Source organism: Somniosus microcephalus, chromosome 10, assembly GCF_052327205.1.
Source record: "Somniosus microcephalus isolate GS21.2 chromosome 10, FLI_Smic_1.0, whole genome shotgun sequence".
NCBI classification, from domain to species: domain Eukaryota; kingdom Metazoa; phylum Chordata; class Chondrichthyes; order Squaliformes; family Somniosidae; genus Somniosus; species Somniosus microcephalus.
This window is the reverse complement of record NC_140996.1, coordinates 212,801,180-212,944,755: the sequence shown is the minus strand read 5'-3', so window position 1 is coordinate 212,944,755 and position 143,576 is coordinate 212,801,180. Positions and strand designations below refer to the sequence as shown.

General features: G+C 44.4%; 2 protein-coding genes and 1 pseudogene across 2 annotated transcripts; 1 reads left to right on the top strand and 2 right to left on the bottom strand.

Moving 5' to 3' along the window:
• Nucleotides 1–35,853: 35,853 nt before the first annotated feature.
• Nucleotides 35,854–92,924, bottom strand: jade3 (jade family PHD finger 3). The gene is made up of 12 exons (XM_085999580.1): nt 92,679–92,924; nt 65,544–65,621; nt 65,387–65,446; nt 62,146–62,228; nt 60,931–61,088; nt 56,878–57,068; nt 55,434–55,645; nt 51,931–52,098; nt 47,824–47,940; nt 46,137–46,613; nt 45,906–46,023; nt 35,854–39,515 (listed from the first exon to the last, which is right to left on the bottom strand). Exons 3-12 carry the CDS (start codon nt 65,433–65,435, stop codon nt 38,584–38,586), a joined length of 2,505 nt encoding a protein of 834 aa, XP_085855706.1. The 5' UTR covers nt 65,436–65,446; nt 65,544–65,621; nt 92,679–92,924; the 3' UTR covers nt 35,854–38,583.
• Nucleotides 92,925–112,955: 20,031 nt separating this feature from the next.
• On the bottom strand, nt 112,956–135,783 carry LOC147112067 (protein XRP2-like). The gene is made up of 4 exons (XM_085999579.1): nt 134,543–135,783; nt 123,367–123,481; nt 121,829–121,914; nt 112,956–117,691 (listed from the first exon to the last, which is right to left on the bottom strand). Exons 1-4 carry the CDS (start codon nt 135,188–135,190, stop codon nt 117,608–117,610), a joined length of 933 nt encoding a protein of 310 aa, XP_085855705.1. The 5' UTR covers nt 135,191–135,783; the 3' UTR covers nt 112,956–117,607.
• A 2,508-nt stretch (nt 135,784–138,291) lies between these two features.
• The window catches only part of LOC147112066 (protein XRP2-like), a 22,820-nt pseudogene continuing 17,535 nt past the window's right edge, over nt 138,292–143,576 (top strand).

The window sequence follows — 143,576 nt, the reverse complement described above, 5'->3', positions numbered from 1 at the left end:
GGCTGGAAGGAAGGAAGGAAGGAAGGAAGGAAAGGTGGAAGGAAGGGTGGAAGGAAGGAAGGAAGGAAGGGTGGAAGGAAGGAAGGGTGGAAGGAAGGAAGGGTGGAAGGAAGGAAGGGTGGAAGGAAGGAAGGGTGGAAGGAAGGAAGGGTGGAAGGAAGGAAGGAAGGAAGGGTGGAAGGAAGGAAGGAAGGGTGGAAGGAAGGAAGGGTGGAAGGAAGGAAGGGTGGAAGGAAGGAAGGGTGGAAGGAAGGAAGGGTGGAAGGAAGGAAGGGTGGAAGGAAGGAAGGGTGGAAGGAAGGAAGGGTGGAAGGAAGGAAGGGTGGAAGGAAGGAAGGAAGGGTGGAAGGAAGGAAGGAAGGGTGGAAGGAAGGAAGGAAGGGTGGAAGGAAGGAAGGAAGGGTGGAAAGAAGGAAGGAAGGGTGGAAGGGTGGAAGGAAGGAAGGGTGGAAGGAAGGAAGGCTGGAAGGAAGGAAGGGTGGAAGGAAGGAAGGAAGGCTGGAAGGAAGGAAGGAAGGAAGGAAAGGTGGAAGGAAGGGTGGAAGGAAGGAAGGGTGGAAGGAAGGAAGGGTGGAAGGAAGGAAGGAAGGGTGGAAGGAAGGAAGGAAGGGTGGAAGGAAGGAAGGAAGGGTGGAAGGAAGGAAGGAAGGAAGGAAGGAAGGAAGGGTGGCAGGAAGGAAGGGTGGAAGGAAGGAAGGAAGGGTGGCAGGAAGGAAGGAAGGGTGGAAGGAAGGAAGGAAGGGTGGAAGGAAGGGTGGAAGGAAGGAAGGGTGGAAGGAAGGAAGGAAGGGTGGAAGGAAGGAAGGAAGGGTGGAAGGAAGGAAGGAAGGGTGGAAGGAAGGAAGGAAGGGTGGAAGGAAGGAAGGAAGGGTGGAAGGAAGGAAGGAAGGGTGGAAGGAAGGAAGGAAGGGTGGAAGGAAGGGTGGAAGGAAGGAAGGAAGGGTGGAAGGAAGGAAGGAAGGGTGGAAGGAAGGAAGGGTGGAAGGAAGGAAGGAAGGGTGGAAGGAAGGAAGGAAGGGTGGAAGGAAGGAAGGAAGGGTGGAAGGAAGGAAGGGTGGAAGGAAGGAAGGAAGGGTGGAAGGAAGGAAGGAAGGGTGGAAGGAAGGAAGGAAGGGTGGAAGGAAGGAAGGAAGGGTGGAAAGAAGGAAGGAAGGGTGGAAGGGTGGAAGGAAGGAAGGGTGGAAGGAAGGAAGGAAGGCTGGAAGGAAGGAAGGAAGGAAGGAAGGAAGGGTGGAAGGAAGGAAGGAAGGAAGGAAGGAAAGGTGGAAGGAAGGTTGGAAGGAAGGAAGGTTGGAAGGAAGGGTGGAAGGAAGGAAGGGTGGAAGGAAGGAAGGGTGGAAGGAAGGAAGGGTGGAAGGAAGGAAGGAAGGGTGGAAGGAAGGAAGGAAGGGTGGAAGGAAGGAAGGAAGGGTGGCAGGAAGGAAGGAAGGGTGGAAGGAAGGAAGGAAGGGTGGAAGGAAGGAAGGAAGGGTGGAAGGAAGGGTGGAAGGAAGGAAGGGTGGAAGGAAGGGTGGAAGGAAGGTTGGAAGGAAGGAAGGTTGGAAGGAAGGGTGGAAGGAAGGAAGGGTGGAAGGAAGGAAGGGTGGAAGGAAGGAAGGGTGGAGGTGGAAGGAAGGAAGGAGGTGGAAGGAAGGAAGGAAGGGTGGAAGGAAGGAAGGAAGGGTGGCAGGAAGGAAGGAAGGGTGGAAGGAAGGAAGGAAGGGTGGAAGGAAGGGTGGAAGGAAGGAAGGGTGGAAGGAAGGGTGGAAGGAAGGAAGGGTGGAAGGAAGGAAGGAAGGGTGGAAGGAAGGAAGGAAGGGTGGAAGGAAGGAAGGAAGGGTGGAAGGAAGGAAGGAAGGGTGGAAGGAAGGAAGGAAGGGTGGAAGGAAGGAAGGAAGGGTGGAAGGAAGGAAGGAAGGGTGGAAGGAAGGAAGGAAGGGTGGAAGGAAGGAAGGAAGGGTGGAAGGAAGGAAGGAAGGAAGGGTGGAAGGAAGGAAGGAAGGCTGGAAGGAAGGAAGGAAGGCTGGAAGGAAGGAAGGAAAGGTGGAAGGAAGGGTGGAAGGAAGGAAGGAAGGGTGGAAGGAAGGAAGGAAGGAAGGAAGGAAGGAAGGAAGGAAGGAAAGGTGGAAGGAAGGGTGGAAGGAAGGAAGGAAGGAAGGGTGGAAGGAAGGGAGGGTGGAAGGAAGGAAGGAAGGAAGGGAGGGTGGAAGGAAGGAAGGAAGGAAGGGTGGAAGGAAGGAAGGAAGGGTGGAAGGGTGGAAGGAAGGGTGGAAGGAAGGGAGGGTGGAAGGAAGGGAGGGTGGAAGGAAGGGAGGGTGGAAGGAAGGGAGGGTGGAAGGAAGGAAGGGTGGAAGGAAGGAAGGGTGGAAGGAAGGAAGGGTGGAAGGAAGGAAGGGTGGAAGGAAGGAAGGGTGGAAGGGTGGAAGGGTGGAAGGAAGGAAGGGTGGAAGGGTGGAAGGAAGGAAGGGTGGAAGGAAGGAAGGGTGGAAGGGTGGAAGGAAGGGAGGGTGGAAGGGTGGAAGGAAGGAAGGGTGGAAGGAAGGGTGGAAGGGTGGATGGAAGGGTGGAAGGAAGGAAGGGTGGAAGGAAGGGTGGAAGGAAGGGAGGGTGGAAGGAAGGAAGGGTGGAAGGAAGGAAGGGTGGAAGGAAGGAAGGGTGGAAGGAAGGAAGGGTGGAAGGAAGGAAGGGTGGAAGGAAGGAAGGGTGGAAGGAAGGAAGGAAGGGTGGAAGGAAGGAAGGGTGGAAGGAAGGAAGGGTGGAAGGAAGGAAGGGTGGAAGGAAGGAAGGGTGGAAGGAAGGAAGGGTGGAAGGAAGGAAGGGTGGAAGGAAGGAAGGGTGGAAGGAAGGAAGGGTGGAAGGAAGGAAGGGTGGAAGGAAGGAAGGGTGGAAGGAAGGAAGGGTGGAAGGAAGGAAGGGTGGAAGGGTGGAAGGAAGGAAGGAAGGAAGGAAGGAAGGGAGAAAGGAAGGAAATTTTGTGCTTTTATTTTACATTTCCAGCCTTCATAGTACTTCACTTTTGTAAAAAAAGAATTTATATTTATATAGCGACTTTCATAATCACTAAGTTTTATACAGCCACTGTAATACTTTTGAACAGCAATCACTGTTGTAATTTAGTGAACGCAGCAGCCAATTTGCACACAGCAAGGTCGCACAAACACCAATATGATAATGATCAGATAATCTGTTTTAGTGGTATTGGTTAAGGGATAAATATTGGCCCGGATACCGGGGAGAACTCCCCTGCTCTTCTTCAAAATAGTGCCAAAAGACGGCACCTCCGACAGTGCAGCACTTCCTCCATAATGCGCTGGAGTGTCAGAAGAAACTTGCGCACAGTATTTGCGAGAGGCAGGGCATTGGAGGGGGCATCACTGACATTAAGGAGTTTACCCCTATGAGGAGTAGGCCACAGAACTGATGGGGAGGCACACGCTGCACTTTTTCTGGGAGGTGCCAAGGCCAGGCCAGTGCTGGCACCACTTGTGGAACTTCTTGTGCTGACCTACACAGTCACCCGGGGCACCCCCTGGTAAAGTATCAGGCAGCCACAAGCTTCCTCCACCACTTCTCTGTCTCCTTAATCCCAAGCCAGTAATGCACATCCAGTCTTCGTTTATACACTTCTTTCCTATAGATTCCTACCCACCAACAGGAGGCAGCAATGAGGAAGCACAAGATGGTGAGGCTGCGGATGAAGATAATGATGATGAAGAGGGAGAGGAAGTCAAGGTGAAGCCCACCCAGGAGTTCTGGCACTGATATCCTACCTCATGTTCCTCTGCCATAACCATCTTGATCTCAACCCGAGCCAATTGCTTTTTCATTCCCAAGAACCAGTTTAGATACTTTCATCCGAGGGGAATTAGATGAGTGAGGATGTGACACAGAGCATGAAGGAGCCAGATGAGCGGGTAAGGATGTGTCAACTTCCCAGAAGAGCCCAGAAGAGGCTGAGGAGAAGACTGTCCATGGTTTTGTATTTGTGGAACCCAGAACTCATTGGTACTCACCTGAAAAGAAGGATGTTCGAGGGAACATCACACCTACATAAGAACATAAGAAATAGGAGCAGGAGTCGGCCTTTTGGCCCTTTGAGCCTGCTCTGCCATTCAATAAGATCATGGCTGATCTTCTACCTTGTCTCCACTTTCCTGCACTATCCCCATATCCTTTGATTCCCTTAATATTCAAAAATCTATCGATCTCTGTCTTGAATATCCTCAACAACTGAGCCTCCACAGTCCTCTGGAGTAGAGAATTCCAAAGATTCACCACCCTCCGAGTGAAGAAATTTCTCCTCATCTCAGTCCTAAATGGCCGACCCCTTATTCTGAGACTGTGATCCCCAGTTCTAGACTCCCCAGTCAGGGGAAACATCCTCCCTGCATCCACCCTGTCAAGCCCTGTAAGAATTTTGTACATTTCAATGAGATAATCTCTCATTCTAGTCAAGGGAAGACCTTGTTTGACCAACTTTATTGAATTTTTTGAAGAGGTAACAGAGAGAGTAGAAAATGGTAATGCAGTAGATGTAATTTATCTAGATTTCAAAAGGCCTTCGATAAGGTACCACATAATAGACTGATGAACAAGGTCAGAGAATGCGGAGTCAGGGGACAAGTAGCAGAATGGATTGCTGGCTGGTTTCAGGACAGAAAGCAGAGAGTAGGAGTAAAGGGTAGCTATTCGCAGTGGCAGAAGGTGGGTAGTGGTGTTCCACAAAGATCAGTGCTGGGACCACTGCTGTTCACAATTCACAGTAATGATTTAGACTTTGGAATCAAAAACACAATTTCTAAATTTGTAGATGACACCAAATTGGGGGGTGGGGTAGTCAATACTGAGGAGGACTCCAACAAATTACAGGAGGACATTAATAAACTTGCAGAATGGGCGTATAATTGGCAAATGAAGTTCAACACAGATAAATGTGAGGTATTACATTTTGGTAGGAAGAATGGGGAGGTCACTTATCACTTTGAGGGTGGGGTAGAGGAACAAAGGGATCTCGGAGTACAAATACACAAATCACTAAAAGTTGTGACGCAGGTTAGGAAGGCCATAAAAAAGCAAACCAAGCACTAGGGTTTATTTCTAGAGGGATAGAATTGAAAAGTAGGGAAGTTATGCTAAAACTGTATCGAACTTTGGTTAGACCACACTTAGAGTGCTGCGTACAGTTCTGGTCGCCATATTATAAAAAGGATAGAGAGGCACTGGAGAGGGTGCAGAGAAGATTTACAAGGATGATACCGGAAATGCGAGGGTATACATATCAGGAAAGGATGAACAGGCTGGGCCTCTTTTCTCTTGAAAAAAGGCTGATGGTGACCTAATAGAGGTCTTTAAAATTACGAAAAATTTTGAGAGTGAATGCAGAGAGAATGTTTCCACTTATGGGGAAGAGCATAACTAGAGGCCATCAATATAAGATAGTCACCAAGAAATCCAACAGGTGTAATGATCAATAACATGTCATTCTATAGTGGACACTAGGTGGAGCCGTAGAGCTGTGTAGAGCTGTATATAGCTGTATGTATATATAAGACTACACTTCCCAGCTGTATGTATATTAAGACTACATTACCCATGAGGCACTAGGCTACCCAGAAGGCAGCAGTCAAGATGGATGCCTCTACAGATACTGTACCTAGTCCACATGGGCTCAATAAAGTGTCTAACAAAAGCTAGCTGTGTTCATAATAAGAATGTCTATTTATTAATGAACATAACATGGTACCAGGATGGTGAAGATCTGCTGAAAATTGTGAAAAGCGACATGGAGAATTTGAAGCCACCAGAGCGTTTGAAACTCACAGGAAAAATCGACTACAATTGGCAGACTTTTAAACAACAATTCGAACTCTACATTGCAGCCATCGGATTCGGTACGAAGCCAGACGCAAGGAAGATAGCATTGCTGCTTACGGTTGCAGGCCCACAGGCGATAGAGGTATTTAATACATTTGTATTTAATCCAGAGGAGAACAGAGAAAAATTAGAAGATGTGCTAAAAAAAATTTGATGCACATTGCTCTCCCAAAAAGAATGAGACCTATGAAAGATACATCTTCTGTTCTCGGACACAGCAGCAAAATGAGACTTTTGATAGCTTTATAACTGATCTGAAACTGAAAGCACAGACAAGTAATTTCTCTGAGCTCAAAGCATCCATGATTCGTGACCAGATTGTGTTTGATATTCATGATAAAAAAGTCAGGGAACGTCTGTTGAGAGAAACCGAACTAAATTTGGAAAATGCGGTGAAAATATGCCAAGCCAGCGAGCTAGCTCGAAAGCACGTGAAGACTTTCAGTGAAATCAATAATGATGCGATTGTAATGAGTGATAATGTTGCTGTCGGTGCTGTGTCCTACAAGGGGAAGAAACGTGGGCAGAACAGAAATGAAAAGCAATCGGAGGATGAAATTTTAAATTGTAAATGCTGTGGTTACAAACACCAGTTAAGACAATGCCCAGCGTTTGGAAAAATGTGCACAAAGTGTAATGGAAAGAATCACTTTGCCAAACAATGCTTTTCAAAAGTACAAACTAAGAAAGGGCAACGAGTTAATGTAATTGAGGACACTGATTTAAGTGAGACATTTTTTGTAGGAATGGTGTCATGTGACAATATCAAAAAGGATACAGAAAATGTGCAGCCCTCAGAAATGGACAATGCTGAACATAAAGTTAATGCAGTAAAAGAGGACAAATGGATGATCCCACTGCAGGTAAATGGAGCATTAGTTACCTTGAAACTAGACACTGGGGCAAAAGCAAACTTAATCAGTATGAGTGACATTAACAATATGAAAGAAAAGCCCAAAATACAGAAAAAGTCAGTACTACTGAAGGACTGTAATGGACAGAAAATAGATAGCTTAGGTGTATGCAGACTTAAAGTGACAGTCAAAGACAAAGTGCATCATCTCATGTTTTCTGTTGTGGCTGAAAGACTTGATTCACTATTAGGTGACAAAGCTTGTGAGGACTTAGAACTGGTCAAGAGAGTCTACCGTATAAACTGTGCCATAAGCAGACCAGATGACTCGATGGATTCTGTAGTGAATAATTTCCAGGATGTGTTCAAAGGATTTGGAGTTCTACCATTCACTTACAAGATCCAGCTAAAGGAGGATGCTCAGCCAGTGGTACATGCTCCACGAAGAGTTCCAGCACCCCTGCGTGACCGGCTCAAGAATGAACTGGACAGAATGACCACACTAGGAGTCATCAGGAAAGTCGAAGAGCCAACAGACTGGGTTAACTCCATGGTATGTGTAAAGAAAAAGAACAATGATCTAAGAATATGCATGGATCCAAAGGACTTAAATGCAAACATAAAACGTGAACACTACCAGATTCCCAAGCAAGAAGAAATCACCAGTGAAATGTCAGGTGCCAAATACTTTACAAAGCTCGATGCCTCACAAGGATTTTGGCAACTAAAACTGGATGAAGAGAGCACCAAATACTGTACCTTCAACACACCGTTTGGCAGGTATTGTTTCCTCAGAATGCCTTTCGGGATAATATCTGCATCTGAAATCTTTCATAGAGCGATGGAACACATAATTGAAGGTCTGGAAGGAGTTCGGGTCTATGTTGATGACATCATCATCTGGGGCTCCACACTGAAAGAATACAATGAGAGTCTGACTAAAGTGCTACAGAGCAGAATGGACTGAAGCTCAACAAAGCCAAGTGTCAGTTTGGCGTCCAGGAAGTCACTTTCCTAGGACATAATCTATCTGGTAAAGGAATAGAGCCAGATATGGAAAAAGTAAACGCCATACTCAAAATGCCCCGACCCACTGACAAAAAAGGAGTGCTACGCATCATGGGGATGATAAACTTCATTGGAAAGTTCATTCCTAACTTGTCAGCCAAGACAGCCTGTCTGCGAGACCTGCTACATAAAACAAATGAGTTTGCATGGACAGAAAGACATGAACAAGAGTGGATAAACCTCAAAACATTGCTGACAACCACACCTGTACTCACCTTCTTTGACCCAACAAAAAGAATCAAAGTGTCAACGGATGCATCAAAAGATGGCCTAGGTGCGGTCTTGCTACAAGCAGAGGGTGAAGATTGGAAGCCTGTTGCCCTTGCCTCCAGGTCTATGACTGATACTGAGTGTCAATACGCCCAGATTGAAAAGGAATGTCTAGGCTTGGTAGTTGGACTAGAAAAGTTTCATGGCTACATATATGGACTTCCCACCTTCACAGTTGAGACAGACCACAGCCCACTGGTTGCCATCATAAAAAGGAACCTGAATGAAATGTCTCCAAGGATTCAATGACTCATGATGGAGCTGCAAAGATATGACTTTGAACTGATCTACACACCAGGCAAATACATAGGGCTGGATTTTGCTACGGGGGCGGGTTGGAGGTGGGAAACCCACATTCGGGCTTGTTGTCCCGCCTCCATGGAGATGTGGCCAACCCACTGGATTTTCCTCTGATTGACCTTGTTGAGCCCACCCTGTGGGCTCAGCAGGCCAATTAAGGGCCACCCGGCAACAGGTGACGTCAGAGATTGACATTTCATCTGTCAAAAGCTTTTGGCAGATGAAATATCAGTGTTTAACAGCTGTTTGAAGCTGCCAAGCACTGAAAAACTGCTAATTCAGCCTCAGTCCTTTCTCAGGATAACTTTAAAATCATTTTGATGCAGAAACCAAGAAGCTGATTTTAAAAATCGGAGCTTCTGTGGTTCTTGCAGCCGACTCCCGACACCGGAATGCAGGACTCCTGTAAAGGTAAGTAAAAGTAAGTTAAACTTATTTAAACACTTGCAAAACACTTACCTTTGCACTCCTGCACCCCTCACTCACCTGAACACCAGGCATCTCGACCCCTCCAAGACCTCAGACCCACGTCCCGCCTCGAAAACTTTTCGTGGTTTGGAGCTGTCGGGAAGCCCACAAACCAGCAATAAAAATCGCGAATAGGCAAAAAACTACCTGTTAACTACCTGTTAACAGGCAGTTTAATTGCCTTTAATCCCTTGCCGCCTCTGGGAGTCGGGTTCCAGCACTTGTCGGCAACCCGACTCCTATGAAATTGACATGGAGGCGGGTTGGAGGCGGGATGGGGTCGGGACCCCCGGATCTCCGATTTTTATCGCCCGCACGCCTCCAACCCGACTCCAGGGGCTTAGGAAAATCCAGCCCATAGTGTTAGCAGCTGCACTATCCCGAGCACCCACAATGAGTCATGTGAGCTCTACTGAAGAAGACGTGGATGTTCATGTGAATATGGTCACTGCTGCGCTGCCCGTGTCAGACACAAAATCAAAGCAAATAGCAGAAGAAACAGTAAAAGATACAGTATTACAAACAGTAATAGAGAACATTCATCATGGTTGGCCAAAAGGTTCCTGTCCAAAATATTTTCACATAAGGTCAGAATTGAGTGTCGCAAGTGGACTATTACTAAAACAGAACAGAATAGTCATTCCACAGGCTCTACGTCAAGACATGCTCCAAAGGATTCATGAAAAATGCAAAAGGAGAGCAAGAGACACTGTTTATTGGCCTGGCATAAATAAGGACATTGAGAACATGATAGGCAAATGTGAGACATGTCAGAAACACCAAAACAAACAAACAAAGGAACCAATGATAGTAGCTGACATACCAACAGCACCATGGCAAAAGGTTGGTATGGGCCGTTTTCATTTAAATGGTAAAGACTATCTAATAGTGATTGACTACTATTCTAACTATCCCGAGATGGCGCTGCTCTCAAGCACCACAGCAGGCAGTGTCATAATGTATGTGAAATCCATCTTCGCCAGACATGGAATTCCCAGGATTGCCGTTAGCGACAATGGTCCGTGCTTCAACTGTAAGGAGTGGCAACAGTTTGCAGCACATTATGACTTTCAGCACATCACATCCAGTCCTTTGTATGCTCAGTCAAATGGTAAGGCAGAGAAAGGTGTTCAAGTTCTCAAGCAGCTACTGAAGAAAGCAAGTCTGATCCTTATCTCGACCTGCTGAGCTACCGAGCCTCACCTTTAGACTGTGGTTCTTCACCTGCTGAACTACTAATGGATCGCAAGTTGCGCACCACGCTACCCTGCTGTGCAAAAGAACAGCAAAGTGAGGAACTGAGACAGAGACTTCAACTGTTAAAGCTGAAACAGAAATCATACTATGACAAGTCATCCAAAACTCTAAAACCATTGACAAGGGATGATGTTGTCAGGATTGAGGATCCAGATGCATGGAACAGGAAAGCTACAGTTCTTGAGAAAGTAGGACCAAGGTCATACACTGTTAGAACTGAGGAAGGACAGATTCCCAGGAGGAACCGCCGTTCCCTCCTAAAAACACAAGAGACTATTCAAGAGCAGATTGATGACAATGCCGCAACTGCATCTTGTCATTCACCGCCAGAACAATCTCATGAAGACACATCAGACTTACCCGTGTTGAGAAGATCCACACGTGAAGTAAAAAAGCCTGATAGTCTTAATCTTTGAGTACAATGTAAAGCTTTGAAAATGTGTTGACTGTTTTGAAAATGTTTATGTTTATAGAGCACTAACAAAAGTGTTACTGATATTATCTTTATTGTTTTCTTGAAAGTTGATTGATATTGATTTTGTTAAACCTCAAAGAAAGGGGGATGTAATGATCAATAACATGTCATTCTATAGTGGGCACTAGGTGGAGCCGTAGAGCTGTATGTATATATAAGACTACACTACCCAGCTGTATGTATATTAAGACTACATTACTCATGAGGCACTAGGCTACCCAGAAGGCAGCAGTCAAGATGGATGCCTCTACAGATACTGTACCTAGTCCACATGGGCTCAATAAAGTGTCTAGCAAAAGCTAGCTGTGTTCATAATAAGAATGTCTATTTATTAATGAACATAACAATAGGGAATTCAGAAGAAACGTCTTTACCCAAAGAGTGGTGAGAATGTGGAACTCGCTACCACAGGGAGTGGTTCAAGCAAATGAGGGAGAAGGGAATAGAGGGTTATGCTGATAGATTTAGATGAGGAAAGACGGGAGGAGGCTCAAGTAGAGCATAAACGCTGGCATGGACTGGGTGGGCTGAATGACCTGTTTCTGTGCTGGCTATCCTATGTAATCCTATGACATTTCAGATCATATCCTCTGTCCCCTTTTTTTCAGATGGTTGCTGTTGCTGATGATTCTGTTATTGTCATTTACAGCTCTTCTAGACCGATCTTTTGTTTCTTTACTTGTCCCGTTACCATCTCCTTTCACCTTGGATCATCGTCCCTTGTGTCATTTAATCTCTCCTGCCGCCCACCCTATCACAGACCTTCACTGCTGTTCTTTCCTCCCCTCCCTCTTTCCCTGCCTCTGTACTTGGGTAAAACCTGTTACTTCTCTAACTTTTTCCAGTTCTGACGAAAGGTCATCGACCTGAAACGTTAACTCTGCTTCTGTCTCCACAGATGCTGCCTGACCTGCTGAGTGTTTCCAGCATCTTCTGTTTTTATTTCCAATTTCCAGCATCCGCAGTATTTTGCTTTTGTATTGGTTTGGCTGATTGCTACTCAGATTGGTCGGACATGTTGAGCATCATGTCCAGTAAGACTTCTCCAACCCTTTCAAACTTCATCCATAGCTATTTCAATATCATTCATGGACTATTTCCTGACTTGGAAATATATCGGCCGCTCCTTCGTCGTCGCTGGGTCAAAATCCTGGAACTCCCTCCCTAACGACACTGTGGGAGTACCTTCACCACACGGACTGCAGCGGTTCAAGAAGCTGGCTCTCCACCACCTTCTCAAGGGCAACTAGGGATGGGCAATAAACGCTGGCCTTGCCAGCGATGCCCGCATCCCAGGAAATAATAAAAATATGGATGACCCCCCCCCCCAATTTTCCTTAATTACATCAGCTTGATGTGAATATTTTCTTTGCACCAGATCTTTTCCTTTTCCTGAGAAGTGGCTTGGTCAGATTTAAGCTTGCTTTGGCCGACTTGGATTTGACCTCCTCCAAATTAAGGTAGACATCTAGGATGTCCACATATAAATTTTTAGTTTCCGGGGGCTCGTGTGAAGAGGCACCGATTGAAGGTGGTCAGGTACTTCCTCACCAGCAGGGGTAAACAAAATAACGAAGGAAATATCAGGTGGTCCTAACAGTTTGTTTCAGTAAGGGTTTGGGTATTTTTGCTGTGTTTGCTCTGGGATTTGCTCGTCATAGATTGTTTTGCCTCTGTTATGCCTCTGGGGTTTTCCTTGGCCAGACAGTTTGCTATCTGTTCTGTGGCGTGTGTGTTATGTTGGGAATGTTATCGATGTGCCAATTTATGTTGGGAATGTTACAGCTGCGTCAATACTTGCTAGGGTTAGGCTCGGATTCCTTTTGAATCCAGTCTCAGTGTGTACATAATATTTTTCAGACGAGACTATTTTCCGTAATGATTCAGCCAATGTTGACTCAGTTTGGGGTGGGGTGAACCCGCCTGATGCTAGCTCGATGTGATGCAACATCAGGCTGCAGTTAGGGGAATGTCCGGTTACTCCATTGACACTCAGATGATGGTTTTCACTTTAGGAATGTCCAACCTCGAGCCCACTGCAGCATTTGATCATTTGTTTTTGCAGGGCACAGTAGGACTGGATTATTGCACATGACATGGAATGATGTGGAATCTTACAGCACAGAAACAGGCCATTTGACCCAACTGGTCTGTGCCGGTGTTTATACGTCACACAAACCTCCTCCCACCCTATCAACATAACCCTCTATTCCTTTCTCCCTCATGTACTTATCCAGCTTCCCCTTAAATGCATCGATGCTAGTCACTTCAAACTACTCCCTGTGGCAACGAGTTCCACATTCTCACCACTCTTATTGGACATCGTGAGAGTTAAAAGTTTAACGGTCGAACTTCTTCATACCATGAAGCAATAAACTTGCCAATATAAACAGGATGACTTTGAAGTGTCGTGAAAGGAATGCATTGCTTGTCTTCTGATGTGTAAAGTGCTTGTGTAAGGGAATAAGTGTTAATAATGACGTTATCCATGAGTGGTTAAGTTTAGTTTTAAGGTAATAAAATGTAACTTTTGGGGCTAGGATAATAAAACATTCGTAGAGAATCCATTAGCTGCAGATAACAGTTGGTAAAGCTTTTTCTTCAAAGGGTTTAGGGACCGTTACGTCAGGTAGTATTGTTTAAGGGAAGTAGTTTCAGGCTAAACAACTACAATTGTTTACATGTTTTCAAAGGATTTGGGAATAGTTATGTCATGCAGTCTTATCTATGACATTTTCCTTTGATGTAGTCAAAATATGGGGCCGGATTTTCCAATCAGAGGCTTCCTGCGGACGGATGCCTCAGATTGGAAAAAAATCTACGGACTTACCTGTTGGCTCCGTAGGTCCCGAGGCTTCCAATCCTGGGCTGCTGCTCTACGAAATGCGCAGAGGCCCAGGTATCCCAGGGGCGCAGGCGGTTCGCAAGTGTCCCTGGGATCACGTGGGCCATGGGGAACCAATCAAAGAAGGGAATCCCCCTGCACACTTTTGACAGGTCTCTCCGCACTGATCTGTCAAAAGTATGAATGGGGATTAATTTAAAAAAAGTTAAACATTAAATACATTTTTTTAAATCACGTATTTAAAATTACATTAAATTAAATATTTTAAACAAAAATTTAATTTTTTGAAAAAAGTAATTAAAGTTTTTTACGGGGCTAAAAATAAATTTACCTTTTAAAAAAATATTTTTTTAATTATAAATGAGTGAAAAAGAGTTTCAATTTTTTTTTAAACTCTTATGCTGGTAAAAGCAGGCCTTACGTATGCTTTTACCAGGCGTAAGATTTTTTAAGGGTTTTCAGCGGGCGGAGGTTGTGCAGAAAGCGGAACTCTCCACCCGCGGCGGCCCTTCTCCAGGGCAGGCGGAGGATCCATCAAGAGGATTCCTGACAGATCGGAAGTGCCGGGTTTTAGCGCATGCACTTCGCATGCCTGAAACCGGCACTTGCGAGGCCCCTACGGATGTGTACACAGCTCGTACCCACCCGTGAGGGTCGGAAAATACGGCCCTTGGTGTTTAAAGGAGCATCGTTTTCACCAGTAATTCAGAGGGCTCGAAAGATAGAACTTGTAAATGAAAAGCCACTCTCTGTATACAGATAGGCTTGGAAGAAATAACTTGAGTCAAAAAAGTCTCTTCAGACTGGTGTTAGGATGACTGGATAGATACTCTGGGCTGGATTTTCTCAATGTGGGCGTGTTGGGGGCAGGACTGCAGGTTGTCGGGTTTCAGTCCTGCCCCCGACGACGTCCGGCCAACCCTCGCTATTTTCCCTTGATTGACCTTGTTAAGCCCGGCCTGTAGGAAGAAACAAAGGTAAGGAAACTTTTTCTAACACTTTTCTCTCACCTCTCATACTTATCTGTCCACACTTGCACCCATCACTCACCTCCGCAGCGCACTTTTCGACTCCTCTCACCCCCGCAGACCCACTGCTCGCCTCGCTGACCCTGGCGGGGTTTCCCGACGTCGGGAAGCCCGCGCTTGTATTGGTAAAATGGGGATAAGCCTCTTAACTGCCTGTTAACTACCTGTTAACAGGCAGTTAATTGGCTGTAATCCCCTTCCCGCCTCGAGGACAGAGGTCCCAGCGTGAGTCGGGGACCCGCCTCCTGGGAAGATGGCACAGAGGCGAGTTGGGGGCGGGTTCGGTACCCGCTCCCAGTTTCTGCCATTTTCCCGGCAGTCCTGCCTCCAAACCCGCCTCCCCAGGGCTGGCAAAATCCCCCCCCTGCTTATGTTCTTGGTTCCCTGCGGATGTTATAACACTGTGCACCATGACGATGACCTTGTTTCCAGACTAGCTGTCTACTGTTTGTGTGCTCGAAAGGTTTGTGATGAAATATTTCCATTCATCACTGCCTGTGACTGAGATCGGTTTTAGTGTCATTTCCCTTCCCCCAGACCTCATTGTATTGTGTACTGGAATGTGCTGGAATGTGCTGTGTGTAGGGCTCCGCCCATACCTGGCCCCGTTTGTAAGCTAGCTTCAGTCTAGCCCCAATCTCCAGAAGGACGACATCTCTCTCGCTTACATGTTTCGTTCTAAGTTAATAAAAGCCTTGTTCTGTTCTGCTACCTTCGAGTCTCGGAATTATTGAGGCACATCAATTTTATTAACTTATTTTTTCAACACTATGGATCAACTCCTGAAATCCGAACGTTTGGATTTGGATCAACATGCTCCGGACGCATCAGCACGCTTCGGACACTGGTTTGAGTGTATGGAATTCTTCCTGGACAATTCCGCAGCCGTCAAAGACGCTACGGACGCTGCAAGGATGAGACTCGGAATTCTGCGGAATTGGGTAAGCCACCGGGTTTACCCCCTCATCCAAGACGCCGAGACGTACCTGGCCGCCTGCGACATCTTAAAGGCGCATTACCAGCAGCCTACGAATGAGGTGTATGCTAGGCACCTGCTCGCCACCTGCGCACAGCGACCTGGGGAATCGGTGGAGGAGTTCCTAAGCACCCTGAAAATGCTTGGCAAAGACTGCAAGTGCCGAGATGTAAAAGCCGCGGTGTACACTGACGAGCTTGTTCGCGATGCCTTCATCACAGGCCTCAGCTCCACTTACATCCGGCAAAGACTGCTGGAAAAAACGGGGTTGGACCTGAAACAGGCTGCGGACACCGCGCGATCCCTGGATGTGGCCCAGAGAAACTCGGACGCCTACTCTTCAGCCCGCGCCGTCCACGCCGCCACGTGTGCACCGAGGGCGCTGCCATCTTGGAAGGCATCTTCCCCGCCCGACAGCCCAACACCGGCTGGGCCCCGCTCTCCCCCCAGAAGCCCTACGACAGCCGCGACGCGTCAGGGACCCAACTGCTACTTCTGCGGGCAGCCAAAGCACACCAGAAACCTGTGCCCGGCGAAAGGCACCACCTGCTTTAAGTGCGGTAAGAAGGGGCACTTCGGGAAGGTGTGCAGAGGGAACCCCGCCGGAAAACCCGCAACCGCCGCGTGTGCGCCGTGGGAGCGGCCATCTTGGACGCCATCTTGCCCGACCTCGTGGGGTCCGCCATCTTGTGAGCAGACAGCGTGGACGCCATCTTGTATCAATCAGGGCCCTAAAGTGGCATCGGTCACAGTGGACCAGACCAGGCCGCACCCGCTATCCGGATCAATGGTGGACATCGAGGTAAACGGGTGCCGGGTTAAATGCTTAATTGACAGTGGAAGCACGGAGAGCTTTATCCACCCAGAACTGGCACAACAACTCTCCCTAAAGGTGGTCCCTACTCAGGGTACCATCTCTATGGCTGACAAAACCCAGACATCGACCATTCTGGGTTACTGCACGGTACAATTGTGCGTTAACGGAACTGTATATGATAATTTTAAAGTATTAATCATGAAGAACCTATGTGCGAGCGTGATCTTGGGCCTGGATTTCCAGTGCAACCACCAAAGCATCACGCTCAAGTACGGTGGGTCCCAGCCGCCCCTCACAGTGTGCGGTCTGGCTACCCTGAAGGTAAAGCCGCCTTCGCTATTCGCGAACCTTACCTCTAACTGCCGGCCAATAGCGACCAAAAGCAGGAGGTACAGCTGGGAGGACAGGCGGTTTATCGCGACCGAGGTAGACAGGCTCCTGAAAGAGCGCATTATTGAACGCAGCAACAGCCCGTGGCGCGCCCAAGTGGTAGTGGTAAGGGGTAACGAGAAGAAACGGATGGTGATCGACTATAGTCAAACGATCAACAGGTACACCCTACTAGACGCCTACCCGCTACCCCGCATATCAGAAATGGTGAACCAAATCGCCCAATACCGGGTGTTCTCCACCATCGACCTCAAGTCAGCGTACCACCAGCTCCCTATCAGACCAGAGGACCGCCCGTACACCGCCTTCGAGGCGAACGGACGCCTCTACCAATTCCTCAGAGTCCCCTTTGGGGTGACGAATGGGGTCTCGGTCTTCCAGAGGGAGATGGACCGCATGGTCGATGACCACCACTTGCAGGCAACCTTCCCCTACCTCGACAACATCACCATCTGCGGTCACAACCAGCAGGATCACGACTCGAACCTCGAGAGGTTCCTGAAAACCGCACAAAAACTCAACCTCACCTACAACGAGGACAAGTGCGTTTACAACACCACGTGCCTCTGCATACTAGGCAGCGTGGTGGAGAATGGGGAAATCGGACCAGACCCCGACCGATTGCGCCCCCTACGGGAGCTGCCCCTGCCCAACACTCCCAAAGCCCTGAAAAGATGCCTGGGGTTATTTTCTTATTATTCCCAATGGGTCCCCAACTACTCCGACAAAGCCCGCCCCCTCTTGAAAGCATCCTCTTTCCCGCTCTCTGCTGAGGCCCACGCCGCCTTCAAAAGCATTAAGCAGGATATTGAGCGGGCCACGCTACAGGCAGTGGACGAGAACACTCCATTTCAAGTGGAAAGTGATGCGTCTGACTTCGCCTTGGCGGCCACCCTCAACCAGGCGGGGCGGCCCGTAGCTTTGTTCTCGAGGACCCTCCAAGGGCCCGAGATCAGACACTCCTCCGTGGAAAAGGAGGCCCAAGCCATCGTGGAGGCAGTGCGCCACTGGCGCCACTACCTAGCCGGCAAACGCTTCACCCTACTTACCGACCAGCGGTCGGTAGCGTTTATGTTCAATAATAAATAGAGGGGGAAGATTAAAAATGATAAGATTCTTAGGTGGCGGATCGAGCTCTCCACCTTCGAGTACGACATCATTTACCGGCCAGGGGCCCTTAACGAATCCCCTGACGCCCTCTCACGAGGGATGTGTGCCAGCGCCACCGGGGATCGGCTGCAGACCCTCCACAACGACCTCTGCCACCCAGGGGTCACGCGGCTGTTCCACTTCATAAAGTCCCGTAACTTACCCGACTCGATTGAGGAAGTTCGGTCCCTGACCAGGAACTGCCGCACTTGCGCTGAGTGCAAGCCTCGGTTCTACCGCCCAGATAGAGCCCACTTAATCAAAGCTACACGGCCCTTTGAGCGGCTCAGCTTAGATTTCAAGGGCCCCCTCCCGTCCGTCGACCGCAATGTTTACTTCCTGAACATTGTGGACGAATACTCCCGGTTCCCATTCGCCTTCCCCTGCCCAGGCATGACCAGCGCCACGGTCATTAAATGCCTCAACAGCCTGTTCTGCCTGTTCGGTATGCCGAGCTACATCCATACGGATAGGGGGGCGTCCTTCATGAGTGAAGAGCTACGCCAGTACACGCTGTCCAGGGGGATCGCCACGAGCCGTACCACCAGCTACAACCCCCGGGGTAACGGCCAAGTGGAGCGAGAGAACGGGACAGTATGGAAAGCAGTCACTCTAGCTCTAAGGACCAAGGGCCTCCCTATCTCCCGCTGGCAGGAAGTCCTCTCGGATGTGCTCCATTCGATACGGTCGCTATTGTGTACAGCCACTAATACCACGCCTCATGAACGAATGTTTGTCTTTCCCCGGAAATCCACCTCAGGCATATCCATGCCGTCATGGCTCTCCACCCCAGGTCCGGTACTCGTGCGAAGGCATGTGAGGGGCCACAAGACGGACCCTCTCGTGGAGCCAGTACACCTACTCCACGCCAACCCCCAATACGCATATGTCCGGCACGCCGACGGAAGGGAGGACACCGTGTCCATAAAAGACGTCGCCCCAGCCGGCATCGACAACAACCACGGCAATAGCGGCAACGACGATCACAGCAACTCTTACCCACCCACTACTCTTTCATCACCCCCGGAAGAACACCGACCAACGGCACCCCCACCAACTACCCCTTCAACAACCCTGGCGGCACCCCCGGCAGAGACCCAGGAGGCTACCGGGGACACCCAGCCGACACCCGCGGCACCGCAACAGCCACGTCGGTCGCAGAGAACTATCAAACCCCCGAACAGACTAAATCTATAGAAGGGGTGAATGTGATGAAATATTTCCATTCATCACTGCCTGTGACTGAGATCGGTTTCAGTGTCATTTCCCTTCCCCCAGACCTCATTGTATTGTGTACTGGAATGTGCTGTATTGTATACTGGAATGTGCTGTGTGTAGGGCTCCGCCCATACCTGGCCCCGTTTGTAAGCTAGCTTCAGTCTAGCCCCAATCTCCAGAAGGACGACATCTCTCTCGCTTACGTGTTTCATTCTAGGTTAATAAAAGCCGTGTTCTGTTCTGCTACCTTCGAGTCTCGGAATTATTGAGGCACATCAAGGTTGTTGACGGTATCTTTGATTTGGCCAACCGAGGACCAACGCCTACGTTTCTTCCATTATTGCTAATAATCATATTATAATGCGAAGTTAGGATTTTGACTTTGTTTAACAAAGCTGTTTTAAAATGCGTAAGTTAATTAAGTATAAGGACATAGAATAGAAGATATCTTTGGGAATTTAATGCTTCATTCCATAGTATGATAGTTTGATGAACAGCCTGAACATAAATAACTGATAACAAGCAGCCTCGAACATCTGAAGGCCGAGAATGGCATGTCTGACTCCAAACTTGGGAGGATAAGCACAGGAGAGATAGTAGGAAATCGTTTGAAAGTATAAACAGGAAAGACATGTGAAGGGGAGGGTTTTCATCTGAAAGTTGAGTCAAAGAAGCCTTGCCAGTGATACCCACATCCCATAAACTAATTTTTATTTTTATTTTTTATTTTTTTATATAACGTGTCTGGAGTGAAGCTTGAAGCCACAATCTTTTGACTCAGATGCAAGGCCTGTTGCCTTAAAAGGACAGATTGATCTACATACAGCTCCCCTTTAGCAACAGAATATTACATTGTTCCATTACATGCATAATGCTCTGTCCATTATGTGGAATAATGCTCCAGTCATTATAAAACAGCACATCTCCCAGCTTACGATCAGCAACGCCTCCTGTTGGGGAGGGTTTAAACTAAGTTGGCAGGGGGATGGGCACCAGGATGTAGCATTAGAAAGGAGAAACAAAGGGCACGAAGGATTGGGAGAGACGGATTGCACTAAAGTAAGAAATAGTAAGGTATTAGGTGGGGTCAGACTGAGAGAACACAGGATGGTCTAAGATGGGTTTACAGTGTATGTATGTGAATGCACGAAGCATAGTAAACAAGGTTGGTGAGCTGCAGGTGCAATTAGCCACATGGGAATATGATGTCGTGACAATAACGGAGACCTGGGTCAAAAAAGGGCAGGATTGGATATTAAATATGCCTGGATATAAGATGTTCAGAAAAGATAGGAGGTGGGGTGGCAGTATTGGTTAAGGAGAATGTTACAGTGTTGGAGAGGGAGGATGTCCTAGAGGGGTCAAGGGCAGAATCTATATGGCTAGAGTTAAGAAATAATAGAGGTGCCATTACACTACTGGGTGTATTCTATAGGCCGCCAACTCGTGGAAAATATATGGAGGAGCAAATTTGCAGAGAAATTACAGAGAGATGCAAGAACTATAGAGTAGCAATAATGGGGGACTTCAACTATCCTAATATAGACTGGGATAGTAATAGTGAAAAGGGCAGAGAGGGGGAAGAATTTCTGAAGTGTGTTCAGGAGAACTTGCTTGATCCGTATCTTTCTGGCCCAACAAGGAAGGAGGCATTGCTGGATCTGGTTCTGGGGAATGAGGTGGGTCAAGTGGAGCAAGTATCAGTAGGTGAACATTTAGGGAACAGTGATCACAGTATCATAAGGTTTAGATTAGCTATGGAAAAGGACAGGGAGCAATCTAAAGGCGGCCAATTTCAGTGGGATGAGAACGGATCTGGCCCAGGTAAATTGGAATCAAAGATTGGCATGCAAAACTGTAATGGAACAATGGACTAGGGGGAAAGGTAGGGCATCCAAAGTCAGAGCTCCCTGGATGACGAAAGAGATCGAGAGTAAGATGAAGCAGAAAAAGACGCGTATGACAGATGTCAGGTCGAGAATACATCTGAGAATCAGGCTAAATATAGAAAGTTCAGAGGAGAAGTGAAAAGGAAAATAAGAGGGGCAAAGAGAGGGTATAAGAATAGAATGTCAGCCAACAAAAAAGGTAATCCAAAATCTTCTATAGGCATATAAATAGAAAATGGGCAGTAAAGGAGGGCTGGGGCTGATTAGGGATCAAAAAGGAGACCTATGCATGGAGACAGAGTATGGCTGAGATACTAAATGAGTACTTTGCATCTGTCTTCACCAAGGAAGAAGATGCTGTCATAGACATAGTGAAGGAGGAGGTAGAGGAGATACTGGATGGGATAAAAAATTGATAAAGAGGAGGTACTCGAAAGGCTGGCTGTACTTAAAGTAGATAAGTGACCAGGACCAGATGGGATGCATCCTAGGACGCTGAGGGAAGTGAAGGAAGAAATCGCGGAGGTACTGGTCATAATCTTCCAATCCTCCTTAGAAATGGGGTTAGTGCCAGAGGACTGGAGAATTGCAAATGTTGCACCATTGTTCAAAAAAGGGTGTAAAGATAAACCCAGCAACTACAGGCCAGTCAATTTAACCTCAGTAGTGGGGAAGCTTTGAGAAACAGTAATCAGGGACAAAATTAACAGTCACTTGGACAAGTGTGGATTACTTAAGGAAAGCCAGCATGGATTTGTTAAAGGCAAATTGTGTTTAACCAACTTGATTGAGTTTTTTGATGAGGTAACAGAGGGGGTTGATGAGGGCACTGTGGTTGACGTGGTGTCCATGGATTTCCAAAAGGCGTTAGACAAAGTGCCACATAATAGGCTTGCCAGCAAAGTTGAAGCCCATGGAATAAAAGGGACAGTGACAGCATGGATACGAAATTGACTAAATGACAGGGAACAGAGAGTATTGGTGAACGGTTGTTTTTCGGACTGGAGGAAGGTACACAGTGGTGTTCCCCAGGGGTCGGTTCTAGGACCACTGCTTTTCTTGAGATATATTAATGACTTAGATGTGGGTGTACAGGGCACAATTTCAAAATTTGCAGACACAAATCCTGGAAGTATAGTGAACAGTGAGGAGGATAGTGATAGACTTCAAGAGGACATAGACAGGCTGGTGGAATGGGCGGACACGTGGAAGATGAAATTTAATGCAGAAAAGTGCGAAGTGATAAACTTTGGTAGAAAGAATGAAGAGAGGGAATATAAACTAAATGGTACAATCCTAAAGTGGGTGCATGAACAAGGAGACCTCGGGGTATATGTGCACAAATCGTTGAAAGTGGCAGAGCAGGTTGAGAAAGCAGTTAAAAAAGCTTACGGGATCCTGGCCTTCATGAATAGAAGTATAGAGTACAAAAGCGTGGAAATTATGATGAACCTTTATAAAACACTGGTTCGGCCTCAACTGGAGTATTGTGTCCAATTCTGGGCACCACACTTTAGGAAGGATGTGAAGGCCTTAGAGAGGGTGCAGAAAAGATTTACGAGAATGATTCCACGAATGAGGGACTTCAGTTATGTTGATAGATTGGAGAAGCTGGGGTTGTTCTCCTTGGAGCAGAGAAGGTTGAGGGGAGATTTGATAGAGGTGTTCAAAATCATCAGGGGTCTGGACAGAGTAGATAGAGGGAAACTGTTCCCATTGGCAGAAGGGTCAAGAACCAGAGGACATAGATTTAAGGTGATTGGCAGAAGAACCAAAGGCGACATGAGGAAAAACGTTTTTACTCAGCGAGTGGTTAGGATCTGAAATGCACTGCCTGAAAGCGTGGTGGAGGCAGATTCAATCACGGCTTTCAAAAGGGAGTTGGATAAATAATTGAAGGAAAAAAATTTGCAGGGCTACAGGGAAAGGGCGGGGGAGTGGGGCTAGCTGAAGTGCGCTTGCAGAGAGTCGGCACGGGCTCGACGGGCCGAATGGCCTTCTTCCATGCTGTAACCATTCTATGATTCTATGATAACGCCACAGGAGAACTGCTAGTAACTTATGAAAAAATATACTTGGCTCAGACTAGTCAACCTAGTTTAGTTGGTAATATGTTCGTCTCAGTCAGAAGGCTGTGCGAATCGAGGCTGACACTTCAGTGCAGCACTGAGGAGATGCTACATTGTTGGAGATTCCACCCTTCGGGTGAGATGGCTAACTGTGGCCAAGTCACCCTATTCCAGTCAGGCGGATGTTAAATTCCAATTACGCTGTTCAAAGCAAGGAGTTTTCCCACAACATTGCTTCCTTAATCAATACCACCAAAAACAGCTGGTCATTCACCTCATTCTGGTTCCAGGATATGCTCAAAATGTCTGCATAACATTGCACACGATGTGCTACGAGATATTCTCGAGAGACACGAGGTTGCACTGCATGTCTCTTTACCTCAATATTGTTCACACATTCATGTTCAGTAATTGCATTGACAATTGCTGGCCTGCAGCTATGGATTAAACTCAGCCTTGTCCTCTATAACTTGTGTACTGTTAACTTTCACACTGCAACAGTGAAGTACACACGGTGCTGTGTTAAAGGAACCAATTTCAAAAGCACCATCGTGTTTGGATGGCACTCTGAAAAGGTTTAGTTGTTAATCTCAATAACTAGACAATTAGGATTCAGTCAATCATTTCACTGAGTAATTGGAAAATGACACATTTCACGTGTGTGTCAGCCAGTGGCTCAGTGGGTAGCGCTCTTGCCTCCAAGTCAGAAGGTTGTGGGTTCAAGTCTCCCTCCAGAGACTTGGAGCACAAGAAATCTGAGCTGACACTCCGATGCAGTACTGAAGGCAGTGCTGCACTGCCGGAGGTGCCGTCTTTCAGATGAGATATTAAACTGAGGCTCTGTCTACTCTCTCATTTGGACATAAAAGATCGCATGGCACTATTTTGAAGAGGAGCAGGGGAGTTATCCCTGGTATCTTGGCCAATATTTATCCCTCAATCAACATAACAAAAACAGATTATCTGGTCGTTATCACATTGCTGTTTGTTGGAGCTTGCTGTGCGCAAATTGGCTGCTGCGTTTCCCACATTACAACAGTGACTACACTTCAAAATTTCTTCATTGGCTGTAAAGTGCTTTGGGACGTCCGGTGGCCGTGAAAGGCGCTATATAAATGCAAGACTTTCTTTCTTTAACTCTGCTTAGGCACCCTCTACCAATCTGTCGGAAAGTATCATCGAAGTGCAGTCGTGTTCAAAGCAATTACAATATCTACAAGTACGCTAAAATCAAATACCATGCAGAAATTAAATAACATTCAGAATCTGTAATAACAGTGTTTCCATAGATATTTAAAACGTTTATATTACTATTAAAACTCCAATGTGCATTTTTGTGGGGGAAAAACCCAGCACATTCATATCTCAGTCACAACTTTTCTTTAACAAAAGTAGTTTTCGATTACTCGCTGACATACAGCCATTCTTGCGCATCCCAACCGTATGGTATAAAACTATTAAAATAAAAAACATTTCTAGACAAGGGCTAACCAAATTCATATGTTCCTAACCTATGTCATACTCATAGTTAAAAGATTTAAATGTATTTTTAATTTAGAGCAGAGAAAGTGATTCAGCTGAATGGCAACCACAGAGGATCAGCAGCTACCTGCGTGGGTCATAATAAGAACATAAGAATTAGGAGCAGGAGTCGGCCATACGGCCCCTCGAGCCTGCTCCGCCATTCAATAAGATCATGGCTGATCATCGACCTCAACTCCACTTTCCCGCCCGATCTCCATATCCCTTGATTCTCCCTAGAGTCCAAAAGTCTATCGATCTCAGCCTTGAATATACTCAATGACTCAGCATCCACAGCCCTCTGGGGCAGAGAATTCCAACGATTCACAACCCTCCAAGTGAAGAAATTCCTCATCTCGGTCCTAAATGGCCGACCCCTTATCCTTAGACTATGCCCCCTAGTTCTAGACACTCCAGCCAGGGGTAACAACCTCTCAGCATCTACCCTGTCAATCCCCCTTCAGAATCTTATAGGCTGTGGGTAACAGGAGATAGTATTAGGAATGCTAAATAGCACAAGAGGAAAAAAAGAAAAGTAGGCAATATTAGGAGTTAGAAAACAATTAAAGTCCACATTGATCCTTTGAGGGATTTATCTGGGCAGGTTTGGTATGAGGTTAAAGAGATGGCTGACGAGCTGAATAAATACTCTGCATTACTGTTCTTTCACTTCTAAGGACAATGCTCTGGCTCTGGCAGTACAGGGTCAGCTAATACTGCTTCAGTAGAAATGATCGCACAAATGGTTTTAGGGGTCGATTTTAAACCATGACCTAAGCTGAAGTGGTACCAACTGGGGGGGGATCGGTGGGGGGTGGGGGTGGGGGGAGGGGAAATGGCCATGAATGAGAACAGGATTGAGTTTAGCTGGGAAAGGCCACTGGTCGAATAGCCTGCTGACATTCACCACTTAGTCTCACGTGAAGAATGGTTGCTTGGGTGCAGTATCCGAGCGCTGCTTGGCTCCGATGGAACTGCAGCCCAGCACAAGTCTGCGTTTTTCAGGAGAGAATGGGTTTTCCTGACAACTCCAAGTGAAATAATGGGCCAGAAGTTGCTGCAGCAGGGTATCTGCTGTTAGTTAAACTTGCCCCATCACTCTTCAGCTCGCTAATGGTGGGCTGCAGTTCCATAGGAGCCAACAGAACTTTGATGCTGCACCCAAGCAATCATCCTCCATATGCGAGCCTCTTCTTCTTCCTCCTAGGCAGTCCCTCGGAACCGAGGATGACTTGCTTCCACATTAAAAATGGGTTCTCAGATGACTGATGAGTCCAATGCGGGACCTACAGTCTCTGTCACAGGTGGGGCAGATGGTGGTTGAAGGGACGGGTGGGTGGGGTGCTTGGGTTGACGTGCACTCCTTGCGCTTGGCTTCCACTTGCTCCCGGTGAAGAGACTCGAGGTGCTCGGCCCCCTCCCAGATGCTTCTCCTCCACTTTGTGCGGTCTTGGGCCAGGGATTCCCAGGTGTTGATGGGGATGTTACACTTTTTCAAGGAGGCTTTGAGGGAGTCCTTGAAGCGTTTCCTCTACCCACCTGAGGCTCTCTTGCTGTGCCGGAGCTCCGAGTAGAGCGATTGTTTTGGGAGTCTCGTACCGGGCATGCGGACAATGTGACACGTCCATCGGAGCTGATTGAGCGTGGTCAAAGCTTCGATGCTGGGGACGTTGGTGCGCCTATCCTGCCAATGGATTTGCAGGATCTTGCGGAGGCAGCGTTGGTGGCACCTCTCCAGTGCTTTGAGATGCCTGCTGTACATAGTCCAGGTCTCTGAGGCATACAGCAGGGCGGGTATCACTGCTGCTCTGTAGACCATGAGCTTAGTGCCGGGTTTGAGGTCCTGGTCTTCAAACACCTCTTCCTCAGGTGACCGAAGGCTGCACTGGCATACTGAAGGCGGTGTTGGACTTCGTCATCGACGCCTGCCCTTGTTGACAGTAAGCTCCCGAGGTATTGAAAGTGGTCCACGTTGTCCAAGGCCTTATCGTGGATTTTGATAATCGGAGGGTAGTACTGTGTGGCGGGGGCAGGTTGGTAGAGGACCTTTGTCTTACAGATGTTTAGTGTAAGGCCTATGCTCTCGTACGCTTCAGTGAAGGTGTTGACGATGGTTTGGAGTTTGACCTCCGAGTGAGCGCAGACACAAGCGGGGAATGTCAGCAGGAAAAGAAAAAAAGATAGATTTGCATTTATGTAGTGCCTTTCATGACCTCAGGGCGTCCCAAAGCGTTTCACAACCAATGAAGTACTTTCGAATTGTACACTCTATTGTATTGTAGGAAACGCAGCAACCAATTTGTGCACAGCAAGCTCCCACAAACAGCAATGTGATAACGACCAGATAATCTGTTTTAGTAATGTCGATTGAGAGATAAATATTGGCCAGGACACCAAGGATAACTCCCCTGCTCTTTTTTATTTATTTATGCGTTCACGAGATGTGGGCGTCGCTGACAAGACCGGCATTTATTGCCCATCACTAATTGCCTTTGAGAAGGTGGTGGTGAGCCGCCTTCTTGAACCGCTGCAGTCCTTGTGGTGAAGGTACTTCCACAATGCTGACTTTGTTGGAGCGGTTTGTTACAACTGAGCGGCTTGCTGGGCCATTTCAGAGGGGCAGTTAAGACTCAACGATATTGCTGTGGGTCTGGAGTCACATATAGGCCAGACCGGGTAAGGATGGCAGATTTCCTTCCCTGAAAGACATTAGTGAACCAGTTGGGTTTTTCCAACAATCCGATAGTTTCATGGTCACCATTACTGTTACTGGCTTTTTAATGCCAAATTTATTTAATTAACAATTTAAATTCCACACCTGCTGTGGTGGGATTCGAACTCACGTCTACTGGATTATTAGTCCAGACCACTACCTTCAAAATTGCGCCATGGGATCTTTTACTGGAGATCTCTGGAGTGGGGCTTGAAGCCACAATCTTCTGACTCAGAGGCAAGAGTGCTACCATTGAGCAACAGCACTGACCACTGGGCTTACTCTCCCAACTAAGCTCATTCATCATCCATATACATGCACTCAGTAGCAAGAGACACCTGCATAGCTCAGGAGCAGGAACCATGGCTGGTTTTTCCTCTCTCGTCCGGCGACACTGAGACTAATATTAACACTCCCACCGCTACCCGTGCTGAGATCAGATAACTCGGCACAGAACAGGTTTTAAACCCGTGTAGATCAGTTCCTATCACATGGTACACTTACCCAATGATATACCTATCAATTCATCCAATGAAAAGCGACGAGTTAAGATAGTAACTATAGGTTTTTATTGGCTAAATAACAGAGCCCACCCTCGTGGGTGATCGGGTCCAACAAGGAGGAATACCAGCCAGTCGACCACCTTTATACCTGGGCAAGCAGGCGGAGGCATGGGCGGAGTCAGCTGTGGTCAGCCCAGGTATAACAGCGTGACAAGAGGTGACCTTGTGTAGTGATACAACAGTGTAAACAGTGATAACCATAGTGTAACGATAGTGAACGATAAAAGTGGTTTACCACATTCACCCCTTGTTTAGATTCGAGTCCGGCGGGGTGAAGTGTACTACCAGTTCGGGTATGTCAGTCTGTCCGGAGGCCTTGTAAGTCTCTCTGATTGGCGCAGCAGCGGCGGCGGTGATGCAGTATCCGATGTTAATGCTGGTGTCTGCGTGGTCGGCGAAGGCTCGTGGGGTGCCGGCATGCCGTCTACCTGGTGTGGATTTGGGGGGGGTGGTGGGGGGTAACGGTGGTGTCTCAGGGGTGCCCGAGGGTGCAAGGTCTCGTAAGGAGACTGTGTCCTCCCGCCCGTCTGGGTATGCCACATAGGCGTACTGGGGGTTGGCGTACAGGAGGTCCACCCTCTCGACCAGGGGGTCCGTTTTATGGGCCCTCACGTGCTTTCGCAGCAAGACGGGCCCCGGACAAGTCAGCCATGTTGGTAGCGAGGTTCCCGTAGTCGACTTCCTGGGGAAAACAAACATTCGTTCATGGGGGGTGGCGTTAATGGCCGTGCAAAGCAGTGACCGGATGGAATGCAGCGCTGCCGGGAGGACTTCCTGCCAGCGAGAGGTTGGCAGGCCCTTAGACTTTAAGGCTAAGAGAACGGCCTTCCAGACAGTCGCGTTCTCTCTTTCCACCTAGCCGTTCCCTCGGGGGTTGTAGCTGGTGGTCCTGCTTGCAGCAATGCCTCTCGCTAGTAGGAACTGGCGAAGTTCCTCGCTCATGAAGGATGAGCCCCGGTCGCTATGTATATAGTTCGGGAACCCGAACAAGGCGAAGAGGTCGTTCAGGCATTTGATGACCGTGGTACTGGTCATGTCTGGGCAGGGGAAGGCAAAGGGGAAACGGGAGCCTCAATGATGTTGAGGAAGTACACATTACGGTCAGAGGACGGGAGGGGCCCCTTAAAATCGATGCTCAAGCGCTCGAAGGGGCGGGTGGCCTTGATCAGGCTTGCTCTGTCCGGCCTAAAGAAATGCGGTTTGCATTCGGCGCAGGTTTGGCAGTTCCTGGTCATGGTCCTGACCTCCTCGATGGAGTAGGGCAGGTTGCGGGCCTTAATGAAGTGGTAAAGTCTGGTGACCCCGGGGTGGCAGAGGTCGTTGTGGAGGGTCTGCACTCTATCAATTTGCGCATTGGCGCATGTACTTCGTGATAGAGCATCTGGGGGTTCGTTCAGTTTACCAGGCCGGTACAAGATATCATAATCATAGGTGGAGAGCTCGATTCTCCACCTCAAGATCTTGTCGTTCTTGATTTTGCCCCTCAGCTTGTTATTAAACATAAAAGCGACCGAATGCTGGTCGGTGAGGAGGGTAAATCGTTTGCCAGCCAGGTAATGCCTCCAGCGTCGTACTGCCTCCACGATCGCCTGGGCCTCCTTCTCGACCGAAGCGTGTCGGATCTCAGGGCCCTGGAGGGTCCTTGAGAAGAAGGCCACAGGTCTCCCCGCCTGGTTAAGGGTTGCTGCTAGGGCGAAGTCGGATGCATCGCTCTCCACTTGGAAAGGGATAGACTCATCCACCGCGTGCATCGTGGCCTCAGCAATGTCTCCCTTTATGAGGGAGAAGGCTGCGCACGCTTCTGCCGTCAGGGGGAAGGAGGTGGACTTCATGAGGGGTCTGGCTTTGTCCGCATAATTCGGCACCCATTGGGCATAGTAGGCGAAGAGCCCCAGGGTTCTTTTCAGCGCCTTTGGACAGTGGGGGAGGGGTAGCTCCATGAGGGGGCGCATTCTTTCGGGGTCGGGGCCGATGACCCCGTTCTCTACTACGCAGCCGAGGATGGCGAGACGCGAGGTGTTAAACACACATTTCTCCTTATTGTAAGTGAGGTTCAGTCGTTCGGCCGTACGGAGGAATTTCTCCAGATTAACACCGTGGTCCTGCCGGTCGCGGCCGCAGATGGTGACGTTATCTAGATAAGGGAACGTGGCCTGCAGCCCGTTCTGGTCAACCATCCGGTCCATCTCCCTTTAGAAGACCGAAACCCCGTTGGTGACGCCGAAGGGAACCCTAAGGAAGTGGTAGAGGCGGCCATTCGCCTCGAAGGCGGTATACTGGCGGTCCTCGGGGCGGATAGGGAGTTGGTGATAGGCCGACTTAAGGTCGATGGTGGAGAATGCCCGGTACTGTGCAATCTGATTGACCATATCAGATATGGTCAAAGTGGGTATGCGTCCAGCTGGGTGTACCGGTTTATGGTTTGGCTGTAGTCGATGACCAGGCGGTTTTTATTGCCGGTCTTAACGACTACGACCTGGGCACGCCAGGGGCTGTTGCTCCTCTCGATGATGCCCTCCTTCAGGAGACGCTGCACCTCAGAGCTAATAAAAGCTCTGTCCCCGGCGCTGTACCGCCTGCTCTTGGTGGCGACGGGTTTACAGTCGCGGGTGAGGTTAGCGAACAGGGAGGGGGGCGGGACCTTGAGGGTGGATAGGCCGCAGGTGGTATGCGGTGGGCGGTTTAAAGGCTGCTGGTTGTCCACCGTATGCCAAAGTGACACTTTGAAGGTGGGATTGGAAGTCCAGCCCTAGTAGGACGGCAGCGCAGAGCTGGGGCAGGACGAGGAGTTTAAAATTTTTATACTCCGTGCCCCTAACCGACAGGGTCACAACACAGTAGCCGCTGATGTCTGTAGAATGGGACCTCGACGCCATCGAGATCCGGTTGCGCGTTGCCCGGACAGTGAGGGAGTAGTGGCTCACCGTGTCTGGATGGATGAAACTCTCCGTGCTTCCGCTGTCGAACAGGCAGGTCGTGGCATGGCCGTTTACTTTGATGTCCATCATGGACTTGGACAGGTGATGCGGGCGAGCTTGGTCCAGTGTGACGGAGGCTAGTGTATGGCTGAGCGAGCTGCTGTAGTCTGCGGGTGAGGCGGTGGTCGGGTCTGGAGACAAGGTGGCGGTAGAGTGTGGTGGACAAAATGGCGGCGCCCACGAGGTTGAATAAAATGGCGGAGGAGATGGCCGCCCCCACAACTCACATGAGGCACTGCTGGCGTCGGTGGCCTTGATCAAAGATGGCCGCCCCCACGACTCGCATGAGGCACTGCTGGCGTCTGTGGCTCTCCCCCTGCAGGCCTTAGCGAAGTGGCCTTTCTTGTGGCAATCGGAGCAAGTCGCGTTTCTTGCAGGGCAGCGCGTCCTCGGGTGTTTCGCCTGGCCACAGAAGAAGCAGCCGGCGGCCCGATCGCGGGGCTCCGAAGTTGCAGCCGGTACCGGGGGTGGCGGTCCCGATCGGTTCTGGGACGCCGACGCTGAGGTAGGTCCCAGAGGCGGCGGTGCGAGGGGTATTGCGGCCGGGGTCGGGCCGGAGTCCCAGGGTCGCGCAGCACAGTACCTGGAATACGCCTCGAGGTCCCGATGGGCCACTTCCAGAGAGCGAGCGAGGGCTGCAGTTGTATTCAGGTTGAGGTCCTTTGATTCGAGCAGTCTTTGCCGTGAGTAGTCGGACCGAAGGCCTTTCACGAAGGCATCGCGGATATTCCCTTCAGTATTTTCTGCAGCCGTTACAGCTTTAAAGTCTCAGTCCCTGCCGAGTGTTTGTAGCGCCCATAAAAATTCATCTACAGACTCTCCTGGCTGTTGCGAGCGGGATCTTAGGAGATGTCTGGCATACATAGAGTTTACCGGGCTCCGGTACTGCTCTTTCAGCAGGTTGAGGGCGTCCTCGTATGTAGTAAGGTCCTGGATGAGTGCAAATACTTTAGGGCTCACTTGGGCGGTCAGAACTCTTAGTTTGGATCCCGGAGGCACGCCGGATTCTCCCAGGTAGGATTCGAAACAGCTCAGCCAGTGTTTGAAGTCGAGGGCTGAGTTCGCTGCCTGTGGGTTTAGATCCAGGTACGGCGGTCGGAGGGCTCGCAGCCAGGCCGGCTGATGTGGCTGTTGTAGCTGGCCGTTTGGCTGCTCCGATCCACTCATTTCAAAATTTAGCCAATAAAATTGATATACCTATCAATTCATCCAACGAAAAGCGACGAGTTAAGATAGTAACAAAAGGTTTTTATTGGCTAAATAACAGAGCCCACCCTCGTGGGTGATCGGGTCCAACAAGGAGGAATACCAGCCAGTCGACCACCTTTATACCTGGGCAAGCAGGCGGAGGCATGGGCGGAGTCAGCTGTGGTCAGCCCAGGTATAACAGCGTGACAAGAGGTGACCTTGTGTAGTGATACAACAGTGTAAACAGTGATAACCATAGTGTAACGATAGTGAACGATAAAAGTGGTTTACCACACCCAATACCCCCTTCGAGCTTAGCTTAAAACCCCTATTCATACAGCTGAAAAGAAAAATAACAGAGACCAAAAAGAACGTTTTTCGGGAGTCTCCCATTATGAATGAATGAATGTATTGTGCCCATCGCCATCCAGTTAAAACTGTAGTAACCGAACCAGGCTCCAGATGTCAGCATTGTCACAGTGATGTCACCCCTCAAACCGTTTCAGTCTGTGGTCATGACTTTGTTTATGCGGCATTCTGCACAATGTGCAATGATGGATCTTCAACCAAATGCTTCAGTGAATTCTTGAGCTCGTCAAAATGAGGAATTTTTTAAGGAAAATGCAACATTTTCTTATTTTAGGCACTCTGTCACCATCATGCATTTGCAAGTCACGTATAGCATCACCAAAATGCAGAGAAAAGTCACATATTGAATCATACAATAATTGAAAAAGAATGAAAGTGACAGCTGTGGCATAGTGGGCAGCACTCTCGCCTCCGAGTCAGAGGGCTGTGGATTCAAGTCCCACTCCAGGGACTGGAGCACAATAATTTAGGTTGTCACTTCAGCGCAGTGCTGAGGGAGCACTGCACTGTCGGAGGTGCCGTCTTTCAGATGAGATGATAAACCGAGGCCCCATCTGCTCTCAGGTGGTGCAGAAGATCCCATGACACTATTTCGAAGGAGTAAGGGAGTTATCCCCGGTGTCATAGCCAATATTTATCCCTTAACCAACATCACCAAAACAGATCATCTGGTCATTAACACATTGCTGTTTGTGGGATCTTGCGGTGCGTGAATTGGCTGCCTCATTTCCTACATTACAAGTGACTACACTTCAAAAGTACTTTATTGGCTATAAAGTGCTTTGTGATGTCCCGAGGTTGTGAAAGGCGCTATATAAATGAAAGTCTTTATTTTTAGGCCGTGAGTTGGTAAGCGTTTGAAGTGAGGTTGAAGATAGGGTGGCAGCTGGGCAGTACAGAAGTCAAGGCTAGGGAAGAGGGTGGTAAGTTTTGAAGATAAGGGCACAGTCTTGGAGGAAAGAGAACAATTAATGCCAGCGAGCATCGGCCAAGGACAGTTAGTTGAGTGACAAGGATCTGGATCAGTAATGGGGTCAAGGTAGCAAGTGGTGTGCTTGATGAAGGAGTCTGATTGAGTGCAACAAGAGGTCGAGACAGCTGAGCTGATGGGAGTATATTGGGAAACAAAAGAAACTTATGAGTATTTCACACTTGGCATCAGAGGCAAGGATGGACTTGCAGCCAACCTCCACATCTCTCTCGTGTTCTCCAGTCTGAACTATCAATGAACAATATTTTTTTTAAATTAAGTCTGATGCTTGTTCCAATAATCAGCACTTTCTTCTGACACTGTCTCGGTGTTAACTCATCTGCTCAGTGGAGGGACAACACTCTCTAGAAAATTGGATTTGCATTCTATACGTAGAGGTCTTCAAAAGAGAGCAAATACAAACAGGATCGTTCAATTACAGCTTGTTCTGTACAATCCTCAAACGATTTCCTCTGTCTAATTAGCATTAATGGGATGAACAAGCATTTGCCAACCTGAAAGTATCAGCTGTCAATGTTTCAATCTTGTATTTTATGAACTCTCTAATTTTTCAAGCAGATTCTCTCTCAATCCTCCTAGTCAGGCTTCATGTTTTAAGTATTAGACGATTGGCAGTTCCTGAAGGCATAAGTTGAGGGAGACAAAAACCTCTGCTACCTTAGGAGAGCGAACCCCTCAGTAGCTGGTGTCGAGGTTCACAGCTCAGCCAACCCAAATTAATAAAGTTTTAGAGCAAACTGAAATGAATATTAAAGACTAAGTGGAATGGAGTGCTTTGCACTTCCAAAACACAACACATCTTACCCAGGCATCATTAAGAAAAATGAAAATTGTTTCATTATGGGTGAGTTTCTGGGCTCCTTTTTGAGCCTCCTCCAAATCTTTGGCAAAAACAGGTCCGGATATCCTGATATCTTGTCGAATGGGGTTAATCTAGATGGAAATCTCCCAAAAATTCTATAAAAATCCCCCTCAATGTCTTAATTTCTGTTGTAACCAGTGTCGATACGGCTGATCCAATTAAGCTACTGGCCAGTGACAGCTCCATGAACGCTGATGGTGGGGGAACTCAGCAATGGTGGTGCTACTGAATGTCAATGACAGGTGTTTGGGACTTTTCTTGTTGTAGATGGTCATTGCCTGGCAGTTACGTGGTGAAAATGTTACCTGCCACTTGTCAACCTAAATCAGAATGCTTTCCAAGTCCCATCATGTGCTGCTTATAAAGCTTTCCCCCCCCAGTTAGCTTCACCACTTGTTTACTCCGCCACAGGTCATTACCAGCCCATTAAACTGAATGGGTACAACAGAAGAGAGTTCACAACCGTTATAGCACAAAGAAAATAGTTATTGACTTGATCTCAGTACTGCAGGTAGTACACCAACAAAGGGTGTAGATAAAATATAGGCAAATAAATTCTTCGAAATTAATCAAGAATATCTGTTAAGAAAAATGTTACGCCATTAGAGAGAAGGAACAATGTTTTAGCTGGAAGAAGCCCCTGGGATAAGTTATTAACTGTCCCTACATTACAATGAATGCTGGGCATGTAGAGTTTTTCCACAAAGGGAATGGGACTTTTTTTTTGTAGGATAAAACATGAAATTCAAGGCAGAGGGGAATACAGGTTGTGTTTTTGGGGATCAGAGAATCTATTAACAGATGATGGCTAACTGAATCATCAATCCCCAAGAACCAGAATCTGTACAAATAAATTCCTGTCAAGAAATCCTTTTGCTCAAAATAGGTCGAGAAACTTTTTGTTACCTAGTTAATATGCAATACTAGAGGTACCCAACTCACGTCAATTGGATAAATCAGATCAGTGCCATTACATTGGATGAGTTTAAATTAGGATTGGGAAGAATGGGATGAGCCACTGGGGTAAGAATTGGTTATGGCCCGATTTTGGACGCAGACAGCATGTACCCAGCCGGGAGGCCAGAGGCTCCCCCAAAGTTGGGTCTCAAACCTCATTTCAATAATTTCAGCGAGTTACCTCTGCTCGTTACACATCTAGACACAGCTTGCCCATTGTAAGGATTTCACATTCAGGCCACCAGCTTTGCAGGCAGCGACCCCAAGGGAAGTTCAGGGAAAGGGATGCATGGACAACAGGTAGGGGGCCAGTCACGCCCCTTGGGAGTGGCAATCCAGCTCCGCAGACACATTTAAAACAAAAACCATACATTTTTGGTGGCAGCCGCTGAAAATTCCTGAAAGGCCCCCCCCGGGCATGCTCCGCTCGTCACCAATCAATTTAATGCTGGGTTCATAAAAATAGGTGTTATGTAAATGTGCGGCCTACGCAAGGGGCCCCAACACCCGTTTCACGCAGGCGCCAGAGCAGCCACCTGTACTAGTATGGCGGTGCCATAACGCTGGCGCTGATCAGTCACGGTAAGTTGTTCCCAAAATTGGCCCTCATTGTGCCCATTTTACACCTGTAAAATGGGTGAACCAGGTCCAACTTCAACCGCACTTTCTCCGGAGACTTGATGCAAGTTTTGCTTTAGGACTTGTGTCCAAGGATATAGAAATGCACATTTAGCACGAATGTCTCTAGACTACGCAAAGAAATACTACAGAGCATTTTATGTATTGTTTTGGGTTTTTTTTTAATCAGAAAACTACCTGTAAAAGAGGATGCTCCGGAAAACATGTCAGTGACAAAACTCCAGAATTATCAATATATAAAACAACTGAAGTACATAAACACAAAATTCAGGTAACAAATAAGATTCATACTTTAAAGACAATTATCAGTGAATCTGAACACATGAACTATCATACACGTCTCAAGGATAGCCCGTTTTCTTTCCTTTCTCCCACTACTTAGAATGATTCCGGTTTTAAAACACAGCAGTAACATTTTATGCACTCCCTTCATTGCTAGAGAAGGATGTAAAATTCTCTTCAAAAATAAAGAAAAAAAAAATGCCTCAACTGAAGGCACGAAATAGCACCGAGAGCTTTATGGTGTTAACTTGCAGCAGAATTTATTATGGTAGCACCACAAAACATTTCATGCATATTATTCATCAGAGGCAGAGGGAGCAAAAGTTACACAACTGCTTCTGCTGCACAGAGCACCTAAAACCCGCTATTTATAAAGGGAACTGCTGTTTCTTTTGTCCCGTGAAATGTGCATAATTAAGTACAACTGTAAAATCTTTAATAAAAAAAAACTCATAGAACATTAAACATAGAACAAATAGAATGGCGTACGGAGCAAGAAAAAGGATTAGGGGAGAAGGGGTTGCCAGAAATCACAAGTTTAAGGTGGAGGGAAAAGACACCGGGGGAGGGAGGTTAACAACCCTGCCCCCACCCCCTTGCAATGCTTCATACACCCGTGAAAAGAAAAAGATGGTTGGAAGAGACAAACAGCTATAGGAATGCTTAGCCTTTAAGTACAACAGCATACACGGGATGAAGCTTGTGGCATGAATTTGCTTTCCCAAACTGAAAACATATTCCACTGCACATGGCAATGGGGTGGGGGTGAAAAAGCGGGTACAGGAAACTTTTTTTTTTTTTTTTTTAAATCCGGCACGGACGGGACCGACGTGGTGCCGGTTCATCAAAAATTCCGGATAACCGAACGCTATAGTAAAAGATACGGAGCCGAGAGCTCCGTATAAAGCAACAAACCCTGTTGCTTAGCAACAGCTTCAGAACAATGGCCACAAGTTACAAGCGTCTCTGTAGCTTAGCAACAGCTGCAGCCACACCCTTGCACAGCAACAAATGGAGGAAGGCAAGTAATAAAAGTTACCTGAACCTACTCCTGAATTTTGCCGGTTAACCGAGATTTCCGGTTATTTAGGCGCCGGTAAATCAAAAGTTTCCTGTATATGATTCATCTCTCTAATAGCTTGTGCAAATTCACTGTAGTTTAGTGCTTAACCAGTAGAACTAAATTAGCATTTTCTAGCGTCAGTAATAAGACTATTAAGCAAGTTTACGATCATGCTCTCCCATCATGTACTTTTTTTGGTAAACTTTGAACTTTTGGTTGTACGCGTCCAATACAAATACTGATGGCAGAAGAACTGGGTGATGGCAAATCTCGTTCTCCCTGCTTACCTTGAAAGGAGCAGCTGAGGCTAAATATATTCTTTTGATGCAATATTTTAAAACAAAAACTAGAAACAAAAAGTACACAAACATTACACAAAAAGCTGTGCAAACACTAACAAAACATAAGATTAAAGACTACTAGAGCGGACACTGAATAAGTCAGTGTAGAAAGCTGCAAATTTGAGGTAATATTCCATGTAGTTAACTCAAGAAACGTGGCAACAGGAATTACGTGCTTTGACCATTTGGGTATTGGGTCAGAAGTGGCATTAATGCATTGCCATTATTCTCCCCAACATAAGGACATCCTAAACCTTTTTCTGTGTTTAAAAAAAAATAAAATCTTAAGTGCTTCCTCTCCTCAGCAAAATGAACAAAGCTTTCACTTCCTCCCTCCCACCTGATAATTCCTCTCTTCCCTGGACAAGGCAGCAGTTCACTGCAACTATTTTATTAGTCTGAAGGCCATGAGAACTTAACTTTTTCAGGACAGTTTAACGAGAACATGAGGTGTTGCTTTAACATTATTGTGAAGCTGAAATTTGTAATTAGTTGTAACTCGCAAAGGAAAAGCGGAGGCCACTGCCGGGCTGGCCAAAGCCCCTCGAGGGGAGAGGAAAATCGCAGTGTACCTCATCAACAGAAGAGGCTTAAGATGTAGAATGAGAATGAGAAGTTTGTGACTCAAATCAAGATTCAGATTGGTCTAGAAGGCAGGAAAAATAAAAAGATTTTATACAGCACAATTTTAAAAAAAAGACTGGCTGGCAAGGCAGAACTTTTCAGGACGTACATATACTTTCTACGCGATTTGCAACTGCAAGACACCGAGCCAAGTGCGTTCAGTTTGGGAAAACCTTTACACTTTTTGGAGGCAATTAGTAGCTGAATCGTGTTTTCTTCTTGCAAGATCATCAAAAACTTTTAGTACAGCTGGTTGCGTCTGAAAACATGCTGCAAATAATGAAACAATGCCAGTCACCAGGAAAAAATAATTAAAAGGTTCCTTAATAGTTCAGTTGTTAGAACACCCCAGACCACTATAAGGCATTCAATTTTAAAGTAAAACTTGCATCTTTAAAAACCTTGATAGAAACACACTTGTCATTCATCTCTGTTCAGGGGGCAGGTCGTTCTGGAGTGCAATCTACAGCAAGTTCAAAAATTGCTACCCATACAGAGCTATTAAAAAATGGACTAATATTGGCTCAATTACATATAGCACAATGTCCTCGCTCATTCAAGTATTGATCACCTCTGTACTGAACTGATGTGGCAAAGCATGTTTAACCTAGTTCTGCTGTCCTTGCTGTGTTGCTGTGACCGAGAATCTCTCCCATAGTCTTGGCCAGGGTTTTCTTCATCAGAGTTTCTTTTCCGTAGCCTGTTCCTCTCTTGTCTAATGTCAGTCTCGGTCTCAGAGTCGCTCAATTCAACATCGGGACAGTACCCGTCGTTATCCTGGTACGCTGCCGTCGCTTGGTGCTCAGAAAGCTGCTTGCTCCACAAGCGATCCTTGGCCGATCCCCTTCGTAAAGGCCTTTCACAGTTTCGGAAGTCTTCTGAAGTCCTCACTAAACTGTCCAACCTGTCTTTGCAAGGCTGACCAAATTCTCCCAGTTTTGATTTTCTGAAAGTGCCCTGGTTGGCAAAATGGTTTGAAAGAGTCGTCACTTTGTCATAGGAGGTCTGACTGGAACAGTCTCTCTGAATTACAATGCCTGATCTGCCCATTAGGCCATTTGATTTAAGTAACCCTGGATTATTGTTGTCTCGCGTCTTTCCGTTGGCATTAGCCGATTGTCCACGTAGTGATATATGAAGCGCTGACTGTTTGCTGGATGCCTGTTCCACATGACATTCAGGGGACAGCAGTGAGCTACCTGCCTGAACATCCTGCCTGAGATGGCCACCAGTCAGCAACAGTCCATTGCTTCTTTCCTCGTGTCTGAGCCAGTGATGAGACTGTAACTTCTTTTCACTAGTTCTGGAGCCTTGTGGCGTTGACAGATTGCTCTTGCTGTACAAGCTACCTTCAATGTTGAGGGAAAGTGCACCGTTGGCAGCAGTGGCGGAATTACTGTTGACATTTTGCGAAGGTTTTGTAGTTGTTTTCAGCTTTATTGTGATCCGTGGAGGGTCCTGGAACATCAATCCTTCCCGTGGGAATGACAAAGGCAGCCCTTGAAATAATAAGAAAAAAAAATTGAACCTCAAAGCTAGTTTCGCAAAACCCCCCCACCCCCCAAAAGTAAAAGCAAAATATCTTGGGATAGTAAAAATGTCTGTATTCTAACGATTCATGGCTAGCAGAAATTTGAAACTACTGGAACAGTAACCTGTCTCCAACCATTCCCAGACCAAAAGGCAAGAAACACTATACGCTAAAAAAACACATCAAAGAATGATGTTAAAAGATTACTGTTTAAGTATATGTAAATGGCGAATCCTGGTTTCCAATCTACAGTGGACTGTAGCATTATACCTGCAACCAACGTTGTCCCCAAGCTGCGCAGCTGTCTGCCGGTCCCGTGCAGCCCGGGACCGGCTTTCCAAATGTGAAATATTGCATATGCGCGAAACTTTGAATGGGCTACGCAGCCCATTAAAGGGATCGTGCAGCCCCCCACCACCACACCCCCCCCAAAAAAATAGGGGGGGGGGGGGGAAGAGACATTGCCTGCAACTCCACACTACTTTTGGTCATACTGCTGTGGGAAGTACCAAATGGGGAAATGGGGATGGGGAGGAGATGGGAGTCATACCTGGTCAACTTTTGTTCAACTCCTAGTGGATCAAAGTAACACTGAAGATCTGCGAGAAAGTCATTTGCTTGCTGTGCTACAGATGGTGTGGGAAAGGGGTGGGGGGGGGGGGGGGGAAAGGAAGAGAGAGAAAAAGACTTGCACCCTCAAAAAAATAAAAGGTAGCAACCTTCCCATAGTTCGGGTACACCGTTGTCTAATTTATTTATTAAAATTGATGCTGAAGTTATTCAGTTCTATTTCTATGGGGATCAAGATCCAAGCCATTGGATGAAAGTTGCTTTATTCTCATTTGTCGTAGTATCACTGAAGACAGCAATTCCACCATCACTGGATTCACAATTCTGTTCACTTTTTTTTTTGCTTAGCTAGGTGTCTGACACATGGGAACCCACCACCTTGTTTATGATTTAACAAATGTAACGGAGAAGTCCATATGGGTAGACTTTCCATTAGTCCAATGTTTAGTACACACACCCCACTTACCCAAGTTAAGACAGCTTAGACCACAGGAATTTAACCAGCTAAAACCACACAGCGCCCTAGCATAGAAAGCTGGTAAATTTCCTGTCGTCTACTCAGCTAGGACCACCTATTAGGACATTAGTTTCCAGGGTTATGTGGAGCCAAGTGCGAAGATTCCCAGTCCCCTGCAACAGGTTTACCCCTTGAAGTTCCATTAGTGAGCCAAGCTGGGGTGCTGTGGACTTGCCTGGCTCAGGTATTTCATTGTCAAATCTGCCACGGGGATGGGGGGAAAGAGAGCAGGGGGATGACTGTTCCAAACTTCCATCATCAGGTGCATCATTTGGGTCACCCTTAATCTCCAGACCTTGAAAACCGCTCTCCACCCACTCCCTCTCCCGAGGAAGATAGTTACTGGTTGACCACGAAACAACAGGCTTGAGCCCTCACTAAGTAGGCAGCAGATACTAAGCTCAAGAGTGGCATGCTGAGCAGCACACCTCCCCATAAAATGTGCAAATCCATTGCTACCATCCTCCAGACCATAACATGGGGGCATATCATACTCCAAATAGTGGGAGTATGAAGTACGCAGCATCAACCAGTTTCTTGCCTTTTTCCCGCAACCCAATCACAGTGCACACCGAACCCTGGATATATGTCTGATCTCATAAGCTGATGTATTCCAGCAGGTGCAGTCCCAAGTCTCAATGTTTTCTCCTCGGCTACATGACATACATACACATCTTTAGCATGGTGGAAGGACCCCTGTGGGGCAGTTTGCAACAACCCACCATCTGGATATTGCAGGTTTCCAAGTCTAATGCTGTATCATAACTGCTTAATCTAGGACCAGGCCGTCAGATTAACTTGTAGTAAAAAGGGGAAATCGATTGCAGGGAGGGAGGGCTCCAGTCTACGCTGACCAATCCTGCAGATGGAGTCAGCCTTGTGGCAGGAGCTGTCTTTGCCAAAACCCCACACAGAAGGACCAGGCCCAGAAGTCCTTCCATTGTTTGTCTAGAAATTATGAAAAAATGAAGGAGAACTATTTGGATGCATCTTATATACCACAAGTTTAACCGGCATTGGGACTCAAATCATTGAAGACTAACAGGAAAGACTAATGTGCAATTCTCCAACCTACACCAGCTACTGGTATAAATCAAGCTTTAGAGCACACAACATCTGTTTTGTCAGAATCTGGCTTTCGGGAAAACAATTTGTATATGCCATTCTTCCACATGTACCACCTCCACTGGGGTCAGTCCGAGAATCTGAAGTCATTTAATCAGCCGGTGTCAGATTGAGGATCGCACATGTGAAAAGTATTGCTGTGGTGACATCGTCCCGCAGGTGTACTGAATCCAACTCCGTGCTTTTATGTCCAGGTTCAAGTGCTCCAGGAACTAGCAGAAAATTAGGAGACCTAACAACAACTGTCCACTGATGCCAGATTTACTGTACAATCATCTTTTGATAGTGCTGCTGACTCAACAGGATGCACATATCAGGAGTCAATGTTACTAGATACAGGAAACTGTGTGTTATCCGGAGGCTAACTGTCCGGAATGCTCGAGCCACCAGCAAAAATCAGGAGCTGTTTTCGTTAGGTTTTTCTTCTTCTCGTTGCTTTTTTTCTCAACAGTCAAGCTCTGCAAGCTCTGCTGAAGCTGTTGCTAAGCTACAGAGATGCTTGGACTGTTTACAAGCTGTAGGTTTGTTGACAGATACGGAGCTCAAAAGCTTGCGTATCTTTCAACATTAGCGCTGGAGTGTCCGGGCAGTTCTGAGGGAACGGCAACAGCTTGGTCCCGTCGGTGCCAGATAGCACAAAGTTTCCTGTAGATCCCTGGGATGAGAGGGTTGTCCGACGAGGAGACTCTGAGCCTATACTCTCTGGAGTTTCAAAGAATGAGGTGATCTCATTGAAACATACAAGATTCTGAGCTGGATTGACAGGGTAGATGCTGAGAGATTGTTTCCCCTAGCTGGAGAGTCTAGGACTAGGGGGCATAGTCTCAGGATAAGGGGCCAGCCATTTAAGACTGAGATGAGGAGGAATTTCTTCACTCAGAGGGTTGTGAATCTTTGGAATTCTCTAGCCCAAAGGGCTGTGGATACTGAATTGTTGAGTATATTCAAGGCGAAGATAGATAGATTTTTGGGCTGTAGGGGAATCAAGGGATATGGGGAATTGGGCGGGAAAGTGGAGTTTAGGTCGAATATCACTGCAGAGCAGGCTCGAGGGGCCATATAGCCTACTCCTATTTCTTATGTTCTTACAGTATGTAAGCCCTCAACATATTTCCTCTCACGCTTACTGCAAGGGTGTAACTTCCTATTCATCTGCCTTTGACCAGTATTTTTTTCATAGGGCTTAACACAAAGATTTCAATATACGAAAGGTACAGTATTTATTTGGTGGTTTTGCCTACATTACAACCAAAGTAATGAATTGGCTGTGAAGTGTTTTGGGATGTCAGTCAAAATTTGGAGGAAAAAGCTGTCAAAACAGTGAAAGAATTGATTCTTGGCACCTGCGGGAGCAAGGGACAATAAACACAATGGATATGTCAGGAGAGCAGATAATGAAATTTTGTAAAAACTGGGGAATTCAAATTCGGAAAAGAAAACTGAGCGAGAGGAAGTGAAGATATTAAACAAAGACATAGAAATTGGCCAGAAAAAGCAATAATCCTGAGGATTGGGAGCAGTTTAGGATTCAACAAAGGAGGACAAAGGGATTAATTAAGAAAGGGAAAATAGAATATGAGAGTAAGCTATCAGGGAACATAAAAACTGACTGTAAAAGCTTCTATAGATATGTGAAGAGAAAAAGATTGGTGAAGTCAAGCATAGGTCCCTTACAGTCAGAATCAGGGGAATTTATAATGGGAAACAAAGAAATGGCAGACCAACTAAATTCATACTTTGGTTCTGTCTTCACAAAGGAGGACACAAATAACCTCCCAAAGATGCCGGGGAACATAGGGCCTGATGAAAGGGTGGAACTGAAAGAAATCAGTATTTGTAGGGAAATGGTGTTAGAAAAATTGATGGGACTGAAGGCTGATAAATCCCCAGGGCCTGATAATCTACATCCCAGGGTACTTAAGGAAGTGGCCCTAGAAATAGTAGATGCATTGCTGGTCATCTTCCAGAACTCGACAGACTCTGGAACAGTACCCATGGATTGGAGGGTAGCTAATGTTACCCCACTATTCAAAAAAGGTGGTAGAGAAAAAGCGGGGAATTATAGACCGGTAAGCCTGACATCGGTAGTGGGGAAAATGCTAGAATCTATTATAAAAGATGTAATAACATGGATTTACAAAAGGTAAATCATGCTTGACTAATCTACTGGAATTTTTTGAGGATGTAACTGGTAAAATAGATAAGGGAGAACCAGTGGATGTGGTGTATTTGGACTTTCAGAAGGCTTTCGATAAGGTCCCGCATAAGAGATTTGCGTGCAAAATTAAGGCACATGGGATTGGGGGCAAGGTATTGACTTGGATAGAGAACTGGTTGGCGGACAGAAAGCAAAGAGTTGGAATAAACGGATCGTTTTCCGAGTGGCAGGCAGTGACTAGTGGGGTACCGCAAGGATCGGTCCTAGGACCCCAGCTGTTCACAATATATATTAATGATCTGGACGAGGGAATTGGATGTAATATCTCCAAATTTGCAGACGACACAAAGCTGGGTGGGAGGGTGAGCTGTGAGGAGGATGTCGTGAAACTCCAGTACGATTTGGACAGATTGGGTGATTGGGCAGAAACATGGCAAATGCACTATAATGTGGATAAATGTGAGGTTATCCACTTTGGTGGCAAAAACAGGAAGGCAGATTATTTGAATGGCAATAGATTGGGAGAAGAGGAAGTGCAAAGAGACCTGGGTGTTCTTGTGCACCAGTCGCTGAAGGTTAGCATGCAGGTGCAGCAGGCGGTTAAGGCGGCAAATGGTATGTTGGCCAATGGTATGTTGGCCTTCGTAGCAAGAGGGTTCGAGTACAGGAACAAGGATCAGTTGTACAGGGCCTTGGTGAGACCGCACCTTGAGTATTGTGTGCAGTTTTGGTCACCTTACCTGAGGAAGGACGTTCTTGCCATGGAAGGAGTGCAGCGAAGATTCACCAGGCTGATACCTGGGATGGCAGGAATGACGTATGAGGAGAGATTGTGTCGATTGGGATTATACTCACTGGAGTTTAGAAGATTGAGAGGGGATGTCATCGAAACCTATAAAATTCTGTCAGGCCTGGACAGACTAGATGCAGGATGTTTATGTGATGGCCGGGGAGTCCAGAACCAGGGGTCATAGTCTAAGGATAAGGGGTAAGCCATTTAGGACTGAAATGAGGAGGAATTTCTTCACCCAGAGAGAGTGGTGAACCTGTGGAATTCTCTGCCAGAGGGCGGTGGAGGCCAATTCATTAAATATATTCAAGAAGGAGTTAGATATATTTCTTAAGGCTAAAGGGATCAAGGGATATGGGGAGAAGGCAGGGACAGGGTACTGAGTTTGGATGATCAGCCATGATCTCATTGAATGGCGGAGCAGGCTCGAAGGGCCGAATGGCCTACTCCTGCTCCTACCTTCTATGTTTCTATGAATATAGCGAAGATGGAAATTAGGTTTATAGCTTGTAGATCATTCAATACCTACGACCAAATGAATAGGTCAGGAAGTCAGGAAAGACAGAGAAAACAAAAATGCTTCAATCATAATAAAGAAATGTAGGATAGTGTAGAAAAATATATATTATGGTAAAGAGAGGAAGGAAAAAAAAGTGTCAAATTTTATTGCCTTATAATCAATTTTGCTTCAATCTTGCAACGATTGAGGTGTGCGTATAATCTCAAGTCTAAATGTCCAAAAACCTTCTTTAAAATGATTTTGAGTTGAAACAAAAAAAAACATAAAAAAGAGAGAAAACGCCATTTGGCCCATCAGCAACAATGACCAACTTGATGCAGTGTCTTAAAAAATATTTCTATCATGGACTCCTCTCCTTCCACCATCACCTCTGTCCTAATTTAAGGAACTTCCTTCCCCATCACTTAAAAAAAAAAAAAAAAAATTCTCTTTTTAAATCTAGCTGTACTATTAGTATCTCTAATCCTCAATCCTCCTGAACAGCTTCTGGTCCAGGGCACTTTTAAAGATATCAGCTACCTTTTCTGAGTGTGTGTTCCACATGTTTACTACCCTTAAAATAAAAAGTTTGAGGACTGCCAAATCAACAATCTTATCCGATGCAACACAAACCACGGCAATGCAAGAGGAACCAGAGAGGATTCCGGGAATGTACGGGAAGCACTGGTATATATTTACCTGCAGCAATTTGCTGATTCATCAGTTGAATATGCAAGTTGAAAAGTTGTTCTTGCACTTTACTCTGTGACAATTTCAGTTTCTCTCTTCTGCTCACCATGTAGCAAAGATTCCTCACCTAAAGAGAATGGACAGCAATTTCAGTTTTTAGTATTCCTTCCAAGGTACTTGGAAACCCCAAATTACTGCTTTTTCATTCAAGATGCGCAAAGAAAAAGTAAGAATTCAAACCCTTTCTAAGTCTTGGCGTAGATGCATGAACATCTTCATTCTGGAATGAATCTGATCCTCCTTCTGCTGACCCAAGCAATTCTCTTCGTCTTCCTTCGGAGGTAGCAGTGGTTTACTGAAATTGCTTTTCCGCTTCAGCTTCCAGTACTCAAATATATATTCGACCACCTGCTCGGAGAGATGCAGTTCACCAGCCACGTCAGCAACCTTTACCAAGGTGTAAAATTCTTCCTCCAGCTCCTGAAGCTTCTGTGCACGCAAGCCCTTCTTCTCAGTTTCAGTCTGTTTCTGCTTTTGCTCACTGATTTTTGCACTTGGCTCACAGTCACCTTCCTGGTTCTGCCTGTTTTTACTGTGCTTGAGACAGTAAGACTTGAACTTCACCTCATCGCCATCGTCCAGGATTGTCTTCATCTCCAGACTGTGTTCAAAAGCACAAGTTACGTGAAAGGCTGTGATGCAGCTCTTCACTGAGCACTGAGGATTAAAGTATGAAATAGTGAGAAAACACACAAATAAATGAATGAAAACAATACACTCAGAGCGCTTGTTATAAATACCCAGTTGGTCAAAATATTTAAGTGAAGCAATTTTTATACACACATATACAGACTCTAGATATATAATCCATTTACCCACAAGAGCTTTGATTAATGTGCATATACTTCTAATTATTTTCATATTTTTTTATAATTTAGTATTTTAATCCGGTAGCACTTCCGTCCATGACAATGTTTTTCAATTTAGTGCTACAATCACCTCAAAATTATAGAATATTTATCAAACTATTATGAAAGAAAATACAGGCAGGTCTTGAAATTGGAAGGAATCTTTCAGTGCAAAAGATTGAAACAACCTTTTTAGTGCAGCTAGCATTTAAGGGGGTCTGGTTAGAATCATGCTTAAGTATGGTTTTGACTTTACCACGAGTTTCCAAATCAGTGTATAAATGGGGAAAAGTTAGACCACAGGAAACTGATCCAGCTTGAAAAATCACTTCTGCTGGTAATAGTTCTGCTGTTACCAATGTTTTATGAATGGGACAGGGCAGCCTTGGCAAGAGTAAAATGTTTTGCCTTTTCATTATCTCTGTTCCAAGTATCGTGAGAAATCCAGATGTACCTCTGTTAGAGAATGCTGCACTTCATTTTCCATTCTTTGTGCCTAATCAATATTTAAAGTCTATATTATACAGTTAGCAAAAAATATAGATTAGACAGCTGCAATAAAAACAAATTTACTTTTTTTTTATACCAGTGATTTTTAAACAGGAAATTAAACTGTACTTGGAAATAGCAGCTGACAATAGAGAACATTGGCTCTCGTTCCCAGTGTGACTCAGAGTACCCAGAGTAAGCAACTTCAGTGACTGAATCACCCTTATAAATAGATTAATATTTATTTGAAGGTAACGACTAAGTCTGTTTTCAACTAGAAACTGATTTGGCTTCACAATGTTACAGCTCCCTGACACAAATGCCTAGTTAAGTTCTTCGCATTCAGTCAAAGACAATTGGTCAAAGCAGTTAGAATGAATGTTGCAGCAGCTGGACATGTACGTACAAACATGCATACATATATGAAAAGGGCAGGAAAGGACCATTGGACCCTTTCCGTCCAGATACAAGGGAACCACGCCCACCATTTACCCACCCCTTAACCACACAGTCTCCTGGGATAGGCTTACCTGAATGCAGGCACCAGTCTTCAGTTTGCAAAGGCTGCAGACTAATGACCATCGGCTCGGTGGAATGTGAGACACTTTTGTAATTGGCTCCATTCTTTCAGGGCAGGCAATACTGACCTACGGTCATAATAAAACAGATTCAACATTTTCCTAATTTGAAACAAACCCAACATTGAGTAGCTAATCCGGATTTGCAGATTCTGATTTGAATCGATTTATGTGCAGTTTTAGTATTTTTAGCCTCTAAGTGGAGCAGCTTGATCTTTTTCAGGAATGGCGTGTATACACACACACCGACCAATTATGTCAATTCTCAGCCAGGAGTCCTCAAGGAGATTAATGAGAATACCAGCATGGAAAGTCAGACTTTTTGTAACAAATATCCTCCTAAAAAAGCCAAACAACCCATTTATTGGGTGGGAATCCTCAATGGAATTAATTTCTAGGTAAACAGCTGAAAAACATTAAAAAATAAACATTTTCAATTTTCACAGGATAGCAATATTTCTGCTATGAAAATGAAAATGTAATTGCAGGAAACTTTGTGCTATCCGGAGGTTGAATGTCCGGCAGCTTCAATCTAACGGCAGAAATCAGCAGCCGTTTTGGTTAGGTGTTTTTTCTTCTCCTAGCATTCTTTTCACAGGCAGGCTATGGAAAGCGTCTTTGTAGCTTAGCAACAGCTTCAGAGACGCTTCCAAGCTACTGGGCCGAGTGTTTACAAGCTGTTGCTGAGCAACAGTCTTTGTTGTCAGATACGGAGATGAAAAGCTCCTATCTGATAACATTGACGCTGGTCTATCCGGAAGTTTTGAGGCAACGGCAGTAGCTCGGTCCCGTGGGTGCCGGATAGCACAAAGTTTCCTGTATTTGGTTTCATTCATGGGAAACAAAAACCACAGATATGCTCCTATAATTCCAACATATTTAGCATTCAAAATTGATATCAGTTTTATGGAACTAGTGTGCTTGATGCTGCATATTTTGCAAAATGCAAGAATAATTTAGTTATGCTCAAGTATAAATTCATAATAATTAATAATGAGTGGTTGGTCAGCACCACAAAATTGTAAGTTACAAGTGGATTAAGTTCCTTCCTCAAAATACAATCAAATCGAACAATTACACTTCTCAAGCACAAGTGCCTCAAAACAGCACAGTGATTGTTCATTCTGCAGCTCTCCACACTGCTAGCTAATTAGAGTGCCACTGGTTCATCAGCACAAGTCAAAAACCTACAAAGCACCTAAAATATCATCTCTTCCACCTAAAACAGATGGCATTTAATAGAGGCATCAAGCATCATCTACGCCTAAAATTCAAGGAGGAACGAGTGAAACAATGAGTGACTTACATAGAAGATAGGAGCAGGAGTAGGCCATTCGGCCCCTCGAGCCTGCTCCGCCATTCAATGCGATCATGGCTGATCATCCAAATTCAGTACCCAGTCCCTGCTTTCTCCCCATATCCCTTGATCCCTTTAGCCTTAAGAAATATATCCAACTCCTTCTTGAATATATTTAATGAATTGGCCTCCACCGCCTTCTGTGGTAGAGAATTCCACAGGTTCACCACTCTCTGGGTGAAGAAATTCCTCCTCATCTCTGTCCTAAATGGCCTACACTTTATCCTTAGACTGTGACCCCTGGTTCTGGACTCCCCGACCATCGGGAACATCCTCCTGCATCTAGTCTGTCCAGTCCTGTCAGAATTTTATAAGTTTCAATGAGATCACCTCTCTGTAATGAAATCTGTTTGTCTTGATCCTGTATTCGTTTTGCACTCATGTATATTACCCTCCCCCACTGTGTATAGTTTCACTTCCTCTTTCCCGACTAACCTGGGAGGTTCCAGGTCTTGGCTCTTGGCTCCGCCCCCGACTTCTCTTACATAAAGATCCCAGGATCTGTATGACTCATTCCTGGGAACCAGTCGGCGTGTTGAGATGTTAGCTCTGATCTTAGTGATTAAAAGCCAACTTGTTTAAGTCTATAACTTCTAGTTTTGTGGTTATTGAAGGCCCATCACTCTCATTCTTCTAAACTCCAGTGAGTACAAGCCCAATCTACCCAATCTCTCCTCATACGTCATTCCTGCCATCTCAGGTATCAGCCTGGTGAATCTTCGCTGAACTCCTTCCATAGCAAGAATGTCCTTCCTCAGATAAGGTGACCAAAACTGCACACAATACTCAAGGTGTGGTCTCACCAAGGCCCTGTACAACTGCAGCCAGACATCCTTGTTCCTGTACTCAAACCCTCTCGCTACAAAGGCCAACATACCAATTGCCTTCTTAACCGCCTGCTGCACCTGCATGCTTACCTTCAGCGACTGGTGCACAAGGACACCCAGGTCTCGTTGCACTTCCCCTTCTCCCAATCTATTGCCATTTAGATAATAATCTGCCTTCCTGTTTTTGCCACCAAAGTGGACAACCTCACATTTATCCATGTTATATTGCATCTGCCATGCTTCTGCCCAATCACCCAACATGTCCAAATCATACTGGAGTTTCTCGACATCCTCCTCACAGCACACTCGCCCACCCAGCTTTGTGTCATCTGCAAATTTTGAGATATTACATCTAGTTCCCTTGTCTAGATCATTAATATATATTGTGAATAGCTGGGGTCCAAGGACCGATCCCTGCGGTACCCCACTAGTCACTGCCTGCCACTCGGAAAAGGACCCGTTTATTCCAACTCTGCTTTCTGTCTGCCAACCAGTTCTCTATCCAAGTCAATACCTTGCCCCCAATCCCATGTGCCTTAACTTTACACGCTAATCTCTTATGCGGGACCTTATCGAAGGCCTTCTGAAAGTCCAGATACACCACATCCACTGGTTCTCCCTTATCTATTCCACCAGTTACATCCTCAGAAAACTCCAGTAGATTAGTCAAGCACGATTTACCTTTTGTAAATCCATGTTGACTTTGTTCGATCCTGTCACTGTTTTCCAAGTGCTGTGCTATTACATCTTTTATAATGGACTAAAGCATTTTCCCCACTACCGATGTCAGGCTTACCGGTCTGTAATTCCCTGTTTTCACTACCACCTTTTTTTGAATAGTGGGGTAACATTAGCTACCCTCCAATCCATGGGTACTGTTCCAGATTCCATCGAATGTTGGAAGATGATCAGCAATGCATCTACTTCTACTCCAAGATAGTAAAATCAGCAAGAACCAGAGCGCAGATAGAAAAAGTGACAACCAAAGTAATCTACTTGATTGTACACAAGGGTCCAACAATGGCACTTAAATTTTGTGCAACAGCAAACAGATCTTGATGATTCAGAATTAAATAGGAAGTCACTTTATTTTGGAAAGGTCACTCACTGGATTATACTGGAGTCCACTGTTGCATTGCTGCACTGTGGCCCCTGCCAGGTACAGCAGTGCCGGGGAATTCAGTATAGAGGAGAGGAAGTACAGTGGGTGTGTTCCTTTTCTAATGTTCAGTCCACGCTGCTGAGAAGACAACCAAGGTGCAGCAGCAACAGTGGCTTAGAGGCATCAGAATAAATTGTGCCATTGAGGGTGGCGGCGTGGGAGACCTTCTCTTGGACATTGGATAAACTCCACTTAGAGGGCACAAGAGAAAATTCTACCGTAAAACAAGTCATTATTACTTTTTTTTTTTTTAAATCATCTGGGATTTATTTTACTCGTTGCCCACATGAACCTAAGATAACCTATTCTGCAGTAGGGTGCAGTTGAGTTACTTCAGTGGGAAATGCCACTGGAAGTCCAGTTGAAAGAGTCACTCTAATGTTTCTAGTTAACAACTTCCTAACTAGAGGTGTAGTTCTTACAATAATACCCAAGGATGTCATCGCTGTCTCAGGACAAGAGTGGTACAATCTGGTCCTAAAGCAGCTGGCGTCTTGAATTGATTTATTTTTTTATTTTTTATAAAAAGGGATTTATTTTCATGTTAAGACAATATTTGAATGGAGAAGGATTTTAAATAATGCACGTAGAGCTTTTAGCTTTACTTGAATTCAGATGTGCAAGTACACTGGGGGGGTGGGGGGAGAGAGTGACAACAGTAAGGATATAGATGGAGACTTCTGCTAAAACAAATCCGTAAATTCACTTTTTACCTCAGGTATCCACAAGGCACAGCTGACGTGTGCCCACTTGGTCCCAGCACGTGTGGCTTTCATTGCTCCGCCTTGTTTTGGACACAGAAGACACTGTGGATAAATTCCAAGCACACAAGTGCGACACAACCAGCTACCTTCAGGCACTTTCAGAATCCCATAGCAGGCCTGAATGCAAAAGAAAATTAGCAGAAAGTATATTGGTAAACAAAAGTCGACTAACAAGTATGTCGTAATGCGCATACAGGAAACTCTCGTTTAAACGGCACCTAAATATCCAGAATTCTCTATTAACCGGCAAAATTCTCACTCCGAAAACAACACCTCAATAACCGGCAATGTTGCCGAGTCCCAGTCCAAGTCTCCCGCGGTGGCAGAGTTAGTCAGTGGGGGTAGTTCTCCAAACTGCCACTACTCGGCTTCTTGGCGCTGTCGGAAGTCAGAACACCTCAATACCCCTGTAACAGGAGTCTGACTCTCCCGCGCTGCCGGTAGTCTCTTCTGATCCGCCATTTTACAGGGGTACTGTGCGTCTCCCACGCTGCTGGTAGTCATTGCATTGCATTAGCCTCAACTGGCAGTACTGTACTTAATCAAGCATCTTCCACCATCCATTTAACAACATTCTGTAGGTGAGCACCCAATTACTGTATACTGCACATTTCTTAGTTAAAAATAGCCTCGGTAGATAACCCTCTCCGTCATCTGGAATTTTTGATCAACCGGCAACACGCCGGTCCTGTTGGTGACGGATACCAAAGAGTTTCCTGTATTTAAAACTTTCATGAGTTGGATCCTACATCAATAGTTGATGAACAAGTTCTAAAAATCATTTGTATTTATTACACAACCTATAGCACACCAGAATCATTCCTCACCCTTTAAAAAAATGGAAGGGTACAAAAATCATCCATTGGTCAATACACCAGCAGGTGCCCTTGAATGTAGCAAGGCATCCTGTATGTACACTGCTTCCTCATGAGGCCAAATGCACTAAATAGGTGAAAACCAAGTGCAAGAACATCAAATAATTCTGACCTTCACTGGCTACCGGTCTGGCAAGGCCTCAATTTTAAAATTCTCATCCTTGTTTTCAAATCTCTCCATGGCTTCGCTCCTCCCCATCTCTGTAACCTACTCCAGCCCTACCACCAGTGTTCCCTGTAAGCTCTGCAGTCCTGCAACATCTAGTCGTGAATGCTGGTGGACCATTAAGCAACTAACGGGCAGAGGAGGCTCCATGAATATCCCCATCCTCAATGATGGTGGAGCCGAGCACCTGAGTGCAAAAGACAAGGCTGAAGGCCTACTCCCGAAGTCCCCACCATCACAGAAGCCAATCTTCAGCCAATTCGATTCACTCCACGTGATATCAAGAAACAGCTGAGGGCACTGGATACAGCAAAGGCTATGGGCCCCGACAACATCCCGGCTATCGAGTCTAAACATGGACAAATGCGTTGAATTCCAGAGGTGAGGCGAGAGTGACTGCCCTCGACATCAAGGCAGCATTTGACCGAGTGTAGCATCAAGGAGCCCTAGTAAATATGAGGAAGAGCTTTCCGAGACATTAGCCTCCAGTTAGCTGAAAGCCAGCTCACAATTGTAACTTTCAACGTGATTTTCGGTTTTGAAATACAGTAGGCATTAGCAATTAATATCTGACTCCTTACTAATATACTCTGTTAATCAGAAGAATTATATGGGTACTGCAATGTCGTGGTTATGTTACTGAGTTAGTAATCCAGAGGTCTGTAACAATAATCCAGGAACCATGGCCGTTTGAGAATTTGAATCCCGTAAACAAAAAACCTGGACAAAGTGACCACCAGATGGTCGCAAAAACCCAACTGGTTCACTTCAGGGAAGGAAATCTGCCATTATAACCTGGTCTGCATATATGTGGCTCCAGTCCCACATCAATATGGTTAGGAACAGGCGTCAGCCGTTTAGCCCCTCAAGCCAGTTCCACCATTCAATGAGATCATGGCTGATGTGATTTAACTTATTTCTCTTAGTACCATTGGTTAATAAAAATCCATCAATCTCATATTTAAAATTAACTACTAACCTAGCATCAATTGCCGTTTGCGGAAGAGAATTCCAAACTTCTACCACCCCGTGTGCGTAGAAGTGTTTCCAAACTTGACTCCGGAAAGGTCTGGCTCTAATTTTTAGGTGTCCCCTAGTCCTAGACCCCCAACCAGCAGAAATCGTTTCTCTCTATCTACCCTATCTGTTCCCCTTACTATCTTGAAAACTTCGACCAAATCACCCCATAACCATCTAATTTCCAGGGAACACAACCCTAGTTTGTGTAATCTCTCCTCGTAATTTAACTCTTGGGAGTCCAGGGATCATTCTGGTAAATCTATGCTGCACTCCCTCCAAGGCTAATATATCCTTCAAAGAATAGAAAGACTTGCATTTATAAAAGCGCCTTTCACAACCACCGGACGTCCCAAAGCGCTTTACAGCCAATGAAGTATTTTTTGAAGTGTAGTCACTGCTGTAATGTAGGAAACGCGGCCGCCAATTTGCTCCCACAAACAGCAGTGTGATAGTGACCAGATAATCTGCTTTCGTGATGTTGATTGAGGGATAAATATTGGCCAGGACACCAGGGATAACTCCCCTGCTCTACTTTGAAATAGTGCCGTCTCATCCGAAAGACGGCACCTCCAACAGTGCAGCACTCCCTCGGTGCTGCACTGGAGCGTCGGTCTAGATTTCTGTGCTCAAGTCTCTGGATTTGGGACTTGAACCCGTAACCTTCTGACTCAGAGGTGAGGGCGCTACCCACTGAGCCACGGCTGACACCCGGCAATAGTATTATTTCAGAGACTTCATTCTCCGCCTGGTTTCACATTCTCTCTCGCTTGGGTTTCATTGCAAATCTCATGCCCAGAACGGCTCACAGTACGCCAGGGGTGGTTTAACCAGGGCTTTGTATAGCTTCTTAAACTGCCCTTTGAAGTGGCCTAGTAAACCACTCAGTTGTATTGGACTGCCATGGGGAACTAGGGATGGGCAATAAACACTAGTCTTGCCAGCGACGTCCATAACCCGAGATTCCCAAGATTCTGCAGTTACAATCTGAACTTTTAAATAATGGTATCCAGTTTAACAATTAAAATTGCAAACTTAAATGGTCAGAGCTTCCCCCTCCCTTTTTTGGTATGGAACGGTGATGCCTTCTTTGTTCATTCTAGAATATAATCCCATTAGTCCCTGCTAACCATGTGACCAATATCACTTAGCCAGCAGAGACACAACAGAAAGCAAACAGGACCTCCTACATTCGTACAGATGTAAAGCTAAAAATCTTAGATGGATTTCATTACAAAAACGTACTGCAACGACCCAACCAAGTAATATTTACAAATAAGGCCTCCATTTTACAATAAAGATTAGCCAAGACACAACAACATGGAGAAATGGAAACATTACAATTTTTGAATCATTTATTACTTCAATTTTGAATAAATAACATTTTTACTTACTTGATGGACACAGATATTACACCGATCACAGAAGACCATCTCATTGCCCTCTTCACTATCAGGGGAGCGGCATACATCGCAGATAACATCTTCATCATACTCAATCCCCAGCCCTTCCTCAGTCTCTATGGCATGGTTCATGTTTTCATAGCACTGACGCTCCAGCGCTTCTATAGTTCTCTCCATAGTGTATTCATGAATCAAACCACATCCTGAATCAAAATTTGTAGAAGAAAAAAAATTGCCTTTAATATTATTCAAATGCAATTTATCTTCAAGCTATGTCAATCAAGCAGCAACAGGAAACCACTTAAGGGCATTGCTTCTCAAGAGTTTAATATTCTCTGAAGTCCTCCCATTTCATACTGCATGTGTAGACAAGACCAACACTTTTATATTTCAAAAATGGTTGTTCACCTGATGTTCCACTATGCAATGGCCCACGTCAATCGCTGAAGTCTTTCTGTACAAGTACAGGAAGCTTTGTGTTATCCGGAGGCTAAATGTCCGGCAAACTCGAGCCACCGGCAAAAATCAGGAGCCGTTTTGTTAGTTTTTTTTTTCTTCTCGTCGCTTTTTTTCAACAGTCAGGCTCTCTGAAGCTGTTGCTAAGCGACAGACGCTTCCAAGGTACGGCCGACTGTTTCGAAGCTGTTGCTAAGCAACAGTGTTTGTTGTCAGATACGGAGCTTTTCAGCTCCGTATGCTTCAACATTAACGCTGATGTGTCCGGCAGTTTTAAGGGAACGGCAACAGCTCGGTCCCGTCGGTGCTGGATAGCACAAAGTTTCCTGCAGATGAACTAAATGGCACTCGAGATTTTTTGGGGGGGAAAAATATATATGCTGCCAGCCTCAACTCCCTGTTGGTTCCCTGGCCCAAAGTTAAATATCACAACTCATGCAGGGGAAAACACTGATCTTTTCTTAAATTTAAAAAAGTTTCTCCAAGTAATGTAATAGAGATAAATATAAATAATGTAAAAAAAACGAAATAAGTTTTAAAAAAAAATATATATATAGCTAGTTAATCAATGTTGCATTGTATGTATAGGATTAACTACAAAAAATGAAGGGCATCACCTAATTAATTATTTCTGCAGTTTGAGTGAATTTATGTCCTCCATTACCATGGAAAGTAGGTTCTCTCAGTAGGCTTATACAAGATAATACTGAATAAAAACTTAGTATTTAGCCTCCCGTATAGAAAATTAGATGCAAGGTATTTTCCTCTCAGTTTTAAATGTTACAATCTACCACAGCCTGCAAACCAGTGACTGGGAATGAGCAAGTCGTTTGATTTTTCAGGTTCTCAAGTTTTGTTTGGACTTGCCAGGAAATATTCACATGAAATTTCAGATTAGCAGAGTCAACTAAAAATATTACTGCATCCAACGTGGTAAAGAAATGCACTTGCATTACTGTATAAAATAACTCCTACTTACCCATTTCTCTCAGTTCTTCATTTGCTGCATGTAACCAGTAAATGTCCACATCATCCAAGTCATAACGGCACATAGTGTCTGCAAGTTCCAGGATGTTAGCATATCCGGGGTCCGAGGGTTCGGAGGTGGAGCAGCGGATATACTTCCGTGGTTTAGTAAACAAAGTCTCCTTCACCTTTTCTACAATAACCCTAAAACAGTCGAACGTAAAAAATCAAACACAGGAATAGAATCAATCTAGTGCAGGCATTCTCACACATGCTTAAACTTTACAGCAAAACATTTTACTAGACAAGAGTGTAAAAGTCTTCTTAAATTCTTCAGGGAAAATGTTTACAGCATTTTATTTCACAGTAGAAGGCTACTATTCCAATGTATGAAGTGTTACAAACAGATGGATATAAATTAACCACATATACTAATTACTACATTTGGCCATTTTCTAAATATTGCTTTCACCATGAAAACAGAATTTAAGCTTTTGAATCAGCACCCTCTTCACTATCAGGGGAGCGGCATTAGTTAACATTAGTTAAGAAAGGAGTCATTATTCATGGTTACAAAGGAAGAACAGTCAGAAGCAGAACTATGGAATTTTTGTAGGAGGGGGAAGGAGAGGGTTACATTGCAAATAAGAATTTTCAATTTGGGAACAGTAATTTCCCTCTCCAGACAGCAAGTTACATTGATGTGTTCTGTGAAAAGTTTTTAAAATCTATTCAAACCTTCAGCTTTAGCTGTCAGAACACTCTCTCAGTCACTCATTTTACAAAATAATTAGATACGACAGGCCATTTGGCCCATCTTAGCTCATCCAGCTGGAATGACCCTAAAATCCTCCAATTGCAGTATCCAAATGGTTCTTAAAATGATTCCAGGGTTTCTGTTTCCACGACTGCACCCAGGATTTCATTTCATGTAAAGGAAACTTTGGTTTATCCGGAGGTTGTATGTCCGGAATACTCGATCGAACGGCAAAAATCAGGAGCCGTTTTCTATAAGTTTTTTTAGTTCTCGTTCTTTTTTTTTTCCCCAGTCAGGCATTGCAAGGTCTGTAGCTATAGCAACAGCTTCAGCTAGAGGCGCTTGCAGCTGCAGCCGACTCTTTAGAAGCTGTTGCTAAGCAACAGTGTTTGTTGTCAGATACGGAGATGAAAACCTCCGTATGCTTCAACATTAACTTTGTATGTCCGGCAGTTTTGATAGATCGGCAACACGCCGGTCCTGTCGGTGCCGGATATCACAGAGTTTCCTGTATTGATCATTTATTGTTTGAAGATAAACTTCCTGATACCAGTCCTAAATTTGCCTTTAACTAGTTTAAACCTGTGACTCCTTGACCTACTCTTCCAATTTAATTTAAAGCAACTTGCTGAATTTAGCTTTTCCATACGATGTACAATCTCGTATACCTCTGTATCACCTCTCGGACTTCTCCTTTCAAGTCCGAAAGGCCCAAGTTTTTCCAATCGTTGCTCATCATAGACCTACAAGACTAAGGATCAACCTTGTGGCTCTGACTTGCACTGCCTCCAGGGTTTGGATGCCTCCCTTACATCTTGGTGACCGGAAATAGAGTACACGTAAGGTGTGGTCTGACCAGAGTACAGTACTGTGCACTTTGATCATGATTTTCTCAGGCTTGTATCCTACTGTCTAGCTTACATCATTCAGTATTCTACTGGATTTCTTTGAATGCTGTTATGCAATGGTTGGACATGGAGTGTCAAGTCCATTAAGACTCCTCGGTATTTTTCCAAGTTCATCCGTACCTATTTCAACACTATTCACGGAGCACTTGCATTGCCCGTTTTGCCTTCCTATGTACAGTATTACTGTCCTATGACATTTGTCTGTATTAAATTTCATTTGCCATTGCTCTGCCCACGTGCATCGGTGTCCAGGTCATTCTGTAATTTCCCAACTGCTTCCTCCGATTCCAAGGTTCATACCAGTTTGGCATCAGCTGCTAATTTATCAATTTGCAGTGAGTTGGAGTTCAGGTCTCTGATACAAATTAGAAATCACTGGTCCAATACCGATCTGTGGAGCACCCCACTCAGTACTTCCTCCCACCCACCCCCCGATGCAACTCCTCTAACAAGGACCCATTACTGCTATAGCCCTAAACTTCAGAACGTCAGGGTTAAAGTTTCTAAAGCACATCTCTTTTCCCCCCCTTCTCCTTAGAGCTTCCTCTGCCACATGCCATGTCCTGACTGAGCAGGTGATCGGCTCACTTTCATAAGAACATAAGAAATAGCAGGAGTAGGCCATTCAGCTCTTCGAGCCAGCTCCGCCATTCATTAAGCTCATTGGTGATATTCTACCTCAACTCCACCTTCCCACACTATCCCCATATCCCTTGATTCCCTGTCTAGAATATACTCAACGACTTAGCATCCACACCCTCTGCGGTAGAGAATTCCAAAGATTCACAACCCTTTGAATGAAGAAATCTCTCATCTCAGTTGTAAATTGCCGACACCTTATTCCGAGACTGACAGTGTTCCCTTTTAGTTGCGTGGCTGCAAAACTGCGAATGGTCCATGCAGACCCGTAATGGGGCCTCACACCCAAAAAACATAAGAGGGAGCATTGCACTGTGACCCTGAGTTCTAGACTCCCCAGCCAGGAGAAACATCCTCCCTGCATCTACCCTGTCAAGCCCTATAAGAATTTTATGTTTCAATGAGATCACCTCTCATTCTTCTAAACTCGAGGGAATATAGGCCTAGTCTCCTCAATCTCGCCTCAGAACAATCCCCTCATCCCAGGAATCAGCTTAGTGAACCATCTTTGCAGTCCCTCGAAGGGAAGTATATCCTTCTTTAGGTAATGAGACCAAAACTGAACACAGTACTCCAGGTGTGGTCTCACCAAATCCCTATATAATTGTACTAAGACGTCTTTACTCTGATACTCCAATCCCTTGGTAATCAAGGCTAACATACCATTTCTTTTCCTAATTGCTTGCTGTACCTGCATGTTAACTGTGATTTGTGTGCAAGGATACCCAGGTCCCTCTGAACCCCCAGTCTCTCACCATTTAGTGTGTCAGCTGTGGCTCAGTTGGTAGCACCCTCGCCTCTGAGTCAGAAGGTTGTGGGTTCAAGTCCCGCTCCAGGAACTTGAGCACATAAAGCTAGGCTGACACTCCAGTGCAGTGCTGAGGGAGTGCTGCACTGTCGGAGTGTGCTGTCTTTCGGATGAGACGTTAAACAGACCTGCGCGCTCTCGGGTGGACGTAAAAGATCCCATGGCACTATTTCAAAGAGGAGCAGGGGAGTTATCCCCGGTGTCCTGGTCAATATTTATCCCTCAACCAACATAACAAAAACAGATTATCTGGTCATTATCACACTGCTGTTTGTGGGACCTTGCTGTGTGCAAATTGGCTGCCACGTTTCCCACATTACAACAGTGACTACACTCCAAAAGTATTTCATTGGCTGTAAAGCGCTTTGAGACGTCCGGCGGTCGTGAAAGGCGCGATATAAATGCAAGTCTTTCTTTTTTTTTTTAAATTCTGATTTCCTACCAAAGTGGATAACTTCACACTTCGCCACATTATATTCCATCTGCCATGTTCTTGTCCACTCACTTAACCTGTCTATATCCCTTTGCAGCCTCTGTGTCCTCCTCACAGCTTGCTTTCCCACCTAACTATCGCCAGCAAACTTGGAAACATTACACTCGGTCCCCTCATCTAAGTCATTAATATAGATTGTAAATAGCTGAGGCCCAAGCACTGATCCTTGAGGTAACCCACTAGTTACAACCTGTCAACCCGAAAAGGACCCATTTATTCCTATTCTCTGTCTGTTAACCAAACCTCAATCCATGCTAATATATTACCCCCACCCCCCTGCTGTGCTATTGCCTTGCTATAAGCAAAACAATAGCTAGAGGCTAATAGGAATACACCAATAAGCAATATCCACTAAACACTTTAGCACAAAACTGTATTTGTAACTTTGACACATTAGTTGCCAGACACCTGTAACAATCAAATGGGAAGGAGAGATATATTCTTTGAAAAACAGCTGTTACCTGACGGATGGATCTGGAATTGTTTCTGGACTGGCTGGAACCTGAACTCCTTTTTCCCACTCCTGCTTCCATTGGTCAGCCAAGAGATAGTATTCATCCTGGTTCACATGGTGGGAGTCTGGAATCTTCATGGCACTGATGAGATCCTTCCTGAATACCTACAAAACCAAACCTAAATATTTAAATGAACATTAAAGAGGTTGCCGCACTGTGCTACACCATGGCAAGAATCTGGCTCACATCTACAGTTCTTCACATGGCCAGTCAACAAGTGAGCGTCGTCAAAGGTAGCTCTTGTGCACTATCTAGTGGTTAAATACAGAGTAGGAGAAGCAGAGGCATTGGAGTAAATCACTCACCATCTCAGATAGGGAGAACACAAGCGTGGAAGGCGAGAGAAATGTGCACATGTATAATCTGTACCTTTTTCCTAAAAAAAATGACCGAAAACCTTTGCCAATATATTTTTTCAATGTTCAATGACAAGTTAAGGGAAAAGAGAGAGTGTGCTCCAAATTTCTACAACCCTTTGTGTGAAAAAGTGCTTCCTGGTTTCACTCCGGAGTGGCTCAGCTCTAATTTTATGTTCACCTTGCTCTCAATTCCCCCGCCAGAGGAAATAGTTTTTCCATATCTACCCTATCAAATCCTTGTACCATTTCAAACACCTCAATCAGATCACCCCTCAATCTCGTATACTAAAGGGAATACAAGCCAAATTTATGCAACCCGTTCACATAATTTAACCCTCCAAGCAGCAGTATCACTAGTGAATCTGTGCTGCACCCCCAGTTCGAATAGGAATCACTGGAATCAACTGTTTATACATCGGTTTAACTCAGATCTCAGCAGGAAACTTACCCGATTTAAAATTTTCTTTTACGGGGAAACTATAGATCACCTTTAGCTCGCTGGCTTTTGGCTTCTTGTGGCCATGAAACAAAATTCTGCAAGCTACAAAAGTCTTCATTGATTAAATAAGAAGTTTACTGGAGCTTACATGTGAAAAGTTCATCGCCTAGGGATACAGGGACAGCGTGCAATTTCTTTTCACTTTAGGAAGGGATCTCCAGGGCTCAAAGTTTAGGCTTACATGCATACACGTGGAATTTTAAAAAACGCTCAGGATCTACTCTCCATGCAGTGAAGTTCCAGTATTTTTTTGATCTTTACAAATCCGAAATTGTAATGTTTTTTGACTTCTGAATTACTAACCTCAGCAGGCTTCTTCTTCCCACTTGCTGAGGCATGCTGGTCGCTCCTGTACTTGGAAAGGGAGGACCATGACGTTGAAGGGCCTATGCAGGAAGTTACAGGAAGCAATCATGAGAACATAACAACACGCGGCCGAGAATAAGACCAGTCAACAAGAAACCACACCGTCCAAGATCCAATTGAAATATGTTACAAAGGCAGTATTACGGCAGTTTGACACAACCAAAACTCTACAAGAGATCAGAAATTGCCAGTTATTTTATACTCTAATGGAAATGTACAATATTACTCTTCATGCATTCAGAGCTTTCTATGAGGTTTGCATTACAGGAAACTCTCGATTTACCGGCAGCTAAATAACCGGAAATCTCTGTTAACCGGCAAAATTCAGGAGTAGGTTCAGGTAAGTTTTACTTCATATATTAGTGGCCGTTCCTGGATCTGTGGCTGTGTAATCGGGGTTCCTGCACTTGTTGCTAAGCAACAGGGACGCTTGGTCTGTGTCCGGGGTTCCTGCACTTGTTGCTAAGCAACAGGGAAGCCTGGATTTGTTGCTGTGTACGGAGCTCTCGTACCTTTTAACGATACCTCTCTGTAATCCGGACTTTTTGATAAACCGGCACCACGCCGGTCCCGGATAAAAAAAAAGTTTCCTGTGCATGATAACGGCTTGTGTTGAAAATATATCAAGTAACAGGCAGGGCATTGCACAACACACGCAATTATTATACCTACAATATAATCCTCCAGCATAAAATTTGGGTATACAATAATCTAATATACTCAACACCGGAGCAACACTAACGGGGAAGTTTGGTAAACCTTATCAAATTTAAATTAGGGGAATCAGAACCTGCTACTCTTACCTGGTCCAGGCTAAATGCGACTCCAGTCCAAACTATGTGATTGACTTAATACCCTCAGAGCAACTAGAGATGGGCAATAAATGCTGCCTTACCAGTGTCACTCACATCCCCAAGAACAAATGGGACAAAAAAAACTCCTGACCACTGGGATTGAGTATTAATCCCAGGTTTGACTGGCATTCATCATAACAACAACAACTTGTATTTATACAGCACCTTTAACATAGTAAAACGCTCCAAGGCGCTGCACAGGAGAATTTTAAGACAGAAAATTTGACACCGAGCCACATAAGGATAAATTAGGACGGGTGACCAAAAGCTTGTCAAAGAGGTAGGTTTTAAAGAGTGTCTTAAAGGAGGAGAGAGAGGTATAGCGAGGTGGACAGGTTTAGGCAGGGAATTCCAGAGCTTAGCACCTAGGCAACTGAAGGCACGGCCACCAAAGGTTGAGCGATTATCAGGGATGCTCAAGAGGGCAGAATTAGAGGAGCGCAGATATCTCTGGGGGTTATGGGGCTGAAGGAGATTACAGAGCTAGGAAGCGGCGACGCCATGGAGGGATTTGAAAACAAGGATGAGAATTTTGAAACTGAGGCACTGCTTAACCAGGAGCCAATGTAGGTCAGCGAGCACAGGGGTGATCGGCAAACGGGACTCAGTGCGAGTTAGGACAAGGGCAGTCGAGTTTTGGATGACCTCTACGTAGGGTGGAATGTGGGAGGTCAGCGTTGGAATAGTCAAGTCTAGAGGTAACAAAGGCATGGATAAGGGTTTCAGCAGCGGATGAGCCGAGGCAAGGGCAGAGACGGGCGATGTTACGGAGGTGGAAGTAGGCGGTCTTTGTTATGCTGCGGATATGTGGTCGGAAGCTCATTTTAGGGTCAAATATGACACCAAGGTTGCAAACAGTGTGGTTCAGCCTCAGACAGATGTTAGGGAGAGGGATGGATTTAGTGGCTAGGGAACGGAGTTTGTGGCGGGGACCGAAAACAATGGCTTTGGTCTTCCCAATATTTAATTGGAGAAAATTTTTGCTCATCCAGAACTGTATGTCAGACAAGCAGTCTGACAATTTAGAAACCGTGGAGGGATCGAGAGAAGAGGCAGTGAAGTAGAGCTGGGTGTCGTCAGCGTACATGTGGAAATTGACACTGTTTTCGGATGATGTCGCCAAGGGGCAACATGTAGATGAAAAATAGGAGAGGGCCAAGGATAGAGCCTTGGGGGACACCAGAGGTAACGATGCGGGAGCGGGAAGAGAAGCCGTTGCAGGTGATTCTCTGGTTACGATTAGATAGATAAGGATGGAACCAGGCGAGTGCAGTCCCACCCAGCTGGACGATGGTGGAGAGGTGTTGGAGAAGGATGGAGTGGTCAACCGTGTCAAAGGCTGCAGACAAGTCAAGAAGGACGAGGAGGGATAGTTTACCTTTATTACAAGTCATAAAGGATGTTATTTGTGACTTTGAGGAGAGCCGTTTCAGTACTATGGTAAGGGCGGAAACCTGGGATTCAAACATGGAATTGCGGGAAAGATGGGTACGGATTTGGGAGGCGACAACACGTTCAAGGACTTGAGAGGAAAGGGAGGTTGGAGATGGGATGGTAGTTTGCAAGGACGGAGGGATCAAGGTTTGTTTTTTTGTGGAGAAGGGTGATGACAGCAGATTTGAGAGGGGGACAGTACCTGAGGAGAGTGAACCGTTAACAATATCAGCTAACATGGGAGCCAGAAAAGGAAGTTGGGTGGTCAGCAGTTTGGTGGGAATACATGTTGCAGTGTCTGCATTTCAATAGTCTGGGGTAGATCATCTGCAGGAGACAGGAAACAGTGGTGACAGGGATGGTTGTTTCTCAAATGTGTTCCCTGGCAGAGCATCTAGAGAGATGCCCATTGGCCAGACAACTCAAATCACCACAGGTTTTATTTAGTTTGGAAGGCTGCAGTGATCTGTCAGTAAAAATACTGCAAAATCTCCTTGCTTTGAGTATTTTTCTCCCCTAGAACATGTTGATCAATTTGGATCTTTTTCAATTAAATCGGTAGCTTATGGAGACTTTCTGAAACACTATATATAGTCTCAGCAAAGTAGCATCTCTCAATGTAACATTTCTCATTTCACACAACTACCGTTCTGCTTCTCTCACTCGCATGGATGCTAATTAGTGTCAAATTTGAAGGCAGATTTTAAAATGGGGATTCATTTCCAAAGTGAACCAACATGAGTATCCCAACTGATATCCATGCAGTTCTCTGGCATAATAAATATAGATTTAACATCTAGAGGTCTTAAGCAGATGAAAAACAGATTTCCACAGCATCATAAGGATACATGTGGATAGGATAGGTAAAACAACACCGTCATCTTACTCACTCTCATTGTCTGAGCTGTCACTGCTGCTCAAGTGTCTGTTGCGTTTCATCCTGTCATGTCCTTTAAGGAAAGGAAGTTGTTCAGTTTTTCAGTTCTGCTTATCAAATACAGTCTTGATTTAATCCCAGGGATCTTCAAATATGTAAATTCAACTTACCATTAGTTCTAAGTATATGTACATACTAATTCAATATTGTAGAGCAGGTGCTGAATCCATCATCCACATAAATTAGCTCTACAAAGGGGAGAAAAAAAAGCTCCATAAATCCAATTCAGTAAACATTTTACATCCTTGAAGTTTCAGGATTTACACATGTGACTCAGCCAACATTGGTGCCATAGTATTTTGCATTAGCTGCCCAATATTGAAAAATGTCAAAACTCATTTGATAGCCTAATACGAGAAATCTACCACCCAGTACTTAGAATGTCTCAAGTTCAATATTCAACTCTGTACTTAGTCAGTTCTCAGCTGAAGAAACAGTTGGGGTGTAAAAAATTACCTCAGAACCTCTGGGCTGGGAAAGGCAAAAAGGAAAAGCCAGCAACCAGGGTTCCTCTTAATCATTATCTGGTCACCTCTACTAGAAAATTCCCATGTGGGGACCTTGAGCGAGAACAGAATCAGGTCCAGGCTCAGCTGCGATGCACTCGCCTTGAACCTACTTTAAAATGAAGACAGTTCAGAATAAATATTTAGACCCATGCGTGCAAACCAGGAATCTTTGTATAGTACGCAACATGATTGGGCTTACACAGTTACAAATCATCTTACACAAGTTTACCAAAAGCCAGTCACTCATTACCTGCCTCCCCTGGGTATAAATTTCACTCAGCGAATGCTACCAATTCCCAAGACTTTGAAATCAAAGTGCTTCCTGCAAGTTCAATATTAAAGAATGTAGTAATTACAATTTTGCTGCAGAAATCCTAATGAAACTTCGTTCAGACAAAATACTGAAGAATTATGGGTTAAATGGCTCCTGAACTCTGATATTCTATTTCATAACTAGTATTAGAAATGATGGGGAATATTATTTTTTCAGGGGCTATACAAGGGAAAAAATGTTGCAGAACAATTTTTGAAGCTACACAAGAACATTTATTGCTGAACTAAGAGGTCTAGTACAGTTCATGGGGAAGTAACAGTTAACTTCCTTACAGAAGGGAGAAATCCCAAGTTGCTTACAAGAGGTCCTTGGCACTCACGCCTTGTATTCAAAGGGTTGTGCAGCTGCCGAAACATGATTGACAGGACAAGTTAAAGACCCAACGAAGCAGGTTGCAAATGAAGCAATGTTCACCAACACTGGTGGGGTGGTAAATTGCGAGGAGGAAAGCCTCAGGCTACAGGACGATATAAACGGGTTGGTCAGATGGGCGGAAAAGTAGCAAATGGAATTTAACCCTGAAAAGTGCGAGGTGATGCATTTTGGACGGACAAATAAGGCAAGGGAATACACAATGAGTGGTAGGACCCTAGGAAGTACAGAGGGTCAGAGGGACCTTGGTGTACATGTACATAGATCCCTGAAGGCAGCGGAACAGGTAGATAAGGTGGTTAAAAAGGCATATGGGATACTTGCCTTCATTAGCCGAGGCATGGAATATAAGAGCAGGGAGGTTATGATGGAGCTGTACAAAACGCTGGTGAGGCCACAGCTGGAGTACTGTGTGCAGTTCTGGTCGCCTCACTATAGGAAGGATGTGATTGCTTTGGAGAGGGTGCAGAGAAGAATCACCAGGATGTTACCTGGGATGGAGCGCCTCAGCTATGAAGAGAGGCTGGACAGGCTGGGGTTGTTTTCCTTGGAGCAAAGAAGGCTGAGGGGGAACCTGATTGAGGTGTACAAAATGATGAGGGGCATAGATAGGGTAGATAAAGAGGAACTTGTCCCCTTAGTAGGGGGGTCAATAACAAGGGGGCATAGATTCAGGGTAAGGGGCAGGAGATTTAGAGGGGATTTGAGGAGGAACTTTTTCACCCAGAGGGTGGTTGGAATGTGGAACTCACTGCCTGAAAGGGTGGTAGAGGCAGGAACCCTCACAACATTCAAGAAGCATTTGGATGAGCACTTGAAATGCCATTGCATACAAGGCTATGGACCAAATGCTGGAAAATGGGATTAGACTGGACAGGGATGGATGGGCGGCGCGGACACGATGGGCCGAAGGGCCTCTTTCTGTGCTGTAAAACTCTATGACTCTATGACTGAAACTTTAACTCAATTTAAAAAATACAAGAGATGATGTCGACCTGTAGTTTAATAAAGGCTACGTAGAGATACACTATAGAAAGCAGAAGCAAACTGGGCTCAAAAACTAAGTAATGTTCACTGCCACAGTTATTTACGACTTTACTCACTAGTTCAAGTAAAACTTCCAGAAATCACTAAACACTTGAGGTGTGCCTGGGGACTGGAAAAAAAGGCAGATGTTACTCTATTTTTTTTTTTTTTTTTTAAAAAGATAGTAAAAATGACCCAGGAAATTAGATACCAGTGAGTTTGATATACATTGTGGATCCATTAAAAAAAATCCATAGTAAATTTGGTGATTACAGAGTTTCTTTTAAGATAGTAGTAACAAACGAGTACCAAGAACAGTCAAAGTACTCAGGTTTGTATCTATCTTGAAAGACACAATCAGAAGTGGTTTTAGCAGTACTGCTGGTACACTACAGTTCACACTTAGGATAATCCTACGTGAGCGCATGGAAGGTATGGAAATCCTTATTAAAGATAAGATTGTAGAGCATCTGGATCGAAATAAAAGACAGACAATATGGGTTCATGAAGGGACGGTCTCGCCAATCTAACCTCCTGCTTTTCTTTGAGGGTGTGACAAAGAAGCTCGATAGGGAAAGGCAGTGGCTATGGTGTACTTGGATTTCAGTGAGGCCTTTGATACAGTTCCTCTGGAAAGGCTGAGGAAGCAGGAATCAGTGGAAGTATTTCACAATGGATACGTAATAGAACCCAGAGGGTGGTACTAGAGGAACTGGCATCAGCCTGGGAGAAGGTTACCAGTGGGGTTCCATATCTGTCTGTTTTGGGACATCTTTTGTTTAATTTCTTCACAAATGATCTGGAGCTCGGAGTCACAAGCACAGTGGGTAAGTCTGCAGATGATACAAAGCTAATGAAGGTGGTAGACTCCAAAGCTGAACAGGGTAAGCTACAGGAGGATTTGAATGTACTTGGGAATTGGGCAAACAGGTGGCAGATTAATTTCAATGTGGAGAAATGCAAAGTGCTTCACATGGGGCCAAAATGCCAGGAAAGGACAATTAATTAAATGGAAAGAAAATAATGCTCATGAGAGAGATCTGGACTTCTGGAGATTCTGATTGACAATAAATTGAAGCTATTGCAACAATACTCTGTGGTGGGGAGTAAAGCAAATCAGATATTGAGATGTATAAAAGGTGAATATTGAGCCAAAATAGTGAGGTAATCCCACCACTTTGTAAATCATTGGTGCGGCCGCACTGAAAACGCTGTGTGCCGCTCTGGGTGCCACAGTACAGAAAGGATACGGAAGAGGACAACCAGAATGATTGAAGGGGTGGGGGGATTTGATGACGAGGAACAATTGTGTAAATTCGGCATGTTCTCACTGGAGAAGAAAAGGTTGAGAGGTGATGGGATTGCTACTTTTAGGATTCTAAAAAAAGGGACTAGATAATGTCGACCATGACAAGCTGTTTCAACTTAACCTATGGAGATGGTGCAATACAAATGCATGTTAGATAGAATTCTTTCAGAAAATATTTTGGAACATAGTATATGGTTCCCAAAGCTTTCCACCACTGGGAGTCTTCTTCATGCCTGGGTCTGTTGTAGTATACCCGATATGATTGATTGCTGTGATTGGTAAGCAACTCCATTATCACCATCATACGACTCCCAGGATGGTAGAAGGCGAAAGAGATGGACCATGGTCTTCTTTTACCGAGCAATTTCGATGTTCCTTTTATTTTAAAAACAAACAATGTAGATATCCAGGCTTAGTCGTTATTGGAGATTAGAACATTATTGATTTTGTCACCTGGTACTCAAATCAAACATAGCTAAGCTAAGCGTCACACAAGACTTATACTCTGTCCCAACAATGTGCCTTAACCAACCTTAGAAGACAGCTCCTCCTCTTCCCACTGCTCACATCAATGCTTCTAGCCTCGGAAAAAAATTACCCGTTTTGTGGCAAATTTATGTAAACTTGCATCACTATAAATGAGATTGAGACTTCTCAAACTCATTTCATAGTGAAAGGGTTGAGGAATGCTGCGAGGAGATGGAGGGGGGAAAAAATCAGTCAAGTTCCCACTATCAATTGCTTGTGGACTGAATTACACTTGGCTGTAATGACCCCAAGGTCAAACTGCCTGCTAACACTCAATATCAAGGCTCAAATGTAGCTTGAGCAAAATACCAATAGATTGTTGATACGTGAAGCTGTACCTAGTATCCCTAACTGCCTTCCCGAGGGGGGAAAAAAAAAGGAGAAAATCGGGTAAAGCAAAGAGTTGGAATAAACGGGTCGTTTTCCGAGTGGCAGGCAGTGACTAGTGGGGTACCGCAAGGATCGGTCCTAGGACCCCAGCTATTCACAATATATATTAATGATCTGGACGAGGGAATTGGATGTAATATCTCCAAATTGGCAGACGACACAAAGCTGGGTGGGAGGGTATGCTGTGAGGAGGATGTCGTGAAACTCCATTACGATTTGGACAGGTTGGGTGATTGGGCAGAAACATGGCAAATGCACTATAATGTGGATAAATGTGAGGTTATCCACTTTGGTGGCAAAGAGGAAGGCAGATTATTATTTGAATGGCAATAGATTGGGAGAAGGGGAAGTGCAAAGAGACCTGGGTGTTCTTGTGCACCAGTCGCTGAAGGTAAGCATGCAGGTGCAGCAGGCGGTTAAGAAAGCAAATGGTACGTTGGCCTTCGTAGCAAGAGGGTTCGAGTACAGGAACAAGGATGTCTTGCTACAGTTGTACAGGGCCTTGGTGAGACCGCACCTTGAGTATTGTGTGCAGTTTTGATCGCCTTACCTGAGGAAGGACGTTCTTGCCATGGAAGGAGTGCAGCGAAGATTCACCAGACTGATACCTGGGATGGCAGGAATGACGTATGAGGAGAGATTGTGTCGATTGGGCTTATACTCACTGGAGTTTAGAAGATTGAGAGGGGATCTCATCAAAACCTATAAAATTCTGTCAGGCCTGGACAGACTAGATGCAGGAAGGATGTTTATGATGGCCGGGGAGTCCAGAACCAGGGGTCATAGTCTAAGGATAAGGGGTAAGCCATTTAGGACTGAAATGAGGAGGAATTTCTTCACCCAGAGAGTGGTGGACCTGTGGAATTCTCTGCCACAGAGGGCGGTGGAGGCCAGTTCATTAAATATATTCAAGCAAGAGTTGGATATATTTCTTAAGGCTAAAGGGATCAAGGGATATGGGGAGAAGGCAGGGACAGGGTACTGAATTTGGATGATCAGCCATGATCTCATTGAATGGCGGAGCAGGCTCGAGGGGCCAAATGGCCTACTCCTGCTCCTATCTTCTAAGTTTCTATGTACTATATTTTTGATGGTATAATTTTGATTAAAAGTGTATTGGGGTACATGGACTGTAAGAGGTCCCAGTAAAGAGTCTGCAAGGCCACAATATTCATGTTCATTTGAGGTTGGGTGTACTGCATGATGCAAGTAGTGTGGCAAAAAAAAGAGGGAAGATGAGGAAAAATACTTCCACACAGCAAGTTGTGATCTAGAACGCACTGCCTGAAACGGTGGTGGAAGCAGCTTCAATAGTAACTTTCAAAAGGGAATTGGATATAGACTTAAAAAGGAAAACGTTGCAGACGATGGGGAAAGAGCGAGGGAGTGGGACTAATTGGATAGCTCTTTCAAAGAGCCGGCACAAGCACGATGGGCCCCTTCTGTGCTGTAAGATTCTATGGGGGAAAATTCAGTATCGCCCCGTTTGGGGCGCCATTATCGGCCGTGCGCAAAGTTTAGCGCCTGGTGCTAATTATCGCCTCCGACGGCAAACTTGGCTTTTATCGTCCCTGGAGGTGATTGGAGCGCAAATCAGGCGCTTCACACCTGTCTTAAGGTGCAAAGGCCGAGGAGCGAGGCGCTACCTCAGAGCGCTGGCGGAGCAAGGAAGGGCCAATCCAAATAAACCTGCAAAAGTGCTGCTCAGTACTCAAAACTCCTTCACACAGCGTTGAATCTCTCCAGAAGTCTCTCTCTCTCTCTCAGAATGCGTGGTGCAAAAACGTAACCAACAAAAAAAGGCAGGAAGCGGTCGCCTTTAAATAGTCCCTTTTTGACAGCATAACGCTCCCCTCAACCTGTCGTTGCTAGCGGCAGGCGGTAAGGCAGGGGGCGCCACTCAATATCCAGTCCGGGGCGTTGCGCACTCGACTGACGTCACAATCTGCCGGCACAGGAGATCGTGGCGATAGTGTTTAGCGCCGCCGCAAAATGTCTAGTTAATTTCGTGAGCGGCACAAACGTCGCCGCGCCCGGGCGGTAGTTGCTTTGCGCCCCACTTGGCGCCCTCTTAAGGCACTAACGGGAGGCGCAACCAACTGAATTTTTCCCCCTTATCAATTCTAAATTTCTTTATTTGTCAACTTAGTAGCATGTTATTTCTGTTGCTATGTACGAAAACATTTTGGAAGTTAAGGTAGTGTTCTAGGAATATGTCAAGGTCAGCAAGGGATGTCCCACACAAGGACGTTTAAAACCCACTTCTCTGGAGCAAGAAATAAAGTAAATTAGATACCTGTTTATTTAAATAAAACATTTCTATTCAGTGCAACTCTAAGCTTTGGGGGTACGGTAGCATAGTGGTCATGTTACTGGACTAGTAATCCAGAGGCCTGGACTGCTGATCTGGGGACGTGAGTTCAAATCCCACCACGGCAGCTGGGGAATTTAAATTCAGTTAATTAAATAAATCTGTAATGCTGACCATGAAACTACCGGATTGTCGGAAAAACCCATCTGGTTCACTAATGTCCTTAGGGAAGGAAATGGCCGATATGTGACTCCAGCAATGTGGTCGACTCTTAACTGCCCTCTGAAATGGCCGAGCAAGTCACTCAGTTGTACCAAACCGCTACAAAAAACAGTAACTCCCTCCCTACCTTCACCTCACGGACTGCAGCAGTTCAAAAAGGCAACTCACCAGCTCCTTCCCAAGGGCAATTAGGAATGGACAATAAATGCTGGCCTTGCCAGAGACGCCCACATCCTAGGAATGAATTTGTAAAAAAAAAACTTGGCATGCAAGTTGGTTGTCTAGGCTGAAATGACTAAGTAAAATGGAGAGAGAGAAAACTTTGCCAGGGCGTGCCACTCCATCTGGCATCAGGCCCTTGCTCCGTATTCAGCATGCATCTACACTAAAACCACATCAGTGGGAAGCAAAACCGTTTAAGAGTGACACCGCAGTTGTAGTGCGAATGTACCCTTTCAGTTTACAAAATGGCCCCGTTTATTTAATCAGATCAACGATGGGGTTTTTTCCCCACTTGGGCCGATTTAGTTTGGCTTGGGTTGTTGCTTTTTCGATTGATCTGCTGTAACTGGCCAACAATCAATTGTACTGCAATATCGTTTCAGACTCAAAAATCAATGTTCCTTAGCTCTGAAGCTTCACAATCTTATTTTTAAAACAAAAATTCATTTATAAGTAGGTCACATAATAAAAGGAAATATTGCTATTTTAAATTAGATCCACTTCAACAAAGCCAATGAAAAGGAACCAAAGGTTTTGTTTTCCAGAGCCGTTTTTATCCATTGACGTTCGCCCATAAATTACAACATACATATACTAACTGTACGCTTTGTCTCAGCAGGACAATCATTAATTGTGGTAAACCACTTTTACCGTTCACTATCGTTACACTATAGTTATCAGTTAGATCGTTTCCCTATAGTTATCACTGTTCACATTGTTGTATCACTGTACGAGGTCGCCTCTTGTCACGCTGCTATACCTGGGCTGACCACTGCCGACTCCGCCCATGGCTCCACCTACCTGCCCAGGTATAAAGGTGGTCGACTGGCTGGTATTCCTCCTTCTTGGATCCGATCACCCACGAGGGTGGGCTCTGTTATTTAGTCAATAAAAACCTATAGTTACTTTCTTAACTCGTCGCTTTTCATTGGACAAATTGATAGGTATATCATTAATTACAAAACAAAAATTAGTGGAAGCAAAGTTCAATTTGCCAGAAAAAAATGTTTTGAATGCAGAAAAATTAGTTGTGAAGAGCTTGCAGACAGGATACAGGTTCCACAGAAGTCTTTAATTAATGGTATTCAACTACACCCAACAGTTTCACACATTTGCAATTGAGAACTGTACAATCCTGCAGTACAATCCAGAGTTATACGGGCCACTTTGCACTACTCCCAAATCAAGAAAAAAAGTCAGCTTTGCACGAGTGGTAATCTGATCGCCAGAATCCATATGCTGGCGAATGTTTCTGCATTAGTGACTGCCCTATTAGAAACATAGAAGATAGGAGGAGTAGGCCATTCGGCCCCTCGAGCCTGCTCCGCCATTCAATGAGATCACGGCTGATCATCCAAATTCAGGACCCTGTCCCTGCCTTCTCCCCATATCCCTTGATCCCTTTAGCCGTAAGAAATATATCCAACTCCTTCTTGAATATATTTAATGAATTGGCCTCCACTGCCTTGTGTGGTAGAGAATTCCTCATCTCTGTCCTAAATGGCTTACCCCTTATCCTTAGACTGTGACCCCTGGTTCTGGACTCTCCGACCATCGGGAACATCCTTCCTGCATCTAGTCTGTTGAGTCCTGTTAGAATTTTATAAGTTTCAATGAGATCCCCTCTCATTCTTCTAAACTCCAGCGAATGTAAGCCCAATTGACCCAATCTCTCTTCATAGGTCATCCCTCCCATCCCAGGTATCAGTCTGGTGAATCTTCGCTGCACTCCCTCCATGGCAAGAACATCCTTCCTCAGATAAGGCGACCAAAACTGCACACAATACTCAGGTGTGGTCTCACCAAGGCCCTGTACAACTGTAGCAAGACATCCTTGCTCCTGTACTCGAACCCTCTCGCTACGAAGGCCAACATACCATTTGCCTTCTTAACCGCCTGCTGCATCTGCATGCTTACCTTCAGCGACTGGTGCACAAGGACACCCAGGTCTCGTTGCACTTCCCCTTCTCCCAATCTATTGCCGTTCAGATAATAATCTGCCTTCCTGCTTTTGCCACCAAAGTGGATAACCTCACATTTATCCACATTATATTGCATCTGCCATGCATCTGCCCAATCACCCAACCTGTCCAAATCATACTGGAGTTTCTCTGCATCCTCCTCACAGCACACACGCCCACCCAGCTTTGTGTCGTCTGCAAACTTGGAGATTACATTTAGTTCCCTCGTCTAGATCATTAATATATATATTGTGAATAGCTGGAGTCCTAGCACCGATCCCTGCGGTACCCCACTAGTCACTGCCTGCCACTCGGAAAAGGACGCGTTTATTCCAACTCTTCGCTTCCTGTCTGCCAACCAGTTCTCTACCTAAGTCAGTACTTTACCCCCAATCCCATGTGCTTCAACTTTGCACGCTAATCTCTTACGCGGGACCTTATCGAAAGCCTTCTGAAAGTCCAAATACACCACATCCACTGGTTCTCCCTCATCTATTTTACCAGTTACATCCTCAAAAAATTCCAGTAGTCAAGCACGATTTACCTTTTGTAAATCCATGTTGACTTTGTCCAATCCTGTCACTGTTTTCCAAGTGCTCTGCTGTTACATCTTTTATAATGGACTCTAGCATTTTCCCCACTACCGATGTCAGGCTTACCAGTCTGTAATTCCCCGTTTTCTCCCTACCACCTTTGTTAAATAGTGGGGTTACATTAGCTACCCTCCAATCCATGGGAACTGTGCCCGAGTCTACAGAATTTTGGAAGATGACCAGCAATGCATCTACTATTTCTAGGGCCACTTCCTTAAGTACCCTAGGATGCAGATTATCAGGCCCTGTGGATTTCTCGGCCTTCAATCCCATCAATTTCCCTAACACCATTTCCCTACAAACACTGATTTCATTCAGTTCCTCCCTCTCATTAGACCTTATGTTCCCCGACATCTCTGGGAGGTTATTTGTGTCCTCCTTTGTGAAGACAGAACCAAAGTATGTATTTAATTGGTCAGCCATTTTTTTGTTCCCCATTATAAATTCCCCTGATTCTGACTGCAAGGGACCAACGCTTGACTTCACCAATCTTTTTCACTTCACATATCTATAGAAGCTTTTACAGTCAGTTTTTATGTTCCCTGCAAGCTTACTCATGTTCTATTTTCCCCCTCTTAATTAATCCCTTTGTTCTCTTTGGCTGAATCCTAAACTGCTCCCAATCCTCAGGTTTGCTGCTTTTTCTGGCCAATTTATATGTCCTCTCCGTCTCCTTGGATCTTATGCTATCCCTAATTTCCCTTGTTCGCCACGGTTGAGTCACCTTTTTTGTTTTATTTTTATGCCAAACAGGGATAAACAAATTCTGTAGTTCATCCATGCGATCTTTAAATGTTTGCCATTGCCTATCCACCGTCAACCCTTTAAGTAACATTCCCCAATCCAACTCGTGCCTCATACCATCGTAGTTTCCTTTAATAAAATTCAGGACTCTAGTCTGAGTTAACTACTACACTCTCCATCTTAATGAAGAATTCTATCATATTATGATCGCTCCTCCCCAAGGGGCCTTGCACAAGATTGCTAATTAATCCTCTCTCATTACATAATACTCAGTCTAAGATGGCCTGATTTCTAGTTGGTTCCTCGACATATTGGTCCAGGAAACCATCCCGTATACACTCTAGGAATTCCTCCTCCACAGTATGGTTACTAATTTCGTTACCCCAATCTATATGTAGATTAAAATCACCCATGATAACTGCCGAGCCCTTACTGCACGCATCTCTAATTTCCCGTTTAATGCCATCCCCAACCTCAGCATTACTGTTTGGGGGTCTGTATACAACTCCCACCAACGTTTTCTGCCCCTTGGTATTTCTCAGCTCTACCCATACAGATTCCACATCATCAGAGCTAATATCCTTCCTTACTATTGTGTTAATCTCCTCTTCAACCAGCAATGCTACCCCACCTCCTTTTCCTTTTTTCCTGTCCTTCCTGAATATTGAATACCCTTGGATGTTAAATTCCCAGTCTTGGTCACCCTGGAGCCATGTCGCCGCAATCCCAATTATATCATATATGTTTACATCTATTTGCACAGCTAATTCATCCACCTTATTACAAATACTCCTCGCATTAAGACACAAAGCCTTCAGGCTTGTTTTTTTAACACTCTTAGTTCTTTTAGAATGATTATTTACTGTGGCCCTGTTTGATTTACACCCTTGATTTCTCTGCCTTCCACTTTTGCTTTTCCCCTTCCTGTCTTTTGCTTCCCTTTCCTCTGTCTCCTTGTACAGGTTCCCAACCCCCTGCCATTTTAGTTTAAACCCTCCCCAACAGCACTAGCAAACACTCCCCCTAGTACATCGGTCCCGGTCCTGCCCAGGTGCAAACCGCCCAGTTTGGTTCTATTGGTTCTTTAGTAACATTAAAAAACAAAGGTGGCCCAACAACCCTCAATGGATCTTCTTTAACTTCAATTTTAAAGTCCCACTCAGATCAGCAATCTACATCTATGTTACATTGTATTTGTCTATCAATACAGGTAGACTATCCTTTATCCCAAAACCTCGGGACCAGCCGTGTTTCGGTTTTCGGAAAATTTCGGATTTCAGAAGGTATTTTGTAAGACTGGGAAATTTGTCGGGGGTCGGCGGGGGGTCGGGGGAGAAAAGAATATCGGACAGGCCGCTGCAGCTATCGGACGGGCCGCTGTATTGTTGGGTTCACTCTCCCGGTACCTCCTTCACACTGCCCGGCTCGGCCTGCAATCTCCTACCCAGGAGGGAACTCTGTGACCCTCTGCCCTGCTCAGCATAAGTCGTGCGCCACTCTGGTCATGTCGTGCGCACGACTTACACTGAACGAAAAAACTTTCGGTTTTTAGAGGTTTTCGGAAGTTCGGATAAAGGATAGTCTACCTGTAGCTGCTTTTATATTTTGTTTGCACCAGGCTAGTGCTCCTGATTTGCACAGCTGCCAGCAGTCCAAAAGTAAGCTTGCTGAATTTGTTACAGCCGACATCCAGAAAGACTTCTTTTTGCCCTCAAATTTAGGTCTTCCTAGCCGTCGACCTTAGTGATTCCAATAACTTCAGGATTTTTGCCAGCTATGCAAGATCTGCATTTTAAAAGCGAGCAGCCCTAGAACAGCACAAAGCCGATATAAAAGCAATGGAGCAAAAACCATATCAAATGAGTGGAGAATTCACAGAATAATTGTTGGTGGAGTTGTTCTGTGTGGCATGCCCACGGGGTCAGTTTCGGGACCGCCACTGCTGTTTCTAATTTACATCAATGACATGTATTCTGAAACTCAATGTAAATTAGTCAAATTTGCAGACCATAGACTAGGAAGGGATTGGAATCGAAGGAGACATCACAGAAATGACTGAGTTGGGAAAAAATATGTATATGGTCAGAACAATAGCAAATGAAAATGTTACGCCGACAGGTGGAAAGTATGTCACTTTGAACAGAAAAATGTACAACACACATTCTATAAAGGGTGCTTAAATAGCTGAGGAAGAAGCTGAAGGAGACCCCGGAGTCTTGATGCTCAATACGTCCAACCAATACACAGCAACAATCAACAAAACCAAATTATTAAAATTATATAGCTAAAACAGCAGAATACAAGTCATGCAAGTTGCGAGCAAAATATACAGCGCTCTGATCGGACCACACCTTGAGTACTGTGTACAGTTCTGGTTGCCAAGAAACAAAGCAGATTCTGGCACTAAAGGGAATGCAGAAAAGAGCCACAAGGCTGATTTCCAGTGTCAGGGGGGCTAAATTAACAAGAAAGACTGGAGAAGCGTGGGCTTTTCAGTTTAGAGCGAAGGTGTCTGAGAGACGACCGTATACAAATATATAAAGAGATAGTTAAAGGAATGGAAAAGGTAAATGCAAACATTACTTGAGAGTAGGACAAGGAGACACTGGTTCAAACTAGCAGAAGGTAAATCAACACATGAAATGGACTTCCAGCTACAATAGTGGAGGTGAAAAACAAGGACTCATTGAAGAAATAATTAAGATGTTGAAATGGGGGACTGTCAGGTCTATCTGGACGGATGAACCAAGATGGGCGAATTGGCCTTCTCCATCGGTAATTACTTTGTGATCTGTCCTACAGCAGATGAAGCTGAAAATACGCACAGATCATAGTAATAGACAGACTGGTTTATGAAACAGAAGTCTTGCATAACAAATTTACTGGGGATCTTCAATATGGTCAGAACAATAGATTTCAGCAAGAATTTTGATACCGTGCCACACAAGTGATTAGTCCACAAGGTAGGAAGGCATGGAAGAGGAAACCAGCTTCTGGACTGAAAATCGGCTAACCCAAAGAAAGCAAAAAGTGGTTGTGAATGGCGCTACATCAACATGACAAGGGGGCATTAGTGGTGTGCCATGGGACTCCGTGCTGGGGCCACTCACTGCTGGATAAAGTGTATATAAAATGAGCTGGACCTGGGGAGAACACAAAAACGTCTCAACTTTCAAATTGCACTGAATTGGGTGAGGTTTGAAGCAACAGGGAACAGGCAAAGAAAATTTGAGAGAGATCTGGTGGATAGGTTGGCACGGTGGGCTGATGAGTGGCAAATGGAACATCTTGTGGACAAATACAAGGTGATGAGGGAATCAACAATGAGACATTTGACGCCTCAATAATGAAAGTTGTGCACCTTAAGGGTTAGAGCACAAATCCCAGGAAGTGATAATGATTCTATACAAGTTACGAGTACTGTCACACCTGGAGTACTCTGCACAATTCTGCTCACAGTATCACAGGAAGGATATGTAGAAAACGGCAATTAAACTGCTAACTAGCTGAAGACATTTCAGCTATGGGGAGAGGTTGAAGATGGTTTCCTCTAGAGAAGCGACAGCTCAGGAAACAAATTATTCAAGTACAGTTAAGGAAATAAATAAATTGAGTCCAATAACATGTTCAAGATTGTAACAGTCTAAACCAGGGGCATGGGCTCAAACTTAGAAGTGGGAAGGTGCACAGATCATTTAGATTAAACTATTGCACACAGCTGGTGGTGAACATGTGGAATGAAGGGCACTGGGAAGAAGATGGTGTGTAAAAATGGAATTAACAATTGGATAGATATGAGTAGGCAATAGAAAGCTATTTGTTTTGGGGCTTGGCTAGATGGACTGCAGACTCTTTTCATGTCCTGTAGTTTCCAGTCAGCTAAAAGACTTTGTACTACATTTAACTTAAACTACAAACACAGCCTTGGACAGTGGTGACACAATGATGTTAAGAATCAGCAATCATGAAGTTGCAGTTAAATTTAATGCAGTTATGAATAAACTCCTCTGGTGGTGACAACAATCAGGAAGGTCTGCGGTTTGACCCTCAGTCTGCGCTGATTTTGCTGATCAGTGAGGCAGCAGGTAAAGGACATTACAACTGGCCACAGCACCTCAGGGGAAAAAGCAGAAGGACATGGAGGGGCGGCGTAGGGAGAGCACCAGGGTTCCCAACTCCTGACCACCATCCAGTGACTCTTGCTGGAAAGCACACAGATCCAGATGCTGGATGAAGGTGGATTCCTGAAAAAGTATGTCTCTTATTTCCATTCATAAGGCTGACAGTAACATGCATGACAATGATAGGTAAGAAATCCAAATTTGTGCAAATTAAAATCTTATTACGCGTAAGCAGTCAAACGTATTTTTCCCTTCTATCTCTCTTAAGCAAATTGATTCATGCTGCAATACAAGCCTGCGAGTACCAGCAGCCTCCTATGTCTTGTCCATTATTCACAAATGTAAACCGTGAGTGATCACCAGCCTATCTTATTTTAGTGGGACATTTCAGCCAAGCACAATCTGTCTTCACCCAACTTCTACAGACCTGCACACTCCAGTAGAGGCTCAATGAATAATCATCCTGAACAGAAACATGGACATTTTCACGGTTGGATTTATACTGTTCATAAAGTGCTCCAACATGTTTAAAAAGCAGATTTAGTTCCTTGTTGGCCTAATTAGTAAAGTCTCTGTAGAGCTGACTCATATACCAGCGAGATTCCTGGTTCAAAGTCTATGCCAAGTTAATTGACTTCAGTCAGTGCAGCAGTTGGGATCTGCCGTCACCTAGCCTCAATGTCCCTATGCAAAATAAAGGCCAATCAGAGGCTTCCTGCGTGCGGAGGCCTCCGATCTGGAAAAAAATCTACAGACTTACCCAAGAGCTCCCGAGGTACGTATACAGTATTTCCGTTCCTGGGCCCCTCCAACTCGAAATGTGCAGGGCCCACGTATCCCGGAGGCGCATGCTGTTCGCAAGTGTCCCTGGGGTCACGTGGGCCATGGGGAGCCAACAGGAGAAGGGAATCTCCCTTCATACACTTGACAGATAGACCTGTCAAATATATGAATGGAGATCACCCCAAAAACACTGCAAAACATTAAATAATTTAATTTATTTATTTTAAACATCACATTTTTAAAATGAGTTGAAATTACAATAATAAATTAAATATTTTAAATAATTACTTTTTTCAAAAATTTAATTTTGTGTTTTTTTACAGGGCTAAAAATAAACTTATTTATCATTTAAAAATACTTTTAAAAAGGTAAGTGAATTTAAAAAAAAAAAATCTCAACTCTTATGCTGGTAAAAGCAGGCCTTATGCCTGCTTTTACCAGGCGTAAGATTTTGAAGGGTTTTCTGCAGACGGAGGTTCTCCAGAAAGCGGGACTCTCCGCCTGCAGAGGCCCTTCTCCAGGGCAGGCGTCCGATCTGTCAAGAGCATTCTTGACAGATTGGAAAGGCCGGTTTTCAGCGCATGCGCTTGGCATGTCTGAAACCGGCATTACCGATGTCCCTACGGGTGTGTACACAGCCCGTAGGGATCGGAATATACGGCCCAAACCCACTCCTATTCATTGACTTCCTGCTGTAAAGTGGGTGTGTGTAGACGGCAAGTTGAATAGGATCGAGTTAGCCCATGGTGGCCCACAAGTACCCTGCACACTCTCATTATCTACGCTCACAAATGAGAATTGCCCGAGTTACCAGAGAGCAGCCATGAAAAGGTACCCTAGCATCTTCATGAGAAGTAGTGGAGGGTAATTTTTTTTAAATTAATTAGGTGAGAATCAACGTAATTGTACAGCAGTCAAGATGCTAGTTTCTCCTCACAATGGGAGGAAACCAAACATTAGTAACTTTATATTTAAATCAGTCATCTGCAAGGAATTATTAGTTGCAGATACTTGGGCAATTTCACATTTACAGAAAGCATGCTTCCAGTCACGTAACAGGTAACAGCACTTAAGTTGAAGGAAGCAAAAAAAGCAGACTAAGAATCGCAAAACTGCTTCCAATCTAGAATCGGGAGGGTAAGCCTCTTACAACTATGGGTTTTATAACCAATACCAGGACTGCACAAACAGAGTAAGCATGTGCGGTTGCTTTCCTCGTCACCCCACCCCCGGTAAAACAAACATTTCCAGGCAACAAGGGACAAGAAGAATGCTACTTCCACATTCTCCACTATGTGCAAACACAGTAGTATAAAACGTCAACATTTTTTTTCCATTCACAGGATGTGGGCGTCGTTGGCAATGCCAGCATTTATTACCCATCTCTACCCTCGAGAAGGTAGTGGTGAGTCACCTTATACAATGGAGGACATTTCAGAGGGCAGTTAAGAGTCTGGAGTCACATATAGGCCAGACCAGGTAAGGACATTAATGAACCAGAAGGGTTTTTATGACATTCACAGTCACCATATTTGCTTTTTATTCTAGATTTATTTAACTGAATTTAAATTTGAACTCACGTCTCTGGATTACTAGTCCAGTAATATGACCACTATGCTATTGTACCCCTGGTACTGGAACCGAGATACTGGTACTCGAGAGTGAACCATGTGAAGTGACTCCAGGCACTAAACGTAAATAGGTCATAAGAATCCGGGTAAGTAGCTTTTTCCGTTCAAGTGGGACACACAATCTGATTTAAGCAAACTGATCTATTCCAAAGTAAAAATGACTCTATGAAGAAAGGACTTGCATTTATATAGCACCTTTCACGACCTCAGGACGTCCCAAAGCGCTTTACATCCGATGAAGTACGCAAGATTAACGATCAGGTGGATCTGTTTTAGTGATGTTGGTTGAGGGATAAATGTTGTTTGCTGGCATGCTAGGAGAACTCCCCTACTCATTATGACAAGGACATATGAAAATGACGGGCAGGAAAAGACCATCTGGTCCATCAAGCCTGTCCCCCACAGTTGTCATGCGTCAAGCATCATTTGACACCCTCTTACCACTAGTATCCATGTAATCTCCTGTACGAGGCAAAAAACAGATAAAAACCAAAAGCCAATTAGAGACCAAAATTTAGAAAATTCCTTTCCGACTCCCTCAGGCGGTTGAAAATTAGTCCAGGAGACTACACTGACCATGCTTCTATTGCCTGGTATTTCACCCACCTAAGACTTGTTCTGTGGCCCAGCCAGGGACTGGTCCAGCTTGCTATTGAAGGTTTGCAGAGTAAGCACTCACTGCATGAGCCGGCAACTAGTTACAAGGATCTACTATCCTTGGAAAAGAAGCACTGCCAGAGATCTGGCTGAGCCGTATGCTTGCAGAACTTATACCCATGACCCCGGGCCTTCTCCAATCTAGTGCATTGAAATAATCCAAGAACATAATCTAGTCTTTTAATTATTTTATATACCTCTCTTAAATCACCTCTAAGCCTACGCATCTCTACAGTGAATGGACCCAGCTTTTTAAACCTGAGTAACTATGTTTTTTTAAGCTGGGAATCATGATTTTTCTACCCCCGCCCTGCACGCACCCCCCTCAAAATACCCTTTTTCATAGCCTCTATCACTCACCATATAAGAGACCACCAAAACTAGATGCAGTGTTCTAAATGTAGTCTAACCAAGGTCGTACAGAACAAAATGGTGCACTTTGTTTTATATTGAATAGTCCTATTAATACAACCTAATATCTTATTTGCTTTGGCTATAGCTTCTTGGCATTGGGCATGAACCTTTAAAGAATTATGAACTATAACGCCAAGATCCTTTTCTTGTTACCATGCAATTCAGTTTTGTTCCATGTGAAGTTTAAGTGTATATAGTGTTCCTCATGCCCAAATGTAAAACACTGCACTTATCTAGGTTAAATTCCATTTGCCAGTTAGTAATTCCCCCAGAGTATCTAAATCTGCTTGAACACTCACATAAATTTTAGTATCATCTGCAAACTTATGGACCATTCCCCCGACACTTCTATCTAGGTCATTTATGAAAATAGTAAAAAGCAGTGGTACTAACACCAATCGTTGTGGCACATCACAGGTAACCAGCATCCAAGCAAATCCACAGCCAATTTTCTGCCGACAGGAATATTGCCAATTCTTCAACAATTGCAGCAACTTCTCATCAATTCCACAAGACACTGCCTCATAGATTTGGCAGATCAGAAAACAGCAATTCAAATTTGCTCGGAGATGGAACTATGATGCAAGGCAAACCATTGGGGCTACACTGGGATGGCTATTTTTGAGCCCCGCAGGCACAGAATGAAATAACCACACTAAAGTTCACTGTTCACCCAGAATATTATTCTACATTCCTATGTTTTGATAGTCATAGGTAGTCATAACCAATACAGCCACCAAACCAACAACCTTGCTGGCAAGGATAGCAAATAATCCAAACATTTTAGACTTGCATACACGTCACACTGTTGACACAGAAAACTATTGCCATAGCAACCACGTTCATAGAAACACAGAATGATCACAAACTAAACATTTTCCAACAACACTTTTGTCTCCTTCCTGGTCACCAAAAGTGTTGATTAGCATACATCAGTAGCAACACACTATGGGAGGGGAGAATATTTAAGCGAAAAGTGTTACAAAACTCCATTTCAAATTCCTCTGACCACGAGCACTGCATAACTAACCTGAAATCATCAGTTCTTCACCATAGTGTTAAAACAACTCAAAGTGCTCTCCCCAGGCAGTCCAAAGATGTTGGGACAAAATCTATAATCTATCCTGGCCACTTTTCACAGATTGAGTGGGCATAGCATCAAAGTTTCACGTGTTTCTTTTATATTTTAAAATTCTGATCCGAAACAAAACTATGAATGTGCAATACCATCCACTGCCATCAGTTCTGATACAAAAACTCAATTAAATTTAAGAGGGTTCATCTGTATAATAAACTATTAAGAGAGCCAATTTGGTTGCCTACTTAACAATTGTGTACACTTAGAATCATAGAATCTGACAACACAGAAGGAGGCCATTGTGCCCAACGTGCCTATGTCAGCTCTTTGAAAGAGCTATCCAATTAGTCCCACCCTTTGCCTTTTATCCAGAGCCCTGCGATTTTCTCCCCTCCGAGTATTTATCTAAAACCGAGATCAATAGGTTTTTGCCAGCCACGGGTATTAAAGGATATGGAGCCAAGGCAGGTAAATGGAGTTAGAATACAGATCAGCTATGATCGCACCGAACACTCACTGGCACGAGTGGCTGAATGGCCTATTCCTGTTCCAACGTTCCCAATTCTCTTTTGAAAGTTACTATTAAATCTGCTGCCACCGCCCTTTCAAGCAGTGCACTCCAGATCATAACTTGCTGTGCAAAAAAATTTCTCCTCATTTACCTTAAATCTGTGTCCTCTGGTTACAGGCCCTCCAGCCAGTGGAAACAGCTTCTCCTTATTTGCTCCATCAAAACCCTTCATGATTTTGAATACCTCTATTAAATCTCCCCATAACCTTCTCTGCTCCAAGGAGAACAATCTCAGCTTCTCTAGTCTCTCCACATAACTGAGATCCTTTATCCCTGGTACCATTCTAGTAAATCTCCCCTGCACCTTCTCCAAGGCCTTGACACCCTTCCTAAAGTGTGGTGCCCAGAATTGAACACAATACTCCAGCTGAGGCCGAACCAGTGCTTTATAAAGGTTCACCATAACTTCCCTACTCTTGTACTTTATGCAACAAAGCCAGCGCAGACTCAGAATCATAGAAATTTACAGCACAGAAGGAGGCCATCCGGCCAATCATGTCTGTGCTAGCCGAAAAAGAGCTTTCCAGCCTAATCCCACTTTCCAGTCCTTGATCTGTAGCCTTGTAGGTTACAGCACTTCAAGTGTATATCCAAATACTTTTTAAATGTGATGAGGGTTTCTGCCTCTACCACCCTTTCAGGCAGTGAATTCCAGACCCCCACCACCCTCTGGGTGAAAAAAAAGTTCTCAACTCCCCTCTAATCCTTCTACCAGTTACTTTAAATCTATGCCCCCTGGTTAGTAACTCGATGGGCCGAACGGCCCTCTGTGCTGTACGAGTCTATTTGAATTAAGCTAATAACCTGGCCAAAAAATAATGCATTATAGCACGTTTGCATTGACTAGACTTCCAGCACAATATCAAATTTACCTGGCTGGTAAATGTTGATTCTCCGATTTAAGGAAAAAGGGGGAAATAGAAGTCACAGTCCAATTTTTTCCCTCCCCTGAAAATGGTGACTTTCCCTGGGGTCAGGTTCCATGGGAGCCAATAGTCCTCCAGTACCCTGTCCAAGTGATCATTCTTCAAGTTGCTAGGCTATTCAACCATGAAGGACATCCTAGCTTGAGCCCCATTCTGACCTCGCCCAAAGTCCACAAGAAAGCACTTTCCCCACAGAAGTTATTAGCTAGAAATCAAGAGCAGAGGTTGCAGCTGCTCCCCCACCCCTCCCCTCCATAGCCCAGGAGCACTAACACTACCTGCTGCTACCCTGCTACGATCAATTACCTGAACATGGATCAGGAACAGAATCCGGGAACACGGCTCTATATTGTTAAATAATATATCAGGCAGTGACTTTGTTCTCCAAGCATCTTGGAGCTAATTTACAGAACAAACGAGAAACTGTTCAACCGCCGTCGCCTCCAGTCCAGATCCAAGGTCGTCCCATCCTCTGTCGTCGAATTACAGTATGCAGACGACGCTTGCATCTGCGCTCACTCGGAGGTCGAACTCCAAACCATCGTCAACACCTTCGCCGAAGCGTACGAGAGCATGGGCCTTACACTAAACATCTGTAAGACAAAGGTCCTCTACCAACCTGCCCCCGCCACACAGTACTGCCCCCCGATTATCAAAATCCACGACAAGGCCTTGGACAACATGGACCACTTTCCATACCTCGGGAGCCTACTGTCAACAAGGGCAGACGTCGACGATGAAGTCCAACACCGCCTTCAGTGTGTCAGTGCAGCCTTCGGTCGCCTGAGGAAGAGTGTTTGAAGACCAGGACCTCAAACCCAGCACTAAGCTCATGGTCTACAGAGCAGCAGTGATACCCGCCCTGCTATATGCCTCAAGAGACATGGACCATGTACAGCAGGCACCTCAAAGCACTGGAGAGATACCACTAATGCTGCCTCCACAAGATCCTGCAAATCCATTGGCAGGATAGGCACACCAACATCAGCATTCTCGCTCAAGCCAACATCCCCAGCATCGAAGCTTTGACCACACTCGATCAGCTCCGATGGACGGGTCACATTGTCCGCATGCCCGATACGAGACTCCCAAAACAAGCGCTCTACTCGGAGCTCCGGCACGGCAAGAGAGCCCCAGGTGGGCAGAGGAAACGCTTCAAGGACACCCTCAAAGCCTCCTTGAAAAAGTGCGACATCCCCACTGACACCTAGGAATCCCTAGCCCAGTGGAAGAGAAGCATCCGGAAAGGCGCCAAACACCAAGTCTCTTTGCCGGGATTAAGTGGAAATCAAGTGCTAGGAGCGCACGTCAACCCAAGCACCGCACCCACCCGCCCCGCCAACCACCGTCTGCCCCACCTGTGGCAGAGACTGTAGGTCCCGCACTGGACTCATCAGTCACCGGAGAACTCATTTTTAATGTGGAAGCAAGTCATCTTCGGCTCCGAGGGACTGCCTAAGAGGAGAAGATCAGGGCTGGTGCGCACTATTCATTTTAACAATATCTTTTAGGATATCAGCATCCAATCATTAAAAACAGAAAGCCCGTAATGATGTGGAAGTAAGGCAGCTTCCATTCCTAAAACTCTTTCTCCAAGACCAGCAATCACAGGCAACAGCGTAGAACAAAATGCAGCCAGGTCTGCGGGAAGTACAGTACCTCAGTTCAACAATGAAGCTGTCAATTATAATATGTGATGGTTTTTCCTGAATATTGCAAGAAAAAGACTACAAATAGAAAATAAAGCACTTAAATTATTTAGAATATTTAAAATGTATAGATTGCAAAATTAAAAATTCCAAAATCAAAAGGCAGACACAAAAATTAATGGAAGTGTGTATGCGTGTGTGCATGGTTGAGGGAGGGGAATTTACAGTTAGTGAAGGACATCGTGACCGCAATGTGTACTATCTACAGAATGCACTTCAGCAACTTGCCAAAGCTTCTTTGGAAGCACTTCCCAAACCTGCGTACTCTACATGTAGAAGGACAAAGGCAGCAGGTGCATGGGAACACCATCGCCTCCAAATTCCCCTCTAAATCACACACTGGTCAAAATCCTGGAACTCCCTCCCGAACAGCACTGTGGGACTGCAGCGGTTCAATAGGGGGGCCCCTCTGCACCTTCTCAAGGGAAAAAGGGGAGGGGCAATAAATGCCAGCATTGTCAGCAACACCCAAATCCCAAGAATTTTTTTTTTTTTTTTCCATAAAAATGCACCTTGCAGCAAGTCAGAAAAGGAGCAATACTAACCAAGTTGACTCGCAGGACCGTCCCACTTGGCATAACAATAGTTACACTTCTACATTTACATAATGCCTTTCATGTAGAAAAACACTCCTTGGTGCTTTACACAGACCAAAGGAGGAGATATTAGGAGGGGTGACCAAATGCTTGGTCGAAGAGATGGGTTTCAAGGAGGAGAGGTATAGGGGCCTAGGCAGCTGAAGGCACAATTACCAATTTTGGGTGAAGGAAAGAGAATATTTAGTTGTAGAATTAAAAAGATCCAATTCCAGTGAGTTCTTGTTCCTTTGCAACTTGTGGTATATATGGGTTTTTGTAATTGTTTAAAAAAAAATGTAGTTTACACCTCATCAGTGAGATCTCCTCAGTTGCAAGTAAAACAGTTACTCAACCTCAAAACAGACAGACAAGGCTGTCGAGGAAACTCCACGTGCAACATGTTTGTATACTAACACACTGCACAACAGAATGGCAAGATGCAGCTTTGTACTCCATTGCCCAAATTGATTGAGATTGGTGCCTAGCAGAATAAGGATAGGCTTTTAAGAAAAACAGTCAGCTTAACATGGGTCATTATATTCCTTCAATTCTTGGATGGTGTCAAGTTACTTGAGTGTTGTTGGAGCTGCATCCATCCAAGCAAGTGGAGAGTATTCCATCACGCTCCTGATTTGTGCCTTGTAGGTAGTAGAGGCACTTTGGGGAGTCAGCAGGTGAGCCACTGGCCACAGAATACCCAGCCTCTGACTTGCTCTAGTAGCCACAGCATTTATGTGGCTGGTCCAGTTCAATTTTTGGTCAATAGTGATCCCCAGGATGTTGATGGTAGAGGACTCAGCAATGGTAATGTCAATGTCAAAGGGAGGTGATTATGCTCTCTTGTTGGAGATGATCACTGCCTGGCACTTGTGTGGCACAACAATTACTTGCCACTCATCAACCCAAACCTGGATGTTGTCCAGGTCTTGATGCTTGCGAGCATGCACTGCTTCATTATCCGAGGAATTGCGAATAGAGCTGAAGCCTGTGCAATCATCAGCGAACAGCCTTACTTTTGATCTTATGGAAGGTCATGGATATCGCCACTGAAGATAGTTGTGCCGAGGACGCTGCCTTGAGGAAGCCCTGGGGCAGAGATGTTTGGCCTCCAATGAAAACCACCACCTTCCTTTGTGCCAGATTTGACTCCAGCCATTGGAGTTTCCTCTGCTCCCCCTGAGCCACAGTTTTACTAGAACTCCTTGGTGCAACACTCAGTCAAATGCTGCCTTGATGTGTACTGCAGCATGATTTACAGCACAAGTACAATCATTTTATATAAAATGTCCCCAAGGCAATGAACACGTTGGCTCTAAACATTAAAAAAAAAATAACTCATTTGCCTGAAGTCCACATATGCACATTTTCTAGTAGGATTCACCAGATAGCAATCATGAGTTAAAACCCTAGCTGATAATGTCCCTCCTTGGTCTAGGGGTGCTGAAGCCAATTGTAACACTCATACCATTCCCCTGGCATAATATACTGTAACAAGAAGCAGGAGTAGAGGTAGGCCATTCGAGCCTGCTCCGCCATTCAGTAAAATCATGGCTGATCTTCTACCTCAACTCCACCTTCCCGCATTATCCTCATTTTAACAACAGCTTGTATTTATATAGCGCCTTTAATGTAGTAAAACATCCCAAGGCGCTTCACAGGAGTGTTACAAGACAAAAATGTAACGTCGAGCCACGAGGAGAAACTAGGGCAGATGACCAAAAGCTTAGCCAAATGGATAGGTTTTAAGGAGCGTCTTAAAGGAGGAAAGAGAGCTAGAGAGGCGGACAAGTTTAGGGAGGGAATTCCAAAGCTTAGGGCCTAGGCAGCTGAAGGCACGGCCACCAATGGTTGAGTGAGGCCATGGAGGGATTTGAAAACAAGGATGAGAATTTTAAAATTGAGGTGTTGCTTAACCGGGAGCCAATGTAGGTCAGCAAGCACAAGGGTGATGGGTGAACGGGACTTGGTGTGAGTTAGCACACGGACAGCCGAGTTTTGGATGATCTCAACTTTACGTAAGGTAGAGCATGGGAAGCCAGCCAGGAGTGCGTTGGAATAGTCAAGTCTAGGAGGTAACAAAGGCATGGATGAGGGTTTCAGCAGCAGATGAGCTGAGGTGGGGGCCGGGACAGGCAATGTTACGGAGGTGGAAATAGGCGGTCTTAGTTATGCTGCGGATATGTGGTCGGAAGCTCATTTCAGTGTCACCAAGGTTACGAACAGTCTGGTTTAGACAGATGCTAGGTAGAGGGATGGAGTCAGTGGCTAGGGAATGGAGTTTGTGGTGGGGACCGAAAACAATGGCTTCGGTCTCCCAATATTTAATATCCCTTGGTTCGCTTAGTATCCAAAACTCTATCGATCTCTGTCTTGAATATACTCAACGACTGAGACTCCACAGCCCTTTGGGGTAGAGAATTCCAAAGATTCACAACCCTGTGATTGAAGACATTTCTCCTCATCTCAGCCCTAAATGGCTGACCCTTTATTCTAAGACTGTGACCCCTGGTTCTAGACTCCCCAGCCAGGGGCAACATCCTCCCTGCATCTACCCTGTCGAGCCCCTTAAGAATTTTACACATTTCAATGATATCACCTCTCATTCTTATAAACTCAGGAATATAGGCCTATTCTACTCAACCTCTCCTCATAGGACAATTCTCCCATCCCAGGAATCAGTCTGGTGAACCTTTGTTGCACTCCCTCCAAGGCAAGTAGATCCTTCCTTAAGTAAGGAGACCAAAACTGTGCACAATACTCCAGGAGTGGTCGCACCAAGGGCCTATATAATTGCAGTAAGACTGCCTTACTCTTATATGCCAATCCTTTTGAAATAAAAGGTTAACATACCATTTGCTTTCCTAATTGCTTGCTGTACCTGCATGTTAACTTTCTGTGATTCGTGTACAAGGACATACAGGCCCCTCTGAAAACCAACATTTCTCAATCTCTCACCATTCAAAAAATATTCTGCTTTTCTATTTTTCCTACCAAAGATCATTAAGCTCAACAGAGCCCAGAAATCAAAGCTGTGTTGTTCTTGTACTTCTAAAGTGGCAGTAAGAGTACAGGGTTGGGGACAGGATATCTAGCATCCGAAGACTTGAGCACAAAATTTAGGCCGACACACCGGTGCAGTACTGAGGGAGTGCGGCACTGTCGGGAGTGCCATCTTTCAAGTGAGACATTAAAATGAGTCCCATCTGCCCTCTCCAGTAGACGCAAAAGATCCCATGGCAGTATTTTGAAGAGCAAGGGGGTTCTCCCCAATGTCTTGGCCAATATTAATCCCTCATTCAACATCACAAACAAATTATCTGGTCACTATCACATTGCTGGCCCGTTTCCTACATTACAATTGTGACTACACTTCCAAAGTACTTCCATTGGCTGTAAAGCACTTTGGAACATCCGAAAGTCATGAAAGGTGCTATATAAAAGCATGTTCTTTCTTTCAGTGTAGATCACTAAAATATTTTTAAAATGTGAGAAGGCAAGTACATTTTCCTTCAATATAAAACGACAATTTATTACGTCCATTATCTTAATCCCCACTTTAATAAAAAAATGAAATGTTATACAATGTGGAAAGGTGCTTAACATTTGACAACGAGTTGCAAGTTAGAACTGCTTAGACACTCCCAAAAAAAAAAATCACAATTTGAGAATTTTTGTTGGAGAAAAAGCAATGCAAAAACAAAAAGCTTTGGACTTTTGTTGTAATGTCCTTCCAGCTGGAGAGTGGAAAGAGGGAATGGGCTGGCAAAAAGGGAAGTGGGCGGGGGGGGGGGGGGGGGAGAAAGAGGTGGTGGCGGGCGAACTGGAAGCAAGCAGGTTGGCCTTGGCGCCAAAGCTCAATGTGAAGCACTCCTTCCTCGACACAAAAATGCTGAAGGAAGAGAAAGACACACACACAGTCAGTCAGTCACACGCACACCAACCAAGCCCTCCAGCCCGCACCGCCGCCGTGCGGCCGCTCTCCTTGCAAAAATATAATAATTTGAAAAATGTCTTTCTTTAATTAAAAAATAACTTTTAATTCTGGTTCTTGCAATATAAATTTAAATGGCGTTACGGTGGATTTATATTTTGTTCGGGAAAAAAAAAGGAGGGCCGGGGCCTGGCTCTTGAGCTGTGCAATCCAGCAGGGGCAAAGAGGAGGAAAGGCCGATGGATTCACCACGGCCTCGATTAAAAGAGCCTCAACAAACACACACAAAGGGAAGCGGTAAAAGCTCCGCTCCGCACTCACTCACCGACCGCTCTGGCTCGGGCCGATGGAGGCCGCCAGCCGCGACGAGCCGCCGCTCCATCACAAGCACCCGCCTCCTCCACCCAAGCTCTCGGTTGAAGCGGATAACAAGGGCTGCTATTATGCGGCTCCCGCGACGTTGCTCGCTGTCCTCTCTTGTCTGACCTGACTGATTGGCGGCGGGTTTTTCTTTCCTCCTCCTCCCTCACTCACCGCCTCCCGTTCGTCTGTTGACAGAAGCGCACGGAGCATGCGCCAGCCCCGACCGCGCAGCATTGTGGGGAGCCCAACCGTCACTTTTTTTTCCCCCTTCAGGACAATTTGGTCAACAGGCCAAAAGGGGGAAAGCACCAGACTTGCTCGCAGTTGTAATGCAAGCAACCTCAGGACGTCCCAAAGCACTTTACAGACAATGAAGTACTTTCTTTTTGACGTGTACTCGCTGTTGTCATTGTAGGAAACACCGCAGCCAATTTGCTTCAAGGTACTTCCAGACAATTTGGTCAACAGACAAGGGAAGAAAAAGACTTCAATATACAACCTCAGGACATCTCAAAGCACTTTACAGCCAATGAAGTACTTTTTTTTTTGTTGAAGTGCAGTCACTGTTGTGATGTAGGAAACACGACAGCCAATTTGCTTTCAAGACAATTTGGTCAACAGACAAGGAAAGAAAAAGACTCAGAAAGAAAGACTTGCATTTGTAAAGCGCCTTTCAGGACCACCAGACGTCCCGAAGCGCTTTACAGCCAATGAAGTACTTTTTTTTTAAGTGTAGTTGCCGTTGTGATGTAGGAGGCTTGCATTTATATACAACCTCAGGACCTCCCAAAGTACTTTCTTTTGACGTGTACGCGCTGTTGTAATGTAGGGAACACGGCAGCCAATTTGCTTCAAGACAATTTGGTCAACAGGTGAAGGTGGAAAGTAAAAGACTTGCTTGCAGTTGTATGCAAGCAACCTCAGGACGTCCCAAAGCATTTTACAAACAATGAAGTACTTTTGATGTGTACCTCAAACCCGGCACTAAGTTCATGGTCTACAGGGCAGCAGTGATACCCGCCCTGCTGTATGCCTCAGAGACATGGACCATGTACAGCAGGCACCTCAAAGCGCTGGAGAGGTACCACCAACGCTGCCTCCGCAAGATCCTGCAAATCCATTGGCAGGATAGGCTCACCAACGTCCGTGTTCTTGCTCAGGCCAACATCCCCAGCATCAAAGCTTTGACCACGCTCAATCAGCTCCGATGGACGGGTCACATTGTCCGCATGCCCGATACGAGACTCCCAAAACAAGTGCTCTACTCGGAGCTCCGGCACGGCAAGCGAGTCCCAGGTGGGCAGAGGAAATGCTTCAAGGACACCCTCAAAGTCTCCTTGTAAAAGTGTAACATCCCCACCAACACCTGGGAATCCCTGGCCCAAGACCACACAAAGTGGAGGAGAAGCATCCGGGAAGGCGCCGAACACCTCGCGTCTCTTCGCTGGAAGCAAGCAGAAGCCAAGTGCAAACAACGGAAGGAGCACACGTCCACCCAAGCACCCCACCCACCCACCCCTTCAACCACCGTCTGCCCCACCTGTGACAGAGACTGTAGGTCCCGCATTGGACTCATCAGTCACCTGCGAACTAATTTCTAATGTGGGAGCAAGTCATCCTCGGTCCCGAGGGACTGCCTAAGAAGAAGACTCACCGTTGTCATATAGGAAACACCGCAGCCAATTTGCTTGAAGATGCTTCCAGACAATTTGGTCAACAGACAAGGGAAGAAAAAGACTTCAATATACAACCTCAGGACATCCCAAAGCACTTTACAGCCAATGAAGTACTCTTTTTTTGTTGAAGTGCAGTCACTGTTATGTAGGAAACACGGCAGCCAATTTGCTTTCAAGACATTTGGTCAACAGACAAGGAAAGAAAAAGACTCGGAAAGAAAGACTTGCATTTATAAAGCGCCTTTCAGGACCACCGGACATCCCAAAGCGCTTTACAGCCAATGAAGTACTTTTTTTTTTAAGTGTAGTTGTCATTGTGCTGTAGGAGGCTTGCATTTATATACAACCTCAGGACCTCCCAAAGTACTTTCTTTTGACGTGTACGCGCGGTTGTAATGTAGGGAACACCGCAGCCAATTTGCTTCAAGACAATTTGGTCACAGACAAGGGAAGAAAAAGACTCAGAAAGATTTGTAGTTTTATACAACCTCAGGACGTCCCAAAGCACTTTACAGCCAATTAAGTACTTTTTTTTTGAAGTGCATTCACTGTTGTGATGTAGGAAACACGGCAGCCAATTTGCTGCAATACAAACAGACCCATCACAGACCCAATAGAAGTGAAGACCAGGGTCCAGCAAGGCTGTGGTATTGCACCAACGCTCTTCTCAATCTTTCTCGCTGCAATACTTCATCTCACCTCTAACAAGCTTCCCGCCGGAGTGGAGCTAATCTACAAGATGAACGGGAAATTGTTCAATCTCTGTCGCCTTCAGTCCAGAAGCAAGATTGTCCCAATCTGTTATTGAATTACAGTATGCAGACGACGCTTGTGTTTGTGCACACTCGGAGGCTGAACTCCAAACCATCGTTGACTCCTTCACTGAAGCGCATGAGAGATTGGGCCTTACATTAAACATCCGAAAGACAAAGGTTCTTTACCAACCTGACCCCGCTGCACAATACCGCCCCCAACTATCAAAATCTATGACGAGATCTTAGACAGTGTGGAGGAGAAGCATTCGAGAAGACGCCGAACACTTTATGAGTTTCTTCGTCAGGAGCACGCGGAGGCCAAGTACAAACAGCGGAAGGAGCGTATGACAAACCAAGCACTGCACCCGCTCGCCCCTTCAACCACTACCTGCCCCACTTGTGGCAGAGTCTGTAGATCCCACGTAGGACTCATTAGTCACTTTAGAACCCATTGGAGTGGAAGCAAGTCATCCTCGACTCCGGGGACTGCCTAAGAAGAAGAAGAGCAGGAAACGCGGCAGCCAATTTACTGAAACACAATTTGGTCAACAGACAAGGAAAAAAAACTCAAAAAGACAGAAAGACTTGTATTTATATACAACCTCCGGACCTTCCAAAGCAATTTACAGCCAATGAAGTACTTTTTTTTGAAGTGTAGTCACTGTTGTAATAGGAAACGTGGCAGCCAATTTGCTTCAAGACAGTTTGGTCAACAGGCAAGGGAAGAAAAAGACTCAAAGACAGAAAGACTTGTATTTATATACAACCTCAGGACGTCCCAAAGCACTTTACAGCCAATGAAGTACTTTTTTTTTTGAAGTGCAGTCACTATATTGTAATGTAGGAAACAATTTGCATACAGCAACCTCCCACAAACAGCAATGTGATAAAGACCACTTGATTGAGGGATAAATATTGGCCAAGACACCGGGGATAACTCTTCTTCGAAATAGTGCCATGCGATCTTTTACATCCACCTGAGAGAGCAGATGGGGCCTCGGTTTAACGTCTCGTCCAAAAGACAGCACTTCCGTCTCAAGAAAGAAAAGAAATACTTGCATTTGTTTGGCGCCTTTCACAACCTCAGGACGTCCCACGGTGCGTTACAGCCAATGAAATACTTTTTTTTGAAATGGAGTCACTGTTGTAATGTAGGAAACAGCAGCCAATTTGCGCACAGCAAGCTCCCACAAACAGCAATGTGATAAAGCCCAGATAAAATGTTTTTTAGTTACGTCATTTGAGGGATAAATATTGGCCAGGACACCTTCTTCGAGAATAGTGCCATGGGATCTTTTACGTCCACCCGAGAGAGCAGACCGGGCCTCGGTTTAACGTCTCATCCGAAAGATGGCACCTCCGTCTCACGAAAGAAAGAAAAGACTTGTATTGATACATGACCTCATGATGTCCCAAAGCGCTTTACAGCCGATGAAGTTCTTTTGAAGTGTAGTCACTGTTGTAATGCAGCAAGCTCCCACTGTGGTAATGACCAGATAGTCTGTTTTAGTGATGTTGATTGAGGGATTAAATATTGGGATAACTCCCCTGCTCTTCTTTGAAATAGCGCCGCGTGATCTTTTACGTCCACCTGAGAGAGCAGATGGGGTCTCGGTTTAATGTCTCGTCCGAAAGACGGCACCTCCGTCAGTGCAGCATTCATCGGTACTGCACTGGAGTGTCAGCCTAGATTTTTGTGCTGAAGTCTCTTGAGTGGTATTTTGAACCCACAACCTTCTGACTCCGCGGCGAGAGTGCTACCAACTGAGCCATAGCTGACACTGAGGAATGGTTTCCTGGTTTTCCCCTTGCTCCCACCAAAAAACTAGTTCAAAAACCCCCAAAATATCAGACACATTGTGGCTCAGTCATCTGTCACAACCCAGATAAAGTGTGACCCTGTGTGAATTGACCCAAGACATGCTGCATTGAGCACAATCCATCCTAACTATAAGTGTATACAGGCTCTCCTGGCCGGCCTTCCATCTTCCACCCTCCGTAAACTTGAGCTCCTCCAAAACTCTGCTGCCTGTGTCCTAACTCACACCAAGTCCCGTTCACCCATCACCCCTGTGCTCGCTGACCTACATTGGCTCCCAATTCAGCAACACCTCGATTTTTAAAATTACCATCCTTGTTCTCAAATCCTTCCATGGCCTCGCACCCTCCTTAGCTCTGTGATCTCCTCCAGCCCTACAACCCTCCGAGTTCTCTGTGCCTCTTGCACATCCCCGATTTCCTTCGCTCCACCATTGGCGGCCGTACCTTTAGCTGCCAAGGGAACCTCATCACCTCCAAGTTCCCCTCCAAGTCACACACCATCCTGACTTGGACATATACCGCCGTTCCATCGTAGTTGCTGGGTAAAAATTTTGGAACTCTGTACCTAATAACGCTGTGGATGTACTGTCACCAGATGGATTGTGGTGGTTCAAGAAGAAGGTTCACCATCACCTTCTCGAGGGCAACTAGGGATGGGCAATAAATGCTGACCCGACAATGAATATTTTTTTCAAAAGTTACTTCACAATTACAGAATTACCCTGGCGCTAAATGCAAATTTGGCCCACTGTCTTCCAAAACAGATACACCCAACTTTTTTTTAATATACCAATCACTTAATGCCCTTCGATTAGAAGGTACAGTGTACAGTGATAAATGGAATGAGGATTGATCACAACATATGTAGAGGAAAATTTGTTTATCTGAAGAGCCAACACAGTCCCTTGATATTGCAGACAAGCATACAGGACACGTCGGGTTGAATCCGTGATAGTGAAGCAACTGCTAATGGAGTCTCACTGGGAGAAAATGTAAAATGACTGATGCTCTTGGAAAGTAATTCAGCAAGCTCCCCAAAGAACCTACTTCCATCCTCCCCAATTACACCTATAAAACTTGCAAAAGCCCGGTGTGTTCAACAGTTTTTAATTGCTTCATAATCAATCTTTTATTTTTAAAAGTAGTGAGAGAAGTGTGTCCCAAATTCCCACAAGTTTTTTTTTTTTACAAGCATCTGGTCCACAAACACTATCCTTCGATCACCCACATCCAACAGCCATGTCTGTCGTGTCATTTCCAATTGTTCAGCCACAAAAATGACCAATTGCATCCTATCATAAAAGATATTTTTCTGCAGGACGTGACCGCCATCTGCATCCTGGCTGCTAATAACTTTAAATAAGACGACAGGATTATTTAACAGCTGCACTTGGTTAGTATTTATAAATGATAAACTGCACACTGAAAAATCTCATTTTTAAATTGCAGCACCCAATCCGTGGTATCAGACCCACCACAGCTCGCCTGCTATCGCTCCTTTCCCATGCCCACTGTGCACATGTCCTCCCCACTCGCAGCCCGCCTGACAACATCCCCCTCCAACCATCTGCACGAGACTTCAACAAATTCCAACCCTCCCTTCTTTGTTCTCAAAATTACTTCCAGCAGGTGATTTCTCTCTCTTGTTCTGATACTAAATATATCTTCCATTAAAAAGACAGTAATTGGCTGACATCAACACGTATCTCTCAGCTATCCTTTCTCCCAAATGGCTAGAAATTCTTGGTCACTTGGGATTTCACATCACCAAACCAATCAAAAATGTTGTAAGACGCATGTGACAGACTCTCGAGTGTTTATCCATGTACCTATTTTCCTTTATGATGACAACTAATGAGGAAACGCTCCAGAAATAATACAAATAGATAACCAAATGTGGAACTTAAAATGGTTTGACTGGCAAATCAGATTACAAAAACAAAAAGGTACACCATTAATAATGTAAATTAGGAATTTGATCTAGCTGGAATTATAAACCAAAGAGTTGTGGTGTCAAGTATTGAGTTACAAATGCACACTATAGAATCTTAGAGTATCATAGAAATTTACAGCACAGAAGGAGGCCATTCGTCCCATCGTGTCCGTGCCGGCCGAAAGAAATATCCAGCCTAATCCCACTTTCCAGCTCTTGGTCCGTAGCCTCATAGGTTACGGCACTTCAGGTGCATATCCAAGTACTTTTTAAATGTGATGAGGGTTTCTGCCTCTACCACCCTTTCAGGCAGTGAGTTCCAGACCCCCCACCACCCTCTGGGTGAAAAAAGTTCTCAACTCCTCTCTAATCCTTCTACCAATTACTTTAAATCTGTGCCACCTGGTTATTGACCTCTCTGCTAAGGGAAATAGGTCCTTCCTATCCACTCTATCTAGCCCCCTCATAATTTTATACACTAGTTGAAATGGTATACGCAATCAGTAGAATAAAATCCCAGAAAATCATAATGACGCACTATAAACATAGAAAGTACTATTTACACTATGGTATTTTCAGAAGAGGTAAAAGCAGTTGGAGAAGAACAAAAAAGTTGAATTCAGGTCTCTTGAGGTACAAAAAGAAGTTAAAAAACCAAATTGGCAGTCAAGCAACAAAATAAATGGGAGAAAACATAATAAAAAAAAATTTAATTACAAAGAAAAGTTACCAGATGTTACAACTCTCAATGTAGTAGGAGGTTGGAGAAGTGACAACGAGGTGCTAACCACCTTCTGAAAATTCATATATACAACATCCATCACATTTCCCTTATGATGGACTCTAGACTGTTACCCACTGGAAAGTCTATTTGGCCTGTCATTTCCTGGTTTATCTATTTCCCCTTTTTTGAACAGGAATGGGACACTCCACTTCTTTAGCATAATTCCACATTTGAAAGAGTCTATCCAGCATAGAAGCAGACGACGTGACTGTAAGCTAAAGAACTCATATGCTAAATCTGACAAATCCCTTCACACAGAGACATTGACTTATGGGATCATAAAAATACATCACAGAAGGAGGGCATTCAGCTCATTTGTGTCTGTGCTGGTGCCAGGGTTTCATTTGAAGCTGTCTACACCAGTCCTATTTTACTGCCCTTGACAATAACCTTTCATGTTCTTTTCAAATATTTATCTGTTAACATGTTCTAATGTCCCTCCACATGAAAAAAAAATAATGACTTCCCCCTTCTAGTCATAATCCTGAGTCTCTGCCCCTTTGTCAACAATGAAAATGACTTTTTAATATTTTCCCTCTCTTGATAATTTTGAAACCTTTATTGGATTCTCCGTAACCTTCTCTGTTTCTGTGGAAAATCCCCATCTGAGTCTTGCTTCCTAACTATACTTCTATTCTTGGCATCATTCCAGTGAATCTACACTATTTCTATGGCTCTATTATCTTTCCTATAATGGAGTGCTCAGATCTACATTCAATACCCCAACTTTGGCCTAACGAATATCTTGTAAAGAACTTGCACATATACATCATGTCCTCAGGATGTCCCAAAGCGCTCCACAACCGATGAAGCATCTTTGAAGTGCAGTCATAACTTTAATTTGGGCAAATGCAGCAACCAACTCGCACACATCAAGGCCTCACAAACAGCAATGAGATAAATGACCAGATAATTTGTTTTTAGTGGCATTGTTTGAGGGATTAAGATGCCTAGAACGCCAGGAAAATTCCCCTGCTCTTAAAATGTAATTGGATCTTTTATTGTTGAAGGTGCCAACTTTTGAATGAGACATTAAACTGAGGCACCGCCATAGGTGGTACCTCAGTTTAATGTCTCATTCACAAGTTGGCACCTTCAACAATACAGCATTCCCTCACTGTTGCACTGAAGTGTCAGTCTAGATTATGTGCTCAGAGTGGGGCTTGATGTCACGACCGACAGACTCAGAGGTGGGTGCTACCAAATTCAGCATCACTTTCTTGCTTTTATATTCAGTACCCCATGTATAAAAAACCCAGAGACCCATTTGCCTTTTTTTATGCAGCTACTTCCCTTCAATACCGTGTGCCTTAATTTTCATGTGACACTTCGTCAAACACCTTCTGAAAATTCATATATACAGCATCCATCACATTTTCCTTATTATGGACTCAAGACTCTTACCCGCAGCTCAGGCAAGACTATTTGGCCTATCATTTCCTGGCTTATCCATTTTCCTTTTCTTGAATAGGAATGGAACATTCCAGTCCTTTGACATAATTCCAATTTTCAAAGATTTTTTGGAAAATTATGGTAAATGCCTGCTTATCTTTTTTTCCAACCTCCTTCTGTATTCTGAGATTTAACACACCTGGTGACTTTTCTATTTGTAGTCCCATTAACTTTTTATCAAAAATACAGTGACTTCCAGTATTGGATCTTGCACATCCTCCAACCCTGCTTTCACCTTCCTGTAAAAACGGATGCAATCTAGTTAAGTACCTCTGCCATTCCTTCTCTCTCAAATACAAATGGCCCTTGACATCCCTAAATAGTCCAGTATAGCCAGAGCAGGGAGGGCATTCAGCACATTGTGTCTGCACTCGATCTTTGATAGAGCAATCTAGAACTCATCCCACTGCCCCACTTTCCGTAGCCTAGTGTCTTTTTCTGCTTCAAATATTTATCCAATTTTCCCTTAAACAATGCATTGGTCTCCACCTCAACCATTCCATGTGGCAAAGTACTTTGTGCTCCAACAATCCGCTGCATAAAGAAATTTCTCCTAACCTCTTCACTCAGTGAAAATTTTAAATTGATGACCCCCCCCCGCTATCGGTGACTCCCCAACCAGAAGAAACAATCTTGACTTATTTATTCCAGCAAACGCTTCATAACTTTACAAACCTCTATTAAATCTCTTCTTCACCTTCTCCGTTCCAATGAAAATAGTCCCATCATCTGAAACCTCTCCTCGGAACTATAGTTTTCCATCCCTGGCATCATCCAGGTGAAGTTATGTTGAAAGCTTTCTAGGGCTTTAATGTCCTTTGCTTTAATGGGGCGGCCACTCTAACTGTGGCTGAACCAATGTTTTGTACAAATGTATCATTACTTCTGTACTCTCGGCCCCATTTATAAAAATCACAAAAAGGCCGATAGCATTTGTGTTTATCTACTTGCACGTTCAGGGAATTATGTATTTGAACCCCTAGTTGTCTCTGCTCATTCAAACCCTTCAGCATCTTTCCATTGAGCATATACTCAGAGATTCCTTGTTTTTCCTCCAGGTATTTATTACCTCACATGTATCCACATTAAATTGCATCTGCCACCCATCTTCCCATTCAGCCTACCTGCATGTCTTCCTGACAATCCTTCTCACTACTTGCCAAACCCCCTACTTCTGTGTCATCAGCAAATTTCACAATTGTGCTCCTTATGTCCAAGTCATTTGTACAAAACTGGACCCAGCACTGACCCCTGGTATACACCACTTCGAATGCTTCTCCAGTCCGAGCAACACATCAGAGCAAATGCCTCTTTGACTATCATTTCGCTCATGCGCTTATAAACAAATCCCTTGGCATTTCCTTTTATGTAAACTTGTTCTTCAAGCTCCCTCATAATCTTCCTGTTCTCTTTTTGTTTCCTTTCATTTACATCTTTTATAATTCTCAGTTGTTTTTATTTTTTCCCTATATTTATTATATGCCATTATTTTTTAAAATTCTAATATTTACAGTACTCTAATCTTCCCAAAATGGAACTCCTGCCTTTGATAAACTCACCAGAATGTATTTAACCGGAGTCTTATCCATATCATATATAAATATTTCCTCCCCCCGGCTGGTTTGTTATGTAATCTGCCATCTTATTGTACTGCAGGAAATTAATCTGGGCTAGGCCCCCTTTCATGCTACCACAATTGCCTCATTTCTTGTACAATGCCTTTAAATTAAACTCATTCTTTTTTCTTTATCTAACTTTAACGTGAACCTAATTAGATATGGTCACTATTTCCCATGTTTTCCTACCTGCAGGCCACTACTTACCCTGCCTCATGACCCAGGATTAGATCCAGCACTGCATCCTTCCTTGTTAAGCATGCAACATACTGATTAAGAAACCAGCTTGGATGTAGAAAACCTCCCTCGTTTGAATACAAACTTTTGCCTTTTCCCAGTTGACTTCAAGATAATTGAATTTCCCATGACTATAACCGTTATTACAGCAAACTTTTACAAATTGCTTTCAGTTGTCATCTTAGATTTAGTCCCTATTACTCAGTGGTCTCTAATGTGTTCCCAATAGAATGGATCCCTTACTACTTCATAACTCTGCCTAGATTCTTAAGCATCGTCAACTTTCTGCGGCTGTAACTGTGCCTTCAATTAATAACGCACCAGGAGTAATCCTGAGATTAGTACTCCTGCTTTCTAATTAACACTAACTCCTCAAAGTCTCTTTGCCAGACCTCCATCCTGTTACTTGCTATGACACTGGTTCCAGCTTGAAACAAGTGTTCAGGTTGCTCATTCCCCCCCCTTTCCAGAATGTTAAACACTCATACGTCCCTTATCCTGGCACCAGGGAGGGGACAGACCTTTCAAGACTCCCAGGTGGAGTCAGAGAAAAATGATATTTAGGCTTCTGAAGCTAGCACTCACTATAACTGCCATTTCTTATTTCTCTCAGTAACCACTTGCTCGACAGTGCCGTTTCTCATGACTTCCTCGCCAAATCCCCATTTTGTCTGCACCACAAGTATCCAGCACTGTATACTTGGAGTTCCCTGCACACTCAACCTACGGCAGACTGCTACCTAGTGTTGAAATTTGCTACTTCATTTGAAGCAGTGAATTAATTTTAGATTGCTGTAGCAAAGAACCAGCACAGACACGACAGCCCAAAATGGCTTCCTTTTCTGTTGTAAGACCAAGAAAGGAGGAATGTTATTTCATGGTGAACCTCGACAATTCATTTCCTTCAGCTGCCAAAGTCCAACTCGCTGGAATTCCCTCCCGAAATCCCTCTGCTTCTTCACATTTTCCTCCTTGCAAACCCTTCTCACAAACCACTTCTTTGAGCTATTGGAAAGCGGATATTGTCAGTCTTTAGAAATTGTGTAAAATTCCCCAGGTCTGGTTCAGTAGGTTGCGATCTATTTTTTCTGCTGTGCTCCCTGATGTAGATCTCTGATCTGATCGACATTTTAAAGAAAAGGAAAAACTGGGCCCGTGCCTCTGTCTTTCTGTTTACTCCCCGTCTCAATTTCCAGATTCATAACAAGATCGGGGATATTTCATAAAAAATAGATTCATTTTCCTTTTAAAATGACACCCAGACCAATCGATTGAAATTCAGGTTTTTGGTTCGATGCTGTTTGAATCCTATCTCTGAACCTGTGCTTTTCGATTCTTCTATTTTCTTTAACTTCCAAAATCTCAATGAGAAAATTCCAAACCTAATTGTTTAGATATAAATTACCCAACCTCTTCAACCATACACACGCGAGGGAGAGTTTCTGTTTCATAACCCACTTTCCTCAAATGTTTGCACTGTGCACGGCTCTAGTGGCGCAATAGGTCAGCGCATGGTCCTTATATGACATTACAGGCCCGGGAAATGCCAAGGTTGTGAATTCGAGCCTCACCTCAAGCAGACAATCCATTTGCTTCTGAACATTCAGCCAGAGTTGAAGGTGTTCCAAAATGCATCTACTTTGCCATGTGAACACTCTGACCTGCCGTGTCGTAATATGCCGTATTAAACTTGTATAGACCTTGGTTAGACCACACTTGGAGTACTATGCACAGTTCTGGTCTCCATATTATAACAAAGGATATAGATGCACTGGAGAAGGTCCAAAAGATTTACATGGATGATACCAGAACTGAGGTGATATCTATCAGGAAAGGCTGAACAGGCCTTTACTCTAGCAAGAAGGCAGCTGAGGCATGACATGATAGAAGTCTTTAAGATTATGAAAGGGATCGATAGGGTGGACGTAGATAAGATGTTTCCAGTGAGGGGGAGATCAAAACTCGGGGCTATAAATATAAGCTAGTCACTAATAAATCTAATATAGAATTCAGGAGGACATTCTTTACCCAGAGAGTGGTTAGAATGTGGAACTTGGTACCAGAAGGAGTAGTTGAGGCAAATAGCAGATGCATTTGAGGGGAAGCTAGATAAACACGAGGGGGAAAGTAATAGGAGGTTAGGCTGGTAGGGTTAGATGAAGAGCGATGGGAGGAGGCTCGTGTGGAGCTTAATTTCTCATCTACATGCTGCCCCTTGGCGACATCATCTGAAAACACAGCATCAGTTTCCATATTTACGCTGACTGTAATGTCCGTGTGTAATTGAGACACGGACTGCAGAAGTTGGTTATAACAGGTGTTTACTGAAGGGAGACAAAACCGGAACTACTATACAAAGTTACTACACAGGCTTATATTACAGGGGTGGTCACTACTGGTACTGCAGTATACAGGGGCTGCAGAATATAGTTCCTTCTTCAAAGTACATACACTACACCAACGACACCCAGCTCTACCTCATTACCACCTCTCTCGACCCCTCCACTGTCTCTAAATTGTCACCCTGCTTGTCTGACATCTGGACGAGCAGAAGTTTCCTCCAACTAAATATTGGGAAGACCGAAGAAATTGTCTTCGATCCCGGTCATAAACTCAGTTCCCTAGCCACCGACTCCATCCCTCTTCCTGGCAACTGTCTGAGGCTGAACCAGACTATTTGCAACCTTGATGTCATATTTGACAGAGATGAGCTTCCGACCACATATCCGCACCATCACTAAGACCGCCTATTTCCACCTCCGTAACATCGCCTGACTCTGCCCCAGCTCATCTGCTGCAGAAACCCTCATTCATGCCTTTGTTACCTATGGACTTGACTGTTCCAACACGCTCCTGGCTGGCCTCCCATCTTCCACCCTAAATAAACTTGAGGTCAACCAAAACTCTGTTGCCGTGTCCTAACTTGCTCCAAGTCCCGTTCACCTATCACCCCTGTGCTCGCTGACCTACATTGGCTCCCAGTTAAGCAACGCCTCGATTTTAAATTCTCATCCTGGTTTTCAAATCCCTCCATGGCCTCATCCCTCCCTATCTCTGTAACCTCCTCCAGCCCTACAACCCTCTGAGCTATCTGCGCTCTTCCAACTCTGGCCTCTTGTGCATCCCAATTTTAATCACTCCACCATTGGCGGCTATGCCTTCAGCTGCCAAGGCCCGAAGCTCTGGAATTCCCTCCCTAAACTGCTCCGCCTCTCTATCCCTCTTCCCTCCTTTAAGATGCTCCTTAAAACCTATCTCCATCTGCTCTAATATATCCTTATGTGGCTTGGTGTCAAATTTTGTTTGACAACACTCCTGTGAAGCACCTTGCAACATTTTACTACATTAAAGGCACTATATAAATACAAGTTGTTGTTATAGTAATCACTGGCATAGACCAGTTGGGCAGAATGGCCTGTTTCTGTGCTGTACATTCTTTGCAAAAACGTTTATAGTTACTGTTCACTCGAAAGAGTATTAAAAGTGAATTCTTGATTTGGCAAAAGAGAGAGCAGAAAAATACAGGTTTGTATCAGGAAAGTTAAAAATAGTCAATACTGACTCCGAAGTGAGAGCAGAATTTTATTTCTACATTATTATGATTTGGGAAAAATTGACATTTCAAATTAATCCAAAACAGACAAATTCAAATGATTTAGCCTTTTAATAACATTCTTGGTTACCATAAATATCCCACATCCAGAATGATGTTACACTGACGAGAAGGTTCAAAATTCAGAGGGACCTGCTAGATCTCTACTAAATTAACAGCACAGACACAATGAGAAGGCCCACAACTTGTAACCTGCAGCATACTGCAATCACTTCAGCAACATTGGATTTAAAGAGTTTGAGGAACACTTTTAGCTTTGATGAAAGGCAAAATTATGGTTTCAATTATTATGCAACCTCAGCTTTTGGCCTCCCAAGAATCCTTGCATATAAACAAATTCATCCAAAGGGAAGGGAGAAAGTGACCAACCAGTTAAGGTTTCAGCTTCAGATGGCCAAAGTCAAATTCATCAGTAGCAATAAACCCTGTAATACTTCGAGAGAAAAATTTGCCATCGGCTGTTTTTTGACCTGATTCTGATGCTGCATATTAACAGTTTGATATACCTATCAATTCCTCCAATAAAAGGCGAAGAGTTACGAAGGTGACTAAAGGTTTTTATTGACTAAATAACAGAGCCCACTCTCGTGGGTGATCCGATCCAAGCAGGAGGAATACCAGTCAGTCGCTCACCTTTATACCTGGCCTGGTGGGTGGAGCCAAGGCGGAGTCGGCAGTGGTCATCCCAGGTATAGCAGTGTGGCAAGAGGCGACCTCGTACCGTGATACAATAGTGGTCAGTGATACAGTTATAACGAACAGTGGTGAACAGTGCTAACTACTAACAGTGATACGATAGTGAACGTGGTTTACCACACAGTTTTATTCACAGACTGGCATAATTGGACTTGATCTACATTCAGTTTGAAGCTCGTGCAACAATTTTTTAATTACCAATTTTTATTCCATTGTTGCACAGGGACTGTAAGAGTCCTCCAATTGCAGTATTTTTTTTCAATCTGTGGATAAATGTTACTTCCCATATGTAGCTTAAAAAAATTTAGAAATCATTTAAAAATAATTAACCAACCACCAGATGCAGATATTAATGTCACCAACCTTTTCCCTACATAAAAGTAGTCTGGAATATTCATGTGGGTTCTCCTGATCTATTGCCATAACTTCAGCACAACTGCCAGAGAAATGGAGTAAATGGCCCTGTAACCTACCGCCCCATCTCCAACTTCATTGAACGTTATGTCACCTCCCAAATTTAAAATGATCACAGTGAGGTGTTCGAAGACATTTCTTTACCTTGCTTCCAAATGTTGTGTCAAGTCAGACGTGGGTAATATTACAACAGTAGAAGTAGGATGGATTAGTAATGGATAGTGTGTTGTATTTAAAGTGCGTAGCCAGTGAATTTCCTGCAATGGTTTCACTTCCTGCTCCCGCATCGTTGCCTCTGGGAGTAGCCACTCGCCTACTTCTACCTTCGTAATATCACCTGTCTCCACCCCTGCTGTAGGCCATCTTCTCCATGAAATGCTCATCCATGCCTTTGTTACCTCTAGACTTGACTATTTCAATGCTCTCCTGGCCAGACTCGCACCTTCCACCCTTTTTAAACTTTAGCTCATCCAAAACTCTGCCACCCGTATCCTAACTCATACCAAATCCCATTCACCCATCACCCCTGTGCTCGCTGACCCACATTGGCTCTCGGTCCCCGAATGCCTCCAATTTAAAATTCTCATCCTTGTGTTCCAATCCCTCCCGGGCCTCACCCCTCCCCATCTCTGTAACCTCCTTCAGCTTGACAACCCTCCGAGATATCTGCATTCCTCCAATTCTGGCCTCTTGTGTATCCTGATTTCCTTCATCCCAGCATTTGTGGCTATGCCTTCAGCTGTCTAGGCCCAAAGCTATGAAATTCCCTCCCTAAACTTCTCCGCCTCTTTCCTCCTTTAAGACGCTCCTTAAAACCTACTTCTTTGACCATCTGCCCGAATATCTCCTTATGCGGTTCTGTGTCAAATTTTGCTTGATAACGTTCCTGTGAAGTGCCTTGGGACGTTTTACTACATTAAAAGCACTTATAAAATTCTAACAGGACTAGACAGACTCGATGCAGGATGTTCCCGATGGCGGGGGAGTCCACAACCAGGGGTCACAGTCTAAGGATAAGGGGTAAGCCATTTAGGACAGAGATGGAGGAATTTCTTCACCGAGAGAGTGGTGAACCTGTGGAATTCTCTACCACAGAAGGCAGTTGAGGCCAATTCATTAAATATATTCAAGAAGGAGTTAGATATATTTCTTAAGGCTAAAATGATCAAGGGATATGGGGAGAAGGCAGGGACAGGGTACTGAGTTTGGATGATCAGCCATGATCTCATTGAATGGCAGAGCAGGCTCGAGGGGCCAAATGGCCTTCTCCTATCTTCTATGTTTCTATGTAAATACAAGTTGTTAACTTGAGTGACATCCAGACCTAGCTAGATTCATTATTAGTTTCCCTGTAATATCAGGTATATTATCCTCTTCCTCTACTGTGAAGACTGACACAAAGCAATTACATAGAATTATATAGATTCAACAAGTCTGCCATTTCCTTATTTTCATTTGCAATATTACCCACGTTTTTGAAGGGCCCACATTACCCTTAACTACCCTTTTTTTCCCCCAATAGAATTGTAAAAACTATGTTAATCTTGATATTCTCGCAAGCATCTTTTCATATTCCTTTTTGCAGCTCTTATTTTTTTTTATATCTATCCCAGTCCCTGGATCTACACTATTCTTTGCATTTTTGTATGCTCTTTCCTTTAGTTTTATGTTACCTCTCACTTCTTTTGTCGATCATGCCTGTTTTATTTGGTAAAGTAGAGCTCTTGCCCCTTAGAGACATATACTGGTCCTATATTAAGCTAAATTATTTTTTGAACACCTTCCACTGTTTATCTGTAGTTTTACCCGATAACCGTTTTGACCAGTTTGCTGTCATCAGTCTCTGTCTCATCCGTTAAAGTTAGCTGTACCAAAATCTAGAATGTTAGTAACTGGCTATTGTACTGTTCTACCTGTAAGAGAACTATTGTATGTAACCGTCCACCTTTAAGAGAACTATTTTAGGTGTGGCACTACTTTATCCTGGCTGCTGTATACTGTAATGCCGACGGTGACCACACCGGTATATAAGTGCTGTGGCAGAATTTATTGGGCAGATTCGCCCTGACCTTCGAATAGTAAAGTCCTGTTTAAGTTACTCTTGTAGTCTGTGTATTACTTCGCTATACAACCCACAGACTTTACAGCTATGTTCCTCCTTTTCAAACCTAACATTAAATTTGATCATATGATCACTGTTAATAATTTAACAGGAAGGGAACATTTATCTAATACGATAGCAAAATAGTGCGGATGCTGGAAATCCAAAATAACAGAAAACGCTGGAAAAACTCAGCAGGCCAGGCAACATTCGTGGAGAGAGAAACAGAGTTAACGTTTCAGGTCAAAGACCCTTCGTCAGAACTGAGAAAAAAAAGCAGGAAATGAAACAGATTAAAAAGCAAGTTTGGGGGCTGGGAAATGGGGGAGGGGATGAAAGAACAAAAGGGAAGGTCTGTGGGAGGTGAAGAGACATTAAGAGATATTCAAGGAGAGACGAGATGGTAATAGGACAGGTAAAGAGACAAAGGATGGCTCTAGATGAAGTGTGAAATACGCTGACAGAATGAGACACAGCTGCCCTGTGGGAGAGAAAAAAAAAGGAAAAAGGTACAAACCAAAAGTGTGGATAAAAAATAAAAATGATGGGGCCGAGATTATGATCTGAAATTGTTGAACTCGATATAGAGTCCGGAAGGCTGTAAAGTGCCTAATCGGAAGATGAGGTGCTGTTCCTCGAGCTTACGCTGAGCTTCCGTGGAACAATGTAAGAGGCCAAGGACAGTGAGGTCCGAGTGGGAGTGGGGCAATGAATTGAAATGACAGGCGACTGGAAGCTCGGGGTCACCCTTACGGACTTAACGGAGGTGTTCCACAAAGCGGTCACCCAATCTGAGTTTGGTCTCCCCAATGTAGAGGAGACCGCACCGTGAGCAGTGAATATATACTAGATTGCAAGAAGTACAAGTAAATCGCTGTTTCACCTGGAAGGGGTGTTTGGGGCAGGTGTTGCATCTCCTGCGCTTGCACGGGAAGGTGCCGGGCAAAGGGGAAGGGGTGCTGGGGGTGATGGAGGAGTGGACTAGGGTGTCTCGGAGGGAGCGGTCCCTACGGAATGCTGAAAGGGGAGGGGAGGGGAAGATGCGTTTGGTGGTGGGATCACATTGGAGGTGGCGGAAATGGCGGAGGATGATCCATTGAATGTGGAGGCTGGTGGGGTGAAAGGTGAGGACAAGGGGAACCCTATCGTGGTTCCGGGAGGGAGGGGCAGGGGGTGAGGGCAGAAGTGCGGGAGATAGAACGGACACGGTCGAGGGCCATGTCAACCACGGTAGAGGGGAAACCTCGGTTGGAAAAAGGAAGACATGTCGGAAGCACTAGTGTGGAAGGTGGCATCGTTGGAGCAGATGCGGCAGAGACGGAGAAAGTGGGAGAATGGAAGAGAGTCCTTACAGGAGGTGGGGTGAGAGGACGTGTAGTCCAGGTAGCTGTGGGAGTCAGTGGTCTTGCAGTGAATGTTGGTCAATAACCTATCCCGAGATGGAGACGGAGAAGTCGAGGAAGGAAAGAGTCTGAGATGGACCATGTGAAGGTGAGGGAAGGGTGGAAATTGGAGGCAGTGAATGAAATTGTCTAGTTCGGGGCGAGAGCAGGAAACGGCACCGATACAGTCATCAATGTACCGGAAAAAGAGGTGAGGGAGGGGACCTGAGTAGAACTGGAACAAAGAGTGTTCCACATATCCCACGAAAAGGCAGGCATAGCTAGGACCCATGCGGGTACCCATAGCAACACCTTTAATTTGGAGGAAATGAGTGGAATCAAAGGAGTTGTTGTTCAATGTGAGAACAAGTTCAGCCAGTCGGAGGAGGGTGGTGGAGGATGGGGACTGGTTGGGCCTCTCCAAGGAAGAAGCGGAGTGCCCTCAGGCCATCCTGGTGGGGGATGGAGGCGTAGAGGAATTGTACATCCATGGTGAAAAGGAGGCGGTTGGGGCCAGGAAACTGTTAAAGTGGCAGAGGGCATCAGAAGAGTCGCGGATGTAGGTGGGAAGAGACTGGACAAGGAGAAGAGAGTCGAGATCGGAAGAGAAAAGTTCTGTGGGGCAAGAACAGGCTGAAACGATGGGTCTACCAGGGCAGTCCTGTTTGTGGATCTTGGGAAGGAGGTAGAAGTGGGCTGTGCGGGGTTGGGGAACTATGAGGTTGGCGGCCGTGGGGGGGGGGGGAAGATCTCCAGAGGAGATGAGGTCAGTGACAGTCTTGGAAACGGTGGTTTGATGTTCGGTAGTGGGGTCATGGTCCAGGTGGAGGTAGGAGGTAGATTTATCCAAGTCTGGCTCATTACTAAATCTAGTATGGTCAGTCCTCTTGTTGGTTCTGGAACATATTGCTACAGAAAACTAACTTGAATGCACAAGAAATTCACTACCTTTCTAACATGAGCTACTCTGCTCTTCCCAATCTATGAAAATTAAAGTCTCCATTTAAACAACTCTGCTTTTGCTATAAGCCTCTCTAATCTCTGTATTAATACATTCTGCTACTTCATTGCTGCTGTCAGTAGGCCTATAGGCAACTCCCATTACAGTTTTAAGTCCTCTATTATTCCTCAATTCTAATCAGAGTCTCCGCTGATTGTTTTTCCTTGCCTATATCCTCTCTTAATAGTATCTTTAATCAATAAGGGCACCCCTCCTCCTCTTCTAGTTTCCCTATCCTTTCTCAAGACCTTATAACCATGAATATTTAACTCCCCGTCATAACCAGCTTGCAGCCATGTCTCAGTAATGGCCATCATGTCATACCCTTAAACTGTATTTGAGCCTCGAATTCATTCAATTTATTTCTTATACTCAGTGCGTTAATATATCAAACTCTTATTTGGGCAAGAGACCCATACCGGTCTTTCTGCCCTGATGCAGTCTTTCTCACACCACTTAACACATTTCTTATTTGTCACTCCCGCTGCAACTATGTGCTATTTTAGTATTCCCTTCACCTGGATTAATTAGGCAAAACTTGGTACAAGAGTGAATGTGTTTAAGATCACAATGGAAGTTTCTGTGATGAAACTGACTGGCAGTCAGTTGACTGATGCACCGCATCATCCAGTTCCCCTCTTTACTCCCCACCCTTCTATTGTGAGGAGTTTGTTGATTTAAGTCTGTACACACAGGACAAACTGTGTTATTTTCAACTGATTAAAATCAAGGCAAAAATCAGATTTTCCAAAAACACCATATAGTATAGTAGTGTTTAATAAAAACCAGTTTACAACAAATACTAGCAAAAATAAAGTTACATACAAATTGCGTAATTTACAAAATTACAAGCAACACTTGATTAATTTGCTGACAAATATGCAGGCTAAATACGGACGAAACCACTTCACATCATTAGTTTCTCCGACTGCTTGGTGGGCAAATTATGTTCCAACAAAAATCAATGCAGTTTTTATGCTTATGCCTTCACTGAAACTGATCTTTAAAAGAAATAGTGCAGTAGATCCTCTATAGGCAGATATCCAAAACAAGTCCTAGAGAATGAATGTTTTATGTATATTTTGTATTTGTAAAGCCAATTTGATATATGGGGAAAGAGCCGAGGGGAGTGGGACTAACAGGATTGTTCTTCGAAAGAGCAGGCGCAGACTCGATGGGCCAAATGGCCTCCCTCTGTGCTCTACTATTCTATGATTCTATGAAGAGTGTATATTATGTATTGTTTTGCAACAGTAAGAGCTTTGTGTAACTTGGAGCATCCTGGAATCTCTGAACCATTCCACTATGGAAAGCAGTTTTGGATGGGGCATCAAAGAATTCCCTTGGTTTCATTTAATTTTAAGCAGTACGTTCTCAATTAGAAACCGTAATTAGAGTTGAAAATGAGCTATCTTTTTAAAAAGCTGACCTACCTTTAGGATCCCATTTTTTCAAAATAGAATTATATTTGAGACTCCAATGCATTGAAAGCCACATCCAATGCAGCATTTCTCATTAAACAACTTCACTTCTGTAATCAATAGCAACACGGAGAAGTGCTAGGGGTTCTAAATGTACGTCAAGTTAGCACACTCGTACTTTCATTAATAAGGAGTACTGATTTCAAGTGTTGCAGCTTTAGAGGCATCACAATTGATCTCAGTAGCGCTGGACTGGGGGAAATTAAGAAAAGCAGCGAGACTGCTCTCTCCCAATTGCTGTCCAATGATCCCTACTCACAAACCGCCATTTAGTGGGGACAGGATCAGGCTCAGCTGTGATGATTCAGGCTTACAGGTGAAGAGTGGCCAATGTATAAAGTACTAGAGGACTACCAGAACCTGTGGAACTATATCCTTGCAATACAGCACTACCCTTTAGGAAAGGAAGGAGGAAAATCAGAAATCAAATGTATAAACATACACACACAATTTTGGGGAAAGGGAAGGACCCCTACAAGTGACCAGCTGGATAATGGAAGGAGAGAGGGGGAGATACGTAGATATATTCTGGTATTTGTAACTCAATCACATTTGGGATCAAGGAATACAATGTAAAAATATTCTTTAGGAGATGAATTGAGGAAGGTAGAGAAGAGTTGCACATGTAGCTGATAAAATGAACGGCCTGTTCCCAGTCCCTGCCTTCTTGCATTATCCCACACCCAGAAGATCCCAAATTTTAAAATATTTATTTGTCTGGCTTTTTTCCCCCCGCTGGAGCAGAGAAGATTGAAGGGGTGACCCAATATGGTCTTCAAGATTATGAAGAGTTAGGATAGGGTAGTGATAAGACTGTTGCCAATGTACTGCGAGATGGTAATGAGAGTACACACATTTACAACAGTCACACAAAGTAATAAAGACAACATTACAAAAAAAGGTCACTCCACGGAGTAGTTAGAATGTGGAATTATATGCCACAAACTGTTGTTGATGCAGTGTCCTTATGTTCTTTTAAAAAGGGAATTAGACAATTGCTTAAAAAAAGATTAAATCATGTAGGGAACAAGCAAGAGGGTAGGATTAGACTTGATGGACCAAATACAGGAAACTTTCTGGTATCCGGCACCGAGCTGGTGCCGTTAGATCAAAACTGCCGTAGAAACCAGCACTAATGTTAAAACATACGGAGCTCAGAGCTCCGTGTGAAGCAACAAACCCTGTTGCTTAGCAACAGCTTCAAAACAGTCGGCGCAGCTTGCAAGCGTCTAGCTGAAGCTGTTGCTTAGCTACAGAGACGCTTGCAGAGCCAGGACTGGAGAAAAGAAGCAACGAAAAGAAAAAAAAATTATCTGAACCGACTCCTGAATTTTGCCGGTAGATAGAGCTTTCCGGACATTTAACCTCCGGATAAACAAAAGTTTCCTGTAGTTGGTTTCTGTGCTGTCACCATCTATGAGCAGAAAGAGTTTCTGTAGCAAACTGAAATTTTCTCCATTGATTTCTTGACAAGTATTCACTAGTGTTGCCTCTGCACATGATTGCTGGGAACTATACCATTGTGCAAACTGACTTTTATACTGAAATTCCAAGACTGTAGCAAATTACTTGAAGACTTCAGTACTGTGCATCATGAATGCATTTGTCATTTTAGTTTAGACACTGTATATTTTGAGACGAATAGCAGAGATGCATTTAAGGGGAAGCTAGATAAACACACAAGAGAAAGCGGAATAGAAGATTATGCCGATAGGGCTGGTTTGGAGGGTTGGGAGAAGGCTCATGTGGAGCATAAACACCAGCATGGACCGACTGGCCTGTTTCTGTGCTGTACATTCTATGAAAGATAATTTTAAAAAATCTTTTGTTCGTTATGCCAGAACTAATGTTGAAGCAGGAGCATATTAACAAAATTGGCTCATCAGATTTTCCTTCAGTAAAGGAGTTAAGTGAAAAATCCACTTATTTCAGGGATTAGTAAGGGACTAGTTTTAAGAAACCATTGACCTAGGAACTTTGTTCTGTTACATAAGGGAAGGAAATAGAATTTACATGAACAAACAAAAACATTGAAGCCAGGATAACTATAAAATCGAAGAAAGACGGCAACTTTTATGGAGATATTGCATTTAAAGCCAAACCGACAAACCTAAAAAAGTGTTTGTGGTCATTTTGGCCATCGTATAACATTTAAATCAATGTTACTTATAATAAACAAGCAAGCCCAAAGCTCTGGTCTCAATTTTTTGTATTCTCACCAGCGACCTAGGTTTGCCTCTAGACTACAAACCGCCAATCTCAGCTGGGTCCATTAGCATTATGACCAACAGGGACAAATTATTGCACCAAAGCAAAGAGACAAACCTCCCTGTCGTACTGTGGCACTTGCTAGTAGCTAAAGAACGATCATCAATTGTGCCAACTGCAACAGGCCAGTTTGCCCAGCCCTTCATGTAATCCTGTTCCCTGCCACCTTTTAACCTTGGTTAGTGGGGATAAGTTTTGTTTGGTTACATTCTAAAAGCGTCTTCCTTCTTTTGTGACTTCAGATTTTTTGAATTAATCCTTAAAAATACAATTCACTATTTCCGACCTACAGTATGTACATTTACTGACAAGAGAGTTTAAAAAAAATTACTAAAAACTTAATTATTTTATATACAAAATATTGATAACATGTAAAATTTTTAGTACAAGGTTGTAGCAATGAGAAAATTCAGAAGCCACCATTTACCACAAAAAAAGTTTCAAACCATGGTCACTCTTGCAAGCCAAAGAGTTTGTTGTAACAATAAGGAATGTCTCAATGTAGGTCAATCTGAGAAACAGTTTATACAGTAAATCTTTTCCATTGGCTTTCATCATGAACTAGCCCCCAAGTTCTCCTAAAATGTAAAATGCTATTGTTATTATAAAGAGGAAGTTATAATCTGGCAGAGTTAAAAAGTTTATCAATTTTTTAAAAAAAATTCTAAATTGACCTTTAAACCATTATATTTTTCAGACTGCAGTAAGAAATCCATTAAATTTGTCCCATTGTGCCACTTTCCTGGAAAAAGATGAAAATTACTTGAAACAAACTTCAGTCAATTGGGGAAGCCAAGACTTGTGACTGGGGGGAGGGGGAAATAGTACTTTTTGTTGGAATTTTATTTTAAAAAACATGTGTCAATTTTGTTACCAACATGAACACCCTCATGTTGGATCTCCCTTCCTGCTAGCAATACAGGTTTCCCAACCTGTAGCTTGGTTTCCCAATGGTTGGGCAGCTCCAGTGGCTCAGCTTTTCATTTCAACCAAACTTTTCGTCACCTCTCCCAAACCTTCATTTCTTGGCTCAGTGGCCATTTTCTACACGCCTATCTGGGGAAACCCCTTGAGCAGTGTTTTCATTTACATTGAAAGACCCAAGATAAATGCAAGTTGTTGCCAAAAGTGCAGTGATCCATAAAAGGGAGACTGATTGACTCAAGAGCCTCCAAGACAATTGGGGAGCGGGAAGGGAAAAAAAAATCTTACGCTAATATTTTATTCTATTTGATGAAAAAAAGTTAAAAGGGCAGAGATACGGGGATCAAGAGTCAGAAAAGGTAAAATGGGCCAAATGTCTTCATTCTGTGCAATAATATTGTATGATTACATCAAACAAAAAGTACTCCAGAAACTTGTTGCTTCCCTTTAAAGGATTCTTCCTTAAGATTTTTTTCAGTAGAAGAGGACAAAGGAATGAACAGAGTTTAAAATAGGTATTGTACAAAACTGCTGAAAATGCTTTGGTTATACATTTTGACTAGCATTACTTTAAAAACAGTTGGACAATGTTACATTCAGGATGTTAAATCTTAAGAACTGAAAACACCCGTACTTCACAATACTACTCAATTCCAGTAGTTCAATGCTAAGATATTCTACTCAATGGGAAAATAACCATGTGCAGATTAGATATTCACACGTAGCCAATGTTCATTTTCACATTCCCATCTGTATATCAGCGTAGTTATAGAAATTGTCCACATCCTGGGATGCTGAAGACTTGCTCTCAGATACAAAGACCTGTTTAGCAAACAGAAGTAAAGAAAACACTTTGTAAGCTTCCAAGCCTCAAATAAGATGCTATTTAAAAATATGTCAGTACAGTAGGATGCGGCAACAAATTGAAGGTCAGCTACCTTCAACACCAGAATAAATGGTGTCGGCTGTAGCTCAGTTGGTAGCACCCTCGCCTCGGAGTCAGAAGATTGTGGGTTCAAGCTCCACTCCAGAGACGCGAGCAAAAAAATCTAGGCCGACACTCTCGTGCAGTACTGAGAGAGAGTGCTGCACTGTTGGAAGTGCTGTTTTTTGGATGAGACGTTAAATTGCTCTCAGGTGGACGTAAAAGATCCTATGGCACGATTTCGAAGAGGAGCCGGGGCGTTATCCCCGGTGTCCTAGCCAATATTTAACCCTCAATCCACAGCACTAAAAGATTATCTGGTCATCATCACATTGCAGTTTGTGGAAGCTTGCTGTGCTCAAATTGGCTGCCGTGTTTTCTACATTACAACAGTAACTACACTTCAAAGTACTTCATTGGCTGTAAAGTGCTTTGGGACGTCCAGTGGTCGTGAAAGGCGCTATATAAATGCAAGTCTATTTTCTTTTTAAAACAGCATACCATTCTACAACAATTTTTAAAAAAATTTAAATCAGGAAAGGCTTTTCCTTCTCTATCCAATGTGTTCATGCTGTTCTGTGGCAGATGTTAGCCATTTCTCATATACAAGGAAGCAGTTGCAGGGACGACTGCGGCCTACACTGATCAGTCACCAAGTACCCTGAAGTCAACAGTTAACCTTGCTATCTTCTGCCAGCAGGAAGTCAGGTTCACCAGGTCCTCATGTCAGGGGCTTTGGCAAAGAGGTGGGCACGCCTCAACGCTCATCGTGAGAACCTGGATTAAACAGTTGATGAGTAAGCTTGGTACACAACATTGGAATTGAATGCATCGAACATCAAGGTTGCTGGCACAATGCAAGCTGCCGTGTTCATCTTTCCACTACGCGGAAGGCAGACATCAGCTATATACTGTTGAGCAAACTCAAGATTTGTGGCAAAAGCTGCTGGATGGCATTATCTGGAGGTCAAGAAAGACATCACAAGCTCCTGTAGCCAGCGTTCGCGTTGTAGACAGGCAGGCAGTTGTTGAAGCTCTGGGAAAAATCAGTACTAAACAAATACTTTGCATCTGTCTTCACTGAGGAAGAGGATGCTGCCATAGACAGTGAAGGAGGAGGTAGTTGAGACACTTGATAGGATAAAAATTGATAGAGGTATTAGAAAGGCTGGCTGTACTTAAAGTAGATAAATCACCAGGAGCGGATGGGATGCATCCTAGGATGCTGAGGGAATTGAGGGCAGAAATCGCAGAGGTACTGGCCATAATATTCCAATCCTCCTTAAATAAGGGGGTGGTGCCAGAGGACTGGAGAATTGCAAATGTTATACCATTGTTCAAAAAAAGGTATAAAGATAAACCCAGCAACTACAGGCCAGTCAGTTTAACCGTGGTAGTGGGGAAGCTTTTAGAAACAGTAATCAGGGACAAAATTAACAGTCACTAGGATAGGTGTGGATTAATTAAGGAAAGCCAGTACAGATCTGTTAAAGGCAAATTGTATTTAACCAACTTGATTGAGTTTTTTGATGAGGTAACAGAGAGGGTTAATGAGGGCAATGTGGTTGATGTAGTGGATTGGCGGTTAGGATCAGATCAGCCATGATCTTATTGAATGGCGGAGCAGGCTCGAGGGGCCAATTGGCCTACTCCTGCTCCTATTTCTTATGTTCTTATGTAGTGTACATGGATTTCCAAAAGGCGTTTGACAAAGTGCCACTTAATGGGCTTGCCAGCAAAGTTGAAGGCCATGGAATAAAAGGGACAGTGGCTGCATGGATACAAAATTGGCTAAGTGATAGGAAACAGAGAGTAGTGGTGAACGGTTGTTTTTCTGGACTGGTGGAAGGTATACAGTGGTGCTCCCCCAGGGGTCAGTTCTAGGACCACTGCTTTTCTTAATATATATTAATGACTTGGACATGGGTGTACAGGGCACAATTTCAAAATTTGCAGATGACACAAAACTTGGAAGTATAGTGAACAGTGAGCAGGAGAGTGATAGACTTCAAGACAGACAGACAGGCTGGTGAAATGGGCGGACACATGGCAGATGAAATTTAACGCAGAAAAGTGCGAAGTGATACATTTTGGTAGAAAGGATGAGGAGAGGACATATAAACTAAATGGTAGAATCCTGAAGGGGGTGCACGAACAGAGAGACCTGGGGGTATGTGTGCACAAATCGTTGAAGGTGGCAGGGCAGGTTGAGAAAGCAGTTAAAAAGGCTTACGGGGTCCTGGGCTTCATAAATAGAGGTATAGAGTACAAAAGTGTGGAAATTATGATGAACCTTTATAAAACACTGGTTCGGCCCCAACTGGAGTATTCTGTCCAATTCTGGGCACCGCACTTTAGGAAGGATGTGAAGGCCTTAGAGAGGGTGCAGAAAAGATTTACAAGAATGGTTCCAGGGATGAGGGACTTCAGTTATGTGGATAGACTGGAGAAGCTGGGGCTGTTCTCCTTGGAGCAGAGAAGATTTGATAGACATGTTCAAAATCATGAGGGGTCTGGACAGAGTAAATAGAGAGAAACTGTTCCCATTGGCAGAAGGGTCGAGAACCAGAGGACACAGATTTAAGGTGCTTGGCAAAAGAACCAAAGGCGACACAAGAAAAGACTTTTTTACGCAGCGAGTGGTTATGATCTGGAATGCACTGCCTGAAAGGGTGGTGGAGGCAGATTCAATCATGGCTTTCAAAAGGGAGTTGCATAAGTACCTGAAGGTAAAAAAATTGCAGGGCTACGGGGAAAAGGCAGGGGAGTGGGACTAGCTGAGAGCCGGCACGGGCTCGACGGGCCGAACGGCTTTCTTCCGTGCTGTAACCATTCTATGATTCTATTCTATGATTCAAACAGGAGTAAGCCATTTAGCCCCTCGAGCCTGTTCCACCATTCAATGAGATAATGGCTGATCTGCGACCCAACTCCATAGACCTACCTTTGCCCCATATCCCTTAATAACTTTGGCTGACAAAAATCTATCAATCTCATATTTAAAATTACCAATTGATCGAGCATCAATTGCCAGTTGTGGAAGAGAGTGCCAAACTTCTACCACCCCTTGTGTGTAGAAGTGTTTAGTAACTTTACACCTGAAAGATCTGGCTCTAATATTTAGGCTATGTCCCCGAGTCCTAGACTCCCCAACTTAACAGAAATAATTTCGCTACACCTCCAACTCTGGTGGAAGCGCTGTTCTATGAGGTACGGTGTGTGCGCCCACTGTGGCCTGGATGATTGTAAAATGTTGAGCGTGCATTAGCACAGTGAGTTGATCTGTTCAACATGCTTCCCATGAAGTTCTCTTTGTACCTGCCATCCATTTAGAGAGGGAGCTGAAACCCACACTTCTGGTTGTCTGATGAGCAGATAGTAATTTAAACATGCAAAGTAAAAATGAGGAAGCTGGGAATAAAAAAGGAAAAATCATGCAGAACTTTCTCCTGGTAACAGACTGAACTCATTGCACAACTCTATCAAAACATCCAACAGTCCTGATAGCAGGACAGGACATTGCAATGAATATTAATAGGCTCAAGAGCCAAATAGATGGATTTTGAGAGAGAACCTGGATTAAGAATAAGGTGGCAGATAGGCGTGTTCAATCAAAAAGATGTCTTTTGTTCCTCAGAATGCTATGTTCTTTTCAACAGCGCACATTATGATTCAAGTGGTCAGAGCCAGATTAAAACAATGCTACATATGGTCAGCCATTTGATATTCATTCATTGCAAATTCAGCTGTTCAGTTGAAAGCATCACCTTAAATCCAAAGACTCATGCTTTTAGTAACACTTTATTCAACTTATATATGATATTTTTAAGTTTTCAGAAACATGGACATGTTTTGAGCAAAAGGAATCCACTCAGCTCAACATTTGAGCAGATGCAAGTTACTTATTACATGACAAAATCTTTTTGTGGAGAGATTAGTCACGATCTTTAACATTGCAAATAAGTCCCTGAATAGTATACTCAACAGTGAAAATGCATCTTCAATATGCTCTTTGTTCCTAAAATCGCCTTTACCTTGGTAGCAGTGAACACAGAACTGACTATATTCTGGCATGCCTCCACTGCACCCTCTCCATTAAATGCCAATGCAACAACAGGGCCTGCAAAAAGATAAAATGGCAGAGGTTCAATACTGTAGCTGCAAACAGTTCAAATATAAAATTCACAGATGTACTCAGTCATTTCATTGCCAACAGTGGTACATCTCTCTCTATTCATTTTCAGATTACTCCATTATATAAAGCATAGAATTTGAGACAGGAATGAGACCATGCACCCCATCACCAGCTCTCAGCCATCCATTTAATCCCATTAGCCCAGCCTTTCCCCATAATCTTTTAAGTTTTATTTTAAATACAGTACGACCAAAAACAGTCTCCCGTTTCCTGTGTTGTGGAGACAATTGAGAAGAGGACCTAAAGGAGAAGACACTAATTTTAAGAGTCGGATCTGCAGTTGAATGTTTCACAAGATGGCAGAAAAATTCAGTACTGAAGATGAAAACAGAAATAAATGTATTGCAAGAAGAGTAGGCACTATTCAAAGAGTAGGGGCGTTCTCCCAGTGTCCTGGCCGACAGTTAGCCCTCAATCAACACCTTGGGGGGGGGGGGACAAATATTAACTACACTTCAGTGGTTTGGGATGTCCTGAGGAAGTGAAAGGTGCTATAGAAATCCATGGCTTGCTTTAAAATTATTTTTGAAGATTGCAGTACATGCTTGGCAATTAGCCTTTTCCGGTTTATATAGTTAAGTACTGTAGCAGATAGCAATCATACTCTTCTTGTATGACACTAAAAAACCATGAACCTTTGAACAGGTAGCAGTTTTCTTCCACTGTGCAATGGTTCTGGTCGCTTGGATACTGAAGCAAGTCAACTATGGTTTTGTTATCTGGTTTGTTAGCAGTCATCTTCTAACTTGACGCAAACACCTTGCAAATTACTGTACTGTTACACTAGCCTTCCAACTTGGATTACTGAGTTAACTGTTGTAACACGCAGTTCCACTTAGTGCTATAAATTAACAACTTTTGGACCAGTTGAATCAGACTTAAACACTTCAAATATTCTTCCATCTACAAGACTCAACTCTGCAATCTGCCTTTCTATTACTGTACTTATCTTGGCGAGACTACTACATTGCTTCGGGCAATCTGATCCATCAATCGCTTCTCACTAATGTTTCCACTAAAACTATAAAAACACTGTTCTAATAGCCATCACTGGAACATTGTCCATTTGAAAATGAACACTTAGCACGTTATGGTCAATAATAGCCATCTTCGAAGTACTGAATTTAATGACCTATCAGTAAAAGTGGCAGCAAGATAACATAAGACTTTAATCCTGAAGGTACCTTGTGACACATCGATAGTTACAGAAGAGATCTCCACACCTGGCACTCTAGCAGACCGTGGGACAGAATTGGGGAGGTGGGGGGGGCGGAGGTGGGTGGTGCTGCAGAGTAATATGATTGCATGGATTCTGAAAATGCATGCTGATTCATTTTGATTAAAATTATTCCTCCCACCCCAAATATATAACTTTACCTTGCTGAAGCAGTGGAATAAAGTCTGCTGCTTTCTCTTTGAATACTCTGTTGGCATCATCCGGTCGCATCGCAATTTCTTTTGTTTGCACAAGAGCAAAATCCTTTGTGGCCATCTTTTAAAGAGAAAAACCAAGGTGAAGTTAGTCTTACCGCCAGGAAGCATTCAATACCAAACTAGAGATGGGACAAGTTTGATCTGAACCTACCAGAAAATGAAAGGCTGGAAGGACAGAAGAAGCCTGAGGCAATATTCTGACTAAGGCACATATCACGACTTGTAACTAGAAAGAGAAGTTTCTTTAAGGAGCCAGACGCTTGTACAATGTAAAAACATTGATTCGACTAGCAATGTACGCAGCGAGTTGTTAAGATCTGGAAAGCACTGCCTGAAAAGGTGGAGGAAGCACATTCAATAGTAATTTCCAAAAGGAAACCGGATATATACTTCAAATGGAGAAATCTGCAGGGCTATGGGAAAGAGCAGGGGAGTGGGACTAACTGGAGAGCTCTTTCAAAGAGCCGGCACACACACGATGGGCCGAACGGTGGTCTTCTGTGGTGCAAAATTCTATGAACTCTACAATTTTGATAATAAAGTTAAAAAACCTACAACACATTCCAACCTACTTGCTATCGCTCATATTTTTCCAGGCAGATTGGATACTGAATCCAAGCACCCTACATGATTGGAAGATAAGGTTTTGGCGGGGGGGGGGGGGGGGGGGGGGGGAGGGGAAAGAGATATGGGCTCAGTTGGTTTAAATTTAAAACTGGCCTACGTTAACTAAAGAATAAGGGCACTTAATATAAATAGTGGGTACGGTAGCATAGTGGTCATGTTACTGGACTAGTAATCCAGAGGCCTGGACTAATAATCCAGGGTCGTGATTCAAATCACACCACGCCAGTTGGGGAATTTAAATTCAGTTAATCTGGAATAAAAAAGCTAATATCAGTAATGGTTGTTACAAAAAACTGGTTCACTAATGTGCTTTAGGAAAGGAAAACTGCCGTTCTTACCCAGTCTGGCCTATATGTAACTCCAGACCCACAGCAATGTGGTTGACTCTTAACTCTGCGGTTCAAGGCGGCGGCTCACCACCACCTTCTCAAGGGGAATTAGGGATGGGCAATAAATGCCGGCCTTGCCAACGCCGTCCACATCCCGTGAATGAATACATTTAAAAAAGTAAATGCACAACCTTTTTTTTTTGGAAAAAACGGAAGAGTGAATGTTGATGACATTAGGAGGAAGCCTGCTTGGAGGGGTTACTGAACTTGACCACGAGGCTCCTGATTTATGAGTGGATTCAGTGCGTGCATGCATTGGAGTCAGGCCCCAAAACTCCCTCCAGATTAATTGCCCCAGTCATCAGCATTAACTATTCATTTTAAAATATCCCACAAAATTTCAGCATCGCTGGAGGCAATAACCCTCAAAATAATTTGTAGGCGAATGCAAAAGCAAAAATCAAATTTCCTTTTAGGAAGCTGGATATATAACCGCTTGCTTGCGGGTTGAATTTCCCACCAGGGCATAAGATTAAATATCTACAATTTCTTCCAGTTAAATATTGGGAAGTCATAATTGAGAATTTAGTGATGATGAAAGATTGGATAGGCTGGGTTTGTTTTCTTTGGAGTAGAAGAGATTGAGGTGTATAAAATTATGAGGGGCCTAGATAGAGTGGATAGGAAGGACCCATTTCCCTTAGCAGAGGTCAATAACAAGGGGACATGAATTTAAAGTAATGAGTAGAAGGATTAGGAGGGAGTCGAGGAGAACTTTTTTCACCCAGTGGGTGGTGGGGGTCTGGAACTCACTGCCTGAAAGGGTGGTAGAGGCAGAAACCCTCATCGCATTTAAGAAGTACTTGGATATGCACTTGAAGTGCCGTAACCTACAGGGCTACGGACCAAGAGCTGGAAAATAGGATTAGGCTGGATAGCTCTTTCAGCCGGCACAGGCCCGATGGGCTGAATGGCCACCTTTTGTGTCATAAATTTCTATGATTCTTTGATTCTATGAGTCTATGATTGTCTTCAGCCACAAACTCTGTACCCTCCCACCAATTCTAACCCCCTCCCTGGCCACTGTCTCACGTTGAACCACCATTCACAACCTCAGTGTCCTATTTGACCCCGGGCTGAGCGTCTGGCCCCAAATCCTACCCATCCTAAAGACAGTCCCTGTCTCAGGCCTTGCCTCAGCCCATCTGCTGCCAAAATCCTCATCAGGCCTTTGTCACCTCCAGACTCAACTATTGCAAAGCTCTGCTGGCTGGCCTCCCATTCTCTACCCCCTACCCTCCCTAAACTTTAGCTCATTCAAAATTCTGTTGCCCATATCGGAGATCAGTAACTGATATCACTGATGCCAAGACTGAAAATCACAGGGCATGTTTATAGCTAGCATAATAAGTGTTCTTTTGAAAAATGAACTGAATCATCATCAAACAATTTAATTGCTTCCTCAAAGAATTTCAGTATCTGTCTTTTCTTAATCCATGTTGAATTCCTTGCAGTCGCTGTGCTCCATAGTTCGATGTTGATAACATTCCACAATTATGAAGCATATTCTCTGCCAACAGGTCCAAATATCAGGATAGTCGTACTCCAATTCTGGATTTAAGCTCAGTGATGGTCACAATTTATACACATTTGAGTTAGTGACTGGATCTGAATTTGCCATGAAAATGTATTGCCATGGAAGTATTTCAACGCAAATTTTCAGAAAATACAAGACACTCGGATCATCGATGGGAGTGACGAACATCGGTATACCAGAGAATATCAGAACTTATAACAACCGATGACACCCAGCTTTATCTCCATTATCCTCAATTCCATGATCATCTGTTTTGTCAGACTACTTCACATTGCAATTGAGCCAAAGTTTTCCGATTGAGCATTGGGAAAACTAAACCAAGGAGTGTAGAGACTGCAAGGAATTCAACATGGATTAAGAAAAGACAGATACTGAAATTCTTTGAGGAAGCAATTAAATTGTTGGAGGTAATTCAGTTCATTAAAAAAAATTATGCTAGCTATAAACATGGCATGTCCTGAGATTCAGTCTTAACCTCAATGATCATCGTATTCAGCTCCTGCCAAAAGCTCAATAGCTTGGCACCAACTCAATTCAGCTGCCTCGCACCTAATCTTTGAAAATCTCCATTTAAATTCCTCCGCCCTGCATTGCGACCTCTGGTTAGTTAATTTTGGTGATTGATGACTCATGCCATCACCAGTAAAAAAAGGAAGCAAGTGCCTCCTTTTAAAGGGGCACAAACATTGGCCTGTATTTTCCGATCCCTACGAGTGTGTACGCACTGTGTACACACCCGTAGGGGCCTCGCAAGTGCCGGTTTCAGGCATGCAAAGCGAATGCGCTGAAAACAGGCACTTCCGATCTATCAAGAATTCTCTTGACAGATTCTCCGCCTGCCCAGGAGAAAAGCCTCTGTGGGTGGAGAGTTCCGCTTTCTGCGCAACCTCCGCCCGCTGAAAACCTTTAAAAATCTTACACCTGGTAAAAGCAGACCCAAGGCCTGCTTTTAACAGAATAAAAGTTTAAAAAAGTAAAACATTTTCCCCCCACTCATTTATAATTAAAAAAATACTTTTAAAAGGTAAATTTATTTTTAGCCCCGTAAAAAACTTTAATTATTTTTAAACATTTAACTTTTTGAAAAAAGTATGTAATTTTAACTAATTTTAAAAATGTGATTAAAAAATTTATTTAATGTTTTGCTGTGTTTTTTTTTGTGATCCCCATTCATAATTTTGACAGGTCTAAGCTGAGAGACCCGTCAAAAGTATGAAACACAAACATAGAAGATAGGAGCAGGAGTAGGCCATTCGGCCCCTCGAGCCTGCTCCGCCATTCAATACGATCATGGCTGATCATCCAAATTCAGTACCCGGTCCCTGCTTTCTCCCCATACCCCTTGATCCCTTTAGCCTGAAGAAATATATCCAACTCCTTCTTGAATATATTTAATAATTGGCCTCCACTGCCTTCTGTGGTAGAGAATTCCACAGGTTCACCACTCTCTGGGTGAAGAAATTCCTCCTCATCTCTGTCCTAAATGGCCTACCCCTTATCCTTAGACTGTGACCCCTGGTTCTGGACTCCCCGACCATCGGGAACATCCTTCCTGCATCTAGTCTGTCCAGTCCTGTCAGAATTTTATAAGTTTCAATGAGATCCCCTCTCATTCTTCTAAACTCCAGCGAGTACAAGCCCAATCGACCCAATCTCTCCTCATACGTCATTCCTGCCATCCCAGGTATCAGCCTGGTGAATCTTCGCTGAACTCCTTCCATGGCAAGAACATCCTTCCTCAGATAAGGCGACCAAAACTGCACACAATACTCCAGATGTGGTCTCACCAAGGCCCTGTACAACTGCAGCAAGACATCCTTGTTCCTGTACTCAAACCCTCTTGCTACGAAGGCCAACATGCCATTTGCCTTCTTAACCGCCTGCTGCACCTGCATGCTTACCTTCAGCGACTGGTGCACAAGGACACCCAGGTCTCGCTCTATTTCCCCTTCTCCCAATCTATTGCCATTCAGATAATAATCAGCCTTCCTGTTTTTGCCACCAAAGTGGAGAACCTCACATTTATCCACGTTATATTGCATCTGCCATGCTTTTGCCCAATCACCCAACCTGTCCAAATCATCCTGGAGTTTCTCGGCATCCTCCTCACAGCACACATGCCCACCCAGCTTTGTGTCGTCTGCAAATTTGGAGACATTACATCTAGTTCCCTTGTCCAGATCATTTATATATATTGTGAATAGCTGGGGTCCAAGGACCGATCCCTGCGGTACCCCACTAGTCACTGCCTGCCACTCGGAAAAAGACCCGTTTATTCCAACTCTTTGCTTTCTGTCTGCCAACCAGTTCTCTATCCAAGTCAATACCTTGCCCCCAATCCCATGTGCCTTAAAATTACACGCTAATCTCTTATGCGGGACCTTATCGAAAGCCTTCTGGAAGTCCAAATACACCACATCCACTGGTTCTCCCTTATCTATTTTACCAGTTACATCCTCAAAAAATTCCAGTAGATTAGTCAAGCACGATTTACCTTTTGTAAATCCATGTTGACTTTGTCCGATCCAGTCACTGTTTTCCAAGTACTCTGCTATTACATCTTGTATAATGGACTCTAGCATTTTCCCCACTACCGATGTCAGGCTTACCAGTCTGCAATTCCCCGTTTTCTCTCTACCACCTTTTTTTAAATAGTGGGGTAACATTAGCTACCCTCCAATCCATGGGAACTGTTCCAGATTCCATCGAATGTTGGATGATGATCAGCAATGTATCTACTATTTCTAGGGCCACTTCCTTAAGTACCCTAGGATGTAGATTATCAGGCCCTGGGGATTTATCGGCCTTCAATCCCATCAATTTCCCGAACACCATTTCCCTACAAATACTGATTTCTTTCAGTTCCACCCTTTCATCAGACCCTATGTTCCCCGACATCTCTGGGAGGTAATTTGTGTCCTCCTTTGTGAAGACAGAACCAAAGTATGTATTTAATTGGTCTGCCATTTCTTTGTTCCCCATTATAAATTCCCCTGATTCTGACTGCAAGGGACCTACGCTTGACTTCACCAATCTTTTTCTCTTCACACATATCTATAAAAGCTTTGAGTCAGTTTTTATGTTCCCGGCAAGCTTACTCTCATATTCTATTTTCCCTTTCTTAATTAATCCCTTTGTCCTCCTTTGAATCCTGAACTGCTCCCAATCCTCAGGATTATTGCTTTTTCTGGCCAATTTGTATGTCCTCTCCTTGGATCTTATGCTATTCCTAATTTCCCTTGTTAGGCACAGTTGAGTCACCTTTTTTGTTTTATTTTTATGCCAAACGGGGATGAGCAAATTCTGTAGTTCATCCATGCGATCTTTGAATGTTTGCCATTGCCTATCCACCATCAACCCTTTGAGTAAAATTCCCCAATCAATCCTACCCAACTCGTGCCTCATACCATTGTAGTTTCCTTTATTTAAATTCAGGACCCTAGTCTCTGAGTCAACTACTTCACTCTCCAACTTAATGAAGAATTCGCTCATATTATGATCGCTCCTCCCCAAGGGGCCTCGTACAACAAGATTGCTAATTAATCCTTTCTCGTTACATAATACCCAGTCTAAGATGGCCTGATCTCTGGTTGGTTCCTCGACATATTGGTCCAGGAAACCATCCCGTAAACACTCTAGGAATTCCTCCTCCACAGTATTGTCACTAATTTGGTTAGCCCAATCTATATGTAGATTAAAGTCACCCATGATGACTGCTGTGCCCTTATTGCATGCTTCTCTAATTTCCCTTTTAATGCCATCCCCAACCTCCGCATTACTGTTTGGAGGTCTATATACCCTTCTTTGATTGGTTCCCCATGGCCCACGTGATCCCAGGGACACTTGCGAACTGCCTGTGCCCCTGGGATACCTGGGCCTCTGCGCATTTTGTAGAGCAGATGCCCAGGAGCAGAAATGGCCGGACCTCGGGAGCCCTCAGGTAAGGGTGTTGATTTTTTCCAGATTGTTGGCCTCCGCACGCAGGAAGCCTCCGATTGGAAAATACGGGCCAATAAAACGCTAACTTAAACTAAAACGTTTATAGTAAAGTTAAATCAAATTAAAATTTTGTTTGGGGTCGGGGGGGGGGGGGGTGGAAGAGAGAGAGAAATGAAGCACTCTGTCCCTCCGGTGCCCACCGGTCGCAGAAGGCCTCAAGCTTGCTGGCGGACACCGCGTGCTCCATCTCCAGGGACACCCGGATGCGAACATAGCCGCGGAAGAGAGACAAGCAGTTGGGCCGAACAACCCCCTTAAATGTGCGGTGCCTGGACCCGTTAATGGCACCCTGCATTGTGAACTACTACTCACTATTACAACTACAACAACAACTTGTATTTATATAGCATCTTTAACGTAGTAAAACGTCCCAAGGTGCAGCACAGGAGTATTTTAAAGACAAAAAATTTGACACCGAGCCACATAAGGAGAAATTAGGGCAGGTGACCAAAATCTTGGTCAAAGAGGTAGGTTTTAAGGAATGTCTTAAAGGAGGAAAGAGAGGTAGCGAGGTGGAGAGGTTTACGCAGGGAATTCCAGAGCTCAGGGCCCAGGCAACAGAAGGCACGGCCACCAAAGGTTGAGTGATTATAAACATGGATGCTCAAGAGGGCAGAATTAGAGGAGCGCAGATATCTCCGGGGGTGGTTGTGGAGCTGAAGGAGATTACAGAGATATAGGGAGGGGCAAAGGCCATGGAGGGATTTGAAAATAGGGATGAGAATTTTGAAATCAAGGTGTTGCTTAACCGGGAGCCAATGTAGGTCAGCAAGCACAGGGGCGATGGGTGAACGGGACTTGGAGAAAGTTAGGACACGGGCAGCCGAGTTTTGGATCACCTCATAGGGTAAAATGTGAGAGGCCAGCCAGGAGTGCGTTGGAATAGTCAAGTCTAGAGGTAACAAAGACATGGATGAGGATTTCAGTAGCGGATGAGCTGAGACAAGGGCGGGGATGGGCGATGTTACGGAGGTGGAAATAGGCAGCCTTAGTTATGCTGCGGATGAAGGTTGGAAGCTCATTTCAGGGTCAAATATGACACCAAGGTTGTGAACAGTGTGGTCCAATTTTGACTAGGCTATCCATCATCTCTCCTAGCTCCTCTTCTACCATTCTCTCCTACATGAAGCCCCCTGGAACATTTTATATTGGAGACGCTATATAAATACAATTTATCCTTTGCCCTGTACAACAACGCTCAGAAAGCTTTAATAACAACAGAAAATGCTGGAAAAACTCAGCAGGCCAGGCAACATCCGTGGAGAGAAAATAGAGTTGACGTTTCGGGTCTTACCCTTTTTGCTATTGCTATCGTACTCGGAAAGCTTTGCTCATCTAAGTTTAAGTCATTCACATTCTCCCCATCCAAATCTAGGTTCACTTCCCATTGCTAGGTTGCGCATTTCAGGAAAAACAACAGCGTTCGTTGTTATTACCCCTTTGAAACTGACCACAGCTTCAGGGTGTAGCGCCTGCACAAACGCTACAAACGTTCCTGAAATTGCAATCAGTCACTGCTCCGACACCGGATGCGTTGTGGCCCCCGCCACCCTCCTAGTCGGAAATCAGTGAAACTGACGAAAACTTCGGCTTTTCTGCGGGAATATCGCTATTAAATGCTCCATTAAAAGTTAATCCTTGTTGGATTAGGTGTAATTGGAGTTTTAACAACATATTGACTGCTAAAAAGGTTATGGCCCCGAAAAACTAATTTTAATTTTTGTGGAGTGTCAAATTTATCCATTTTAATAAAAAAAAAATTAAAAAGTTTCTTAATGTTAAGGTTTGCCTTTTCCCCATGCAAGAGCCACAAATCTTTGTTTTGCTCTCTAGAACATTTTTTTTAAAAGTTAGAATCAAAGGAGCTTACTCACTTCCTGGTTCTCGGTCTGTGAGAACTCTGCATTTTGATTGGCTGCTTAGACGGCTTGTTGATGTCGCAGCAGCTCGCGTTAGGGATTCCCCATCAACTTACAAGGATTTCAACTGCACGTTGGAAAAAACGAATTTCGCCAGAGATCGCGAACGCCTTTGCTTCGCCGCTGACCACAAATTACGGGCCAATCACACTGAAAAATGTGCGTTAACTCCAATGATCATGTCTTTTACATACACGTGGAAACCACCACTTCAGAAATGAGATGATTTTGAGCTGACAAGAGGAGGAAGTACCAAAAGACCACCCTTTACCCAACTCCAGAATTTAATTTATGCTGCCAGCTTGTGGATGTCACAACACCTTTGCATAAAGCACATTGTTCTAGCCCCAACCCAAACATGTGGCATTTCAACAGCGCTAGATTAGTGAAATATGGAAAGGTTTTTTTAAAAAAAAACTCAAGGACTATATGTTGCTACTACATAACTTGATAAAAAGGTGTGTAAAAATCTGGTCACATCAATGATGTTTTGGGGATCGTGGAGGTGCCGATTCCAGCAGGAAGACAAGCTGCTCCTGGTCTTCACAAATACCACTCGAACTGCTTGCTGAAACATGCAGGAGCAGACTAAGCAACTGCCTCCCCACCCCCCCGGCCACCCCTCCACCCCCCTCAGGGAGAAAGTAGTTGGCCTTCACAGTGAGACTTTAAATTCAGAGCTTGTAAGGTCATGATATCCTGCTGCACCGTGCTGCAGTTTAAGTGAGTATATCTGACACAATAAATTGAACTAAACTCTCAATCGTCCAATTGAACATTTTAAAAGTACTTTGTTTCGGTTCTCATTTCTTGCCAATTTGCTTTGCTCCTGAAGGTTCTTTGCTGGGAGTTCCGGTGGCTGAGATCACCCCTCCAGTACCTGACACAAGTGATTGTTATTTACACACACACGTCGTTGAATTGCCACCAGGAGCAAGGAACCTAGCCCAGTTTACCCCACCCCAAACCTAGGGACACAAAATCAATTACAACGCCCACACCACTATGCTTTTTGTGGTTCATTTGGAAGCGCCATATCAGATTGTTCATACAGGTCCTCCAAATCCATTTAAGCGAAATACAATAAAATCAGGGAGTTCAACATTAATGGCCCCGAATTTGCGGCCAGCGACGAAGCAAAGGCGGTCACCGCTGGCCCCAAAGAAAGCTGCCCACAGAGATCACGCGATCTCTGTAGCGAGAAGTTTGGCTTTTTCGACGTGCAATTGAGAACAGTAGTGTAGTGGGGATTCCATAGCACACTCTGCTGGAATGTCAACAAGCTGTTAAAGCAGCCGATCACAATGCCGAATTCTCAAACGGAACCAGGAAGTGAACAAGTTGCTTTTATTCAGACTTTAAAAAAATGTTAGAGAGCAAAACAAAGATTGGGGCTGTCTCATGGGGAAAAGCTAAATCTGAAATAAATATGTACAACCTTTTAATACGGGAAACTCTTTTTTAACCGGCACCTAAATAACTGGAAATCTCTCAACCGGCAAAATTCAGGAGTAGGTTCAGGTAAGTTTCACTTCATATTAGTGGCCGTGTAACTGGGGTTCCTGCACCTGTTGCCATGCAACAGGGACGCCTGGATCTGTGACCGTGTATGGGGCTCTCGTACCTTAGTAAGTATACCTCTCTGTAATCCGGGCTTTTTGATCAACCAGCACCACGCCGGTCCCGGATAAAAAAAAAAGTTACAGGAAACTCTTTTTTTAAGTGTCTTAAAAATTGTAATTTTTATTAGAAGGAAGAAATTTGACACACCACAAAATTAAAATGAGTTTTTCATGGCCATAAAGTTTGTTTAGCAGTCAATACGCTGTTGAAACCCCAGTTACACCTAATCCAACAAGGCCCAACATTTAATGGGGTATTTAACAGCGATATTACCATGGAAAGCCCAAGTTGGCACCAATTTCACTGATTTCCCCGATTGTCGGCTGTGGGAGCCCCACAGCGCAGCCAGTGTCGGAGCCGTGAATAACTGACCGCAACTTCAGGATTTCCGCATTCGGGTGCGCTACATTCTGAAGTTGCCGTCAGTTTCAAACTGGTAATAACGCTGTTAGTTTGCCGTTATTACCCACTGCTAATTCCGGCCCAATGTCTTTTTGTGCAAGATGTACACCCTGATCGACGTTCAAAATGTTCCATTAATTAGGTTGCATTACTTCAGGCATCAATGCAAGACCCTTACTGAGTGCCTTACAACATTACTGACCACTATAAAATCTGGTGTACCTTCACAGGGCAGTAAGTTACATAGAACTTCACAGCACAGGAAACCATTTAGCCCATTGTGCCCGTGTTAGCCCTTTGCTTAATCAAGTCAATACTAATACCACTGCCTAGCTTTCTCTATCCCCCCCCATAATCCTATATTATCACTGAGAATTTTAAAAAATTCAAATGACTTCTTAAATTTCTTTTTGATATTCAAAGTTCACGTAGCCTTCACACTTCTGCAAATGAGGCAAGATGCAGGTCACTCTCAAACCACTGCCAATTCGGGCCATAGCTTGCGCCCTGGAAGCGCACAGAAACAGGACATTCCCTTCATGACAGCACTGGCCCTGGACTGCACTGCGCAGGATAGTAAACAAAAGATAACGACACCAAATGCAGCCGTGCGACTTTCGTACCTCATCGATTAACTTCCTGGCGTTGGCTGTGGTGTAATCTCCGGCAAAAAACACCACCAAGCACAACTCCTCACTGCTCTTTTGTCTCTGGCCCCGCGTGACTGGAACAATGCTCCTGTTCAACTCGGTGGAGATCCGAACCGATTTCAGCTCCTCGGATTCAGGAAGAAGAACGTAATCCTGCAGCGTCGCATCCTCGGGTAACAAGATCCAGTTGTTCTCATCTGCAACAGGGGTGAAGTCATGGATGTTGCTCCAGTTGTTGTTGAAGATGCTCAAGCCTGCATCTTTGAACTGGTAGCCCAGCTCGGGATAGTAATATTGGAAGCAACCAAACTTCATGCCCGTCGACGATTCGATGATGGGCTGCGTTGCACAGCAGAGGAAGATGTCCATTTTTCTGCAATCCCGAGTACGGAATTGCTGACAAGCCACGACACATTTGCAGTCTTTACATTCACGGAAAAACACACTGCCCTTGATAGGTCCCAGAAATATCCTGCAATTGGTGCAGTCGTCAATGGTGATGGTGGCAGAGTGGTCAAAAATGTAAATGCTGCAGTTCTGACAATCTTGGATGACAAATTGCTCACCAGCAACTTTACCAGGCAATCGGCCCACCGTCTGATCCTTCAAGCCAACCAGCATATAGTCTTTAACGTCAATCTATTGGAACAAAAAACAACAAAAAATTACTTTAAACACATACAAAATACAAGATGCACTGCAGCAATCTGCCAAAGTTTAAGAACATAAGAATTGAGGAGTAGGTCATTCAGCCCCTCGAGCCTGCGCCACCATTCAGTAAGGTCATGGCTGATCTTCTACCTCAACTCCACCTTCCTGCACTATCCCCATATCCCTTGGTTACCAAAAATCTATCGATCTCTGTCCTGAATATACTCAACGACTGAGCCTCCACAGCCCTCTGGGGTAGGGAATTCCAAAGATTCACCACCCTCTGAGTGAAGAAATGTCTCCTCATCTCAGTCCTAAATGGCCGACCCCTTATTCTGAGACTGTGACTCCTGGTTCTAGACTCCCCAGCCAGGGGAAACATCCTCCCTGCATCTACACTGAAACATACAAAATTCTTAGTGCTTGACAATGACATCACCTCTCATTCTTCTAAACTCTGGGAATATAGGCCTAGTCTACTCAATCTCTCCCCACAGGACAATCCCCCCATCCCAGGAATCAGTCTGGTGAACCTTCGTTGCACTCCCTCTATGGAAAGTATATCCTTCCTTAGGTAAGGAGACCAAAACTGTACACAATACTCCAGGTGTGGTCTCACCAAGGCCCTATATAATTGCAGTAAGACGTCTTTACTCTTATACTCAAATCCTCTTGTAATAAAGGCCAACATACCATTTGCTTTCTTAGCCTGAATGTTAACTTTCAGGTGATTCACGTACAAGGACAACCAGGTCCCTCTGAACACCGACATTTCCCAATCTCTCACTATTTAAAAAAAAAAACTGATTTTCTACTTTTCCTACCAAAGTGGGTAACTTCACATTTCTCTACATTATATTCCATTTGCCATGTTCTTGCCCACTCACTTAGCCTGTCTATATCCCCTTGAAGCCTCTTTGCATCCTCCTCACAACATACATTCCCACCCAGCTTTGTATCATCAGCAAACTTGGATATATTACATTTGGTCCCCTCATCCAAATCATTGATGTAGATTGTGAATAGCTGAGGCCCAAGCACTGATCCTTGCAGTACCCCACTAGTTACAGCCTGCCAACCCGAAAATGACCCGCTTATTCCCACTCCCTGTTTTCTGTCCGTTAACCAATCCTCAATCCATGCTAGTATATTACCCCCAATCCCATGGGCCCTAATTCTGTTTAATAACCTCTTGTGTTCACCTTATTGAATGTCTTCTGAAAATCCAAATACACCCCATCCACTGGTTCCCCCCCCCCCCTTATCTATTCTGCTAGTTACAACCTCAAAAAACTCCCAACAGATTTGTCAAACACGATTTCCCTTTCATAAATCAGTGTTGACTCTGTCCAATCTTATTATTTTCTAAGCGCCCTGTTACCACATCCTTAATAATAGATTCTAGCATTTTCCCTACTACGGATGTCAGGCTAACTGGTCTGTCGTTCCCCGTTTTCTCTCTCCCTCCTTTCTTAAATAGTGGGGCTACATTTGCTACCTTCCAATCTGTGGGAACCATTCTAGAATCAATGGAATTTTGGAAGATGACAACCAATGCATCCACCATCTCTATAGCCACCTCTTTCGAAACCCTAAGATGTAGGCCATCAGTTCCAGGGGCTTTATCGGCTTTCAGTCCCCTTAATTTCTCCAGTACTATTTTTTTACTAATATCTTTCAGTTCCTCACTCTCACTGGACCCTCAGTTCTCCACTATTTCTGGGAGGTTTTTTGCATCTTCTTCCGTGAAGACAGACACAAAGTATTTGTTTAATCTCTCTGCCATTTCCTTATTCACCATTATAATTTCTCCTGTCTCAGCCTGTAAGGGACCCAAGTTTACTGATGCTAATCTTTTCCTTTTTACATAGCTACATTAGTTTTACAGTTTGTTCTTCAACAGCACCTCGCAAACCCACGACCTCTATCGCCTAGAAGGACAAGGGCAGCAGGCGCATGGGAACACCACCACCTCCAAGTGCCAACATCATTCGGACTTGGAAATATATTGCCGTTCCTTCATTGACACTGGGTCAGAAACCTGGAGCTGCCTACCTAACAGCACTGTGGGAGTACCTTCACGACACGGACTGCAACAGTTCAAGAAGGTGACTCACCACCACCTTCTCCAGGGCAATAAATGCTGGCCTTGCCAACGACCCCCACATCCCATGAACGAATAAAAATGTACAAAAATTTCTGATCAAATATTCTGAACGGAGAGACGAGTCTTGGTGCGGAAAGCTTTTGACCTATTAATGCACCACTACCTAAATTTTGGAAACCCTTCGCCCATGCTACATCTAGTTAAGGGAAAAACTAGTCTCAGCTGATCAGGACGGTGGCTAGTGCAGGGAAGCCCCAAGTTCCGACCTTGAACTGCGTTAAATTAGCTGATCTGAACTGGAACAATGATCAGGGTAGTATAATTTACATCAGTAACCCTGGGCGGGGTGGAGGAAAAAAAAAACATGGCCAGAGCTCCTGATTGCCGTCAAGAAGCCCCTGCTTGTGGTGTAGATGGGGATGAGACAGGGGACAGAATCATGATCAGTTGTGATGACTCTCACAATAAAACAGCCCGTGACACTCATTGTCTGTGCTCACACAAAGAACGACGACTTAGGTGAAGTGCTAGATGTCCACAGACCCGTGCCCAAACTGCTGATCCACTTAGGCTTGTTCCAACATCCAAGATTACAACTTTCCTAGCAATGTAAAACCAGCAGAGAGGAGCAGTAAAGAAAGAAGTCTGTATGATTATCAAGTATTAGTAGCGTATCTATATGAAGGGAAGAAAAATGAACGTAACCCCTGTTACTCCGCTTAAATCAAACCTCATGTCTGCCAATACGCAGTAGAGATTCAGTAGGTGAAATCCTATCCCAAATTAGGTGATGTGTGACAGGAAGCAGCCAGCCTTGCTTCCCTCCTACACACGCCTTCAAGATCAACTTTTTTTTACTTCTCAAAATGAAAACGGTTTCAGCGCACACGCTCCCGAGCTGTGCCAAGTGCAGCAGTTGCACCAATGCCAGGAAACCCACCAGTTCCGACAATAGCTTACCACAATGTGCAAACAGCACAATGACATTTCGACAAAGCGCCGCTTTCCACATACAGTAATACCTATTGCTTTGTACATCGCTGGTATTGGTCAAGTAACTTTCACCGTCAATTCAGTTTTGTTAGTCGAGTTAGACCGCATCTAGAGTACTGTGCTCAGTTCTGGGCCCCGCTCCTCAGGAAGGATTGGCTTTGTGAGGGGGCGCAGATTCACCAGAATGATACCGGGGCTAAAAGGGTTAAATTAGGAGGACAGGTTGCATGGACTAAGCTTGTATAGAAGATCATGGAGTGATCTAATTGGTGTTTAAGATGGTTAAAGGATTTAATGGGGTAGATGGAAAGAAAACTATTTCCTCTGGTGCAACAGCCCAGAAGAAGGGGGCATAACCTTAAAATTAGAACTAGGCCGGTCTGGGGTGATGTTCGAAAGCACTTCATCACAGAAGATCAGTGGAAATCTGGAACACTCTCAAACAGCTGATGAGGCATGGTCAATCAAAAATTCAATACTGAGAGATTGCTAGGTGTTTGTTAGGCAAGGGTATAAAAGGGATATAGAGCATAGGTAAGCGGAGTTGAGGTACAGATCAGCCAAGATCTAATTGAATGGCGGAACAGGCTCGAGGGGCTGAATGGCCTATTCAGATTCCTGTGTTAGCAGAATCGCACAAAGTTTATTTCAATATCCATATACAGGAAACTTTTGATTTACCGGCACCTAAATAACCGGAAATCTCGGTTAACCGGCAAAATTCAGGAGTAGGTTCAGCTAAGTTTTACTTCATATTCTACTTGCCTTCCTCGAGCTGTTGCTGTGCAAGGGTGTGGCTGCAGCTGTTGCTAAGCTACAGAGACACTTGCAACTTGTGGCCATTGTTCTGAACCTGTTGCTAAGCAACAGGGTTTGTTGCTTTATACGGAGCTCTCAGCTCTCCGTATCTTTCACTATAGCTTTTGGTTATCTGGAATTTTTGATGAACCGGCACCACGTCGGTCCCGGATAATAAAAAAAAGTTTCCTGTATTGGCTACAACTACAAATTAAACATGCAACTAAATTTTGAGGAACCACAAAATACATGTGGTAAATTGGTTATGAAAGGCACAAGAAACACACACAGTAAAAATTGTTTCCACTGTGCCCAAATGTAGGTAATTGTACTTTGAAGTGTTTGGATAACCCCATTGGGTGTGAAATTTAGGTGCTGTACATAGGAAGGAGAAAAACTTTGCTTGACCAGCAGGAAGGTTCAGCTGAGCTTTCAGAGTGACGGGTTAACACGTAGGCTCAGATTTTGCAGTAAAAACAACAGCGAGGCTATCTCTCCCAGGAGACTCGGCATTGAAACACATGGTAGTTGCAGTACTTACCCACTAAACACGCCAGAAAAAGTGAAGGCTTGTCCATTCAAGTGCAAGTGGATTTTTAACAGCATGATAAGTCGCAATTACTGCCAAACAACTCCTCTGGCCCTGAAAATTAACTTTTACAAGTGTGGAGCCTCATTCCTTCAGATTTTAATTATTGTTGGCGATTTAGAAAAATAGAAAATTTAAAATAACTTTTTTTTTAAGCTGCGTCTTTTATCTCTCTCAAGCCCATCTTTCTTTCCCTCTCTATTTCACTTTCTGTACATGATTTGGCATTGAATTAACTATTCTAACTTCCACTTCCTGGTTCAGACCCTGCATACCTCAGTAAGGATTCTTCAATCTGATTGGTTAAGGAGATACACAGTTGCTTGCCAGATCCCCTTAGAGGGCACCGTGCCAAAATGGATTTCTAATCACTGCAACTTCCAGTGTAAGAGCCCATAGAAAGTCTGCGGGCAAGTGCAATGAACAGCCAGCCCCGTTCGTTCACTGCTGATTGCAGACGAGGCTTCAGTTTAACGCCTTATCCAAAAGACGCCAGCTCCGACAGTGCAGCACTCCCTCCGTCTCCGGAGTGTGACTTCAACCCACAACCTTCCGACTCCGAGGCGAGAGTGCTACCAACTGAGCCACAGCCGACCACACTAGTGGCTTTGAGCCAGAGATCAGCCACGATCTTACTGAATGGCGGAGCAGGCTCGAGGGGCCAAGTGGCCTATTCCTGCTACTAGTTATGTTCTTAGTTCTTGTTTGTGTAATCAGTGACTTCAGACATCAATAATTTTCTTCAACGAAGAACATCCATTTACACGGATTTCTTGGTTATCTCAAACTCAGCTACAATTTTCCCCAAAGAATACCGGTTTCACATCCCTTCTCTACACAATTAATGCAGGTCGAGGAAATTAAATAAAAAACGGCCTAATTTAAAAAAAACTGGGACCTACAACATTAAGGAATATTCGAGTTAGGAAGTTAACTCACACAAGTCTAACCTAATTACCTAATTATAAAATGCTGGTGCCTGCAGTCCTAGAAAAGGTCACCGTTAGTTCAAATATCCAGTAGCCTTCCAGCTTGGGCAGGCGTGTTTTAAAAAAAATTCATTCTCGGGATATGGGGGTCACTAGCAAGGCCAGCATTTATTGCCCATCCCTAATCGTCCTCGAGATGGTGGTGGTGAGCAACAATACAACAGTGTATTTGTCAAGTTACCAGAATCTAACCTGTCGACTGACCTGCAACGTCACAGCTTGCCTATGACTAGAGTTGGGCAAGGTACTGAAGGTAAATAAATTGCCCATACAACTGCACCCCAGCAAAGAGTAACAACACCGTTAGGTGAGGGGGAAGAGGGACTTGGTCACTTTATTTTTAAGATGATTTTTTTTAAATAAATGATTTGTAGTTCCCAGGCATGACACTGCCCCAAGCACAATAACATTAATCAGCACTTCACCCCAACAACCCTTACGCTTTGGAGAGCAGGGTTGGGGAGCAGAGAGCGAGAAAGAAAGGACTCCAGTAACAGCCACACTGTATTCACATCTTTATCCTGATAGAGAAATAAACAATAGCTGAAGCAGTATGGTTACTGCATACAGTAGGGGTAGAATACAAGAGTAAAGGTAAATTAGTACAAAACAGTCAGGCCACAGTTGGAATACCGTGTACAGTTTTGGGCAACGCATTGTAGGAAGGACATTCAAAAAATCACAGCGTACAGCACAGATTCACCAGAATGATGCCAGGGAGGGAAAACTATCGCGATGCGACTCGAGATACTGAGACTCGTTCCACCAGAGCAGAGAAGGCCAAGAGGAGATTGAATAGAAGTGTGGGTTTTTTCCCCCCACAATGAAAGGTTTTGATCAAGTGAATAGGGAAAGGCCATTTCCTCTGGTCAGGGAAGTCAGTGATCAAGAGTCTTCAATGAGGAGGGAGATGGAGCAGGTAGCGTGGAATGCTTTGCCCCAGAGAGTGGCCGAGTCAGAGTCCATGGCACCTGTTAAGGGAAAACTGGATAAATATTTGAAGCAGAGGAACACACGGGGTTGCGGGGAGGGAGCGGGGACAGAGGGATTGTAAAATGTTGGTCCCTTAGAGGATGAGACCGGGAAATTAATGGTGGGAAACAGAGATGGCAAAAACACTGAACAATTATTTTGTATCAGTCTTTACAGTAGAGGACACTAAGAATATCCCAACACTGGACAAACAGGGGGCTCTAGGGGCCGGGGGGGGGGGAGGAACTAAATACGATTAAAATCACTAAGGAAGTGGTACTTGGTAAAATAATGGGGACTCAAGGCGGATAAATCCCCTGGACCTGATGGCTTGCATCCTAGGGTCTTGAGGGAAGTAGCGGTAGGGATTGTGGATGCATTGGTAATAATTTTCCAAAACTCACTGGACTCAGCAAAGGTCCCGGCAGATTGGAAAACTGCTAATGTAACACCCTTATTTAAAAAGGGTAGTAGGCAGAAGGCTGGAAACTATAGACCTGTTAGCCTAACATCTTGGTTGGTAAAATGTTAGAGTCCATTATTAAGGAGACAGTAACGGACATTTGGATAAACATAATTTAATAGGACAAACTCAGCGTGGTTTCATGAAGGGGAAGTCATGTTTGACAAATTTGCTGGAGTTTTTTGAGGAAGTAACATACAGGGTGGATAAAGGGGAACCAGTGGACGTAGTGTATTTAGACTTCCAAAAGCATTTGACAAGGTGCCACACAAAAGATTATTGCTCAAGATAAAAAAAATCACGGGATTGGGGGAAATATTCTGGCGTGGGTGGAGGATTGGCTCTCTAACAGAAAGCAGAGAGTTGGGATAAATGGTTCGTTCTCAGATTGGCAACCAGTAACTAGTGGTGTTCCGCAGGGGTCAGTGCTGGGTCCCCAACTCGTTACAATCTATATTAACGATTTGGAGGAGGGGACCGAGTGTAACATATCAAAGTTTGCAGATGATACAAAGATGGGACGGAAAGTAGTGAGTGAGGAGGACATTAAAAACCTGCAAAGTGACAGACAGGGCTAAGTAAGTGGCAGAGATTTGGCAGATGAAATACAATACTGGAAAGTGTGAGGTTATGCACTTTGGCAGGAAAAAATCATAGAGCAAGTTATTATCTTAATGGCAAGAAACTGGAAAGTACTGTAGTACAAAGGGATCTGGGGGTCCTGGTGCACGAAACTCAAAAGTTAGTATGCAGGTGCAGCAAGTGATCAAGAAGGCCAATGGAATGTTGGCTTTTATTGCTAGGGGATGGAATATAAAAACAGGGAGGTATTGCTGCAGTTGTACAAGGTATTGGTGAGACCGCACCTGGAATACTGCGTACAGTTTTGGTGTCCATACTTAAAAGACATACTTGCTCTCGAGTCAGTACAAAGAAGGTTCACTCAGTTAATCCCGGGGATGAGGGGGTGGTCATATGAGGAGAGGTTGAGTAGATTGGGACTCTACTCATTGGAGTTCAGAAGAATGAGAGGCGATCTTATTGAAACATAAGATTGTGAAGGGGCTTGATCGGGTGGATGCGGTGAGGATGTTCCCAATGTAGGGTGAAACTAGAACTAGGGGGCATAATCTTAGAATAAGGGGCTGCTCTTTCAAAACTGAGATGAGGAGAAACTTCTTCACTCAGAGGGTGGTAGGTTTGTGGAATTTGCTGCCCCAGAAAGCTGTGGAAGCTACATCATTAAATAAATTTAAAACAGAAATAGATAGTTTCCTAGAGGTAAAGGGAATTAAGGTTACAGGGAGCGGGCAGGAAATTGGACATGAGTCTAGGTTCGGAATGGTCATGGCCCTGTGGGTAGTGGAGTGGGCCCAGGGGCCATGCAGCCTGTTAGATTTCAGGAGATGGTTTTATTCCTGTTCCTGGCTGGGGTGGAGATCGCT

Coding starts and splice junctions, on each gene's coding strand:
- LOC147112067 (XM_085999579.1), bottom strand. CDS start 135,190: ATGCTGGTTGGCTTGAAGGATCAGACGGTGGGCCGATTGCCTGGTAAA. Junction 123,482..134,542: donor CCAGGAAGTTAATCGATGAG/GTACGAAAGTCG, acceptor TCTCTTTAAAAG/ATGGCCACAAAGGATTTTGC. Junction 121,915..123,366: donor TATTCCACTGCTTCAGCAAG/GTAAAGTTATAT, acceptor ATCTTTTTGCAG/GCCCTGTTGTTGCATTGGCA.
- jade3 (XM_085999580.1), bottom strand. CDS start 65,435: ATGAAACGCAACAGACACTTGAGCAGCAGTGACAGCTCAGACAATGAG. Junction 52,099..55,433: donor GTAATATCTGTGTCCATCAA/GTAAGTAAAAAT, acceptor TTTTGCATTCAG/GCCTGCTATGGGATTCTGAA. Junction 46,614..47,823: donor AGACTGGTGCCTGCATTCAG/GTAAGCCTATCC, acceptor TTTAATCCTCAG/TGCTCAGTGAAGAGCTGCAT.